This window comes from Aythya marila (genome assembly GCF_965140915.1).
Source record: "Aythya marila genome assembly, chromosome: 16".
In the NCBI taxonomy this organism is placed as follows: Eukaryota; Metazoa; Chordata; class Aves; order Anseriformes; family Anatidae; genus Aythya; species Aythya marila.
In genome coordinates, this window is record NC_139057.1 from 14,177,971 (window position 1) to 14,303,098 (window position 125,128).

General features: G+C 49.0%; 5 protein-coding genes across 5 annotated transcripts; 2 read left to right on the forward strand and 3 right to left on the reverse strand.

The window, feature by feature from the left end:
* Positions 1-6,070: 6,070 nt before the first annotated feature.
* KCNS1 (potassium voltage-gated channel modifier subfamily S member 1) lies at positions 6,071-15,118 on the forward strand (the record flags this gene model as incomplete). Its single annotated transcript, XM_082773702.1, has 3 exons — positions 6,071-6,105; positions 10,314-11,305; positions 14,663-15,118. Exons 2-3 carry the CDS (start codon positions 10,340-10,342, stop codon positions 15,116-15,118), a joined length of 1,422 nt encoding a protein of 473 aa, XP_082629828.1. The 5' UTR covers positions 6,071-6,105; positions 10,314-10,339.
* A 5,386-nt stretch (positions 15,119-20,504) lies between these two features.
* STK4 (serine/threonine kinase 4) lies at positions 20,505-66,634 on the reverse strand. Its single transcript, XM_082773575.1, has 11 exons — positions 66,493-66,634; positions 64,712-64,792; positions 63,747-63,875; positions 61,688-61,802; positions 60,948-61,112; positions 60,381-60,548; positions 59,680-59,817; positions 58,940-59,068; positions 56,429-56,615; positions 43,884-44,041; positions 20,505-23,633 (listed from the first exon to the last, which is right to left on the reverse strand). Exons 1-11 carry the CDS (start codon positions 66,522-66,524, stop codon positions 23,475-23,477), a joined length of 1,461 nt encoding a protein of 486 aa, XP_082629701.1. The 5' UTR covers positions 66,525-66,634; the 3' UTR covers positions 20,505-23,474.
* Positions 66,511-71,241, forward strand: TOMM34 (translocase of outer mitochondrial membrane 34). Its single transcript, XM_082773576.1, has 7 exons — positions 66,511-66,808; positions 66,919-67,018; positions 67,546-67,698; positions 68,369-68,529; positions 68,801-68,945; positions 69,565-69,691; positions 70,209-71,241. Exons 1-7 carry the CDS (start codon positions 66,523-66,525, stop codon positions 70,305-70,307), a joined length of 1,071 nt encoding a protein of 356 aa, XP_082629702.1. The 5' UTR covers positions 66,511-66,522; the 3' UTR covers positions 70,308-71,241.
* A 2,613-nt stretch (positions 71,242-73,854) lies between these two features.
* PABPC1L (poly(A) binding protein cytoplasmic 1 like) lies at positions 73,855-83,766 on the reverse strand. Its single transcript, XM_082773445.1, has 16 exons — positions 83,744-83,766; positions 83,150-83,364; positions 82,227-82,420; positions 81,722-81,837; positions 80,831-80,970; positions 80,012-80,106; positions 79,614-79,751; positions 79,051-79,146; positions 78,187-78,453; positions 77,572-77,662; positions 77,169-77,294; positions 76,539-76,675; positions 76,139-76,232; positions 75,612-75,742; positions 74,737-74,826; positions 73,855-74,173 (listed from the first exon to the last, which is right to left on the reverse strand). Exons 2-15 carry the CDS (start codon positions 83,340-83,342, stop codon positions 74,743-74,745), a joined length of 1,902 nt encoding a protein of 633 aa, XP_082629571.1. The 5' UTR covers positions 83,343-83,364; positions 83,744-83,766; the 3' UTR covers positions 73,855-74,173; positions 74,737-74,742.
* Positions 83,767-85,827: 2,061 nt separating this feature from the next.
* YWHAB (tyrosine 3-monooxygenase/tryptophan 5-monooxygenase activation protein beta) lies at positions 85,828-98,693 on the reverse strand. The gene is made up of 6 exons (XM_082773044.1): positions 98,594-98,693; positions 91,555-91,855; positions 90,511-90,634; positions 89,452-89,615; positions 88,210-88,305; positions 85,828-87,713 (listed from the first exon to the last, which is right to left on the reverse strand). Exons 2-6 carry the CDS (start codon positions 91,846-91,848, stop codon positions 87,657-87,659), a joined length of 735 nt encoding a protein of 244 aa, XP_082629170.1. The 5' UTR covers positions 91,849-91,855; positions 98,594-98,693; the 3' UTR covers positions 85,828-87,656.
* Between the last annotated feature and the right edge of the window lie 26,435 nt (positions 98,694-125,128).

Consider the following 125,128-nt stretch of genomic DNA (forward strand, 5'->3'; position numbering starts at 1 on the left):
CTGCATGGAGGCTGTAGAGAGCTCAGCACGTGCAGGCTGGGCAGTGGTGAGGGCAGGAGCTCCCCCAGCCTCCTGCAGCCCCATCGTGTCCCCAGCCTCCTGCAGCTCCCGAGCCAGACCCGCAGCCCCTCGGAGAGGCACCCCCACCATTCTGCAGCTAACAGCTTTGGAGCCCCTGGATGCTCCTCTACAGAACAGTGCACAGCCAGGAAAGCATCCCCTGCAGCCCACTGAGCACCAGGGGCCCCGCATCCCCTCCTGAGTGCACAGCTCACCAGGACCCCCCCCAGCCAGCCCCAAAAGCCACCCCCGGCGGGCAGGGGGCTGTTCACGTAGTCGGGCAGCACGGACGGGCTCCAGCTGCAGAGGGGAAGCAGTTTCCAAGCTCCTTCGGTAGCATCCTGTGGAGCAGGGCACCGGCAGCAGCACCAGCACAGGGGAATTCCTGCCTCTGCAGCCCTGCCTGTGCCAAGGCGCACGCAGATGCTCCTTCCCTGATGGTTATGTAGGTTAATAGCATGCAATGCGATTGCAAGGCACAGGCAACCGCAAAGCTATGTCAATATTTAGCGTTTACACATTTGGCTAATTAGGGAGCAACCTGTGATTGCCTCCGAAGGAGGCAGGGCTGCGTCGCCCATCTCCCTCCCCCTCCCCTGATTCGGATGGAGGAAACGTCGGCTCATTATTTCTGGAGTTCTCTGGCCACAAACAGTCCATCCCGAAATGCTGTGCCCAGGCGCTGGATGTCAGAAATCATTATCCTAAATACAGCTCCATGCATGATTCATGAAGCTGGGCTTCACATTAATCAGGGAGAGATGGGCGAAAGCGGAGCAGCGTCGCAGACCGCTGTGCACAGGCAGGCGAATGGGAAGATGAGATTTGGACCTCTGGGGCTAAAATCAGAGGGATGGTGCAAATCAGAGAAACAGCCACGGTCCCAAAACAATCAGAGCCCATGTGAGTAGAGACCAAATGCAGGCAATGGGCCGATGCCCAAGTACCTTTCTGCTTGAGGAGCTGCTGCGACTCGATCACATTAATGAGCGCAGGGCAGCCGGCACCATGGCTCTGAGCAGCCTCGGAGATGCTCGGCTGCTTTCCACATTAGCCCTGGTCCGGGCAATGCGCTGGGCCAGCAGTGGGACTCACACAATGATGTGATATGATGATGTGCAGAGCATACTGTGATGCTCTGCACAGTTTGACCACTAAAAATAGAAAAATGTGTGTGTTTTTTTTTTTTTTCTGAAATGTCACTGGGAGGTTCCTGGGCAAGCTGGGTTTCTGCACCAGTGCCACGCTGCGCCCCAGCAATCAGGACCTTCTTGGGACACAAATGCTCCTTCCATTGCTCCAGGGCTTGGGAAACCAGGGAGATGTGTCATCTCTGTACCTGGATCTGCCCCAAACACAAGCCCTGGGCCCCGACGGTCAAACAGCCAGTGAGGGTTGCCCTCGGTGTGCCAGTGCCGATGGCATGCTGCAGCAGGACGCGGTGTGCATTTTGCAGGAGCAAGTGTCCACGCCAGGCTCAGCCCCTGAGCTCCGTCCCCACATCCTGGGCTGTTCCTTTGCCACTGGTACAACCACTCCTGGTTAAAAATAAATAAATAAATAAATAAATGAACCCACAAAAATGCAGTGACTAGCAGCCAGGCCAGCCGTACAGAAGGGGGAAATCCGTAGCTGGCATTGTAAAACCTGGGCTCTGAGATGAAAGCAGCGGTGACCCCTGTGTCGTGGAGGAAGCAGGCAGCACCACCGAGCCCTGCAGCTCTGCTGGGCTGGGACAGCTTGGGAGAGTGGGACCCCCATGGGCAAGGCCCCAGGAGCCACCGCTCTGGGCTGGTAGAAACCCCTGTGCCATGGGAGCCCCCATCACCAAGCCCATCCCATGGGAACCTCCCCAGGGGCACCCCAAGGCAGCCCCCACACAGGACACCAGCCTCGCCATTGGCAGAGGGTGCTCATCCCACCACCAGGGCACTTCCACTTCTGAAATACCAACATCAGAGGCCAGTTATCAAAAATGTATAGGTTTGGCTGAAATTTTCTGTCGTGCCATCCCAGCCTGGCCGTGGCTGACGGGTCCCAAAGCTGGGGGCAGCTCGCTGTCCCCAGGGCCGGTGTGCTGGCTGAGCAGGACAGACTGGCTCAGGGAAATGGCATCTCCCTTTATGCTAACCCCCTTTTTTTTTTTTTTTTTTTGCATGGAGAAGTTGTTTTGCAGCTTGTCTCCTTATATCAGGGCTAAACACTGATGTGTAAGGCAGTGCTATTTCTGGAGGTCGCTGGGTTGCCAGGATTTTCTGTACAGGTGGAACTTGGGGCCGCTGCATGTGATCCCCGTAAGGTGGCTGTGGCTGTACTCATGAATTTATTGTGCCTGTGGCTGTACTCCTGAATTTACTGTGCCTTGCTTGACTCTGGCACCAACACCACAGCAGGATCAGCACTCGCTGTTCACCTCCTTCTGCGCTGTGTTTCTGGGGATGTGTCCTGGCCAGAGCAACTGGGGGCAGAGACAGTGCGGCAGGAGGGATTCAGCACATTGGAGATGTGCTGTAAGATGTGGCTGGAGGTGATGTATATCCTCCAGGCATGTGGAAGATCTCCAGACAGTAAATCATTGCTGCTTCCATCCCTCAGCACTGCAGCACCTCCCCGCTCCCCCTCCGGAGGTTCCCTGTCTATGTAAAAAATAGCCACCGCTGCGTTAGGGCTCTCCAAATTTTCTCATGCTTCTGATTATAGCTTTTAAGTTGATCCACAAGCCAAGGTCTCCGGTGAGTTCAGTGAGTTTTCATTAATTTTGCCTGGCTTAGGAACCCAGTGGGCTTTGTGAAACTCCAAGCCCAAAGCATTTTAGGCTGTTGGAGCCTGCCATGGTGCCCACGCTGCGGGAGGACGGGCGGATGCTGGTGGCACATCCGCGGGCTCTGGGGCAGGCTCAGGTCCGGAGGGGCTGGCTGAATTTCCCTGCACTGAGCAGGCTGAAATGCCCCTGCCACAGGCATCCTGTGGCTTTTTTTGGGGGGAGGAAAGAGGGATGTGGAGTGGGACTCTGGAACAAAGGTGCGCTCAGGGCTCCCCATGCGGTGCTTGGAGGTGCTCTGGGGAGAGGCAAAGCTGCTGGGAGACAGGAGATGGCAGGGCAAGGGCAAGAGCAAGGGCAAGGGCAAGGGCAAGGGCAAACCCAAATCCAAACCCCACAGGCTCAGCCTCTCTTGTCCTGGGGAGACAAAGGCAGCAGCAGTGCAGAAAGCTCCAGGAACCAAAAGCATGAAGAGAAACCCAAACGCCTTTACCACCAGAGAGAAGGCTTTTTTCTTCTGCCCTAATTTAGCTCTGGAATTTAGCTCTGGAAATGAAGATTTTTTAAATTCCCTCTGTGCTGGTGTCCCCAGCATCCATCAGGTGCCACTTGCAGTGATGTCCCTATGCTCTCAGCCACCCTTCCAGCCCTCCCACAAGGCAGGTACCAGCGGCTCTGTCCCTCTCAGCACACGTCCACGGGCCTTATGAGGGCTTGAAAATTTCCCTTTTAATTAAAGGAGCTCTGCAGGCAAGCTCCACTCATTTATATTTCCCTTTATATTTTAATTTATTGCTACATCAGCTATTAACACCCCCCCCCCCCCAAAAAAAAAAAAAAAAAAAAAGGAAGCAGAAAGCAGAAAGGCGCAGAGCTGACACAAGCCGGGCGCCTTTCGGGATGACTCACTGCAGCACCGAGATGGCTGCTGGCTTCGGATTCACCCTGCCTCTGCCTCCAGCCCGCGGGAGGCAGCGAGGCGAGAGGCTGAGAGGCTTCGTCCCTCGTGGCCGCTTGGATGGAGGCTTCGCCACGCGGGTATCGGCGACATCCCCGTGGGCCCTGGTGGGAGGGGGGCTTCCTCCCAGAGGGGCAGCCGAGGGAAGACGTTGGGAGGAGGAGATGGCGAGGCGTTTCCAGCTGACCTGATTTTTCTGCCTGCTTCCCTCGCCACATCTCTGCGAGGGAGCTCAGGAGTGGTGGCAGCTCGCCTGGGGTTGCGGACGCGCTGCTGGGTGCCCCAAGCGCATCCCCTGAGCTGGGGGAGAGCCTCGGGGCTGGACCCTCTTTTTCTGCCCTGCCTTTCAAGTGCCAAAGCTGGCTAAGGAGAGAACCAGCCCTTTCGCAGTCCTTTGTGCAGCAAGGGGAGAATTCACCCAGGTACCATTTATGCTGCAGCAAAGCCACCCCTGGCAGGACGCGAGGACACCAGCATGAGCCTGGGCGAGGCCAGAAGGTGACCTGGGGTCTGCAGCCACCCCCAGGGCTTTGGGGCTGCTGCTGGAAGCACAGGGGTGTGGGGACACGCAGGGACACCCTGCCACGATCCTGGGGTGATCCCCTGCAGCCTGCTGGGCTGATGGGCAGGGGCGCAGGGTGCAATCCTGCACCCAGGGAGCCCTGGCAGCTCTCTGCCTCGCACCACTGGAGCCAGCAGGGCTGGACTGGAGGGCACAGGTTCAGGTCCACCCAGCATCAGCACATAAATGGGGCTGGGGGGAGATTTACAAAGAGCTGACCTGTGCAGAGACCGGGTGTGAGTTGCAGTGGATGCCCTCGGAGAGCCCAGGGGTTCCCCCAGGGCAAGGCTCCCTCCCAGAAAAACAGCTGAGAATTGATTTCAGAAGGGAAAAGGAAATTCTCCCCGTGGCAGCACATCAGTGACAGGCAGAGCAAACCCCGGGGGGCAGCACACCCTCCTCGCTGCCAGCAGCCAAAGCTGGCTGTGCTTATCTCACAGCCTCCAGAGCTGCGCAGCCACCCCTAATCGCCATAAAAATAAACGCTTTTGCCTCGTATCACAGAACAGAGGAATTTCCCTCCGTTGGTTTTCCCTTTTTTTTTTTTTTTGATTTTTTTTTCCCCAAGGCCTCCCTCCGAGCCTTCCCCCCCCCCTCCCTCCTTGCCATGTAAGCAGGCGCGGGGCACAGGCTGACATGGGGACACGGCGGCGGCAGCGCTGCCTGGCGCAGGGCCGGGGCTGGCAGGGCACGCAGCCACGAGAGGCGGGCACGCAGCGGGGGGAAGGATGCTCCCCACCGACACGAGCTCCCAGCCGGCTGCCTGCGTGCCTGGAGAAGGGTGAGGGCCTGCAGGCTCCGTGCCCGAACCCTAAAGCAGATGGATTTGCCCTGGAGGGTGGCACGGAGCCCTGAAGGGTGTGAACTGCCGGTCTGACTGAGCTGCTTGGTGCTGGAGCAATGAGCCATCGCCACATGGGCATGCGGCCGTCACCCGGGGAAGGTCTCGGAGCCTCCCTTTGCAGCCCCTCTGCGCTGGCAGCCGGCTTTGGGGGCAGTTGGAGCTCTCGCCAGGCCATACGGGGATGGCTGCGGGTGGCAGCGTCCCGCTGAGCTGACCCCGGCCATGCACCTGACCTGCTGCCTTCGCCCACCTCCTGCACGGGGACAGCGGGGAGCCCGGCGAGCCAGGCAGGGCTGCCCAGGACCCCTCAGCACGCCCAGCCCCAGGAGGTTCAAGGAGCAGGATGCTGTGACGGGCACCTGCGAGGGCCGAGGCGCATCGCCGGCACACCGTGGGGCGGCACGCTGAGCTCGGGGCCCCACCGCTCGCCCCCCGCCCTCCTGCTTTGGGGCGCTTGGAGCAGGTAAGGCAATTTGGGGTGGGGGGACACCGGTTCCCCTGCCCACCCCTCTCCCAGCCCCGTGCAGCCACCGCAGAGCTGCCTGTAGCCTTCACGGGGGAAACCGCAAAGGCAACCATGAGATGGTTTTGCCAAAAATTGGGGGGGTGTCCCGTCCCCCACCCCCCGGCTGGCAGCAACCCCTCGCACCCATCTCCAGCTCTCCCAGGGGAGCTGCGGGGGGGATTCCCCAGCCCCCCCCCCTCCATCCACCTCCCCCAGCACAAAGCAGCCGGGCGGAGCCGGAGGGCGGCACCCAGGGGAGGATGGAGGGGGGGTGACAGGGCGGGGACCCCCCCCCCCAACCCTTCCCCTTCCTTCCCAGCCCCTTCCCCTCCCCGCCCGGCCCCGCGGAGCTGCCGCCGGCCCCGCAGGGCTCCGCGGCTCCGCGCACGCTGCGGCGGGGGCGGCGCGGCTGCAGGTGAGCGGAGGGGAGCCGGAGCTGGGCAATTCGGGGGGCTGCATGCTGCGGGGGGGGGGGGGGGGCAGGGACATCGGCACACCGGGCTGAGAAGGGACCGGGGAGCAGCGGGGAGGAGAGCAGCCTCCAGCCCGGGATGCTGCGGGGAGCTTGGCGCACGGGGTACCCCTGCCGCGCACTCCGGAGGTGGGTGTAGGGGAGCCCCTCTGCCCCCGGGTCTTCTCCACCCCCCCAGGAACCTCAGGGCAGGGTGCGGGGTCCTCCCTTTCCCCCCAGAAGCTGTGCGCCCGGTACCTGGCAGCAGAGGCACCGCGCACGGCAGCATCCGCAGCAGGCGCTGGGCTCCTGCTCACAGCCGACCCCGGAGCTTTGGGTAACCGCCCCCCTCCTGCACCCCAAAAAAGAGCCGGGAGTCCCCCAGCTGCCTGCCCCCAGCCCCGGGCACTTCGGTGGCCTCCGAGCACACGGCAGCAGCTCAGGCTCCGGCTGCAGAGAGCTGCCAGCAGTGGGAAAACCCCTCCGTGCTCCCCGCACCCCGCTGAGCATCTTCAGCTCGACGGGCACAGGGATGCTCAGCGGCGGGGACAGGGCACATGGGCATCCCAGGGAGAGTGTCACCTCCCCAGTCCTGCCCCAGCCGCCCCCAGCACGCAGCCGATGGATGGGGACACCCCCCGGGACGTCAGCTGCCCCCCTGGATCCCCCCAGCCCTGCCCCGATCCCACGGGCATCCCAGCTGGGGCTGGCCCCAGCAGCCTGCAGCCAGCACCCCGGCACGCCTGGGAGGTGCAGGGCCACGAGCCCATGGTGACAGGGTGCTTTGGGCTGGGCTGCAGGCAAGGGACAAAGGCTTTCCTCCTCTGCACGTTTCTAATGGCTCCTCTGAGACCAGCCCCACGACTCCCCGCTGGGAAGCCTCGCCGAGCTGTAAGTACGGGGCTTTTTATCTGGGCTGTTCATCTAAACCCATCGTACCTGCTTGGAAAACCCCTGAGTGCAACACTCCCTGCTCTCGCCGCATCCTCACTCGAATATCTATTAGCATCTCCCTGCCCACTCCCCTGGGTCCCCTCCGCCAGTTGGAATAAATACACAGAACTTCCCTGTGAAAGGCTGTCAGAAAAAAATGCGTTGTCAAGGGAAACTCTTCCAGCATTTCATACAGATATGCTTGATCTGTTTTAATATTTCTTTACTGTCATAAATGCATATATCAGAGATTTTTTTCCTTCACGAGATACATATTCATTTGAATGCCCAGTGCATGGTTCCTACTGGGTGTGTGGCAGTTTCCCTCGAACAGCTCACAGAACATTTCAAAATCGATCACAAAGGGCCTGGCTCGATCTGCTCTGTTTTCCCAATCATTTATGGAGATTTCGGTGCGACTAAAAGACAATTTTGCAAATTCACGTTACTGCAGACAGGCACATTTGTATTCTCTGCCCATTGTGATTTAAAAAATAAAGAAAAAACCCAACACACCCAACCTCCTCAAAGCCAGCTCCTGTCCCCCAGCCGCTAGCCCCGCCGATGGGACAGATCCTGCCCTGGTGATCCAGGTGGACAGGTCCTGGCCCAAGCCTCGGCGGTGCTCCAAGGCTGAGCTGAGCTCGCCATGAAGCGAGCAGGCAAAAGAGTTACAGAACTATTAATTGCTGCGCTGGATTCCCAGATGAAAGCCGTGTGTGGGCAGAAATAATTCACTTCGGTCAGAAACAGGCATCAGGAGGGAGAGTCTCTGTCCGCGACCCCCCTCGCCCTGCTCCCTGTGCAGCAGGGAGGAATTTCCCCAGGATCCAAAGCTCGCCCATCCCTGACACCCATTTTTCTCTTGCCATCAGAGCCCAAAGCTTGCCCATCCCTGAATTTTCCTCCTGCCATGGGGGCAAGGCATCACCCACAGCCACAAGGTGTGAGTTGCTCCTGCTGAGCCCGAGCATCGCTTTGGGCTCACCCCACGCTGCCAGCCCCATCCACAACCCCCAGGCTTGCCCCATCCTGGCCCCAAAACCACGTCCCCACTGCCTGGGGTGGTGTTTGGCCTGGCCTTGCCCCCTGGCTGCAGAACAGGGCACGGAGAGGCTCGGGGGGCGCAGGACGGGCTGCAGCCCACGGGCCCACCCCCACGGCCCCTGCGTGTGCGCGCAGCCTGACTGCATGAGCATCCTTCTGGAAGGAACCTGGATTAGTCATCCCCACCCCACAGATGGGCTGTGTGATGTCTTCCCTGGAAAAGCCGATCTGTCACAGAAATCCCAGTTTGTCCCTGAACAGGAGGAGCGCCTGCGCCCCTTCTTCTCCCTTCCATGTCTGAAGCATTTAAAAAAAAAAATTGATCCTTTTATTTTTTTTTGCCCCCCCTTAGATAGGAAAGCCAATGAGTCCATTTAGCTCGGAGGCTTTGCACAAGAGTTGCCTCCTCCAGACACGGGGAAGCGCTTGCCTTGTGGTGTGCAGCCTGTGTCTTTATCAGCCCCGGCGCCAAGATGCAACCGAGGTAGCAGATGCCTCTGCTGGGCTATTTCATACCCGGCTGGCATTTGCTGCACCCACAGCCCCACTCAGCCTAAAAACCCACCTCTGGGGGCTATTTCCAGCCCTGGCTCCATCACCTTTCCCTCTCCAGCTCTGACCTCCAGGCTCAGATGCAAAACCCCCCCAGGTGCCTCCAACCTTTTATATGTCACTGCACAGGCACCAGAAAGTGCATAGCCCCCTTTCCCTGCTTCGGTGCTTGCCCCATAAACCCCTCAAGGTGTCTGGTGAGCAGTGTGGGGTGGGGGAACCCACCTCAATGTCTTGGCCCTCAGGTGCTGCCCCACTGGGCTGGGGGCTCCCCAGCACCCCCGCAGTGCCTTTTCCCCTGGCTCCTGCTGCCTGTCCCCAGCCTCTGTCCTTGTGTCACCCAAAAGTTTGAAAACTGCCATGGGTGACACCAGGCGGAGAGGGTGAGAGACTTTTCTAATAAGAATGGGCTGATGAAAGCCGTGGAGGGAAAGCTTTGAGAACAGAGACAGGCCGGTCAGGGGGGTCACAAATTCCTCTGCAACCACTAAAAGAAAGCTTCAGCATTGCACAAGTCACATCAGCAATGACAGATCAGCAGAGCTCAGGAGCAAGGCACAGCCAACAAAGGGATTTTCCCAAAAGCAGATGATTTGTGGGAGAAATGCAATTTTGGGGTCTCAGAGAGCAGACCCGGTGCCCTCCTGAGGACACCAAAGCCCCGGCACCGCTCCCTGCGAGCTCCACCACGCCCCTCCGGAAAGGGCGACGGGCCAGGAGGTAGGTGGAGAGGTTCCAAGGTGACTTAGAGCACAAACCGAGTGCTCGCCTGCTTAGTTCAAACCTCTGGTCAAGGTGGGTAAATGCATTTTAGGGTGTACGAATGCTGCTCGTTGTTAGATGTTGTAACTCTTGCTCGTTAGCGAATGGAGCTGCTGCTGCGTGGCAAAGCCCAGTGCCCTGAAACCCGTAAAACCCAGAAATGTGGCAGAAAGCAAAACTTCCCTTTTTATTTCCCTACTAATACACAGGCCTTTCATTCAGTCATCAATGATTCTGAATCATGTTTTTGTTATGTTTCAACACTATAAAAATAAATCCTAATATTTTATGTGACAGAACACACAAGAGGAGACAAAGCAGGCAGATGAATTGTTTTGACACTTCTTCCTCTGAAATTTTCCCTAACACCTGTGAAAACGCTTTGATTTTGGCAAAACTACCACGGCTCCTGGGCAAATCGTGCCATCCAAGGACTTTTTGGCCAGGTCCAATTAGCGATGTAGGTGGTCGGGCTGCAAATCTCTGGCACAATCTGATGAGCGCAGGGCAGCACAAGATCTATTTTTTCACTGGGGGATAAATCCTCTCTCCAGTGACTAATTACCTGTTTGAAGGAGGAAAGCCCCACAGGCGAGGTGCTGGAGATGCAGCAAATTGCCTTCGTTAGGCCACCGGCGATCTGCAAAGGGAGAGATTTCAAGAGGTAAATAAGGAAGGAAAGCCTCATCTGGAAATTAGGTTTGGTTGTGTTTGTTTTGTTTTGTTTTGTTTTCCTTCTTCCCCAGCAAAGAACAAATGCCCAAAGCTGCTCCTTCCCCTCCATCCACTGTCCCTCTCTGTCCCACACGTGAGCACCCCTCACCCCCCAGGGACCTCTTGTCCCCCCCGAGCACCCTCGAGCTGTGTCTCGCCCACAGGTGGACCAGCCCCCGCTCTGCTGATCATGGTCAACAAGACCTTAACCTACTGGGGTCCCGGCTTCGAGGAGGACGTTATCAACATCAACGTGGGGGGGCTGAGGCGGCGGCTCAGCTCCAGCGCCCTCTCCAAGTTCCCCGACACCCGCCTGGGGCGCCTGCTGTCCTGCGACTCGGAGGAGTCCATCCTGCAGCTCTGCGATGACTACGACGTGAGTGCCAGGGAGTTCTACTTCGACCGAAACCCCGGCTTCTTCCTCTACGTGCTGCACTTCTACCAGACGGGGAAGCTGCACGTCATGGAGGAGCTCTGCGTCTTCTCCTTCTGCCAGGAGATCGAGTACTGGGGCATTAACGAGTTCTTCCTGGACTCCTGCTGCAGCTACCGCTACCACGAGCGCAAGCTGGAGGGCCGGCACCACAACTGGGACGAGGAGAGCGAGGTGAGCAGCGTGGACACGTCCCCGGATGAGATCTCCAACATCAACCACGAGCTGCTGCGCTACAGCACGCTGCGCTGCGGCAATGCGCGCAAGCGCCTCTGGCTCACCATGGAGAACCCCGGCTACTCCATCCCCAGCAAGCTCTTCAGCTTCGTGTCCATCAGCGTGGTGCTGGTCTCCATCGCCACCATGTGCATCCACAGCATGCCCGAGTACCAGGAGGCGGACGAGGCCGGCAACGTGCTCGACGAAGCCGTCCTGCACAAACTGGAGTATTTCTGCATCTCCTGGTTCACCTTCGAGGTGTCCTCCCGCCTCCTGCTCTCCCCCAACCCCAAGAAGTTCTTCAAGCACCCCCTGAACCTGATCGACATCGTCTCGGTGCTGCCCTTCTACTTCACCCTCTTGGTGGACCTGACCATGGGCAGCGACTCGGAGCTGGGCAACCTGGGCAAGGTGGTGCAGGTCTTTCGGCTCATGAGGATATTCCGGGTGCTGAAGCTGGCTCGGCACTCCACGGGGCTGAGGTCGCTGGGGGCCACCTTGAAGGTAAATGGGCTCCCTATCTCCATACCTACCCTTATTACCAGCTCTGGGATGGCTGGGAGATGCAGAGGTGCCCATTCCCAGTGGTTTTCCAGCTCTGGGTGGTGTGTGAGAGCTTGTTTGGGGCAGTGGGTTGGGCTGTGGGATGTGCCAAAGCAGTGTGAGGGTGCTGCACAAGTACCCCTTGTGCACACACCCAGAGCAAACAGGAATTGACCCTGACACTTGGAAACTTGGTGCCTCCATGGGTTCAGCCCCACCGTGGTGGGCCAGCACCATACCCAGTGTTGGAGCAGAATGAGCCATGCAGGGGTGGTGACATCCCACCAGGACACCTCACTGGGTTAGCCACGGGGTCTGGGACCACCAGGAGCCGTCCTGTGGCACCGCAGAGCATGCAGGGCTGGGGGAAGCTGGCCTCAGGACCAGGCCCTCAGGAGGACAAGCTGGATGAAGGGGCGCTGAGAGTGCCCCAGGCCCCTGGCACACTGGGAGGTGGCACCCACACACATTTGAGGAAAGGTCCCCAGGCTTCACATCATGCCCCAAGGCTCACCAGAGCACCCTCCCAGCACCTGGGAGGGCCTGGTGAGAGCAGCTGTGACAGGTTTTGAGGCATGAAGCTGTCATGAGACCCTCACCAGCCTGGTCCCATGTCCCTGACTTCCATCACTGCAGCTCAGCTGCCCCCCATCAGTCTCTGCTGTCCCACAGTCCCTCCAGCCGCCTCATGCCGAGGGTGATGTGTGGCTGAGCCAGTGTGTTGGGGAGGGTGAAGCCATCCCCTCACCTCAAAATCCAGGTGCTGCAGGGTCCAGCTAGCCCAGCCTTTGATTTTCTCTGCTTCTTGGTGACCAACTCAAGAGAAACCCCCAGGCCAGTCGCCAGGCCCACCAAGTGTGGCAGCAGATGCTCGAGCTGCGCACGGGGAGGACACCACTAGAACAGACATCTTCGCTCCTCCTGGGGCTGCCTCTGGCCCCACTTCCAAAACACCACACTAGTTCTCAGGCTGGGGACCCCGTGGTGCTGGCACGGGATGTCCTGGTGTCAGCAGGGCTTGGTGGCCAGGGCTGGCCCCGCTCCATAGGGCTGGGTAGAAAGAAAATCAACTCTTGAGCATGGCTGGGGAGGAGGATGGGGTCCAGGGAGCATTGTTTGAAACAAAGGCACCTGCAGCCCTACCCACAGCACCCTCGTTCCTGAAAACCCACCTTGGAAGAGCAATGAGCAAGCGGCATGCACACCTAAAGCAGCTCACAGAATTTAAATCAAACCTTCCAGGTGGGAAGGGCTCCCCGATCCTTTCCTGTGCTCCACGGGGCAGGGGCTGCGGCAGGGCAGGGGCTGCCGGGCTCTGCTGGGCTCTGCCGGGCTCTGCCGGGCTCGCTGCACATCCTCGGGCAGCGCCAGCAGCAGGGGGTGAGCGACACAAGGCTGCCGCAGCTGCCTGGTGCTGTGATTTACCGGCCACATAAATTACAACGCCGTGTTCATCGTAATTTACTTCCTCCTGCAAGAGGACAAAGCAGCAGCAGAGGAGCAAAGCCTGCTGACGGCCGGGAAGCGGGGCGATGGCTCTGGCACAGCGAGTAGTTGCTGCCCTGCCACAGGGGTGTTAGCAGAGGGATTTCTGCCCTTTGTGCAGCGTAAACTCAGCACTCTGCAGATGATCCAGGGGGCATTTAATTTGGTGGCAGCCTTCCCACACATCCCTGCTCCTCCTGCCCTGCACCAACATCCGTGACAGCGGGTGCGCTTCCCAGCTGGGGGCTCGGTGCTGGCCACCCCCCAGCAGCGGATAAACTCCATACAGAAATAAGCCTCTCGTGGCCAGCTGATCCATCTGTGAGGCTCGGGGCTCTTTGTCCTTCCCCAGGAGCTCTTGGAGTTTCTCTGGGGCATTTGCAGCCACAGGTGACGGCGGAGGAGGAGGGTGTTATTTCCCTTGGTGTTACTGGCATTAGCTGAGCAGCTTCTGCCAGCAGTACAAGCAGTCTTCGTGCTCCCTGCCATGAATCCACCTCCTTTATGCCTTGCCTTGACCACAGAAGCTCTTTTCCCATGTCTTCTGCTGTTTGCTTTGCTCAAATGTTTCATTTAGTCATTATGTGGTCTCCAGTAAAGCATTCTTTGGCTGTTGGGAGACTGAAAAAATAATATAATCAGAGCTCTGATTTCCTTTCCCCAAAAGATGAGAGGAGCGAGTTGGCCGATCAGTGGGCAAAAACATCCAAGAAATTTGCTTGTGGTGACCAGACAGGGACAGAACTGCAGCATGGGCTCAGCCCTGTGAGCTGCTGTTTGCTCTTACCCCGTTGCACACCCCTGCTGTCCGTCCGTCTGTCCCACTGCCACCACCCCCTGTCCCCAACCTGGCAGTTTGGGTGTCCCCAGTGAGCCAGGGGCGCAGTGCCCATGGGGATGGGTGCTGGGGCCAGCCCGGGCTGGTGCTGGATGGATCCTAGGCTGATCCGATGAGCGGGGCTGCATCGATTCACACCGGGCTGAGGCAGAGCAGTTGGTCTTGCTTTGAGCCTCCCATGGAGCAGCAGCAAAAGGGAGATGGAATTATCTCCAAAAGAGCAGTTTCTATAAAACAACTCCCCCAGCACAACAGCTGTGTGTTCCTGTAGCATCTCTGGTGTCCTGTAGCAGGGTTGAACACGGGTTAAAGTCACTGAGAACCCCAGGGTTGGAATGTCCCCAGCGGTGAGGCTTCAGGGGACAGAATTGGGCAGAATATGAGCAAAAGCCTGCTGAGCTCCGCAGATGGTGAGGGGTGCCGGAGGGGCAGGCGATGGGGCCAGCCGGGGCTGGGACAGGAGCTGGAGGCAGAGCCGAGGCTGCAGCAGAGGCACCTGTCCTCCTTGTGCTCGCACACTGCCAGCATCAGGAAAATACAAATCACCTTGCTCAGAGCCTGCCGGTCCGGTGCTTCCTGGGGACCTGCCAAGATAAAAAGAAAATGTGTCTGGATGCTGCTAGCCCAGATCAGGCTGGAGCCGGGGCACAGCGGCTGCAGCAGGAACCCTCGGTGGGAAGCACAGGGCTGGGCTCCCCTCCTGGCTGCCCTGTCCCCATGGGGGTGCCAGGGGCTGGCTTCCCGGCCACCCTGCTGTCCCCAGACACGGCTCACCCATGTACCCTGACCCTGAGCCCACCCGGGGCTGCTCCTACTCCCCTCCCCGTGTTCCCCACACTGTGTTTAACTCCTAAGTGCTGCCACTGTGCTGTGATGCCCGCGAGATGCCCGTGGAGGTGTGCAGGGGGCTGCACGGGGGCTGTGTTTGTGCTGTGGTGCCCCAGCGCCCTGACCACGATGGTCCTCGCTCATCGTCACCCCGCTTTGCCTTCCAGCACAGCTACCGGGAGGTGGGCATCCTGCTGCTCTACCTGGCCGTGGGGGTCTCCGTCTTCTCCGGCGTGGCCTACACCGCGGAGAAGGAGGAGGACGTCGGCTTCGACACCATCCCGGCGTGCTGGTGGTGGGGCACGGTCAGCATGACCACGGTGGGCTACGGCGACGTGGTGCCCGTCACGGTGGCGGGCAAGCTGGCTGCCTCAGGCTGCATCCTGGGGGGCATCCTGGTGGTGGCACTGCCCATCACCATCATCTTCAACAAGTTCTCCCACTTCTACCGCAAGCAGAAGGCGCTGGAGGCTGCCGTGAGGAACAGCGAGAAGAAAGACCCCGAGGACACGGAGAGCTGCTCCAGCCACGACCGGGACTCGGAGGCGCTGAGCGAAACCTCCCTGGGCAGAGGCAGCCCCGACCGCCGCGGTCTGACCCCCGGCATCCTGCCCGCCCCCTGAGCCCCCCAGGACGTGGCGGAGGGGCCGGGCTTCCCCATCTCCCAGCCCCACACAGGGGACACGAGGGGCTGGGGATGGTGCCCGCCGGCTGCTGCCAGCCCCGGGGCAGTGGGAGGCAGCAGCTGGGGAGGTTTGGGTGCGTCTCAGCTGGATGTACCCCAGCCAGGGGACAGGAAGGGAGAGGGGAGAAAAGAAAAGTGGGTGACCCCGAACAGGCGCTGCTCTGGGTGCATGAAGGGTGGTGCTCCTCCATCCTAAAGTTGTGTGTCATTTAGGGCATGGCGCTTGTTCCAGAGTTGCTGCTGCTGCTGGCACCCGGCCCATGCAGCAGAGAGGAGGCAGAGTGCCTGCAAAGGGCTGCCGGGGAGCGGACGCGAGGGATGCTCCTGGGCACCAAGAAGCTGCCTTGGCCACTGCCGCGTGCTCCTGGTTTCCAGTGCTGGAGGAGCTGCCACGCTGGGGTGATGAACAAAGCCCAAGGGATTTGACACCTGCCCTGCTCCCCAGCCTCACCCTGCTGCCTCGTCCCCCTGCCCTGGGGCCAGGCAGGGGCAGCAGCAGTGCCAGGAGCCGGGGGGCATCGCCTCCATCCCCACAGGGAGCTGAGCCCCCCAGGGCTCCCCTTTGCAGAGGAGGCAGCCCCAGCAGGACAGAGGGGACCTTGTGCTGCTCCTTGTCACCTCCCTGCCCGAGTCCCTTTCAGCTGGGCAGGGAGGACACCCCTGTCCCATGCAGACCCTGATTCAGCTGCACATGTTTGGGGTTGTTCCCGGCACAGCACTAATTCTCTACGGAGCTTTTCCTTGACCCCCCCCCGATTCTCTGTTTGGAAATCGTGCAGGATTTTCGTGCACACAGGAGTGTGCCCAGCAAGCCCCAAACTACTCCGATGGCTACAGAACGGCCACAGCCACCTGGATCCTGGTGCTTGCCACCGGCCGTCCTGGCTGGCACACAGGGCACCGCGTGGGGACCACCGTGGTTGGTGACAGCTCTGCCACAGCCACCTGCTGTCCACGGGGATAAAAGACAAAACCGTGTGGGTCCAGCCGCCCTGAGCTCAGGTGGGACCAGGGGATCCCCGGGGAGCAGCAGGGCGTGGAGGTGCCCATGCTCCCGGCGCCATCGAGTCTTCCAGTACGGCCGTGCCGTGGTCGGCCCCGTGCTCACCGCCCGCCCCAGACCAGCTCCCGCTGCACCGTTACTTGAACAAAGGAAGGAGTTCCCCCTTCTCTCCATGAATACCCCAGTAGCAAAATGTACAAAAAAAAATTAAAATGTGAAGACTAAATTACCTGTATTAACTAAGAAGCATTATGCAAATAATTAAAAGAGCATGTAAATTAATTTTCTATCTATGCATGAGATGCATATGGTATATTTTATTAAAGACCTGAGTGACCCACCCCGGAGGCTGGCTCTGTTTCGTGCCCCATTCATCCATGGGCTTGGGGCAGGGGCAGAAGGAAGGTGGGATCAGCCCCCAGGAGCTGCCAGGCCACTTGCAGAGCGATTCCTGCAGCAGGCTGTGCTGCCCCTCTGCCATCTCCCACCACGGCTGCCGAAGCAGCATCCCAGGGGCTGGGGGGAGCAATTTCGGGCTGTGGGGCTCCCGGAGGAGCAGCACGGATGGGTGGCAGGCAGGGGGGGCGCAGGGTGGCTGGCAGAAAGAAGGGATGGCAATTAATGTTCGAAATGATGATTGCCCAAGCAAACAGCTTGCCCCATCCACAGCTCCTTCATCCTATCCATTACAGACCCACTAAATCTGGGAAGCAGGAATGTGCAGAGATGGGATGCACGGGATCAGCAGTGCCACGGGGCACGAGAGCAAACCTGGCAGCGCTGGGAGCTGGGGAGCAGCCTCTGGCCATCATTTCCCCTATAAAACACTTGGGTTTTAGGAAACTAACTTTAGCCCCTCCGGGGCTGTGTTTTGGTCTGGAGGTATGAAGGGCAGATTTTAAAGGAAGATTCAGTTCCAAGAGGCCCGTCAGGGACTGTTGTGCCACCAGGGAGGGGTTGGCAGCATGAAGTCCCTCTTCATTGTCTTCCCTGGAGGCAGCATCAGAGGCTGAGGTGCCTGCTGGTGCCACTCGTGGCCTCCGAAACGAGGGAGGGGTCGTCTCAGTGCTGCTCCCAGCACGGCACCTGCACCCCGCAGCGAGGTGGGAGGGGAGGATTAAACCCAGAGTTTAATCTTTATTCCTTTGAGAGTTTTTTCATTTGGAATAATAATAAAAAAATCCCCATTCTACAAATCTTTCCGAGGCAAACACTTCCCTAACCTGGCGGTTAGAAGCCAGCCGTGCCTCCCCAGGGACCCTCCACAGCTGCTGCATTCGACGGCTGCCCCGAGGGGCTGCCTGGGGGAAAACCACAAAGGACTTTTCTTTTTTTAGCCTCCTGCTTGCTGCGAAAACGTTCAGATTTGTATGGCGATGAGCAACCGGGAAAGTCCTCCCACTGCTCTGCAGATAGAGCTGGCGGTGCCGGAGCTCTGCAGCGCCGGGAGCAGGCGGCGCAGGAAGGTGCCCAGCGCCAGCGTGCGCGCTATCGAGGCACTGCCACGCAGGGTGGGCTGCCAGGACGGGTCTGTCTTACTGTTCCCAAGGCCGGTAGGAAATTGGTGCTCTCCGGCTAATCCCTAATCAGTTTCCTGAGTGACTGTTCTCCTTTGGTACAGCGGGTAAATCAATTAAGCACTTTATCAGGTTATGTCTGCAAAAGCGGCTCTCCACACTCCAAAAATGATGGATGAAGGAGAGAGTATTTTACCTCCAGGGACCAGCAATGAAGGAGTGACCTTACTCAGCTATTTCACACAGCTGAGAATTGGACAATTCCTAGAGACAAAGTAAACTTCAGTACTTTTAAAAGCTTTTCTTCCTTCACCAGCATTCAGACACCCTGAGGGTGCTCTGTGCACCTGGCTGGTTGTGGGAAATCCAGGAGGTTTGGAAGGAGGTGATCCATAGGAAGCAGAAACTCCTCGCTGGCAGCGCTCCTGGGACCTGTCCCGCCTGGCTCTGCAGCCCTGATCCCAGGGGGGTGAGTGCAGGGAGTCCAAAATCAGAGCAGACTGCTTGAAGAAGTGCCGATCACATCGGTGCTGCTTGTAATTCCTCCTTTTGCTGCACTGGGAGTGGTGACCAATAACGACCAATTGTGCCTTAGTCCTTTTTTTTTTTTTTTTTTTTAATTTTAATTGTGGCAAAACACTTTCTCCTGGTATTAGGAAAGCCCCTGGGTCTGCATATACCCATGGCTTCAGCCCTTACCTGAACAACAGCAATTAACCTGGTTGTACTTAAATCAGAGCTTTCCTTCTAACCATTTGAGCTAAGCGAATAGTCTCAAAGAGGTGGAATCAAGCTAACCAACTGCACCTGGGCAGGTCACACCATTTCAGGAAATGCCATCTGCTGCCCTTGAAAAACAGGGGTCAGGCGTGCAGGGGAGCCCAACACCAGCGAGTGATGCAGCAGAGCCCAGGATGCATCCACAGCCAGCCCCAGGGAGCAGCAGAGGGGAAAAAGTGGCCCGTGCCTTCAGGATCATCCTCACCACAGTCAGTGGGTGATGGCCCAGACCCTGTGAGCCTCTCGGGGTGAGGAGAGGAGGGTGTGCAGCTTAGCACCCGCTGTGACACGGAGGAAGGTCTGCAGCAGGGACGTCCTGCGGTGACGCAGGGGCACCGGGCTCCCTCCGCTGTATTGATCTTAGCTGCGACAGCCTGGAGGGGAGCAGAGCAGGCTGTGCTTAATGGATGGCATTGGATAGTTCTAAAGTTTTTAAACAAGTTGGCTGCCTTCCTGGACTCTTAAATTAAAGGGCAATTAAGTCACTTTCAGCCTGGAAATAGCTGATGGGTGTTTCCTGCTTTGACTCTTAAATTTTGCCAGAGTGATTAATGCAATGAAAAACTGTCAACTCTCAAGTCAGGGCTGTCAGCCAACACCAAGAGCATTTATCTGACTGCCTGTTCAGCTCTTCTGGCCCGTAGATGGAAGGAAATGGGACAAAATGAGGGTGTAGGAAGCAGCAGCTGGGCGTTAAAGACAATGCCACCTGCACCTTAGTACTGACTACCATGGGAGGAGGAGAAAATCTGGGGCTATGGCTTCTTGGCAGGTTGATTTATTTTTTTCCCCCCCATAGCAGGGAAAATCTTGGCTCAACAGCCCCAGCTCAGGGCTACTTGTCAGCTGTTGTCTTTGTTAGCTCCATGCAGTTGGTATTTCTGCAGCACGTGCACCGCTCCTAGCATGAAATGAGTGCATGTGAGCACTCCTGCGGTATGGCTGCGGCGCTGCTGCTGCGCTGGGAGCACCATTTTCCCTTCATGCAGGTGCTCTGCAGTTTCCTGGTAATGTTGCTGAAAACGTGCAAGTGCTGCAGGCTTCCCCAGCCACTAGAAATGCCTGCAGCCTCCCTCCCTTTGGATTCCACACTCCTTCCTAACATTTAAAAGCTCACATCTATTTTGTTTCTTCCGGGATTGCTAACCAAGGCTGACTCCTGAATGAATTCTGTCTCTGGTTCAGTTAGTCATCCCTTCAGAACAGATTTAGTAACTGCTCAGGGAAACCACGTAAAAGCCAACAGTTCACCATGGGAAGGCAGCACCCACTCACTGTCAACTGCCTCCTTCTCCGAGCCAGAAAGCTGAAAGTGCAGCAAGTCAGCCAGAATTAGGAGAGTGACTCGAGCCTCACCTGTTGTGTAGGAAGAAGGAACGGGTACCTACCTAGCCCCAGAGCTGACTGCAGGCTCAGGAAGGTGCTGCAGCACAAAGCAGGGACGGCGAGCACTGCAGCAAAGCTCGCTGACCCCCCTGCCAGAGCTCCCTCCTGCATCTCCGATGTGCATCCTCACGGGGAAGTGGCCTGAGCATCCACCTGCATCGTCCCGAGCTGCCGCCAAGCCAGCTGCACGTGGGCCTGCCCCTGAATCAAAGCAAATAACCCCCCCAGCTCTCCTGGAGGGGTAGTGTTAGCAATGCTTTATGGCTAAAGAACTGCCTGTTCAAAAATGCATTTGACATGTTTACTGCTCGTGTTTATTAATGCTTGCATGCTCGGCTTAAGGCACCTCATGTCAAAGCTTGTCCTGATATGCCAGATGTTTTAACGCATAAATATTACTCACGACACTGATGCTTTCAGTAAGGACAGTTTATTTGCCCCTTTGAACAAATAAGGCAAGATTTGAGAAAGATCCAACAAAAACATCCTGTATCAAACTCGGAGAACACAATAAAAGTTACTATTCCATACATATACAAAGTAATGGCCAACGCTATTATATACAAACAGCCAGATCTTACAAAAGAGCATTTCAAGTCAGCACTTTATGCCAGTGTTGCTAATTTCTTTGTTACAAAAAAAAAAAAAAAAAAAAGTTAAAGCTACAAACTTCACATTATTATGTCTCGCATGACTGACATCATTGGCATCTCTGGGTTTCAGAGGCAAAGATAACAGTTTGTCCAGAACACTTTCAGCAATGCAGATGGACCCAAGGAGCAGTGAATGCAGCTTCGCAATTAAGGAAGAATTTTGCTTAACACCCTTGTTGGAACAGCTTTCCCTTAGGGCACGAGCCTTGGTCTGGGGGACTCTGAGAAGTGAGCAGCACTCTGCTCCCAGACACTCTACCAAGGGACCAAACAGGGAATTGCTTTCTCTAACAGACTGCAAATCAGTGAAGGAGAAAATAATTCCTCTGCATCACAGCTCCATGTGCAAGAAACATCAAGTCTCAGCTACTGCAAGCATTTAAGAAAGGTTCAAAGACAGCTAAGCCATTGGACCAGTTTTACTTCTTTTGGTTCATTTGCTGTATTGTAAGACAATCACATCAGCAAAGCAGAGCATTTCAACAGTGCTTACATTCAGTTACAGCAGACACAGCTTGCATATTCCAAAAACACGCACCACACTAGGGTGCTTCACCTAAAAACTTGGATTTTCTAATGCCCTCCAGCCACTAGAAAGTTACCTACACAGTGCAGAGGTAAAACTACTCCCAGCAGAATCTGCTCGATCCACGTTACACGCATGCAGTGCAGAGTTTACCATGTCCTACATCCCAACATCTATCACACCAGAGGTACAAACCAGGCGTGAGCTAAAGCTGAGCTTCAGCGGGCCCTGCAGGATCTGCCCAGCCTCCTGCCAGCTGCCTCCAGTCTCTCCTTGGTGCTGGGAGAGCTGCAGCCCAACATACAGCCAGCCTGGGCGAGCCTGGGGGGATGGATCCATCGAAGTGACTAATTCAAGATGCAGTACTTCAACAGAGCTCTCCCTCCTAAACCACAGGAGTTTCTTTGATGCAAAGGGCTCTCATAAATATTGCTCATAAAAATACTCAGGGCAAAGCTTATTGCAGTTCCTGGACACGCACTGCGCGAGCCCTGGTGCTCATGCAGCACTTCGCCAGACTTCAGCAGAGTCCAGACTCTCACTGCTAAGGCATTTTAATCCATTCACAACAAAGGTTTTAATTACTGGGCTTGGGCTGCGGAAGCAAGGCTTTTCCAAACTTTCCTGACACTTGAGGCTACCAAGTAGCTGATTATTCCAGGACATACAGCTTTTACTGCCACCTTTTTGCCTTAGGGCCAGCTGGGCCGCTGATCTCAGCAGCTGTGTTAGCACTGCCTATCGAACCGGGACAAACCGATGCGACCAGATCTGCAGAGGGGGTACAAATGGCTTGGTTCCTTTCACAGCAATGGAGTATACCTGGTAACAGGAGGCAAAAGTCTGCTCCGAGCAGGGAAAAAGAGCCTCTCGAGGCATGAAGTGAGCACTTCTCTCCAGCAGCACTGCATTCAGGGGACACTGCTATTTCGTTTGATTATCTGGGTGGCCTACTAAGGCCTATTGCAGAAGAATGGCATGGAAACTCTTCTCTCCATCAGAGCACAATAAAAATAAATTGCTCTGACCAAGTATTTCATCACACGCCAGACATCTAAAACTAGGTAACTGCTGTTACAGCCCAGCGGGCAGAGGCGTCATCGGCCTGCCCTGCAGCCAGGCTCACTTCAGTGTTGCTCTGTTTTACCCTCCTCTCCACCAGCATGAGATAATTGCACCATCCTCACAGCGATTGTACATGCTGGGTGTTGTCACTGAGCCATGGCAGGCAGAAATGGCAGGGTAATTTAAAGAGGAAGAACATGAGGAGCATCTGGAGGAACGGGAAGAGACTGAACCTCTTCCAGCAGGATATTGTTCATTGTCTTCTCCTCTGGATCAGCCCTGCCTCCACTCCACCCCATAATGCACATCTCTGTGCATCAACAAATGTTAGTTTTCATTTTTTCTCATGTGCTAAGCCTGGCAGAAATGTGAAGGATTGGGAAATTAAGTTTTTATTCCAGCACCTGAAGATGTAAATTTGAAATGACGAAGCTTACAAAATATTTCACCAACTGCGGAGACTCCTCAGTCCTCTCAGACACAGCAGAAGTACCTAATTTGGGAGAGGTTCACACAACTTCCACCCATTCAAATACTGGCTCCTTTCCCCAGCACTCCCCTGTTAGCAGGGTTGCCCTGAAGGACATTTCCAAAGAGATGGATGAAGTGGAATCTGCTTTGTTTTAGGTCAGATCACTGATTGGCTTTTGGTTTTAAGTCAACGTGGATTTTACATTACAGAATATAATTTCTGATGGAGGCACAACATGCTTTATCTACTAAGATTAATTCCTAAAGAACATAAGCAAAGGACAAAACCAAGGTCTTGAAGGAATCCCACTTGCTTAAAGCACAAAGTGTAAGGCATGGGGCTTATTACAGGCTTTTTAAAAACTGAGATTTAAGGTTGTTTCAAAGGCTGGAACAGTTTGTTCTGTTCAGTGACCTAAAACGTATCAGTACCTTAACAGCAGAACGATACACTTAACAGCTCGAAATTGAGTCTGTGCATTCACAAAGAAAAACAAACAACAAAACACACAGAAATTGCAGCCATTAAATACCACAATTCGCATTAACTTAAAACAAAGAAAACAGACTACTGAAAGTTCAGTTGAAAAGAGAGTGAGCCAACTTTCGTTAGTCTATTTCTACCTGCTCCTCTGATTTAAAAACAGGCCACCTAAAAGCAGTAACAGAACTCCTTGGGATAATGTTTTAAATACATGTCTAACACTAAAACATACCATCAGGATCTTCCACGTAATGGCATTCCTGAGTTCACAAAGGTGCTATGGAAAAATAAATGAGCAGAAGTATTGCCTGCTATTGTGCTAGCATATTTCAGTAGAAATCAATCTGTTCAGTAGTCATGAAAGCAAGGAGCTGATTGTTTGAGGGTGGAAGAATTTTCTACCGGTGGCTCAAAAGTTCTGCTGCCGCCGCTTCTTGGCTTCAATGGCATCGAGGATCGGCTGCCGCTTTGACTGGTACTTCTGGCGGATCTCCTCAATCTCCTGCTCCATCATGGGGTCCAGCGCCGAGAGCCTCCTCTGAAGTTCATCCACACTCCACGTCTTTAGCTAGCGGGGAGAGGAAAGGAGAGCAGACATCAGTGTCAGTACAGAAACCATTCACACACCTAAAGGGTTTTAAGAGTCGGGGAAGCTGATGGTCACAGCGCAGCTTCCAGCAGGGAAGGGTGGGTCAGCTCTGCTCCTGCTGGGCTCCTCCCTCAACGGGACCGTCATAAACTTGAGGATACTGGGCTGCTTCTGCTCATTCGACAGATACATTATGGATTCTGCTTAGCGGGAGCATGAGTGTATAAAACAACCAGTGCAATGTTTCCCCCGTTGAGTTGGTTTGTTTTTCTAACACTTCACGTTGCAGGCTTAGAGCAGACACAAAACTGAAATGGAGCAGAAGCAAAATTCTCTCTCCCTCCCCTTTTCTTGCAACCAAACTTCCTTCTGCTAAGTGAAAAAAATGAGGCATAAAGGAAAAGGAAAAAATCATTGACAAAAAATGCATTTAAAAAAAAAACACACCACATTTATGTACAATCAGGCTGAACATCAATCATGGTGAGGAATTCAGACTCCTCTGCTAAGTCAGAAATCCCAGAACGCACATAGCAGGTCACCTTGGGTCAGCCTCAAACCAATATAAGATGCAAGCACAATTTGTATTTCGCTGTCCACATGAAGATGTCAGGCTAGTCTGGACAAACTTCCCTTACTCGATTTACTATCTGGGGCCCTTTGTTTAATTGTTTCTGTTGCGAGTGCCAATCCACTGAGAACTGGCACTTGAAAGTTTTATTTTGTGATTAAAAATGCCAAATTTGGTTCAGGACAGTCTGAATTGTCCATAGCTATGCCCTTTACATAATATTGCAACCTGTGGAACAGAGAAGATTTTAGGATAACGCTAAAAAGTACGGATGCTCAGAGTGTTTCAGCCAAGTCCTTCTCCCCTCCAAGACCAAGAGACTTCCAGAAATGCTCAGGAGATGCTGTGTGACAGCCACTGCAGCAGAACAGCGACGTCTTGTACCACCTGCTCTCAGGGCCCACCTGCTGTGGAAACTAAGAACAGGCAAAATATTTTTTTTGGTGAAAAAAAAAAAAAGTGACAATTTTTAAACCTTCAGTAAATGTCATAAATGAGTGATTTATCTTTACTGCAATTAAATGCAAGTGACACAACTGACACTGCTGTCTTGGGTTAGCTGTTGATCAGTCAGCTATTGCAGTTATTTTTCAAGCCACTTCTGAACCAAACCACAGTCAAACACGTGCTGCCTGTTATATGGCAACAATCAAATTACTGCCTGTTTAAGGGCAGTTGTACAGTTTGATCTTTCAAACTGCACAAACCCTTACCTTTCTTCCTGAGGTGCAAGAGAGATCAGCCCCGAAACCACAGAGCCGTCTGTTCATTGATTTCGCATAAGGCCTGAAATTCTTTAGCATACCTATAAAACGCAGCCATAAGATCACAACCCACTCTAATAATCTAGGCCCAAGAGAAACAACCCCTTCCTAGCAGTGCTGTGCGGTCGTTCTGCCTTTCCAGTCAGCAAACCCTTCATTGGAAAGGCACAGCCTCCACGACCGCACGCGTTATTCATACACGGAAACACAACTTCACCAGGCAGCAGCTTAAGCTGATGCATGGCACCAGTTGCCTTTTCGCCCTGATTTACTGTGGAACATTTGGCATTTCCCTTCCTCGGCATCCAGGGAATTGAAGTCAAATAAAAATGTTAAAAAAAAAAAAAAAAAGAAGAAAAAGAAGAAAAAAAGATGAAGGTTTGAATTAAAGTATTGAGCACATATATTAAATGCCTATATTGGATCAAAACTTGAGATGGCTGTCAGCTCGCACAGAACAACCACTGCTGGAATACCAAAGGAGACTTTGGGAATCGATCTGAAGTACCTCGCTCTTGGCTTAAGCCAACCATCAGAGGTCAGAAATCATCTTGGGGCTGCAATCTTCCACTGAGGAGCAGTAAGAAGAAAAACCTGCCCTACAGGTGTGCTTAAACATGATAGAGCATCCTGAGACACACTATGTGGACACCGACACACAAAGACTTTCTGCTATCTGTAAACAACTGCTGCCAATGGATGCAATGGTTTTGACAGTTCCTGTGTTTGTCAGGACAGATGGCTAAAAGTACAGAAGATGCTTGAGTACAGCTAAGCCTGGAGTGGGCAAAAGCCTACAGAGCTGTATTAATAACAAGTCTGGAAGTGGGTTACCTGCGCAGACGCCTGATGCAGAGCAAAGGAGCTGCTCAGAGGGACTGATTGTGGGTTAAACCCGGAGATGTTGGAATTGAGGAAAGCCAATGCACTGCAGGAATCTAAAGCACAGAAACACGTCCTATGTGTAACGCTGCGTGTTGATGTAGATGAACTCACTGCAGAGTTTTCACCTGGAATAACGTCAGCCTGGCTGTGACTGCTATGCTATTCCTCACCGAGGCAGAGAAGCCAGAGGGCAACACCAGTAAAAGGCCCAGAACGTGACTGTTCACCACAAATGAGTTGACAAAACTGATGCGAGCCCGATTACTCATGAACAAGAACCAGTGCCCACGCAGCTGCAGAGAGGGGAGCAGGAAGTCTGGTCCTCTGCTCCCACTGTGCTCCCTGCCCGCAGCAACACGAGCCCTGGGGCACGGGCTGTGCTGTTGCTCACCTCGTCTTCTCACTCGCACGTGAGTCTTTAGAAGAAGTAACAGAGCTGCTCAAAACACCGCGACCTCCGCTTCACTTTGCTGTGTGGCAATTCATCGTAAGTCAACACCACAGGCAGACTTTCTCCTAGGAATGAAGTTTTTAAACTCTAGCATATCTGGCTCTGCAGCGTTAGGCTCCTGGGACAGTGACATTACTCTCTTAGAGAAATGCCAGAAGCAAAATAAGAAAAGAAGGACAAGGACAGAGCATCTCATGACAGACGGTTTCAGGGTAGAGTCTCAGTGCTGAACAGCTGTAATTAGAGCTGGTTTTAGCCACAGGGCTCAGTCCCATTCCCTGCCTCACTTCTCAGCAATTCTTCTCTTGCAAGAAGTCTAAGTGTCTTTGTAAAAGCTATCTATTTTCATCCACGGTAATCAAACAGCTATGACAACCTTTTAAAGGAAGGAATTGCATTTCAAATGTAAAGACTGATATAAAATACTCGGTGCAAGGTTGGTGGAACATATCCAGCAAGAGGGAGAGGGAGAGCAGCGGAAGGATTCAAACAAGGTTAATTTTAACAATTTGATTAACAGTTTTCCTTTTACTCAGGGTTTTAAGAAAGACCATAGCTCTGTGATAACGCCCAGTTGAAGACAAGCTGAACAGAGGTGCAGGCACTTCCCTGGCAGCCTCCCAGCCGTGGCTGTGCACTGCTGCAGACACCTCTGAGAGCAAGACCTTGTTTTACCATATTGATAATTTCAGGTATGTAATTCAGGAGGACATATATGATCACACCCTTTAGAAGAACATAACCTGCAGCCTTTCCACACATATGCTATAACGATGGACAAACCCAGAACAGATCAGCTGATACACTATTTCTTGCTGCAAGTAAAAGATTCCTTGGCTATCCATGACATCCCTCTGCAAGCATCTCAGGCAGACTTGCTGATAACTACTCCACTGTATGATGCTCACCTCAGCAAACTGCTTCTCTGAGTTCCCATCCTTTTGAATCAGCACTTTAAAAATCGTAGAAAAAAAAAAAAAGCCACTTGCATTTGTTGTTGTCAGGTAAAGCGTCAATGCAACCTGATATTGTACTGAATGTAAATGAACCTAAGCAAAAAGGGAATAAACAAGGGCTGCCTGCAGAGGCGTTAGCCAGAGCCACAGGTTCAATGCTCAAGGCCACCGTGATCTGAAACATACCTGGGCACTTCTGTCCTGAGCAAGAGACCACCTAAAAACCTACCCCAGTATTTTTAAGCAGACTGTGTTAGGTTTGTATCTCACGCAAGATCTGCTGCCAAACGCAGAGCCAGGAGAATCAGCTCAGCCTCTTCCCAAACCCCAAGAAAACCAACCCTAAAAACCCAAACAGTGCAAATTGTTTGGATGGGAAGCCGACAATTTGTCAGGGTTCTCTCTGTATCCACAGGCCTTATGCTGCTGGGCATCTGTGCCTGACTTTCCTACAGCAGGCTCTGCAGCTTGGCCAGTTTGGGACCTGGCATATTCATACAGTCCAGCAGCAGTACAAGGCCACCACTGACTGGGACCAGCCCAAACTAGTGCCATAAATACAATGGTCCCACTTCAGCTATCATTCCTAGTGCTCCTCTTCCACAAAACACTGCCAAGAAAACCCTGTTGCTGCGTGAATTCCAAGCATCAGACAGCACGGAGCTGTTTCCCAGCAACTTTCACATGTTTCTCCCCCAACAAAGCATTTTGGCTGAGCACAAGCTGACAGTGCCTGCCCCACTGGGGTCCCTGGAATGACAAAGACTGTGGCAGGGCACGTTAAAAACATCTTCAGACACTGAGTCTGATCCCTACATTTAACACCAAGCCTTTCCTTTGCCACACTGCACACTATCGGGGCTTTGTTTTCAAAGGCTCTCTTAAAATTCCTGAAGCTTGTGCCAGACGTGAACCCATCCATCACCAGGGAGGGGATGCAGCTCTTTTATTGTCATCTTTCAAATCTGCAGACGGATGCTGTCTTCTGGAACGAAATGGGAATGTACATGACATGGGTGAGATGGGCTTACTTTCCTCACAGTGAAAATATTTCAACAGTTTTGCAGAACGAAGATACTTCCAACCCTTATTACTACAGGAAATCCTCCGTATGAAATCAGGAAGTTGCCTCTTTCCTTAACCCTCCAGCCATACCCCTCCGCTATAATTTCTGCAAGTTAAAAACATGTTTGCAACACATTCACATGGTGTACTTTCTGAATATCCTCCCACCTTTAACACCAAGAGCCTGGTTTCCTGTTTGTTTGTTTGCTTGTTTAAATGGGGAGCACCCAGGTGCAGCTAGCAGGCTGCCTTTTAACCCAAATATTCCAGGTGGCATCCACTGCTCAACAGAACTCGATGTCAAACTTCAAAGTTTTAAATAGCCCTTAGAAAAACTGTCTTTAGCAATTATCACTTCATAAGGGGCAGTGGGAGTTTGAAGACTAAAATACAGAAATAATAAAACTGCAGCTTCCCACACTATACAGGGAAATAAATTCTTAGTGGAAAAGATATGAGCTAGATGGGAACTGAAAAAACCCAACACACAAAACCAAAACCAACAAATTGTCTATTTAGCACAGCTTTTGTTGTTATATTTTCCCTTTTTGCCTGGTTTTACACTGCAATTCAACAATTCTTGACTGTACACCCAGAGATCAAAGACTCCAGGGAAACTCAAAACATCTCAAATCACATTAGTAGGGAGCACGACTCATTTGCCTACACATAATTAGACAAGCAAAATTTAAACGTGGCTTGAGAAGGGTTTTCACTGAAACCAAGTTATCCAAGCTATGCTAAGCATTAAATGCCAAAAAGGAATTTGCTGCTGGAGATAATGAAAACCATTACTGCTGTAACAACAGGCCTCAGAATACAAACTTTTAAACAGACTGTTAGAGCAGGTTTTAGAGAAGCGGTGTATGTACATGCACACATGGCATGAGCTCATCTGGTGAGGCCACAGAGCACCTAACGATTATTTGGCAGCTCTTGGGTGCCACAGTAGTTACTTATCAGTCGCACTTTGATCTTCAGAGGGACAAGGAAGTCAAGACTTTGAGTAATCATGAGCTGGGCACTCAAAAATTAGACTAGATTCAAACAAGAACAGCGGTCACCCTGCCAGCATCACACCATCAAGGGAACAGGAGACGCACAACGTGACTGTATGGGGGACAAGAGCCAGAACACACTTCTGAGCTCACCTGGAAGGGAAATACCCAGTGTATTGCTCCGAATCGTAACCTAGAGTTACACCAGGCCTTGAAACCTTGCTCAAGTCCTTGAAACCACAGCTCCGTGCGGGTGCCTGCGGCACTCAGCCAGGCTCGCTCCCACGCCGCCTCTCGTGATGCAGAGCGAGCCTGCTGTGCTGCAGATGGCCGTGCAAATCCACTCACTGAGACAACCCTCCGTGTATGTTACTTACACTCCATACCAAGTTTCGGACCTTCAGTATCAGGCTGTTTGGGGAGAACAAACAAAACCAACCAACCGCCTGGGACTACAGGTGTCTGGAAGGATGTGAGTCCCTCACGTGAGGTTACTGCTCACACACCACCAGGAGTGGCTACATACTAGAGACAAGCACATTCCTACAAATAGCGTAGTAAGTGGCCAGATGTCCCTTGGGAAGGGAGGCTCTTCATGGAAGACACTCATTAAACTCTTGCTTTGCTTGACCTTGAATCCCAGAGAGCTGTCAGCAATGCTAGCAAGATGCTCCCCTTCCGATAAAACACAGGGCAACGCTTGCATTTCATTTTCAGGATCCTGTGAATCATTTTGATGCATATCCACCTCAACTTCTGAACTCTTCTATCACCTCCTCAACCAGAGTTTTATTTTTGGGCCACAGACACTGGGTGCTTCTTGCTGTGACTATTTGTAGCAACCACCTCGGAGCGCAATTCAGTTTGCAGAATGTGAGAGTGCACGAGTGCCAGAGAAGCCCATGAGCTAGGGAGTGGTGTCAGGCCTCAAAAATTCCTGAATGTGAGCTCTGACAAGTGTAAGAACTTAGATTATTCTGGAATTAGCCTTCTGTAACTTGAAAGACTGTTTAAACGTGGTATCAATTAAATGCTCATACCATACATACCCTGAGGAAACAGATTACTGAATAGCACTATGCACTTTTTTTTTTTTTTTTTTTCAAACCAGCAAAAGAAGCATTCAATTTCTCTGGCCAAAATTAAATGAAGAGGGTGATTTCTCATGCTAAGCAGTGCTCCAGAGTTTAGGTCTTGAAAGTGGTGATACAAATTGGTGCTGGAATAGCATGCCATTTTTTCTTCGCATTTTTCCTGAAATGCTGGCTCGATACCATTTGGCATACTTTCAATCACTGATCTAAAAATTAAGTGCCTTGTTCTCATTTATGTTTCTAGCATAAGGAGGCCTCATGTAATGTATGAGCGGGCATTAACTATTTATTCACTGTAACACCGTATCCAGTGCAAGGGACACAAGAATCTAAGAACCTGCAGGCACTCCCCGCCCACTTTTCATCGTGATTGTCAGGTCCCTACAATTTCACAAATCTGCCAAGAAGCCGCACTGCACAGAGGCTATGGTAAATCAGAATAACCCCCAGTACCAAGACAAACATTAATTATCTTGATTTCCCCCCCTTTTAGCATGAGAATGTCAGTGAAGTTTCACACTGTTATGAAAGCAACGGATGAAATGCAGTCACTGTGGGATTTCATGCAAGATTAAAAATACAGATATTAATCTTTCAAAGGACTTGAAAAATAAGTCTCAGCAGCACAAGCTTCTGCTTTTAATGCATCTTAATTATTTAGGCAATGCGCTAGCAAAACACATCATGGGCTGCAAGCATCCAGCACAAGTCAAACCAGCACTGTGGCTAGGATCTCCAAAAGAAAGGGACCGTGGTGGGCTGCAACCAGTGCACATCAGGAGACAGTTGTTTCAGGCCACCATACCTGGACAACACAAGGAAAACAACCCTCAACTTCCAAGCAGATCGGCACATGCTTTAAAGGCCCAGTCAACTTCAGTCAGTGCATGTCAACCAGCTACAACAGCTGAATGAGTAAAATCACAGTATGACTTCTTGTGGAGGGAAGACAGACACTAACACAGGAGTCAATCCCTAGCTGAACTGGAAAAAGGTGTTTTAAAAGAGCTAAAGCTTTTGCAAACGCAGACATTTATGGCTGCTAGAAGTGAAACATCCTACTGGTACAATGCCAGTAAGGATCCTAGTTGCTTTATATGCAGCTTCACTAATCCGATTAAAATAAAGGTGCACAATCCCAGCACATCTGCACTACTACTGGGTTTCTGGAAGGCCAGGTGTGCCACTGTCCTTCCTGCCGTGCTCCTGGCCACCAGCACTGTCAAGTTTCTGAACTGGAAGCTCCTGCCTCTGCAGGAGGGACTCCTGCAAGACCTGTCTCTGCAGCTCAGCACCGTGCCACCTGAGCTCCTGTAGCCAGAGGACCACATCCTGACGGGCCGTCTGGAAGCTGTCCCAGAATCACAGACTCATTAAGGTTGGAAAAGCCCTCCAAGCTCATCCGGTCCAACCATCCCCCTACCACCAACGTCGCCCACTGAACCATGTCCCCAGGCACCACATCCAACCTTTCCTTGAACACCCCGACCATGCAAGGCACTCCTGCTGGTGCCATCGGGGTCACTTCACCGGGGAGCTCTCATTCATCATCAGCTGCCAAGGCAAAAGCTGCCTTCAGCACCAAGGTTTGACACTGCTGGCTCAGCATGGACCTTCCTCGAGCTTGTTTGCAGTAGCTAATTCCTGTCACTGCTACTGAAGAGACAAACGGACACCCTCCAGACACACAGCTGCTCCTTCACCAGCTAAGAGGCACCTCTTTACTGTCTCCCCTACTCCCATTTCCTTGAAGCCTGAGGAGCTGGGGAGAACTCTGCTGTTGGCAAGGTGTCAGAAAATTCCCAGAGCAGAAACCAGTTTTCAGAGGAGCGTAGAGGACACACAGATCTCCCTGGCTGCTCGGGCTGCTGAGACGTACGCACGCAGCGAGGACATAGAGCAGTTGGTCCCGCTATGGGAACGCTGCACCCCACGCCGCTGGCATCCCTGCACTGCCCTGAGCCACGAGCTGCACTTTGTCTTTCCTTTCTGTAATCCCTAAAAGGCTCAAAAAAGTTTGGGTTACTGCCAGTACAACCATATAGCTCCTGCATAGCGTTATTACCCTCAGTAATGTACAAAAATTATATTAAGGAAAAAAAATATATATCCAAAGCTTTACTCATTAATGTGACTAATCATAAAAAGGTTGGTGTTCTGCTTTTTTTTTTTTTTTTTTTTTAAGAGCAATGCATTTTAATCTTCTGAGTTTCAAGATTAAATTTCCTGTTTTTTTTTTTTTTTTTTTAACTTTAGTATGAATTCTAAGTATGAATAGCTTTATTCACTATTCGCTTCCACAAACATCCCACGTACTGCAGACACAATCTAAACAAGGGGAATGACAAATTGTGTCGGTGTTGTTCTGCAGCACTAAACTTCACAAGGTCCAAACCTTCAGAACCTTTAGGGACTTACAAAGTGGTTGACTAATCCCATGACCACCAAGACAAGTTATCTCACTGTTTTTTTCTTCCCAGTAACTGAATTAGAAATCAAGCTAAAAGGTCAGCCTGTCTGGACAAAGGAAAAAAAAAAAAAAAAAAAAAAGGCAAAAAAGGAGCATCACTTGCTTATAAAAGACACTTGCTTGCCAGAGATTGGATTAAAGAAAAGCACAGCAGGGATTTTTATTTTTTTTAAGCTTTTTTTTTTTTTTTTTTCCCCTTCTTCTTCTCTAAGTGGTCATGCTTTAATTTTCTTAAGTAAGAGTACCGAAATACCTCTGGACATGCTAAAATAAATCATTTCACTAGGCTTTGAAGATCCTGCTAGCAGTACAAATCAACTGTAAAGTACACAGCTGGCCAAGTTGCCTTTTTTTTTCCTCCCGTTTTAAGAAAAGCAATCTGTCAGAAAGTGCTGATTCCTTTAAAACAAATGAAGATTTCCAGAAACAAAGAACAAAGTTCTGGTGGAAGGGTAGGCAGGTCTGTGATAGAATTTCTTTCTTGCTCAGACATACCCTTCCCTTCTCTCTGCCTTCCCCCTATGGGCTCCGCTCACTCATGCATTAACAATTAATTTATTTCTTCGGGATCACTTATCCCAAGTGAAGTAGAACACCTGAAGAAGCAGCAGTAAGAACACCTCAAGTAAGAGGGGTTCCTTCAAGCCGTACTGCTCAGTTCCCAGAGCATACTATTACCAGGAGACATGCCTGGACCTGAAGTGGCAACCCGTTAGGATTAACGCTAGATCAGAGGGTGAATGCAATCTTCATTGAGAGCGTAGAGCAAGAATTTGGCTACTGGAAGACAAAGACATTGGAAAGAAATTCAGAACCGCTGAGAAAAGGTTACTGGGGAAAAAAGGTGAGACAACAGGTGAAATACTTCTACGTATCCCCAACCTGAGAATCTCCACTTTTCCACAAAGATTGGAATGGGCTTAGTAAAAAGAAAAAAAGAGAAAAAAAAGTGTATTAAGACACTACATCAGAGTCATTAACTTATCTGAAGACATGCCGAAGTCTGATAGGCACAATAAAGGCTTAAGACAGGCAGATTCATCTTCAGAGATTTAAGACTAAATCATCCATGGTAAATATTAACCTTTATTCAACAAATGTTTTTAATTTGAGTCTTAGTCCCCTAATTTATTCCCTGCTCCAGGAGAGTTGCTGAACAAGGTTTGTTTCCAGCGAGACCACACTGCTGCCTGACCTCGTGTACCCAAAAGCAAGCACGTCACAAAACACCAGGCTGACAGCACTCTGCCTCTCCTTCGCTACTGGAGAGGAAACAATATCTGGCAATTTGAATGCAAGGAAGACGGCAAGAGAATTAAATGCTTTGTGCAGAACGACTGAACTACAGAGATTTCAAGGGCGTTTTGAAAATGAATAGCTGCATGACCATGGGAGAGGCTGTCAGCTTTAAAACCAGAGGCATATGTTTGATATCTCAGGGACAAATATCGTTTTAGAGCAGTCCCCATGTGAATGAACCACCTCCATAAAATCCATGGCACATGAACCTGCGTGCTTTGCCATGCAAGGTTTTCCCAAGTGCTCGCTATTACTTGGGCATCTATTTATAATGATCCTGCGTAATGGCAAGGTGCAAAACAAGAAGGAACTGAGCTCTTTTTTTTTTTTCTCCCAGTTATATTCTTTTCAGACTCTGTGTGCTAAGCTACTCTTTCTTCCCCTTCCTTGAAGGGCAAAGCTTGGATTTTGAAGTCATCTTGTCACTGAGTATATGAGCTAAGCCAAATCTCCTGGTACATGCTGGCTGCTGTAGGCAGCCATGGCTAACTGCAAACTCCATTACTTTTTGCTTGAGGGATGGCTCAAACGTGATGGAAATCCCCTTGCAGTCCCCTGCTAGGGGCTAAGAAGGTGGAAGGGAGACACCAGGAACTCGACCACCACTGGAAATTTGCAGCACGCAGACTTTTCTGTAGGTTTTAGAGTGATACAAGCAAAAAGGTGCACAAAGGCAAATGTACCAGCCCCAGACGTCAGAGCTGGCATCGCTCCTCCACAGAACATAATTTCAGGCACCTGTCTGGATGAGGCCCTGGCTACAAAGTACTTGTGGAGGCTAGATGGAGACTTCATCCCAAGACTCTTCCCTTCTGGTCCTGAGACTCAGATGCCCAAGAGACAATCCCAAGCATCTCCAGGCTCCCAATGCATGGAGTCCCCAACAGGAGCCTTTTTTGCTAGAGATGAGAGAAACCAGGGCAAACTTGTCTTTTTAAGCTGCATTACCCTTTACAAACATTCTTGCTGACAGATGAGTTGCAAGAAGATTTTAGAAGCATTTCAAATAGATCTCATCAGAGCAGCAATGTTCTTTCTGTAAGGGAGACGCTGTGCCAACAACACACCCAGCCTCCGAGACAGATCTGGGGGCATAACAAGGCTCGAACAGGTTTTCCGAAGAATTCAGCATGCTCCGAGAGGCTTCCAACGTCACACCTTCAATTATTAATTCCTCTTCCCTTCCTCCCAGAGCAGGGACGCACATTGCAACCTGACCTTTTAAGTGCACAGCGGCAGTGAAACAAATCCAGTGATCAAAGAGCCTGGTGAAACACAGTTAGGTACTCAGTTCGTCCACAAAACTTTCAGTCAAAGTCTCAGCTGATTAAACACTACATTAGGAAAAAAAAGTCCAGGATGGCTTATTTACAAGTCTGAATGTTTCATATGAAGTTGATTTCAGGTGACATTAACTCTGTCTCCATTAAGGGCTGCAACCTAAACAATTCAACACAAACGACAGCAACTCAGTTTGCTTCCCACTCACCGCAAGCTCCATTTGAAAGCTTTATGTCACAGAAAGCCTGCTATATACCAAAAAAAAAAAAAACAGCAAAAATGAAATTTCGACAGCAAGTTGTAGCAGTAAGTGCTTTGCAATCAATGTTAGCACGCAGCAAAGTGAAAGCAGGTGGTGAACAATGACCCTGTTACAAAATGGAAGGAAGAAAGCTATTCTCTTCTTGTACCTCTTCAGATACAAGATTCAAGCCAGTGAGCTACCTTTTTCAAACACTGCCAATGAATCCTAAACCCAGATGTATCTTCTGATTTTTTGTTGTTGCCGCTGGTTTTGTCTCAAAGGGATTTATGGAGGTGAGTACAACCTGCACCCAAGGAGCGTGCTGTAAATCACACCAGTGGTTTGAAGCAGTCACGAATTTGATGAGGTTTGCAGTGCGCTTGGAGAGTGCCTCCCTCATGCAAATGTTCAATTCAAGACCACTTAACAAACAATAAAGGAGAAGATAACCGAGCTGTTCCAGGGCTTCTTTTCAAAACGACTGTATGTTTGATTACCCGGTAACAAAATAAACCATCCTCCCGTAATAAAGATGTCACTAGTTAAAAGTATTCGCTGGGAAGAGCATACTGAATATGCTGAAAAGGTAACACTTGAAAGAAGCACAAACAATTACCAGAGCTTTAAAAATTCTTGGCAGATGGCTGAAAGGAAAAAAGGAAATCCATTTAAGGGACATCAATGTTATAAATCAAGGCAGGTGACATTTAAAACTGTTGAATAAAACATATAAAAAGCTGTCTCTTTGTATAAATCATACTTCACAGTAGAGATTACGTCTAGGTAACACACTTTACTTCAAGATCTTACTCAATTAGTAGGAGATGTGATTGGGGTATGATTTCAGTTTTGGAAGTTAGTAATTGCTTATTCCAGATTGCCTTCTGTTGTCAGAAAAAAAATATACGTGTATTTTTTTAATTCAAGTCTAGTCGTCTCAATATAAAAAAAAAAAAAAATACATGGTCTTAATGCTCTCCCAGTGAAAGCAAGCTTATTTTAAACTCAGCACAGCACAAACACCTTAAGTTTGCTTGTTTCCTAGCTAGAAATCTACCAAAGTTGTGGAGAACATAGACAGGAATATCTATCAGTCATCCCAGATCCGTCTTTATCTCTAAAATTGATGAATACTCTAGCAAATAAGTTCACTTTATGATCAGAGTAAAACTATGTGAATAAATCAGTGCCTGAGAAGTAATTTTTATTCCAGCCACCACTGGGAAAAAGAGGAGATCATAGTAGATGAAGGGAAAAAACTTTTGAACAGAAATGCCCTGAGGATTCACTGGAAGTGTTTGGTCAAATCTTGGAAAAGAATATTATGTATATATAAAAAAAACATTTTTCAAATGTGCATATTCTAAAATATTTTTTCTCCTAAGTAGAGAGACTTTCTAGAGCCTTAGTAACCAGCTTGGATTATTCACTTGAGTAATTTGGATGAGGGAAAAGAGGAACCTAAAGATTTGTGCAGAAACACCTTTACCAAGCTACTGAAAGGACAGAGATAAGTAAAAAGGAGATAAAGCTTAGAGGACCACATTAGAAGAAGGAATTATAAAAAGATAAACCATAAAGGGTTACACAACAGCAGCTTACCCATAAAATGCAAGTACTTTCCTTCTAGCACCTGCCGTACCCACACATCCTCTGCACGCCTTTTACCTATTGCTCAAAGAGACCCAAAGACCAGTTCCAACAAAGCAAGAACCAATTATTTACTCTGCCGGCGTTTTCAAAGCCTACAACCATATAGAACATTCTCCCAAGTTTTTAATTGATCGACGAAGGACAGACAAAAGCAGTAAAGCTATACAGCATCGATATTAGATTGCTAATAAATGCTCTCCAAACGAATGCTCAGAGAAACCAAAGACACTGAATGTTCCAGGTACTGGTGGACAGCAAGCTGTTCACAAGACAGATGACACCTCCACAGACAGAATACAATAAACTAGAGACTCGGGTCATTGTAAAGCAGAAGGTGTTTACTGCTATTGATAAGCAATAAATCACCTGCCCTCTAAGAGTTCCTCCCTATAAATCACTTCCACTGAAAGGAACGGATGGCTCCAGCGCACGGCCGCTCGTCACCGCGGTCCTCAGCTGGGAGAGGGAAGGCACGGCACCGACAGGTCCCTGTCAACCTGTGGTCACGCCACAGCCACGCAGGGGAAGCAGCAGGGCGCTGCACAGAGCCATACGGACTGGGAGCTACCAGCTGAAGCGCTTGCGGAGTGGCACCAGGGCTGAGCAGAGCACGGAGCTCCGGTCCCTGTCGATGGCTGCTCCCCCCTGGCTCAGACACCAGCCTGCAGCGATGCGCCGTGGTTAGCAGCCGTGCCTGACTGCTGATGTAGGGTCTGATCTGCAGGCATTGGCAGGTTGGTATCTACCACCAGGCTCAAAACCACAGCAGGATCCTAATGGGATTTAATGTGCTTTGAAATAACGAGACTTTCTGTAAACTTGTCAGTAAGAATCCCCTGCTCTTGCTGTCTCAGCCTTAACTGATTCGCATAAACTGCAAGGAGAATCAGAGAATCATAGGACCATTAGGGTTGGAAAAGCCCTCCGGGATCATCTGGTCCAACCATCCCCCTACCACCACCATCACCCACTAAGCCATGTCCCCCAGCACCACGTCCAGCCTTCCCTTGAACACCCCCAGGGACGGTGACTCCACCACCTCCCTGGGCAACCCGTCCCAGTGCCTGACTGCTCTTGCTGAGCAGAAATGTCTCCTCATTTCCAGCCTGAACCTCCCCTGGCACAACTTGAGGCCATTCCCTCTGGTCCTATCACTCGTTACCTATGAGAAGAGGCTGACCCCCAGCTCCCCACACCGTTTCAGGTAGCTGCAGAGAGCAATGAGGTCTCCTCTGAGCCTCTTCTTCTCCAGACCAAACACCCCCAGCTCCTTCAGCCGCTCCTCACAGGACTTGAGGATTCACGTTTTGATTTCATCACAACCAACAGCCATCGGTCCAACTGAGCAAGGTGGAGACACTGAAACTAACATGCTTTTGTCTTCTGCTGGTAAAGATATCAGAAATGTTTGGTGGTTTTGTATTTTGCTTTTTAATCTTTCTTTCCAATGCAATGTTCCAAGCTACTAACAAAATGCACAGAAATGAGGATGTTAATAAAAAACACTATATCCCAGATGACAGCAGAACAATGAAACCTTTCACTCAGTAAATAGAAAATTATAGTTTTCTTTACTACTTCAGCAAAAAGAATTATACCTTTATTCAGCTAAGAGGAAGGCTTGTTTTCATTGTATGTTATAAAAAAAAGGTACAAGCAGTTACTGTTAAAAGCTCTGGCTAGAACCAGATTAAAGACAGGCACAAAATAATTAGTTTCCTGTTGGGTAAATATAAATGGACATAATGACTTCTAAATCTGAAGACTTCAAAGCTACTTAGAGAAGGATGTAGATGCGATACCAATTCCTGCAGTGCAGATAATTCGAAAACTCTGAGATGTGAACATACTTCTAGAAAACGTAGTTTATTAAACTTAAAAAAAAAAAAAAAAAAAAAATTCCTTGACATTTTCCTTTGACAGTTTGCCAGGCTGTAGGTTAGCCTCTGAGCAAATTACAAGCTGCAGTGTGAAATGCATTCCTGTTGCTCGCTCCGTTGTAGCACTGCCCCGCTTACCTTCCTGCTCGCCGCAGCCCCCGGCAGGACTCCGTGTCAGAAAGAGGAACGCTGCCCAGGGCAGGTCTCTAGATACCCACAGCAAAATGCTTCTGGAAGGGACCTGAAGACGAGCTAGTACAAAAAACAGCACTCACAGCATGGAAACACAGGACCTGAACCACAGGTTCTCTCGTGGTAGGCTGAAGTGGTGAACCTGCAAACACAGGTCATAGCGACAGCCAGCTTCCACAGACAGCTGAGATCTGCCACGTCTCCTACTCCTGCTAACCTCGACACCCCCAAGGATATACATTCATGTCGTTTTTGCAAGGAAAAAAAGTTTTGCTGCTACAGTGAGAGATCCTGTGAAGGCACACCTTCACTGAGCCAAGGAGCGAAGGAAAAAACTCAAACTTCTGGCTACTGCTAACTGCGGGACGTCTGAATCAACAAGGCTGAGATGCAAGCAAATCAAGGTCTCATCAAAGCAAGCAGGATATTTCTTAAAAGGGACGCAGAAACCTTGCTTCTTGATGTAAGCTTCCTTCCCAGAGCTGCAGCAGTGGGACAAGCCTGCTGGTGCACAGAACGACTGCTGATGGCTGCGGCTCTGCACTGAGGTCCTGCAGGTGAAGGGCAGCGCTTTCTGCCCAGCTCCTGGAGTTCTTCCAGGGAAGCACAGGGAGCAGCAGCAGCTACAGACAGCACAGAGGCATCTGTACCAACTAAGCTCCTGACAGGCTGCCCTACACAGATCAGATATACAAGAGCTGGAACCAAAGAAGCTTTGGAGCAAACAGCTTCAACATCTTGTGTGACGCCGGCAGAAAGACTTGATGTCGTGCAGTACTCTTGCTCTAGTACCTGTTCTGGTCCTATTTGACTTCACACCCCAGACAAGGATGGGATAACTTAATTAGCAAAGATTCAGTGAAAAAAAGAAAAGACAAAAACTGAACTACGGTTACAGCAAAGCCCAAGTTCAACACTACAGGCATTAAAAAACCCCAGCAAAGCCCTGATGGCAAAATTCAAGACTGTCGGGGGCACTGAGTGCCACTTCCTTTCCCCAGTGAAACCACATTCATGGGGTAGAACCAAAAAGGTTGCAGTATTGTTACATGTATCATAAGCCATGAATGGCCAGAAACTGCTAATTTCCTGAAGAAATATACTTTCAGTAAAACAATTAGTGATGTAATACACAACATTCATGCCTGGATGATCCACAAATACCTGCTGCAATAGACTTGGCAAGAGTGACTTCAAGCAGGGACAGAATAAAAGTAATAACAACAAAGTGATCCCACTTTAGCCACAAACAATACTGGAATATTGGCCAGCTCAGAGCAGGCTTTAAAAAATACGAAATGAGCCTTTTGTAGTGTCTGAGAGAGGAAACACTGCACGATTAATTCTGCTGTACGGTACAGTACTACAGAAAGATTAAAGAGAAAAAATGTTTGACATTGTCTAAACAAATGCTCTAGCATTATTAATTTAAGTTTGTGCAGTAGTATGTGACTAATGTTCGCTGGCAACATTAAATTCAACTACAAAAGTTCTGAGATCTGATTATGGCAATTAGGAATTCTACATACAATGCAGCCTGCCCATTAACAGCCTCCCCCTGCAGCATTTTCATACCGGAGTTTATTATTTTCCTCCTTATAGCAAGAATTTTTGCCCGTAATTAGTATTTTGTTTCCATGTTAAATAAATCATAATGTTTTTGGAAACATTTCTGCAGTCAAGCAGGGCTAAAATCTTTAGAGATCCTTGTTGAAACCTGAGTGGGGATAAACTTGAACAACATCATGCATTGGCTAATCAGCCAGTCATGATTTCTGCCTCAGAAGCCCAAGGCTGGAAGCAGAGCGGGTTTATGCCATCTCAGCCAACAGCCAGGGCACGGCCAGAGCATCACGATTTGGAGGAATGAAGTTCATCACCTTCTAGAATAGGATCCTTGGGTTTTCGGCTTTGCAATGGATGGGGCTGACTTGAACCAAGCCTTATCTAACATGACATTGCCATTGTGATATAAATAGCTTCTTATTTGCCTGCTTCAGAGGAACAATTTTAGTCAAGAAAAGGTCAAATGGTTTTACCACAGGGGAAAAGAACAAAAATCTTTTGTAATTTAATATTGCTTTTTTTTTTTTTTTATGTAAGACAGGAGACTCCAGGTGCTAGCCACATAGGAAGGAGAGGAATACAGAACAGAATTCAAGGCATATTTATCTAGTCTGTAGTAGCACAAAGCAATAATAATTCAATCACTTCTTAAGGCTCAGGAGGAACTAGTATTCACCCAGCATCTCACTGATCTCATCTCTGCTTAGAATCCTGCAAACTCTATAGACAAAGCCTGCTCAAACCTATTTACTTTGGCAGTGCAGAAATAAGTTACAGCTGCACAAGTCTAGGACAGATGTACTTGATACGTCCAACACATCCTGTATTTTTTCATATTCCACAAAGCTTATTGCATTGATGATTTCAATTATTAAGGATTAATTAGTAAGACATTTACCCAATAGCTAGCCATCAAATTGATCTCTTTTTAGTTGAACCAGGAAAAATATCCAGTTTTAAGTCTTCATCTAGGTTAGACAACATAAGGTTATTGCTACTAGCCCTCAGATGAGGACTGTACAAACACCCGTGTGTATTATTAGGGTTATTTTCAAGCATTTTTCTTCTCCTACAAAAAAGGGAAGTGACCAGGTGAGAAGGCAGCTCTATTAAAAATTTGCATGCAAGACAGGCCGGTATATTCATAGCAGAAATAGAGAAATACACACAGCTGTCTACAAATTACTACACGAAGGTGACCCAAAGCCCGATTTATTGCTCGTTTTTATGTCTTGCTTTTATTGCTTCCAGCGCACTGGTAATCTATGCACATGGCAATACTTCAGGACTAATGGAAATCAGTAAGCAAGGTCACACGCGTGTCAAACAGTTGCTTTGCACATTCTAAAAATACTCGCAGGTCCTGCTCACTGGAACGGCACAGATCCTTCCCTGCATGGATCCTTCTGCACTGTTCCCCGGGTGCAGTCGGCACCCAGAGCTCGCTGGGTGCTGGGCGGAGTGCATCCTTCTCGCTGGAAGCGAGGCTAAGTGCTACACTCAATAGCAACCAAGTTAGAAAGAAGAATAATTACAGCAAATTTCCCCTTGGGCCATCTTCTGCAGACCACAAAAGATTTTTAAGATACTCCAAAGCAGCCTGTCTTTCCTGGGAAATACCACACATCGAAAAATAATTGTTTGTCATTCAATTAAGTTATAGCATGTAAGGTTAATGAGATAAACTAGGCAGCTGACTCAACTAGAAATGTGTGCTTGGCCCAGACCCTGTGATACACAGTCAGCTCACAGGTTATTTTTGCAGAACATGCTTATGCAGTGAGTTTGAGCCTTCAGGCTAAGCATAACGTAGTGGCAAGGACTACAGAAAAAGTGCAGCAGGTCCCCTCAGCTAGCCATGCTTTTCAGTCTAAGCAGCAAAATCATAGAAGCAGCAGCAAAGACTGCAAAACATAGGCAACAACAACAGTCTTTACAATCCGTACAGCCAGAACAAACAGCTCCTGCTATTACAGCCTCAAAGTAAAGCATCTCTGCTGCCTCGCGTCGTGACTAGCAGAGGGATCTCGCCTTCTGCACGGCTTTGTGAAGGTGGAGTGAATCTCACCAATGACTGAGTGCAGCGTGACATGAATCACGGGTAACGTGAACAAACATCAGGAGGGTGTACAACGCACTTAAAGCTGGAAGTGCTTGCACTGAAGTATCATTGAAGGAAAATGCAGTGCACGGAACAGCGCTCAGCAAAGCACGCATCTTCTGGCATTTTAACTCAAATCAGAAATTCTCCTCTCTTCCAAAAAATTAAATCAGAACATTCCATAAATAACGGAACACAGAAAGCTATGGTCTTTCTTCTGACTTCTGAGAAATTCCTGAAAATCTAATGTTCATGTGCTCAGAAAAGATTGAAAATGAAGACTGGAAAAAATAAAGACATGCTTGATATTTAAATAGAAACACAAAATCTAGCATTGAAGCTCAAGAAAAACAAGGAAATTCAAAGGTCGTAACACTGTGGGTTGTTTTTCTGTTTGGTTGTGTTTTTTTGGTCAAGCACCCCACGTTCAGGATTAGCATTTTTCAACTGCCATCTGGATTTTTTTTTTTTTAATATTAAATGTGTAAGGCAACTAAGCTTCTACCTTAAGGTCTTCATACTTTTTTGTTGTTGTTGTTTGTTTTTAAGCCAGAACAGTATACAGACAATGTCTGGTTACGATAACCCAGAAATACTTGAAGAAAATGACTTTTTCAAAATGCCCCATCTGAATGCATTAGCAATTAGAATCTCCTCAAGTTTCCATTAGTCTGTCAAAACAAGAAATAATCGTATAGCAGCTCCAACTGAAACTCTTAAAGATTGTCACATTGATTGAATTTCAGAGTATAGACTTACAAATTCGTAGTCTCCATCCTGTGGCACTTTCCAATCAGATGAATTTTTTGTCTGGCCAGACACATTCTTCCCAAAGCTATTGATTTGATTCTCCTTCTCTTTCTGCTCAAAATATTCAAGGAATGATGGTTTGGCTGGCTGTATCGTTTCATCCCTCCCTGGAAATACAAAAGAAAAAAGAAAAAAAGTTATATTTTAAAATATGCTTTCAGCTATACTGCCTTACATCATGCCCAAAAGTGAGTTCTTCTTTTTAGCACATACTAAATCATATAACACTGCTAATGTACTATTTTTCAGCAGGTTTTCAAAAGCTATTTCAGACCGTCCAGAAGGGAAGCCCAAAGCCCACCAGAGAAGTGAAGGCAGTGTTGGAGGTACTAGGCTGCAATCCATCCTTTGCAGCAAACTACCAGGTAGCCAGGCTTTGTGAGCCGCATGCTACAGGTGAACTGCTCCCAGCTGCAGCTTTCATCCCAGCTGGGCTGCAGGCATCGCAGAATACGCCAAGTTCTAAAACCAAACAGGATCATTTTACAAGCAGAAACTCATCTTTATATTTATGAATGGAATGGTACAAAAACCAGGCTTTCAAAGGCCACGTTTGCCAAACAAATTTCATAATTTGTCTTGGGTAGGAGTAGTTAAAGTCTACACTTCTCGGGCAGAAAGGATTAATTAGTTTGCTAAGCTGTTTTCTTTTTATAAACAGTAAGCTATCAAGTTGACTGTCCTGGTTTTCGTTTTGTAAGTTAATTCCTCTGAACACACTGTCTTACTGTATTACTTGAATAAGCTAAAAATATAGAGTAACAACTCAATTTTAGACCATGTTTAAGAAACTTGGTACAATGAGTAAAGATAGAAAGGGAGACAAAGGAGTCTCAATAAGCCCCTGAATACAAATACCTTGATTTTTAGGGGCAGGCCTCATAAGCCTCCCAAGCACTGTTCTCAGAGTTCACTCACACGGACAGCAGAAGTGAGGATACAGCCACAAAGTTTCAGCACAACTAGATTTACACGACTCTAATTTATTCTCTAGAACAAGGAGGAGTGCAACAAAGGGATGAACACTGGTGGCCCACTAAGAGCAAGGAGCAGTAACTCTACAATCCTGCGGGGTGAGCAGGTACATCATGCGGTTGGCAGGATTACGGATACCAGCATTAACTCTTCCCATCCTCCTTCAGCCTTCACACCACCTGAATCCCTGCTTGTGTCATTTAAGTGCCATTAGGCCACACAAAACAAGTGAAAGGGCTTCCACGGCTGAAGGCAGCAAGGCCTGGCCCCATGTTCAGAGATGGCGGCACCTCCCCGCTGTGTGGGCCCGGTAGGCGCCAGCCTCGGCTGCAGGGCACAAAGCAGCACAAGGTGAGGGGGGATGATGCTGATTCCTGGCAGAGACAGGATAAAAGCCAATCCGGGAAGAGAAGACAGCATTTAAGATCACAGAGAATCGAGCCTGAAGGACCTTCAGCATTTCCACGGGGGGATTTCTTTACTAGCTCAGCTGGCACAGCATCAAACGCTGCCCAGACTACACTCACCTAAAACCAGCCTGCAAGCTGCAGCGAGCATCTCGTGGTCTCAATCTGAACGAAAAGGCAGGCTTGCACAGAAAATATGTATTAACAGTGGTGCACCACAAGACCACAACAGCTGCAAATGCAGTTAAAGACTACTTATAAGTTAATACCACTGTGCTGCTCTTCGTAATAAAATGCCTCGCAAAAACCTGTCAGCGTAATCGAAGCGAGCACTGTGACGATACCAAGTGAAATGTTTTTGTTCCCACAAAATATGGTTCTCTAGACAGTGGAGTAGATCCACCACACTTAAAACATGTATTTGGCCAATGCGGAAACCACTGTTTTCAGAAAGCAGGATTGGGAATCAGCACCCACACAACACTTTTCACCCAGCAATTATCCTAGGACTAGTGTTAACTGAACGTGGCATCCGCATTACCAAACGCACATCTCACTCTGGGCTGTGAAATAAATTCCCTGTTGAATGCCATACAGTTGAAATAAATATGATCTGCCCTGCAGGCAGACAACCACAAGTTTTGAACTGTGGACATACACAGGGAAAACAGAGCGGTCCCGAGTGGTTCGGTAGCTCTGCCTGACGCAGAGACTCTTCCCACCAGGGTGTGCACAGAAGGCAATCACAAAGAGGACTCCTGGATTCTAAGACACTCAGCAGTGCCTTCCCCTTGAAAAAAAATAAAATAGCTACTCTGGAAACCCATTAAGATTTAATCACAGAATATTATTCTTGAATGTAAAATCGCCATCCAGTGATGTGGAACTTCACAGGCAGAGTCTGTCTGATCCTCAGACAAGTGCACAAATTCCTCGGTCAGCTATTAGATAACTGAGGAAGTTATTTTTCTACATGTTAAAGGGGATAAATTTCTGCAAAGTGCGACAACTCTTGGCAGGACATTTGGGTTGTGATACCGACAGAAGCTGGGTTCTACACACTCCGAAACATCACGATGAATCTTGAAAGAGCACTGCATCCTACTGCCTTTCCAGGGTCGGCTGAAAGTTCAAACACAAACCAAGATGCTTCATCTTTTGCACCATAAAAAGCAGGAGCAAAGACAAATCATTCTAGCCCTGGCAGTAGTTCCCTTAAAAAAAATAAAAAATTAAAAAAAAATAATAAAAAAAAAACACCAAAACATGAGCTAATATAGAATTAGTTCAAGAAAGACATCTTCAGACAGACTGCATGAAGGTCAGTCAGGAAATATCTGTGAAGGGGAGTACAGATTTGCAGTTGGGAATAATTACTGAAATACAATAGCAATCCAATTACAGCTAAGTGATAAAACATTTATTTAGAATGAAGTAAATACACCACTTGCATTCTGTTGCAGTCCAGCCTGTTTGAAGCAGGGCATAAGTTGTTCATGTTATGGCCAATCATGGCAATGTTTAACACTCACAAATTCTGTAAAAATAAAGGAATTCCTACCTGCCTAGGCTAATCTATACACAGCTTGCTGAGAGCTAGCTTAGGTCTCAAATTGAATCCTGGCTTCCTAGATAAAAAGCCACCTAAATTAAGCTTGCACTGTATGTTTTGAAAACAATTGCTTGCACAGGAGAATCTGAAAGCAAATGCTTCACACAGATGACAGTGGCTAACTCATTTTCTTTAAGACTGTTCGCTTGTACCAGAGAGTAATTGTCTCACTTAATCACACTCGTTTCCCCACGTTTTGTATTTTACCAACAGCTGCAATACTTGTAAATGTCATCTATTGAACAACCTATTGCAGCATGACCAAATTATCAAAAGCCATATCCAGCCTCTCGAGCATATGCTATAATCTACATTCAATTTTGGCTGCTGATTTTAGCACGTTAATAGACACCCACATCTGAAGTTACATTAAAAAAAAAGTTACTGACAAACAAAGAACGAAGAAAGGTAATACACAATGGAAAAGATCTAGAATACAGATCAAAATATCTGAAATTTTAGCTGCTGTTCTGATCTCAGCTGGAGTGCATATACAACGAGACTGACAGAAACGCTCCGCTCCTGGAGACGGAAACGCATTACCCAAAATCAATTATCATCCCAGCACGACTGGGTTTCTTTTTGTCAGTCTTGGCACTTAAAGCAGCGTCATCTTTCCGAAGATGATCTGCTATTAATTCAACACAAGAATCATAGCACTATGTCTTTAAGATTTTGATAACAGGCAGCCAAAGACAAAAATCGATCAGTGCTATTTGCAGTATCAGGTGCTGCTGGGATGACACTGCACTAAGCAGCTCTGTGCCAAAAAGCATTTAAGTTCCCAGGTTTATCGGGTTGGACTAAAATACAAATATTTGACAGAAAGTGAGATCACAGCTGTGGCAGAGATAAGCCTTTTATTAGAAGGTCACCCTGCAGTGACAAGAAAAGGTTCCAAAACAAACGCGTGGAGAACCCAAAGAGTTGCTTATAGGGTTGAGCCACAAGAGCTCTCTGAAGCTGCTAATGGCCTACCACGGGGATGTGCAGTCATCTTTTAGGAGCTGTATTAATTACACAAATGGAATGCCACGGCTCTGCTGGAGCCGGTCCAGCTGACTGCAGAGCTGCAGGTCTGGGCTGGCCGCACAGAGCAGCAGGAGCTCACAGGGCCACTCATACTTCGGCCTTCCAGTGAAGGACAAGCCCTCTGCAGAGAACTCCCAAGCGATGCCCGGTGTAAAGTCACGTTCAGAAAACTCTAAGAAAAACATCAACATTGTCATGGGTGAAACAGAAAAGACATGAAACTGGTGGGCCCAAATAAATGGTGAACCACAAATATCTCCGTGTATTGTGACACTAATTTTAAAGCAGCACCGTGCTCAGTTTACTACTGATTTCAGTAACTGCCCTTTCAGTACTGCAGAGACACGTCCAGCCACAAGCACCACACACGCCAGGACAGTCCTTAACCAACAAAGAGCCCAGACAAGCCAAAAGATCACTCAGGGCACTGCAAGAAGCCAGCAAGGCAGCATCAGCAAACAGCCAGTGGCCTCCAAATAACCAATCCTCTCCTTTGCCGGGCTACAGCAAGGACAAGTTTTAAGGAGTGTGAAAAAACTGTAACAACCAATGTCCTCCCTCCTAAAAGTCACCTGAATGCTCGAGGGAATGGCATAGATCAGTCTTAGAGGCTGACTGCAGCACAGAGACCTCCTTACACCGAGCACTAGAGGACAAAGGTGTGGAGAGCCTTCAAGGCATTTATACTTCCCTACGATGCTGCAGAGAAAGGGGAATGATAAAGAAGAAACAGCACAGCCAGTCACACCAGCACTGGAACAGGCTGCCCAGGGAAGTGGTGGAGTCACCATCCCTGGAAGTCTTCAAAAGACGTTTAGATGTAGAGCTTAGGGATATGGTTTAGTGGAGGGCTGTTAGCGTTAGGTTGGAGGTTGGACTCGATGACCTTGAGGTCTCTTCCAACCTAGAAAATTCTGTGATTCTGTGAAGATTTAGCTTTCTCTTCCAACAGTAAAGAATGTCACTGAAACCAAATCATTCGGTATCATCTAGTCCCAGAAATCAAAGCACTCATTTGGTTGATTTTGTCAAATTAGCTCTCACGACTCAAAATTTTCAGAAGCTCATGAGCTTCAAAGGAAACCTTCAAAAGGGAAGTGAAACTTGCACAGCCTCTCTACCTAACTGAAGGAGCTTGCTGAGTAATGAAACTATAATTTCTGCTTTTCTAAGATGATTCTTCTCTACTCAACTTGACAGCAGAAGAATCCTTGTTTTGTTATTTTTCCTCTTCAAAGTGATTGCTGTCATCGAGCCAGGGTGAGCTCTGGAGTCACAGAGCCTGTCACGAGGAAGAAACATAACCTCAGGAGCACGTTGTGTGTGCTCCTTACTCGAGTCACTTAATACTGCATTATTTAAAATACCTATTCTTGAAGCCACGGTGAGAGATTTCCTCTCTTCTCTCACAAAAACTGGAGCTACACCAGTGACTGGGAGCAGTTGGATCACACCACAAACATGTTTCGAACTACGGCTGCATCTAGCAGTAGATTTTAAAACCAGCAGCTGTACCAGGTTGGGTAAGGAGAACCCATCTTCATCTATGAAGAAGGTAATTTAAATCAACAACCATGAAGCGATGAATTCCTATACTATTAAAAAAAATTAGACATTTGGTACCAGAATACAAATTTTTCAAGATTCCAGGAAGCTGCAATCTTTACGAAGACAACTGTCCTCGACTTTGGAAGATACCTGCACTTTAAGAGGATTTCAGGAGCAACAAGATCACATTTTTTAAAATCAACTCACTTGTGCTAGGAAAGAATTACAAATGCCCTGCACAAAGCTCAGGAAGATGCACCCCTATGAGCAGGAGCTCCAAACCAAGTTCTGCAGAGACACGGTGAGCACTCGGGTTAACCGTACAGCAAGCACAACCATCGCTGCCCTTTGTCAGACGTAAGGCCAGAGAGGGTCCCCCGGGAGAAGCAGTTTCTGCTGTCATATACAGAATTATAGAGTCCCTTTCACTGAGGGATCAAGAGCTATTGTAAAGCAACTGTTTTGTTTTGTCCTTGCTGTCGACAGGCTTGCTGTTCCACTAGAGCCATAAACCCTCTCACCTTCGGTCTCAAGTTTATTGCTAGCTTGTGTACATGCACTTGTTCTTAAGAGAGCCTCAGCTCTCAGGCATTCAAAACATTAGTCTCTACACTACTTACTCACCATTCCTTGTCTTTTTTTTTTTTTTTTTTTTTTAATAGTTCTTGTATCTATTTTCATCCTCCATTTTGGTGGTTTAAATAAGCAGAGACCTTCCACTGATTCATTTAACAGGCTTAGTCCCCCATAATCTTTGTTAAGTTCCCCTCTGCCTGCTTTAGTTTGAATTATGTAACTTTAAGACTCACACTGCTCACATTTTTAGGATGCACAAAACAGTGCCCAATTATTATGTGCAAGCAACACTTCATTAATATTAAACTTTCAAATGGAACCGTAGTTTTATTTGCTTCAGGCTATTTCTCTGAGATCACAGATGAACTTTAACAGCTGGACAGCATAATTTGTACAGTACGAACAGGACTGAGTCATTTTATACAGCAGAGCAGAGAGATGCCAATTTATTCAACCAGAGCAAAAAGTGCTCCATCATTAATGAATTCAACTCATGGCAACAGAAGCTGAGATTTCCTCACATTAAAAGCAGACCACATAACACTTGATACATATTGAAGATTATGAGGACGAGCCTTCCCTTAATTACAGCCTATCTCAAATTAAATCAAAGCAGAACATGCCTGACAGGTCCTGCTATTAAGAGGGAGCTCCTAAATGACCACCAAAATCAATGCTGGGTATCATAACTGATCCTCTTTTAATGAACACAAGGCATCAGAGACATTGCAGGAAGAGCACCAGCACTCATCCGAAGCTGTGGTCTATGTAATTGAGGACTCGTTCTGAAAGGGGAGGAAATCCTCACAGTAACGAAAGCCATTAAAGACCAGATTGCCTCATTTTGGAGATCTAATGTTTCTTCTCCATAAAAATGCTGAGGAGATTATGAATTTATAGCAGCTTTCTTCCTCCATCACAGATTTTCAGGACACCTGTCTTTCACCTCATTTGCTTGAGCTGCTAATTTAGTCCAGCAGCGAACTACATTATGTGACACGGGCTGTGAGATGTGAAGGTGCATGAAGCAAGAAGTGAACGTTTCATATCCTGCATCATCTGGCTCAGGTTCTGGTGAACTGGAATGAGAAACAACCTCAGTGATGGGGCTGCACTCGTCGGGTCCTGCATGCCGTGGGCACCAGCTCAGGCTCCCCGAATGGCATATAACCAAGTAAGCGTTTGCTAACACCCTCTCTATTCATGACCTGCAAACTCATTTGCCTGTCTAGAGATAACAGAAAACAACATGGCAATGAGTATTTTTTTCCCCTGAAGCTCGAAGGACTGCTGGTGAAATGAATTTGGTTTTAAACTTCTGTGATTAAGAAATTTAACAATTTGTAGAGGGATTGTTTCCTGATCAGGAATTATTTCAGGATCAGGATTCTCTGTGCTTTATTTTGATCCAGTAGGAAGCGAGTTTATTCTCAGAAAAGACAGGTAGGCCACAGTCTGCCCATATGTGCAAATATCTATGCACATGGGACAGCCACACTGCTACCCAATCTCCTGGCTGAGTCTCCTGAAACATATTGCCTCCTGGATGCTATTCAGCACTCCGTTAGTCATACTTCTCATCTTGCTCAAGAAAAAATCCTCTCTGCTTCCTATCCCCCCGCAAACACAACACAGGGGTGCCTTATAATAAGCTGTAAGGAACAGCAAAAATAGCTGTTAAACACATACATCTCTTTCTCCAATTTCAGCATCTCTGAAAATACAAATATTAACAGACCATTAGCTTCACCTTAGAGCTCTGGCAAATACTCACGGCAATTGAAGATGGACAAGCATCCAGCTTAGATCCCAGAGTTAACTCTCCTTCGTGCTCCTTTGGTTTGCACATAACCACTGTTCTAAATGCTAAGACACCACACAGAAGTCCAGCAGTCTACCACTACTCAAGTGAAGGGGAAAAAAGCAACACACAAAAAAAGACAGTACATACAATTCCTCCCATTGATCAAAAACACTGTCCTTATGTCCACACAACTCAATATTCCTGAACAAACCAGGGTAGCTGCTGTTTATGTAAAGTTTGCCAGCAAGCCTGCTATTAAGATAAAAGTCAAAAAAAAAAAAAAAAAAAAAAAAAGAATAGCACAGATGGAAGACTTATCTGTGAGAGTCATATTCTCCACAATTGAAGAGTGGCAGTATAATGCTTCTTACAGTCAGAGGAGAATTCAATCAATGTAGGTGTTTCTATAAACAGTGCGTTATTTAAATGCATAACACAAAGAATGTTTTATGGTTCAATTATGCCTAAATGGACCCATTTATTTTAAATACAAAACTGGACATTAATAATGCTAAGGAGTAAGAAGCTGCTATTTCTACAGGGAAAAATGGAGGCCAAACACATCCGATGCCTTTGATAAAACATGGAGCTGTTCTCTCCAATACCTGCATTATCAATTTGGGTAACACACATCTACACAATCTCAGGCAACCACTGACATTAGACCACCTATAGCTATCTCAGCTACATACCAGCCATATTTTATTCAATTATAATATTAAAGCAATCACACAAACTTTCTGCCATCCATATTCGCTCTCCTGTTCATTTCAAGTTACTGTTTTATTTGAAGAATTACAGCTTAATTACTAGGGTGGAAAAAAGTTTCCAGAATCTTGTCAGTGGCACTTCTCTGGTTTAAGTTCAATTATCATCCGCTGTGTGCCTCACAAACACTCCAGGTCTAACAAGCTTACTCTGAATCTCTTCTTCTAATAGGAAATGGCCAAGTCTGCATCTCAGCTCATTTGACTTTCATTGAAATCCAATCTCCTCTTGAAAAGAAAAATATCTTTAAAAAAAGACCCAACAACCAAGCTTACCAGCATGAAGATGGTAAAAGCGTAACAAAACTGAGACAACCTGTAACCTTATTCTAAGAATTGAACTTAGTTTGTGAATGTTCAAAATAGAAAAGTCAATTAAGAATTTTCACCTGCACACTGCGTTATCAAGGCGACAGTGCCACCAGAGCTTCTGGTCTCTCTCTGCACCAGATGCTCGACAGAACATGTGCCACATTAATAAAAACCCCACACCCACAATACTTCCACCCTCTCCTAATCCCTCATTCATCTCAACCCAGAAAACAGACAGCCCAGCTCCCATCACTGCTGACAGTTCTACATTCTCCAGTGTTATTTCAGGCTTTGAAAAGGAAGAGAAACTTTAACATAGAAAATAGGGCAGATTCAAGTACGAGACAAACTAGATCCTATTTCACTTGGATCTGATCACATTACAGTCCAAGGAAGGCAATGTGTTTATCTGCTTTATTATAAAATTATGTTCCATTCTTTAAATTGAAAAGACAAACTCAGGCCAAGTTTCCACTGTCTAAAGACCTACAGCAAATAAAGCAGAAAGAGCAAGGAAGAATAAAATACATATATGTATGCAGCAGTATTTTCTAGCACTATAAACACTATATATTCTCACATAGAATAATTAAAAGATATGATTGGAGACATATTCACAGCTCAAAAGTCACTCCAGCTCCCGACCGCAATGGAAATGTCTGTTACCACAAGTGTTTGTTCATCTACAGTCCTTCAGCTACTTCCAAAGTTTTCATGGAAGAGCTGAACTGCAATCTGTAAGTGATCTGCTAGCTATCAATCTGCAAGTAAAACGTGTCACAGCACAATTTACTATCTGCAGTTTCATGCAATCACCGGAGTGCTTTCAAAATGCATAGCACAGTGTCATAGTGACATTTTTAATGCTGCCTGAATATTTATATTGAGTGTCCAGAGAAAAGCCAAGCAAATGGAAGAATTTAAGCAAACAGAATTACAGCTCTGACTACAAAACTAACAAAACTTTCCCCTACAATGTAAAATACTAGGGTTTCCTCTGGGCCTGAAAAGTCATGAGCTGATTTAAGCAAGAATCACTTTCAGGGCTATGAAAACTTGTTTGTTTGAGATTTCTAACACAAGCCTATCTAAAGCAACACATTTCAATGCCTCATAAATATTTTTTACGTTACAAAAATAATGTGAAAGCAAACTGTTGAACACATGGATTTATTTGTTTACTTAAATTAGGTGGAAGAGCTAGATCACCAGCTCAGAAGCTTGCCATTAAACGGCCCTAGCCACCTCGGAAAGCTAAGTTCTCCTACTAATACCACGCAAGACAAATCTGTACTTCTTTATTGACTTAAAACAGGTTTTACTGTGAGTCATAACACAAGCTGCCAAGTGAAACACAGACTTCTTTAAAAATATGAAACAATGAAGCTTCTTCAAACTCAGCGGCTTCCAAACACCACCATAACTTTTATGTTGAGGATTACAAAAACTTGCTCCAGAGAGCTCTGCAGCAGGCAGATGAGCTTTGCAGTTAAATCAATTTAACTGCTTGTTAAGCAAGTATGAACATGGGAATGTCTGACAGATGGAGCTAAAGGCAATTCACACGAAGGGCATTTGCAAGCTGCTAAAAGACACTGTTCAAGAAACAATCACAGAACTTCTCTGTGTGGAAACAATAATTTTAGCATTATGCTGCTGCAGAAGAAGGAGAAGGTGTTACGAAAAAGTTACGTTTTAATTTGGTACAATCACCTTCATCAACGCCTGATTTTTTGTGATCGAGTTACAAGTTATAAAAGCACATCTGAGCGCAGCTGGGTTTCCTTAGACACTGCTGTGCAGATCCTCTCACCAGGGACGTGGTACCAGTGTCGGGCATCACTTGCTCCTGGGATCCCAAAAAGCCTCCTCCAGAAGGCAGAGCTGCTCAAGCACCACCACTGCATGCCTGGCTTTGAACACTGGCACGCAGGAGTTGTTGAATTACAGTGTTTTAAAGAAGGCTGAAGTCTAAGGGGGTTAAAAGAAAAACTCAACTTTCTAGTCACAGCTCTGTATTTCTTAGAGCTTGTTCTGGAGCTCCCTCCTGAGGCTAGATGCTACGCTACGTAAGCGTCATCATTGCTACACTACATAACTGCAATGTCTTCGTAACTGATTCTGCTCAAAATGAGAGCATGTCCTTGTAAAAGAGATTATCAGAGGTGTCTCCTCAAAACGCTGTACCCTAGTTTGAAGAGAGAAGCAGAGCTTTTGAGCTACAAGCACTGCAATCTCACAAAGACAGGAAGAAGACAAACACCCATTAAACAGAGGGAGATAAATCCAAGAGGTGCTTCACTTACACAGCTTTGACAGCCAGTACAGGGGCACCACTGACGAGAATACCTCTGTCGTTATGAATCATGACGTGGAACAGCACAAACTGTTTCTATGTGTAAAGAAACAGCAATTTCGTTTGATTGAAGGCTGGTAACACACCCCACTCTCTTCGGGTGACCCATACAGTTATTTTAAGTATCTACCTGCTTTCTGATAGAGTTATTCCACAAAACCTGATGACATTACTCCATGGTCTCTGTTGCCACAAGCTGCTACATGGGCTGACACCTCCATTTCTAAGACATTTCTACAGGGCTGAACCGGTGTTTGCCAAGGTTTGCAAAATTCTTTAAACAGGTTCCACTGAAATTTCTGTCTGCTAGTGGAAAGCAGGATCCTTCCACAAGCTCTAGAGGGCCCCCACATGGAAGAAGGTTTCAATACAAGATTTCCTGATAAAAGGATTTTTCCCACACTCTTGCTGAGAATTTTTTCCTCTTCCACAGTAGCTAAAGCTTAAACATCAGATAGCCAAAGAAGCCTTTGGAAATAGCACAAGAGCCAAAAGAACAAGCCTTGCCTATTTGCAATCATATTTTACTGCTACCAAGACCTCACTCAGCACTTTCCTCAGTCCTTGAAAAAACATCCGTCCTGGCCAGCTCAGTCATCTATGACTACCTCTGCCCTGATACTGTTGAGATTACCAATTCTGCAGGAACACATTTCTATGAGAATTCATAATTAAGACAAGATTTTTTTTGTTCTAGTTATGCTTTTCCAAGGAGATTCTTATCATCGTCTCATTAATCCAAGAAAGATTTTCAACCTTTTTCCAAGTCATGCTCTTAGGTCTTGTGCAGACTATCAGCAATCAAAGTCACATCACATTAAATATTACTTTCTACAATAGGGCTTGTAGTTTTAGTAAGATTTTCTATTTTAGGATGGAACGGATTTCAACTTGAGTGTCTCAGAAGAGCCACACAGTTTATTTGGTTGTCCTTACTGAACCTGTCCTTAGCAACACTAAAAAAAGTCTACAGATGCTGGCTCTTCCCACTGCATGCCTTGCTGTGTTTGGAACGTGTAAGGTATCTGTCATTTCATAAGTGAAGCCCTTTATGTGTTGCATTGATTTCCCAGTAATTCTGTAGAAGTTAAAGATGTGTTCTTACTTTTCATGGTGCCCTCCTCTTCTTCGTCGTCTGTGTTTACGACCATTGTGCCCAGCTGGGACTCCAAGGTGCCATCATGTTCTATCATCGTATTGGCTCCATCACCCAGTGTGCTGACAGCTCTTATGGTATTGGTTTCATCTCCACTCGCCCTCACCATAGTACCTGAATCAGTTTCATCTTCTTCCTGTACAAAGATGTCATAAATACATTTTTATTGATGATGGTCAAGTCCTGTGAAGAGTGGCTGTATTCACAGATACTGGCAAATCTTACTAATTCAGAGATTTCGACAAATATACATGGAAACCAGTGACATTTTGGTTCATTAACATAGATAAATAAGAGAGCACGTAAACAATCAGCAGAAACGTCTCAATACAACTGGTATCTCATTCCTGACCTGCTGACCTGTCTCTAAGTAAATTACAATACTCATTCAGTCATTTACGTTTCTATTCATGCTGCCAGTTGCATCGGTTGACCTAAAACCCCCATGTCAAGTGATACAGTTCACCAAATTATGAGTTATTAGACTGCAACAGTTCTGTGTCTGTACTGCACATGACTCGCCAATGGAGAGTGACTACCCTATACTTCAGAACTGTCTTCAACATTTGGGTAGTTTTATTCCTGTAACATTCAGAAGCACTGAAGAAAACTGAAACAAATTTGCAAATCTTTAAATTAAATAAATTATCAAAGTCCAGTCTTTTTTTTTTTCAGATAAAAATTCTTTCTTATTCTTCTATTTGTTAACAGATAATTGATATTGCAGAAATTTGAACTAATGCTGTCAAAGCTCAGGAGGCAGAATCTTTAAGAAAACACAAACTTCTGAAATAAATTGTGGTAGGACAGCTTCTTGGAAGATACCTACATTGGCCAGAGGAAGTAGTTTCGCTAGGCTATGTCCCTCAGTATCAATTATGGCTAGAATTTCATGAAGACTGAGGTCAGATTTACTACAATCTATTTAGTTTCCTGGAAATGTGCGCCTGGTATCCCACAACAGCAATAGAAATCACCTTCTAGGTTTATAGCAGGGCTATTTATTAAATCTCATAAAATCTTTCTAGGCTCACCTTGGAGCTAAATATTTTAAAAAATATATTATTATTATTTTGTTGTAGGTACAAAGTACATGGTTCTTTAATTTATATGTGACCATGGCCTTACTGGTCTTAATTAGTGTTAGAAGAAATACACTGGTCTAGCCCCAGAAGCCGTAATATTCCATCTCAATGTCATTATCAGAAAGAAGCACACCCTTCCACATCCTGGTGTTGTACGCCTTTTCTTTGCTCTGTCGAGCATGCCTATATAATTAACTTCCCAATCTCAAAACGAATAGCAAGAGGAGGAAAAAAACTACACAAGATCTTAATGGAGGAAAAGTATATTTTATGTGGAGATGAGTGGGTGAGAGGAAGCATTAAATTCCTTTGCTACACATCATTTAACAGAACAACAGCAGAAATTTCCATAGCACTTGGGAAGCACTTGAGAACGCTCTCCTGCTAGCAGACACAGAATACAGAAGCTTCAGGAAAACACACGCACCCCGACAGAGACCACTCAGCTCCACTACAGAGACACCATCTCTCAGCAACGAGACCCCAGACCAGTCAGAAACGAAGGGGAGAGAGTCAGGACAACACTCTTATAGCCAACATCATGGCAAGGTGACCAATAAAATTACTTCCACACTGAATAAATATGCAGTCCTAAACTGGAAAACCAGATGAACAACGTATTAGGTCTGTGTTTTTCTGTGCAACATGCTATTCATGGCCAACCTCTGAAATGGACTGTGGCATACAATGCCTTCTGTTGCCCATTTCATTTACCCAGATTGAAGCAAGCAGAGCCTCAAAAAAAAACAAAAAAAAAAAAAACAAGGAAAGAAAAAAGCTTTCAACATGCTTTCCATATTCACATGCTGTAACCATTGAAACAAAGCACCCAGAATGTAAAGTCACAGCAATTCCCTCAACACTTGTCATGCCCTCACCTCGTATTTCTGTCGGTTGTTCTTGTGTAGTAGAAAGTTTCTATAAGGGGGGTTCTAAAGCACAACAACAGTAAAACAACGTAACGTACTCAGAGCATAGTGCATCACAGGTATCATTTTATACTAGGAGAGCAGTCTAAGACCTCAATCTACAATGAAAAATTCTCATTACTTCATAAAGAATATTATCCAATTAGGAACCTGTATTAAAGCCTTGCATATGCTACTACGTAATCACATTCAATTGCAAGTCTTCAGCTACACTTTGAGCTAATTAAGTAAGGTAAATATTAGGTGGACCATGCTGACTGTCCCACACGAATGCAAAGATTGAGCAGGGTTCAAGCATTAGGTTAAGTAGTTTTAAAGTAGAAAACTAAAGAACTAAGTCAAATCCATGGGCAATTGAACAAAATTTAAAAAAAAAAAAAAGCAGCTAAGCATTGTGCAAGGACTGAAAGTTTGAACTTCATGTACTGTTGCTACTAAATACTCACTGAATTTTCTTCATCTTCTTGATCTAGTTCACGCTGTTGTGCCTCTTGACGTTTTAGCTTGATATCCATTGCTTCATTGATCAAATCTCGCAGAATTGACACTCCTTTGGCACTTTTAACAAATGGGTGCTACAAAACGCATTAAAAGTTAGTAAGCACTGCACCTGAACCAACAGTAAACACTGCTACAACGGCCCGCTTCCAATCAAAATTAACATTCAACTTAATACCTTACTAAAATTAAATTAAAAAATCAAATATTCCTGTAACACAAGAGGGAGCCTTCCACCCAAACAAGATCCCACTCTAAAGGCACTTAATGCTGTGAAATCTTGGGCTCATTCCCCTCCCACAAACACTACTTACTCCTTAACAGCTTAGCTGTATACAGCCAGTTTCATAGAATGCCATACCTGTACCATTCTGAGCAATTATGTTCATTTGTGCCTCTCCTTTTTAGTGTTTTAAGAGACAGTCACTTGGCAGCACTGATAAGAATTTGAAGGCAACAAAAAAAAAAAAAAAAAACACCTCCAGAAAGACAGTAAGCTGAAATCAGACTGGTTCTTGGGGAAGAACTGAAAAGTTGAAGTTGGCTGTAAAGTTAATCAGCTATTAGTGAAATCTGTAGTGCACAGGATCACCCAAGAAATGAGACCAGCATCTCAACAGGCACAGCACTGCCTACACTAGCAGCCCTCTCTAGTGCTTTATGTTCTTGCAAGGAAAGGCAGACAGACCTGCAGAAGCTGTGTTGCAGTGGCACGCTGCTCGGGGCTCTTGACAAGACACTGCTTCACAAAGTCCGTGAAATTGTCTGACCAGATCTCTGGTTTCCGGAACGTTGGAGGCGGATTGGTAGGAATCATGAAAATTGCCTGTAAATGGAAGAATATTCCAAATATTCCAAAGTTTAAAACCTCCTAGCATAAATGCACACAAATATACACAGGTGCTAAAGAATGACTGACACTTCGAGTTCGCTGCTTCTGCAGAGTTTATACCAATATTATACATAAATTTGCTCAAAGGGGACACAGAGCAACAAATCAAACTTTTCTCGCTAGGTGCTTACACTTCTGTCTGAGCCATTATATGCCTCAAGAGGCATCAATCTGCCATTTTTAAGTCTTCAAAAAAATTGTGCTTGCATGCAAAAAAAAATAACTGGAGAATATATAGTTGAAAATCTGTTTCTTCACACCCAACATAGGAAGATGCAGCTATGTTTTGACAGAACAGGATCATGATTTTCCTTTCCATGCAGGTTCTCCCTCCCAAATAACTGTTTTTCATTTAATCTACAGTACAAACAGCTGACAGAAAATAAATCATTTTCTGTAAATTAAAAGCAAGATGGCATGTTGACGTTTTATTCAGCCAGCTATAATAGCAAATCATTTCCACAGAGCAATACATATTAAAAGGCCACGGTCCTCACCCTCATAGGATGAATGTCTGCATATGGTGGTTTGCCTTCAGCCATTTCTATTGCAGTGATTCCCAGAGACCAGATGTCTGCAACACAATTATACCCAATTTCTTGAATCACTTCTGGAGCCATCCAAAATGGGGTTCCTATAACTGTGTTCCGTTTTGCCATGGTATCCTGAGAAGAAGAGTAAGATAAAGATCCAGACAAAGGCAATTGTATCAGCCACAAGCATTCGCTAATGAATTATCATGCTAATTATCTGTCACTTGCACGCACATATATTACTAGATTAAGCAAGACCGGGATATGGAGGACTGCAAAGGGAAATTGAAGCATGCTTACAGAAGTTAGACATGAACTGAAGCAAACAGCAAATGTTATCACAAACCATTACTTAGGTACAGCAGCTTCCAGAGGAACCTCTGCTCTAATCTGCTTCTGTTCTAGTGTCCTATTATGTTGATGCAAAGTTCTAGAAAGCAGTTTAGAACGCCTTAAAGTCTCCACAAGCACATAATACTTATATGCAGTTTAAAAAGAGAAAGTGTACACGGTCATCTTAGTTTTACTTACTGTAAGCTGTCCTGCCACTCCAAAATCTGCAAGTTTAGCATGTCCCTCTGTATTTAGCAATATATTTCCAGCTTTGATGTCCCGGTGTATTTTCCTCATAAAATGCAGGTACTCTAGTCCTTTCAGTGTTGACTGCACTATTGTGGCAATTTCCTCCTCTGTGAGCTAAAGGAAAGAAGAGTTACTATCAACCTATCAGTTGCTGAGATAGAACACAATCGTGTTTCAGTCAGTATTTCCCAGAGATTTACTAATTGGCATTTAATTGCCTTCATTAATGGTTGCCATACTGACTAATGGAAAAGTCCATGTGTTTTCAGTTAGCGATCTTCAGCACTAAGTAGTTGAGTTAGTTTACAACCAGCATACATGTACACACCTACCACAACCCCCTCACAACTTGTAATTCTTACCCTGCGATAGCCATAAGTAAGGCAAAGTAGAGTGTGCTACTCAGAATCAGTCTGGGTTTTCAGGAAAGCCAAGGTAACATCTTAACAAAAACTCTGATAAGGGTTTACTTTATCCAAATAACCAAAACTTGATCAATATAACCAGCTTCCTCGTTTTCAGGGGAACAAAGGGCCTGCATCTCAGGTGGCAGCCCCTGGCTATGTCAGGCACTGAACAACACCTCATGAGAGTTATGCCCAGAAGGCAGTGCACACACTACTTAGCCTCCTCAAGATGCCAGACACCCATCCTTCCCGTTTGTAACATTCAAAGGAGAAAGTACGTACAGTTTTATTTCGTAATCGAATAATATCGGACACGGATCCAGCACCGCAGTATTCCATGACTATCCACAGGTCTGTGTTCTTAAAGTAGCTGCCGTAATACTTCACCACATGAGGGCTATGAAATGTGAAAAAGGGAGAAGAAACCAAAGGGTCAAATACTGACCAGCACAACTGAAAAATCAAAAGCAAAACACACTGCTGACTCCCTAAGCAGGCTTTAAAAATTCAGAGTCAAAGTGCCACTGAAACCCTGACCAAAAGCGTTCCAAACCAGTCTGAACTTTCACAGGGCTACTGCAGTCCTGCCAGGCCTCTTCACTGCTGTGGTGCTCAACCAACCTGCCAAAAAGTCGATTCAGGGAGTTAAAATGTCTGAAAAATGAGTCCTACAGAAATACGGAAGGGCTAGCATTCAGTCTTGTTTAGCTCCCAGAACCAGATTAATACAAGGTCAGTACCACGGTGGGCAAGAAGGCAGGGCACCAAGGGAATGAGAAATGGACCACAGCAGTCCCTAGTAAAGTTGCTGCAGAGCATTTGCAATCAAATGGAAACATTAAATAAGGTCAAAAGTTTGCTAGAAAATAGCTATGGGGTTTCTTAAGAGGAATATTCCCCCGTTACCAGATACACTTTCTTGTCTCTACAATTTAGTTCAGGAACGTGATGTATTGTAGGAATCCTGTACAACTTAAACACCCTCATACAGTCATTTGTCAGAATGCCCAAAAAGCAAACAACCTGACTATAGTGTACTTCGTTAGAATGACCATCTGCCCTTTGGGAAAGGCAAAGCTAAAAACTAACAGAAAGAACCTTTCTGATTTTGGGGGATGAAAGTTAAAGAATAAAAGTGCACTTACTCTATTCCCTGCCAAATATTTCCTATTGAAGAAATGCAAGACCAGCAACATCAAAAAATCAGTGCCCCTTAATGTTTGCACAGAAAATCTGATGTTCCTTTGATTCGCTCCCTCTGCTGTTCATAACTGTAAAATCTCATTTTAGGACTTACACTGTTAATATTTAATTTCTTTTTAAGGAGACAGCTATTAATGCTTTCCAGGTTACACAGTAAGACTTTTCAAGAACAAATTCTTTAAAAGTTTCATTTCGTTAGCTGCCACCAGTCATCTTCGTTTAAAGATAGTGAGAGTGAAATGCAATAGAGTGACTGGGACCATAGCTTTATGTTGCTAATGAGTTATTTTAAATGGTTTTCTCTGCCTGAAGTCTATCAGAATAGCATTTCATAAGGCTAGACTCGCAGTATCAGAAGAAATTTGTATATTTTATACTTCCAGCCTAGGATACACTTTGACAGGGGGTCTTCTGCACCTCCTGGTCTTATCTGGCTAAGCTCATAAAACATCTTTTCCCACAAGAAACATGCAGAAACAACCCAGAGAGTCAAACATCAGCCCATAAGTTATTCTGAGCATGCTAACGTGAGCAGACAGCTTGTAACGCACTATAACCCACACGGGCAGAAAGTGGCCCTGTGAAGGACAATGTAGATGATGCACATGCAAGAGCAGTCATGCATTAGTGGCTCTCATCCACATGCCTCTTAAAAAAAAAAAAAAAAAAAAAAAAAAAAAGAACATAAAAAAAACAGCAAAACCAAACTCTTCTCCTAACCATTTCTATGTCCACACCAAAACCTATGTGTAACTCATTACCCCTCGGACATGGGAACCGCTGCTCTAACCCACAATCAAGTTACCACTGCTCAACGAGTTACAGCACGTCGGGACAGCTGCAGTAACTGCTCACACACCCCGCTCGTTGCTGGCAGCAAGCGCAAGGTTATTTCACTTAGTTAGCTTAAGGCTCTCGCACTGCAAGCTTAATTTTCGTTGTCTTACCTTTGCTTGAATTAACACTACCCAAATGGTGGGTTAACATGACTCAGTTGATACGAGGTAACTTGACCGTACAAGTCCAGCCTTTTAAAAAACATTTAAGGCAACATCATCGCTTTTATGTGATTAAATGCCAGATCACAGGCAATACTTTTCTTTGCATACTGATGATAGGTTTCACAGAATACATTTACCTGTCACATTGCTGCATTATGGATATTTCCTTTATAATCTCTTGCAGGTCAGATTCCACAGGAACTTGTTTAATTGCAACAACTTGACCCGTTTCTTTATGAATAGCTTTGAACACGCTGCCATAGGAACTATGAAACACAATAGCAAACAATGAAAACAATGAATAAAAGACTGTTTTAAAAATGCAAATGTTACGCTTTTCACAAGTGTGTACTTTGGGGGAAAGAACAGTAATACCTCCTGCAACAAATATTTTTACATTAACTTAAACAGTCTGTCCTTAAGCTTGTGAACACTATACATGTAACAGGGTGCTGAGATGGTCAGAAAGGAGACAATCATCGTTATGTACCCATAGATTTGGAAGGGCCTTTGACACAAATCCAGCCAAAGCAGCATCTCTTTCTCCAGCATACGGTACCAGCTAAGCAACGCTAAGAACAACAGCTCTGGTCAGAGAGCTCTGCTAGCTCTTGTCAGATATAATTTGTCTTATTTCCAGCTTCTTTGCTTACAGCAGCCAGGCAAAATTCCTACTCAGTTTTTCAAATGAACTGCTTAAGGTGGCAAACACATCGCTTACTGAGTGTTCTCAAACTGCTCTGCCTGAGCAACTGGCACAATGAAACAGAATTTCCTACCCACCACACAGATCTTCCACAAGAGGTACCAGGGATGAACTGCAAGACCTCCTGAGTTCCCACAAAGCACTCCAATTTGCCATTTTTCCACAACATTTTGACTGCCTTCTAGTGAATCATAAGCTACTGCTTGGTTTAATTAAGACATCTTACTCCTGGCAAACAAAATATTTATTCTGTTACTAACCAAATGCACTCGTTACACTAACGCATACTTTTGCAGCAACAGGATCATGACAAAGTGAAAAATCAAAGACCAAATCCATTACACACATCTGCCCTTTGAGAAATGTACTTCGGGCCCACTGTAATAGAGCACATACCCTTCTCCAAGCTTCTCCAACACATCAAATACTTCTTCAGGTTGTTTGGTTAAACTGTCTTCATCTAACTTCTTCAGCTGCCTGTATACGTAAGAATAGAGAAATGACTACATTTAATTTTATTGCAAATAGGGGCTCTGCTGAAACAAAAGAATAAATAATGACAATTAAGCATCTGGAAGGCTAGCATAAAGTTTATTATCAAATAAGTTTATGTCATGCGATCAGAAGACCAAATATTATCGTTATCTAATAGCAAAAGAGGACTGGGAGTCACAGAGACCAGAGGTTATTCAGGCACACAGATCCACAGTGCCTCTTTGTGGACTGCATCTGAGGATCTACATGCTGGTGGTCAATCCCAACTTGGCACTGCAGTCTCTTGTAGCTATTGAACATACCTGCTAATGTTCAAAATCTTGCATGGAAGGTAAGTACTAAGGCTATGCAAAAGGGAACACCGTATTCTTTGTGGTCTTATAGTATGTATGGAATACATCTGTTGGGAGGATGCAGGCAATACCGATCTGACTTGCCCATTCTTAAGGACATTAGTTCAGATACTGGCTTTGTGCCAGTAGGAAAATGCTATTAGGGGAAAGGAAAAAAAAAACTGGGGAGGGGAAGGAAACTTATCTGACTATGAGGATCTTAATGCTGCTCGGTCTGTTCCTCTCAAATGCACTGCTGAGGGTCTGCTGAGATACCTTGTAGGTATCGAGGTGATTTTAGTGCAAGGTGCAGGGATCCTTCGCCTACCAGCCCCCACCCCAGCACAACCTCCAGGGAGATTCCCTGCAGAAAGCAACCAGAAAATCGACCGTGCCTGTTCCAGCTCACTTCTACCACACCGGAGAGCTGCTCGCCAGGAAACTTCCTAAAGCAGCTAAACACGATGTTTGTACTTCTAGAAGATTATCAAAGTAACATGCATACACACTACAAATATACGAAAAGTCCTGAAAACACTCTTTTACTGTCAAACAAACAGCACCCAGCAGCCCACGAGCAAGGTTTTTGCACAGACTACCAGAAAAACTGACTCCTGCCAGAGACACCCAGGGAAGCCCCCAGAGCCTGCCCTGCCCTGACCCCCAGGACCTTGTGGGTGCAGCAACCAGCGCTTAAGATGAAACACGCGGGGCTGCAAAAAAGCTCTCACTGCTGCTCTTAAAGACCCCTGCTTCAGGCACGGATGGCTTTTGACGCTGAACGCGTGGTTTTTTTCCCCCGAGTTTTTAACCAGCGGAGCGAAAAGCTGCCGATGGGCCCCGCTCGCTCCGTTTCCGAGCGCAGCCCCGAGCATGGCTGCTGAGGGGAGGAAGCAGAGGCAGGGGCAGGGTCAGGAAGTGGCGAAATGCCGCCAGCAGCAGCCGCCCGGCCCCGATAAGGGCTCAGCGGGGAAACTGCCCGCGGGGAGCGGCGGGGACCGGCTGCGGGAAGGGGCGAGAGGCGAGCGCCCACCCCGGGCACCGCGCACAGGGCGCCCGGAGAGCGGCGGGGCGAGAGCCGGGTTCCCACCGCGGGGGTTAAAACGAGGCCGAAACGATCCCGAGGGGAGCGAAGGGAAAGGGTCTGACGCCTGACCCCAAACCCCATCGCCGCCCTGACCGCGACCCGCCCCGCTCCTGCCGGACCCCGGCAGCGAGCCCACCCCGCCGGGCAGCGCCGGGCACCCGAGGCGCGGCTCCCCCGGGGCTCCCCTCGCTGCCCCCGTCCCTCCGCGCCCGGCGGGGCCGAGGAGCCTCCCGCCGGAGCCCCGTCCCCCCCCCGGTCCTTACCGGCGCGGGTTCCGCAGCTGCACCCCGTCCATGGCGCCGCGGGGCCGGCCGCTCCCTCACCGCCTCCCTCCCGCCTCCATGGCAGCCCCGCCGCCCCTTCCGCTCCGCCGCCGGAAGGCTCCGGGGCTGAGCCCGGCCCCGGCGCCGTCTCCCCGAGCGCTGCTCCCGCTGCACGGCCCCGGTCTCGCCCCCGGGATGGCGGCGGGGGGCAGCGCCAGCGCCCTGCGCCGCGCCGGCAACGAGGAGTTCCGCCGCGGGCAGTACGGGCCGGCCGCGCAGCTCTACGGCCGGGCGCTGGAGCTGCTGGAGGACGCCGGTGAGGAGGGGACGGGGCCGGGGGCGAGCGGGGAGGGGAGGGGACCGGGAGGGGACCGGGGGGGTGCGGGGACGGAGCCTGAGCCCGAGCCCCTCCGCTGTGCCCCGCAGGGGAGGCCGCCGCCGAGGAGAGGAGCGTGCTGCTCGCCAACCGCGCCGCCTGCCACCTGAAGGAGGGCGCCTGCCGCCTCTGCGTCGCCGACTGCTGCGGGTGAGCCACGAGGGACCGGGGGGGCCGCACCCCGGGGGGCTTCACCCGAGGAGGGTTTCACCCAGGGGGGCTTCGCTCAGGGGGGTTCACCCCAAGGGGTTTTCGCCCGGGGCGCTGGACCCCCCCCCGGGTGCTGCAGCAGCAGAGCAGCGCCCGCTGGAATCAGCCCCCTCTGGTCAGTGTTGGTGGCTTTACACCAACTGCCCTGCACCACCCCGGGGCAGAAAAAGCACCGCTCGCCTTTAATCGATGGGGTGAAGTTTTCAGGGGTAGCCCCCACAGCTGCCTTCTTGGGAATTCCCTTCTTTTGCCTTGCGCCAGTCAGTCCGTTCATTTAGGAAATGAGCCCAAAAAAGCTCTCTGCCGCAGGATCTCTTCCCACGGCACCGAATCGCTTGAAGTGCACATAAAGACTGATCCCGCTGCCCGGTATTTCCCAGACCAGGCCCATTGAATGCCTTGTAGGAAGGTACCCGGGGACTTGTGCCGGGGTTTCACAGGCTGTGGCACCGTCTCGCCCCTCACAGCGCGCTGAAGCTGGTCCCGTTCAGCATCAAACCCCTCCTGAGGCGGGCGGCAGCCTACGAGGCTCTGGAGAGCTACCAGCTGGCCTACGTCGACTACAAGACCGTGCTGCAGATCGACTGCTCCATACAGGCGGCGCACGATGGTGTCAACAGGTAATGCCGAACGCGCCCTGGAGGGAAGGCTCGGGAGCAGAGCGGCTCGGTCAGCGGCTGCTGGCAGCCCTGCTCCGTGTCTGCAGCGATGCCAGGAGCAAGCCGCGTCCTGAGCACTTTAATGGAACAAGCGAGGCCCCGGCGCTTTGTGCAAAGGGCAGGCTTGGTCATGCTTCCTGTGTGCTAACGCCCTTAGCTCCTTTTCCAAGCTGCCGGTACATTGTTGAGGGCTGGGAATGTTTTCCCTGGAATTTTCTGCTTAGTCTAGTCCCTGTTTTAAAGGAATAATAATCTTACAAGTTCCAGCATCCTGTCCTATAAGCCTCCCTATGCTGACAGGGGTTACAGGCTGCCGTAGGCGTTTTCTCTTCCTGGAGAAAATTCTGATTCACTTCGTTACTTGCCAGGCTGAGGAATAACCCATGCATCACTTGCCCAGCTGAGCACCGACAGCCCCAGCCCTCATCCTATGGTATTTTTGGCCCTACTACCAAGAAGATGTTCCTTTCATTAATTCCCTGTCTGTAGAAGGAGTTTAGTCTAGATGCAGGTCACAGGGTTAGTGGAGAGATGCTGTCCTCGGTATGAGCCAGGTTATAAAGTGACCCTGCTGCCTAGCAAGGGGCCCATCCAGCCAACAGATAGAGCGACTGCCGGCCATCTCTTCCAGAATGACTAAAGCCCTGCAGGAGAAGGATGGTGTGAACTGGCGCGAGAAGCTCCCACCAATTCCCACAGTTCCCATTTCTTCCCAGAAGAGATGGAACGCTCCTTCTGCAGCAGCCCCCGCCACAGATGCGCCCCCTGGGAGCACGTCGCAGGGACACCCAGGTGAGAGCACATCCCTGGCCGTGCACAGCCCTTCAGCTCAGCAGGGTGATGGCAAGTGAGGCGGCTGCCATCCCTGCTTGGTGTGTCTGCAGCCTGAGATCTGCAGAAACCTGGGCCTGGTCGCTGGTTCTGCCACAGCCTGCTTGGTTGATGCTGGATACTTTGATCGCTCTGCCTCCCCTCTGTGTATAGAGGAGCTATTTGCTTTCTGAGAGGCTGCTCTGATCTTATCAGTTTTACAGCATTCTGTATTCTTTCACACCATTTCCAGACCAGATTGCTGCTGGTGTAGAAAGAGCTCGAACTCTGAAGGAAGAAGGAAATGAACTCGTAAAGAAAGGAAACCATAAAAAGGCAATTGAGAAGTACACCGAGAGTTTAAAGCTCAATCAGGAATGTGCAGCTTACACCAACAGGTACTCCTCAGCTCTTTGCCCAAGTACTTTTGGGCCCTTTTTAAAAGCCACCATGGTACTTCATCTGACAAAGCTGCCTGAGGTTTGCTCCCAGACAACTGGATAAAAAACACACCAACAAAACACCCACACACGTTCCCCCTAGTGCAGTCTTCCAAGTAGATTGTATAATGTTCTTTGATCAGATGCTGCAAAAGGCCCGGAGACACTCAGCTTGGGACTGCTAGGGGGGTTCTCCCTTTAATGCTTGTCTGCCAGGACTGCGTTATTCTGAGTAGTGTCTGCTGCCCCGTGAATCACAAAGCGCACGCTGCTCTACTCAGAGTACTTCCAAGACAAGCAGGGCATGTTCTAGACTGGTACAGCTACAAACCTCCACCCTTGAAGTGCAGGCTGCTCTATTTATTGCTGTAAAAATCCTTTTTTTTTGCAGACTGAAAAACTACTTTTTGTCCTTCTAACTGAAACAAGTGTTGAGCTGAAAAAGTAACATGTCAGGACAGAGATTGTTTGGGGACTCCAGCTTTGTGCTGTGCTGGGGTTAACTAAGATCTCTGCGCGTTGCAGCAGCAGATGCTGCTTTTAGACAAAGCTCTCTAACCAGCTATTTGTATGGCAGAGCTCTCTGTTACCTGACGCTGAAGCAACACAAGGAAGCGGTACAGGACTGCACAGCAGCTCTGAGATTAGATCCTAAAAACATCAAGGCATTCTACAGACGTGCTCAAGCACTTAAAGAACTGAAGGTAAGTCAGGAGTTTTTGACCAGCTGTAAGCTAAGATTAGGGACCTATTAATGCCCTGTAGAGCATTTGGTTGGTGCCGGATGACGCCTGCCATCAAACAGTGGAGACCTGTGTGGAGTTGAAGGTGATTGTCCTTTTGTCCTTTACCTTAGTGTTTACTATTTGGATCTCGTGAGTTTCTCAGCACTGGGTCTTGTTTCTTGAGGTGCTGGAAGCAGCTAGACATTAAGCAGTTTTATCATTCCACATCCAGGGGAGATTCTGTAGGCAGTAGTGGCAGACTTACTGCCTTGGTGTTGCACTCAGAACCCACTCGTGCACAGTGAAATTGTCTTCTCAGCCCTAGTTCAAGCGTGTTTTCAACAGTTACATTGAAGCTGGTGTTCAATCAATTAATTATGCAGAGGGAGTCCCAGGTTTAGCCCTGTTGTCTTCGCCTCTGCTACCAAGTGCTACAGGGCCTTAGGCATTGAAAATGTATTTTCAGTGCACTAATACTTAAAAATTCTTTTTCTAGGATTACAAATCAAGTATTGCTGACATCAACAGCTTGTTGAAAATTGAACCAAAGAACACAGCTGCACTGAAATTACTGCAAGAACTGAAGAGAGCCTAGGATAACCAACAAGGAAAGCTTTTTCTTCTGCAGAATGAAGCTTTTTTCCTTCTGAGGTTGTTGCAGGGACCAATCTTAATGCAGGATGGGTATTGAAATCTACCTTCAACTGCTGCTGAGATGTAGTAGGTTCTGTGCCAGCACAATCAATGTCAAGATACAAAGTCTGTATCAAACTTGATTATATGGCTCGAAGATCATTAGAAGATTTAATGCCACTGTGTAAGAGGCATATAGGTCAGCTTCCCTGGCTGAAGTCAAGGTGCCTGTAACTACTGGCCTCAGGGATTCTGCATGTGAAGTGGCTGTTCTTGCTGAAGAGCTACAAACTGAGGTGTTTTTGTTAGTCCTTATTCAGGTGACAGTTTTGCTGCGTTTGTGCTGCTATTACTTAACTAGGGTTGCTGACAGACTGCTGCCTGAGCACTGCATACCCCTCTTAGACCCAAGTCACGGTTACTTGCACAGGGTTGAGCATGTTCCCTCTCCTACTTGATACCTGCTGGCCCTCAGCTGAATTTCTGCTACTTAGTGTGACTGGGCAGGTGTTTACAGCAGCAGCTTTCTTTTATTTTTAATTGTTCTGCACATATAAGAAAACCACCAGTTAAGTTAAACCTGCCTTGTTACACAGTGCACTACTTCTGTGAGATTACAGGTGCTCAGGCATTTTACAGCCTTTTTTGTTGTTTTTATTTGGTTTGTTTTAAACTTTAGCTTGTCTGTGCCTTCTGGAGCAGTTGCTGCAGGGTGTTACAGGGACTAGGGTATGCAGTAGTATCAGAGCTGAGGCCTGGCTTACTATTTCAATGCATGTTTATAATTTTTTTTCTTACGGTATTGATGGCACTGACTTAAAATGGTAGATACAAAGAGGGTTGGAGTTATTCTATGAACTGTTAAAACTGTTCACATTAAAGCCTTGTTTATTTTCACTCTAGCTGTGTGTTTTTTTATGGGATGGAAGGTGTTGAAAAACTGGAACACTTTCTTACTGCTTTACTCCATTCTGCCCCCACTTGTTAGAGCAGTGCTTGAATTCCTCTGACTGCCTTGCTTTGGAAGCCAGCTGCCAGACAGCAGCCTCCAGCCATTGCTCAGTCTTACCCCTTGTACCAGGTGTAGTGCTTTTACCAGTAGAGTCATGATGGTGAACAATTGAACTGAATCAGCTGCTTACAATAGAGATAGAAGCTAGCCTCTAAGTCCAGGTTTGAGTACCTTTTTTCCCCCCCCCACCTTATCTCTCCCAGCCATTAGTGCTCCAGGCTGTGTTCCATTGATCTGAATTTAGAAGGCAGGCATCACTTATGCTGTTACCCTCAAGTAAGACGAAGGCTTAGCTTGAAGTAGCTCTTTGTAGGTCCCAGCCTGTACACCATCAGCTGGAACGCACAAGGGTTTGAAACACCACCTCCCCCAGGGGCATGAGTTGCTTGGTTTGCTCCATTCCTCTGAACACCACAGCTCGTTGATCCTGCCAGCACCATTTCCCCAAGCTATTAGCAAGCTAGGCACAGTGGATTTCGGGGTGGGGCAGCACAGGCCAGCAGTGCACACATAGGCAGAGGAAGGTCTCAGAACACAGGAAGAACTATCTGCTCTGAACTAAAGAGTTCTCCTTTTAACAGCCTGCTGTTATCAGGACCAGCAGATACCTGCTCTGTTCATTACAGTGAGTGCTGCTGCTTGGACCCACCATCTCTTCCCTCTCTAAGCACAGAATGCTTTTTTCCCCTCCCACCTTATCTCTAAGGCTTTCCCCACTGAAGTGCAATGCCACCAGACAGACACAGATCAAGCACAGCAACAAGACACCGTGCTTCAAGCCCAGGGGCACTTTTGCCCCTGTCCCCTTCTGTTCCAGGAAGGGTGCTGCTATCTGCACACGATGCTCCCAGGCACCACAAGGTACTGCTATCCACACGGGCAGCTGGAGAGTGCCTGTCAGAGAGGCATTCCTCCATCCGCCCTTTTCAAAAGGGGCAGCAACTATTCCAACCTGGACTCGTGTGTGCATTGTTGTTCCTGCCACAGCTTGCTAAAGCCTCAGACGCCCCTGAGGAGCTCAGAGAGCTTCTCTGAAACCGTCCAGTATTGTCCCTGTTTCAGGGATCCAAGTGGCAAGTTTACCTTTTCAATTAAAGGTTTTAAAAACATTGTTTGTTCGTGTTCTTTCTTAGGCTGTTCCATATTCTGCCTCTTCCTGCGCCCCCCACTTTGAATTCCCTCTAGGTTTACAGCTGCCTGCCTGAGCTAAGGCATCCAGCACTGTCAGTGGTGGCACAGGCACATCTCAACTGATCCATTACATCTGAACAACCATTTCTGACTAAAATTAAGCAACAGAATTAATTTCACTTGTACAATTCCGTCCCAGTTATTTATATGCATAACTGATATGCTATTTACATTTTTTTTTTCCTCCTGTGCATCAAATAGATTTAGTCCTTTGTAGACTTATCAGTGAGATGTTTAAGTAGTACACAGTTCAGGCTGGAGGGCATCCTCTGTAACAAAAACAAAAACTTAAGGAGATCAGAGCAGGAATGAAGAAAAGCCCCAGGAAAGAATCCCAGCTGAGCAGAACATACACCATGGAAGAGCAAAGACGTAAGTGCTATTGAAATGCTGGAAGGAAAACAAGAGGTAGGAGGGATGAATCAGCAACGAGCTGAAGTCAGGGTATGATACAGCACAGAAGCAAGCCCAGGAGAGCAGCACCAGCACACACATCGGATAGGAAGCAGGTAGCTTGTGCGGATGGAGGTGTGCTCCTATAGACTAGGAGAAGCAGTCAAATAAGGTCAATACATTGACAGCACGGAGGAGCCTCCAGGGAATGGAATTCCATTCCTAAACAGGAAGAGAAAAGCGTTAAGGCCAGGATGACTAGAGCAACTGCAGCAGGCTCCAGGAGAGGCTGAGAGGGCAGAACACAGTCCTAACAGGCCTCGATGCCTGTGAGCAGAGCATCCCACTGGGCCAGGGTGCAGTTATCAGTGTGTTCAGGCCCATCAGCAACTCCTTGAAATTGGTCAGGAAAACCCATGGGAGAAGCAGTTTCTGATTTCCAGATTTTGGTCACAGTACCTCAAGCTGGGTCTTGTGCACCAGAGCCATGCAGCACAGTGACCAGCAGCAGGTACTCAGTCCCAGTACTCTGCAGGCACACAAGCTCTGTTACAAAGGGAAAACTGCAAGAAGATGAAGCCTTTTAAAAGAAAATCAAAAGGGCTAGCTAGAAAGGATAAGAATTGAAGTGGATGCTGTGAAATTTGCTTAAGGTCACCCTTTGAGCGTGAAAGGATCAGGAGAACCATTGGGCAGCAGTTCGTTTAATCCTACACAGCAATTGCTGTCCCTGAGCCAGCTCTGAGGACTGCCACCCTGCCAACACCACAAGCTTCAAGCACTAATTACAACAGCTTGGCCTGAGTCTGTCCCTCCACCTGCATGAAACAGACACAGCATTTGCTGCCCTTCTGCAAAGGAAACTAGCCCATGCTTTGGGGGGTGGAAGCATCAGTTCTTTATTAGTGTCAGCTACAGGAACAAGTAAAACTACAGAACCCAGTAAATGCACTAAAAAGATGACTCATCTGCACTTGCCATTTCCTGGGCAACTGAACTGGGCTGGGTTCCACGCTACATTTCACAAGACACTTTCAAAAGAGAAGAGAATTAACTTTGGAATTTTTATACAGGTGCAGGGAGGAAGCAGTAAGGTTTACAATACGCACAAGAAAACAGGGTGGGTGCATTGAAGACAGACCAGTGTCACTACACAGCCATAGTTCCAGAAGCACGGTGAGGTGGCTGCTGTTGTTCTGCCACGGCAACCTTCTCAGGACTCACTCCCAATCCTAGTTACATGAAACAAAGAACACACATATGCAATTTTCAGCCGCTAGAAGAACAATTTGATCCAGACAAGAATTCACAGGTCATCTCTGAACTTGGATTAACTTGGCATTTCCTTGTGATCACAAGTCAAAAAATTATCATCTTCAAAGGGGAAATGGCTTGCTGATGAGTCTGTCCCACACTCCGCAGCATGCCTGGCTCTCCTGATCTATCCCATGCAGTAGCACCAACATTTTTAAAGCGTATCTGCCGACAAGGTTCTGCAGCACCAGCAGGAAGTCCTAGGAGAGGTTGTGCCAGTCCCCCCGGGAGGGCAGAAAAGCAAGGTCCTTCCCTCTTCCTTCCTGGCAGCACAGCTGTTGCCCTCATGAACACAAGGGGAAGGGGGCAAGGAAAGGAGCAGACAGAACTATGTTGTTGTGGTGCAGTTAAGTCTGGAAAATGGAAGATGAACCATGTGATGTAAAGTGGAGTATTACAGCACGTACAGCCCCACTTGGTCTGCACAAGAAGCCACAGAACCCAAGCACACACCAGCTCCTGCAGCCACCCCGGCACGTACCTGGGCTCACTGCAGGAACGCCGCCGCGCCACCCTTGTGCGACGTCTCGGTGGCCTGGTGTGCCTGGAGAACAGCCACAGCCTCCTCGATCTGCACAGAGAGCACACGTTGGGGAAGAGAGGAGTTGCTTTGACATGGGAGAGTACTGCACGGGAACGGCAGTGCCCTGGGTCTCAGTACAGCCCCCACACAAGCCCCACTTCTAGAGCATGAGGGGATAACAAAACCAATAATAATAAATCTAAGTCTGCTGCTTCTGCTGGAACGTGGATCAGCCCACAGACCACTGCTGCCTCCTCCCTAAGGAAGGGCTGGGGCATTTCTCCTTTTCTGTTGGAGACACAGGAGGCCAAAGTGAACTTGAGCTTCTCCATAGGCGAGGCTGCCCAGCAGCGCCCAGCAGAGCCCAGGCTCCTCCAAAAAAGTGCCAGCAGAACAGTGAAAGTGAATCCTGCCTCCAAGCAGCAACAAGGCAATGCAGTTGATTCCTTGTGACTGTTTTAATGGGAACCAGAAGCAAAAAATTCACCGGGATTAAAAACAGAACAAAGTAAATACCATTTCCCTATTTCATTCTGGGAAGCGATGCTCACCCTGCCTTCTCCCCTTCTTGCTTCCTATCCACCTCCAAACCACCCCTAGGGCTTGGCCATGCCTCCAGAGCTGCTCTGAGCCCTTCTTGCTGAAGGCAGGCAGATGTGATCAGCCTGGGGCCCTGTCTGTCACTGTATAGAGGCAGCTACTTTATCTTTCTACAGATATTAAAAGTCCTTGGCCCATCTTCTGGGCCGCAGCCACCTCCCCTCATTTAGTGCTTGCAGCAGCACGCACTCTGCCCTTGGGACACGATGTGTTTGGGCACCGAGTGCCCCTACCTTGGCGTGCAGGGAGTCGGGGGACTCGAGGAGGAGCAGCAGCTCCGAGTTGTCGATCTCCAGCAGCATCCCCGTGATCTTGCCAGCCAGCGAGGCGTGCATCGCATGGATCAGCGGGTAGAGGCGCTCACCTGCTCCGAGCACCGGGGAGGACACCAGTGAGCACTATGCAAGACCTCCAGTGATTTCAAACCCCGTGCAAGCCCCCCTGCCCTCCCAGCTCTGTGCTCCCCTTTGCCCTACCCAAACTACTCTGCTCCCAACCCTCCCTTTGGCAGGGAGGGTTTGGGCACGTAGAGGGAAGCTGCCAGGTGAAGCAGGCACCGGCTGCAGGAGCTGGGCAGCACAGGCACCATGGAGCTCTGCCACATCCTTCCTTTTGTTTTTTTAAAGCAGCATAACTGAGCAATCCAATAAGGGTACTCCCCTTGCAGCTAAGTTTTCCCTGGTGCATTTAAGCCTGCCTGCCTGTACACGCAGCCCCGTGGTCAGGCAGTGGGACCTCCTCCAGCAGCAGGGACACCCACCTATCATTTGCTTCTGCTCCTGAGGAGGGGCTGCTGCAAGCATGGATGCAGTCAGTGGCTCCTGCCCCTGGATATGCACAGCAGGTTCTCCCACCTGGATAAAGCAACACAGAGAGCAGCAATCAGGCTGGAAGCAACGCACAAGTTCACCAGCATGCAGCAACGATGCTGATCCCTGGGTGCAGCGGGGCCTTTCACCCTTCAGAGCTGCTGCTGCAAGCTCTGGCACTGCCTACTTGGTTTTCCTAAAAGCTGGTGTTGGGGTACAGAGCCAGGCATCGCCTCCACGCTGCTGCAGGACCCAGACCCGCAGCCCCAGGAAAGGATCCCATCGCCCCAGCTACAACCAAAGCCGTGGGGATCCCACAAGGAGCACGCCCAGGGCGCAGGCAGGTGCTACCTGTGGGGCGCCGTGCGGCACGCTGCCCAGCGGCTGGATGTTCCTCACGGCCGACGAGTACTTGTACTGCGGGGCGCCCCGCGGCAGGGTGGGTGAGGAGGGCACCCGGGCACTGACCGTCTGCGTCCCTATGTTGACTGCAAGAGGGAGGGAACAGAGGGTTAAAAACTCACCCAAATCCAGCTAAACCCCCCCACGGGCTCAAACAGCTCCCAGGACAAAGGCAGCGTCCCCAGGATGGGCGCCGCCCTCCCACCCACTGGTCTGGGCAGAGGGCAGGAGCTGGCCAAGGCACCTGCAGCTCATCCCCCTAGAGATCCCCTTGTGAGGCCACAGCTCCACGCAGCCCTGACACGAGCGGGTTTTTCTGGAGTCAGCCTCAGCAGCAGGTGAGAACCTGTGAGCACTGAGCCACGGCTGTAGCATTATCTTTACAGAACGTATGCAAGGAGCAGCACCCAGCATGACCAGTCTGGTGTCACAGACCCTTTACCCAAAGACCACAACGTTCCCCAGAATTTACTGGGGACACTGCTCCAGCCCTATCACCACCCAAACTCCCCCACAAGCAGCCACACTACCCCTGCACAGCCAGCACAGGGGGCCTGAGCCAGGTCCCCCTACACTCACCCACTCTCTGGGCCGTGGTGGACACGCGAGGCACTTGGGTGGACGCCTGTCTCATGGTGCTGATGTTGGACAGCAGGCGCCGGGGCTGCACGGCAGCTCTCAGGATGGGGGTGGCTGAAGGATACGCTGCAGGAGAGATGGAGCACAGTTAGCGAGGTGCTGGGTAGAAATAAACGTGGAAGAGATGCTGGGAAGGGGCCGTGGCTGGGAAAAGCCTCCATGGGCAACCTGAACCCCAGTGCCTGTCACCAGTGAGCCCCACACCAAGGTACTGCCTGCTTTCCCAAGCACTGGCTTCCCGTGGCTGCACATTTTATATTCTGTGGTGTTTTTAGAGAGCCCTCGGTTCCCAGGGTGGCCCAGCTGGCCCCAAGCACCCGTGGGGACAGACAGACACACTCACGGGGAGGCCGGGAGGGCTGCGCACTCCAGCGAGTGGCAGGGCGGATGGGGACAACTGGGCTGGGGCTGTAGAAAGTAGCTCTGGTTTGTGGCTATGGAGGGAGAACACATTATATTGAAGGTGATCCAGGAGCTGAGCCACATCAGATCAGCCCAGAGCAGCATCTCAGCTGCCACCACAGACAGGTGAGCCAAAACCATGCTCTGTGGTGTGCCAAAGCATTTTTAAAGATCTTGAAGATCTGCTTCCAGTCCTGACAACTGCATTTCCTCCAGCACATCCACTTATCTCCTCCCCACAGGCTTTTGCATGCCTCTAACCCTTCTCCCTCCCCTCATTTCATTACTGGGCTCTTTCTCCACACTTGAACCTTCACACCAAACTTCTCCTTGGTGATCCACCAAATACCCAGCCCGTTGCTGGAGCACCTCAAGCCAACCTTTCCACAAGCCCTGCTGCTGACTCAGCAGCTGGGCACTGCCAGCAGCCAGCACACAGGCAGCTCTGCACAAAACAGAGACGTGCTCCTGGACCTGCCCGACCACCTCCCTCAGCACACGGCAAATCCGGGTCCCCAAGCAAGGCTGCCACTGCAGGAGGGGAGCAGGGACTCACCTGAGGGATGGGGGGTAGGAAGTACCCCGGAGGGGGCTGGAAGGAGCCAAGGAGAGGGCCAGGCAGGGCCCTCATGGTGGCTAATCGCTGCATGTACTGGTTGGTGAGGATTGCTTTCCGCTCCTCTTTCCTTTGGGCGAGGGCGACGTAGAGAGGCTTAGTGCTGACGATCCGCCCGTTCATTTCAGTCACGGCCTTGGTAGCCTCTTCTGGGGAGGAAAAACATACAAAGCCAAACCCTTTGCTGTGGCCACCCTCTGTCATCACCTAAAAGTGGATTAGAACAACACAGCTGAGTCCACACATCGGCACGGCTACCCGCAAAGCACAGCAAAAGTCAGGGACCCCCCAGCACCCACACCCAGGGTGGGACGGGTCAGCACGGGGTGCTCCCAGGGCTACTCACAAGGGAAGGTTACCCCAGGGGAGGGGAGGACACAATGGGGTGAAACCCAAAGGTTTGCTAAACGCCAAGGTCAGTCTGGGCCAGCCCAAGACCTGCAACCTTCCATGGGGTCTGTGCCAAGCCCTGCAGGACCCAGAGATGCTTTGGCATCTGCTGCTTGCTCATGGGCAAGTGAGGGTTGCACGTTGTCACGTTAGTGCAGAACCACGTGAGCAACCGTGCGGTATCGAGAAGGATCCTCTTTTCAAGGGCCACATCCTGCACTTAGCAGGGCTGGGAGAACTCAGCAAGGCTACAAAGCACTTGCTGAATCAGTAAGTGTTGGGCACAAGTGACACATCCTTCATGCTTGGCTTGAGATACAAGCCATCAGCAGGGAGCTGTAACTCAACAGGATGACTGTCCTGACCCCTTCCCAAGGGCTGAAGGTGTCAGCCAGCCCAGCCCTGGTCCCTCACCTTCGCACTGGTGATGGTGCCGTAAGGAGAGAACTCCTTCCTCAGCCGCTCATCATCTATCCCATCGTCCAGGTTCTTCACGTACAGGTTGACCCCCTGCAAACAGGCAGAAAAGCAGCTTGGCCTCCTCCAGAAGGTACAGCGGGCTCCCAAGATTTACAGCAGCTTTTAAAGCTGACGTTTTGTCAGCGGCTTAGCCAGGAGGTGGGACAACCCAGAAATACTCTGGTGAGATCAGTGACTTGGAGAGGAGCCAGGGCTGTGCGTGTGCTGTGCCCACAGGGGAGATGCCCCAAGCAAAGTAGGGCTCGGGTCACTGCTATGAAGTTGCTCCAAGAGCTCAGGAAACCTCTTAATTACTAGACTAATATTTTATTTCTGGAAAAAAGCAGGCCTGTTTGTTCACCTGCCAACACTACCCTGGGTTTAGCTCTCTCCTCTTTGCTGATACTGCTTCCCTGGACATTAAGAACGGTGATTGGAGCCCCATATGGGTACTTGCATCCGAAAGGGCACATCCATGGTGTGGGTCCCTCAGCACGCAGCGTCCCGCTGCCCCTTACCTGGTACCTGCTCACTCGCTCCTGCTTGATCTGCTCAAATTTCCGTTTCAGCTCGCTCTGCCGCTCCAGCCGCTTCTGTGCCCGGCCCACGTACACCACCCGCCCGTTGATCTCCTTCCCGTTCATGTCGGCCACGGCCTGCCAGCAGGAAGCACGGCTCTGAGCACCGCAGCCCCCAGCCCCACCGTGAGCAGAGAGCTCCCCAGGTGAGCGCAGGGCAGGGGCTTTGCCCTCACAGGGCCCCCAGCGTGGTCTGGCCCTCACGGGTGCTGCTCATCCAGGCACCCACGCTGGCAGCCAGGCCAGCAGGTTCCCACCCCAGGACAGGGAGGTCCCAGCAGGTGACCGGCTGGGACAGCCGACCAGGCTGCCCACTGCCCCAGCGATTTGTTACTTGCCTTCTGGGCTTCTTCGTGCTTCTCGAAGTTCACAAACCCAAAGCCCTTCGAGCGGCCAGAGCTGTCCATCATGACCTTGACGCTCAGAGTCTTTCCTGCAAGAGGGAAGGAGAGACTGTGCTGAAACAGGGCACCCACCCAGGGCACAGGAGCAAGCAAAGCCACCAGGAGACACCAGCACAGTGACACCAGTCAAGTGGCAGGAGGAGCTGTGGGATCCCTGCTGCCACACAGGGCAGCCAGCACAACCTCTCCCACCAGGATGCTGCTCACATTGCCACTGGCTTTTTGGGTTCTGCAGCCAGTTCTCATCTCCCTTCATATATGAACGCACACATTGGGTTCATACGAAGGGCATTCAGATTAGCTGAGCATGGTCACTGGAGTCCACGAGCCAGCACAGCACCAAACCCTGGTGCAAGAGGCATCCTCCAGGAACAGGCTGACCTGGGAAAGCCACTCTTGCTTTAAATTCAGCCTTAACATCTCTTATTTTTGTGGCTCCTATAACCAGTATGCTGTTTTCAGGACAGTTTAAAAAACAAAAACCAAAACCTGAAAACCCACAAAACTTATTTGGAAGGAAGTGGCTCCAAAAAACAGAGAACACCTAATAGCATCCTCTGTCATTACAGGAAAGTGCACGTGACATCCTGACAACATAAGTCACTGCAGTCCTGTGGCCGCACAGTGTTTAAGCAAAGCAGATCACGAGAAGGGCTCTGGATTCCAGCCAAGCATTCTCCCCACCTTCTTTGGGGTTGCCCCAACTCCACTTTACCAGGCATCAGGATATTTGGCTTCAACAACCACACTCACCGAACTTGGAGAATATTTCCCGCAGCCTGTCATCATCCATGTCATCCCCAAAGTTCTTGATGTAGACGTTGGTGAACTCCGTTGCCCTAGACCCAAACTCTGCATCGCGCTCTTTGCGGGATTTGAAGTGGCCAACAAACCTGCAGGAAGCAAGCAGAGGCCTGTTGCGAGAGGCCCATGAATTCCCCATGCCCTCTGCAGAGGGAAAACAGAGGCATCTGTCTTGGTAAGGGCCAGGAGAGACCCTTGTGCTTCAGGCACCACCTGGGTCACCAGTAAACCACCAAGTGTTTCACAGCAGCACCTCCAGACCCCACTGAAGCAGGGTGAGCACTAATACAGGCTGCACCCCCATCCTGGGCACAGCCAGGGGTATCACCCTAAAAAAAACCCAGAGGATGCCACGACATTTCAGCTCTTTCTCTGAGGTTATCACCGAGCCCTTCAGGAAGCTGCTTGCCTCCACAAGAAAGGCACGTACAGAAGCAGCCCACAAGATCTGAGGTGATGCAATGTCAGCAGAGGGCTGGAGAACAACTCAACCTCCTCCTGCCCCAGATTATCCGACCCTGATAGCAGTGATCGAGGACCAGTCCTGCTTTGTGGGCATTCATTACACTGCCTCAGCAGTAAAACACAGCCCTAGGGCAGGCTCCTTCCCCACCACCAGAAAGGGCTCAAAACCACGATCACGCTTCCTTCAGCGCAGACCACAAACGACTCAGAGCTCCGGAAAGCAGAGCTGTGCCGCTCAGCCGGGAAGGGAAGAGAGGAGACACCGAGGGCAGGAGGCAGCAGCCTGAGCAGGGCACGTGTTTGCTCACAAGCACGCATCGAGCTGAGGGAGGAGTGCCACGGCAGGCCTAGGGACGCCCCTCCTCCTGCACTTACACCTTGCGGTCGTTGAGCAGCATCCCGTTCATGGTCTTGATGGCCCGAGTTGCTGCCTCCTGAGTCTCAAAGTGAACGAAGCCATAACCACGGGATCCGTTTTCATCACAGACCACCTACAACAGCAGGGCAAGGAGAAATAAATACATTTTAAAAAGTAAGAACCACAGATGGTAGTTTGCTCCCTACTTGCACATGAGTAAGTCTCACCCGCCCGCATTCCCCAGGGGTGTTGCCCTCCCTCCCCTGACACCCCACTCCCGCAGCAGCAGCACGGTGTTCAGGTTGCAGGTCAGGGACCACAAGGAAAAGAGAGGGGCGGGTGCAGGGAGGAAAGGCGCCCTGTCCCCAGGGAAAACACAGGGCCTTGTGGCTTCCACCCAAGAAAAGGGTGGGAATTTAAAGCAAATTTAGGAAGAAAAGCAGGGAAGTGAGTTTCAGCTGACCAAGAACCTGGGGAAGCTCTGCAGCAAGCCCCCTTCACAGCACAGCTGCAGACTCATACCTTGCAGGACAGGATGTTCCCAAAGGCCGAGAACGTGTCATACAGGGCTTTGTTATCAATGGAGTCATCCAGATTCTTGATAAATACATTTCCAACCCCTGATTTCCTGAGCCCAGGGTCTCGCTGGGACCACATGATTCGGATGGGCCGGCCTTTGATCACCTCAAAGTTCATGGTGTCCAGGGCTCGCTCAGCTGGCAAAGAGGTGAGCACAAAGGGAGAGAACAATCACAGAGATGGACCTCCTTCCCCGTGCTACAGCACAGGACAGAGACAGATGCAGGAATCGGGGACACTGCTGGGCACCTCGTTAAGCCAAACGAGGCAGGAGGCCTCAGCACATTCCAGAAGCACCTGGCAGCAGAGCATTAATCTCGCTGCAAGCTCGAGTTTGGCAGATGCCCAAGTCATTTACTGGGTAATGACTCTGGTCTCCAGGGCAACTAACCCAACACCTCCCCATCGCTGCTGCCTCCCTCCAAAATAAGTCTCCTTGCAGGTAACTCTCTTATTCAGTGCTGTATTGCTGTGGTCAGCGGGGTGAAAAGGCCCTGCCTGACAGCATGGATATTGAGAAGGGGACCTTGCTCCTCCTTGGCACAAGCCAGCAGGGCAGAAGGGGTTTCAGTGCCCTTCCCCATGAGCTCAGAGCAAAGAGACTCTTGCAATTCCCTTCTTCTCCCCTTGTACAAACCCAAAGCCCTGCTGCTGCATCAGCTCCCAGTCCCTGAGATGAGGAATCACCCAGCCCCAGGAGAAGAGAGCACAGACCAGGGTTACCTGCAACCAGCACCCATCCTCAGCAGGACACCAGCAGCCCCAACAGCTGACACATCCCACAGTCACCTGCTGGCCCCGCTGCTCCTCCTGCACCACCCCAAAGGCACAAGGTCCCCCTCGGGACCACCCTACGCGGGGCTCACCGTCCGCCGGCTGCTGGAAGTTTATGTAGGCATAGCCCAGCGAGCGGCGCGTGGCCACGTCCCGGCAGACTCGGATGGACATGATGGGCCCGGCGGGCGAGAACTTCTCGTAGAGCATGGCTTCGGTCACATCTGGGTGCAGGTCCCCCACGTAGAGAGAGGCTAACGGGTAGCCGGGGCCGCTGGCGTTCATGGCGTCCAACTGCAAAGATCAGCTGCGAAGGGAGAGAGGTTTGAGGCACACAGCGGGGGGCTGGGGCTGGGCAGCCCTTCCCTGGGGGGGAGCAGCCCCGGAGCAGCACACGGCGGGGCGCGGAGCTGTGAGGAGGCAGCGGCCAGCGCTGGGACCCCCCAGAGAACAGAAGCTCCGAAAGGAAACAGCTCCGGAGCCCCAAACCCCCCGGGAGCACCGGGACGCCCCGCGGCCGCTGAGGGGAGAGGCAGCGGGGGGCAGCCCAGGGCTGAGGGGGGGGAGCTCGGGGCCGCGAAGGGAGCCGGGGAGAGGCGCGGGGAGGCGATGCCCGATGCCCGCGGGCACGGAGGGGCCGTGCGGGGCCGCATGGGGCCGGGTCCCCCCCCCGTCCCCTCACTCACACCGAGCAGCTCCGGCAGCTCCGCTGGCAGCGCCGCTCCCGCTGCGGCTGCCGCCGGCCCCCGCCTCTTCCCCCCGCGGCACCGGGGGCGGGCCGGGGCCGGGGCCCTCCCCGGAGCCTTCCCCGCCCTCCGCCGGCTCCGCCCGGCCCGGCCCGGCTCGGTTCGGCCCTGAAGGGGCAGCCCCAAACTCATCCCGCAGCCGAAGAGGGGGAGAAGCCCAGGCGCCACGGCCCGGGGCTGTTCGTGAGGCGAAGGCCGTCACCACGCGAGCTGGAAGGAGGCAGGGGTGAAGCGATGAGCCCAGCGCCTGCCCCACGCACCCCAACATCCCATCCCATCCATCCCATCCCATCCATCCCATCCCATCCATCCCATCCCATCCATCCCATCCCATCCATCCCATCCCATCCATCCCATCCCATCCCATCCACCCCACCCCACCCCACCCCATCCCATCCACGCTTCTGCCAGGCTCGGGCCTCGTGGCCACGCTGCCTCTGCCACCTCGTGCTGCCTCCAGCTGCAGCCCTGCTGGGTTTCAGGACAAAAGGTGATTCCTGCGCCCCGGCACTGCTCAGCAGACCTCCCACCAGCCAGCCCGAGGGGCAGCGGCAGCACAAGTCGGGGCAGAACTGCACTAAAATGTTTTCTGGTGGTGTCCCACGCTGAACCACCTCACCCAGGGTCAGACCAGCAGTGCCAGGAACAAGAGGGCAGCGGCACCAACTGGATCAGTGCAAACATGCAGAGCATGCCCAGACTCCTAGCGGCTGGGCCAACCTTCCCCAAAAGATATAATTACTTGAAAAATACCCTCTAACTCATCATCACTGGAGACCAGTCTGCCTGAGATTATTACCCCTAAAGAAGTAAGAGTAGATGTTATCTGAAAGAACCAGCACAAGACCAGTGCTCTTCAAGCAGCTAGCGAGGCCCAGGATTTTTCCTTTTAGGAGCTGATGGTGGCATTGGTGTGAGTCAGGCTGGGAGTCAGAGCACGCTATGCAATTCTGTAGGAGCAGATATGAATATAAACACTGAAGAAAGTGGCAAAGCAGTAATAAGTACAGATGCACACAGAGGGTGAATCATTTAAAAGCAGGCCGTAGACAGATTAGTGCTTGATCAGCAGCTCATTTTGTTTTGGCCTAATGCATTGCAGTGATCAAACAAAAGAGTCTGAGCAGCATTATCCACAGAGCACGCTGCTGTACCATATCCACACTTGAGCTGAAGAGGCTTTTGAAACTGTCAGGACATTTGCTTGGTCCCACCCAGCCTCCCCAGCACCCTTAGGATGACTGGTGTCAGCTAGCCCGACTATTGCTCCTCAGTCCTTCAAGCACTGCTTCCAGGAAGACAGCTCCAGCGGGTATGTGCACTCGCAGTACTGCTGCTTTTGTACAGCACCAGCTGAGAGCAGCGAGTTAACTGGAGCATGTGCAGGTTATTCACCAGTGCAGCCGGGTCCACAAGCAGCTGATTGTTGGAGGCCCAGCTGGAAAGCTAACCCTGCATTGAGAAGTATGCATTTAAAAGTTTCCCTAAGGGAAAAAGCTTTAAACGTAATTGGCCAACTGCAGCAGCAAGTGCCGTACCAGACTTTTCTCCTGTACAGTGTGCTCAGCCATACAATATGCAGTGACTCATGGCAAATTAGATAGATATTTATAGCTGCTTTTCTTTTAAGTCCTGCAGTGACAATACAAATGTGACCTCAACAAAACTGAGGAGAAGCAGCGTTCTCTACTACAAATGTGGGAACGTGAGGGGGAAAACTCTCTCTGCAAAGGCACGAGCAATTACATATTAGTACCATTTGGAAACCATGAATCAACTCACACAATTTAAGACTGAGCATTTAATTGAAGGAAATGGTGGCATCACCGCCCCTGGGGGTGTTCAAGGAAAGGTTGGACCTGGCGCTCAGGGACATGGCTTAGGGGGTGACTGTGGTAGCATAGGGAGGTTTGGACCAGATGACCTGGAAGGCCTTTTCCAACCTTATTGGTTCTACAAAGTGGTGATTCTACTACCCCCAAGTATTTTTGCCACAAGGATGGCAAAGATAGCAGACACAAACAACTGATAAAATTTTTTTTATTATTCACTTTTGAATTCTTTTACACTTTCCTGATTATTTTGTGTAAGGTGAAACTAGAACTGTTTAAAAGACATACACAAATCTAGTACATCAATAACCAGGTTTTTCTTTTTTGCTATACTATTCTCACAACCACGTGTGTGCTAGGCAATATAACCGTCACAGAAGCAAACTTTAGGCAGAATACTGGTCAGTAAAAACAAAGCGAAAAGAGCTACCAGATATACAGACAGGCTCGGTTCCACATTCACTACTGCATTTATCAAGCGCCAAGTATTAACTGCACAATTTGTTCAGCTAGTAGAGGGGAGTTTTAAAATCAGTGCATGAAATTCTCTCTCCAGCAGACGGATGGACAGACAAACAGATGGATCCTATACCTAAGTGGAATGTGAAGGCAGGGGGATGATACCGCGAGACTGATAGGTGACTAATCCTAATCTTTTCCACTGCATTATTCACGCAACTCTTATTAGGTTTTATTTAATGGGACATGTCTGAAACGTAACTAGGTGAGGACATCGGGAGCTCAAATATTACAAGCATTGCAAATGTGTAAGGTCTGCATTCCAGTACAGTAAGTGGGAAAACCTGAATATTTGAGCCAGATCTTGGTATTACCAAAAAAACGGCAGATGAGCTGAAGACCGCAAGAGCACTGGCAGCTCGCAAACATCCAAGACAGAAACCAGTCCTCTAGCAGATTCAGGTCTCGCCTACCATCCTGACATCACCCACACCGAAAGGATGATGTGTATGTGGGAACCCAATTGTTTTAATGGAGTTTAAGCAGGTGAAAGGGTCGAGGATGAATAGAGTCCGATGGGAGAAAATTTCTATAAAGCAAACTTAAAGATGGCTTGGTGGACTACTTAAAAGGCTTTCAAGGTAGAATCGAAATGGGAATACCATGGAGTTTTCAATTCACCCACGAGTAAAGTAATGCTAAAGTGGCAGATCGCTTCATGGTATCATCCAAACTAATAAGGCCATTCAAAAAATTGAATCTTCTCCTATTGCAAGTCCATGGTAGCGAACCAAGAATTCTCACTACTGAAGAATATCTAAGGTATAATTAGGTACTTTATTGCTGTGGGAAGGGGCTTAGTCATGCATGTTGTATGGACATGAAACCACTTTTAGAAGTCAAATCCCAGTTATCTGCCAGTGTAAAGAGTTTGGAAATCAAGCTGCTAACTCCCCCATTACCCTCCTCCCCAAAACAAACCCAATCCCCAGAAAGACAGGATTGACAAAGTGAGCTTTTGACTGAAAGCGGTGCCTCAGACTTGGTTAAAAATGTCTACAAAGTGTGCCTGTTAAACTAACTCAGAGCAGTGTGTTACTAACTGGAATGCCATACATTGGATTGTTTTCCTTCCATGCCCCAGTGTCACAATAGAATCTCTATAACTTTCTGTACAACTTTACAACAGAATTGTACTTCGACTATTTTGGTGCCAGATTATGCTTGCCATTGTTACATAATTGATGTCTACTTTTCTACCAATAAGAGTTTTGTAAAGTCAATTGCAATCACAAAACCCATAATCACAGTGTTCAGTTAAAAATATAAACACGGTAATCATAACTGTAAATGTTCATAATAGGAAAATTCGGAATGCCATTATAATAACCGACCTCCATTTTAAGTACACAAAACACCAACCAACCGTTTTTACCCCACAGACAGTTTTTGCTACGTTGAGGTTGTGAAAGTCGATGTACTATTCTTTTTGCTTGTCGCACAAAGGGATATATGTGTAGGATACAGGGTGACATTGAACATATAGTGAAGCGTGACAGCCATTAGTTCTCTCCTTCCCCAGCATCCCCTTCATCTCCCTGGTTTTCCGACGTCCATAGCTGTAAGAAAATACAAACATGTTTATGCTGAAAGCACACGGTTAATTACAACTGTCAGGAAAGGGAAGACAGTGCAATTAGCAGTAGCTGCGCAATTTTCTCAGCTAAGAATAACAGAATTGAAACATAACAATAATTGAAACATTAACAGTAAAAATAACGAACTAGAAAGTGGGTAAAGGATTACAAGGAAAAAGCAAACAAAGGTCTGCAAGCTGAATGCAATCTGTTGAGAACAGACATATTGCACTTTGTGTTACAAAAAGGCTGAGTTTGTTACAGTGGTTAACAAGCGATCTCTGATCTAAACCAGCAAGTCTAACTGGTCTGGTTACAAAAAGCAGCACAGTTAAGACATGCAGTTAATGCTTCAGAAAAGGCAATTTTAATGGCACAGGTCTACATAAAGCTTCAGCTGCTGAGTCCTACTTAGTGGAGTCCAGCAGCCTAAAGAAGTGCCAGCACAGAACACAGCAGTTTGCCCTGTAATACTTACAGTGAGGTTGTCCCTAAGCAGCTGCATGATGAGAGTGCTGTCTTTGTAAGACTCTTCATTCAGCGTGTCCAGCTCTGCTATCGCCTCATCAAATGCCTAGAAACACGCAAGAAATTTTTACTCCACTCTGAACACATTTCTGCTTCCACAGATCTTGTAGATCTGCCACAAAAGCTTTGTGACAAAAGCTTCCAGTATTTTTCTTTTTCACCAAGGGAAGAAAAGTAAACCAACGTGAGCACAAGAACACTAGATGACCAAAGTCTTCACAAAAGGGGCCAGATTAAGGCCACTCTACTGCCATGCCAATAGCAAGTACTGAAGAGGCAAGCACACACACACTGCCACTCTGAAGAATGATTCACACAGCTCACAGTCAGGTCTAAGAGGAGCACTTAACAGCAATACCTTCATTAAAGATGAAGGCCTGAGTGGTTTGAAGTGCCAGTAAAAGAGAAAGGTACCACCATTACGTTGATATACATTATACATGTAAATGGCAAACAAGGGGGTTTTGAGAGTGACTTCTGAACTTGAGAGTGAATTTGGAGTAGAATTCTTTGGGTTTGTTTTGTATTTCTTTTCAAAGGAGCACAGGGAATCAGGTACATTTTAACAGAGATTAGTAATGCCACACTGCGCATCTGTTACACACAACCCATCCGCTACACATGAAAGCACATGATGCAGGTCAGAGCCATGGTAAGCGTCCTCTCTCATTCAGGTTTCAAACAGATGTAAGCATATGAACTAAAAACACGAATAGCAGCAGTATTTTACGAAGCAAAACATTTTTAATATTTTTTTTTTAAACAGGTTTTAGCCTTCTCCCTATCTGGCACCATATAAGTTCCATTTGGTGTCTAGAGAGGCACACACAGTTGCACAGTCAGCTATGCTATAGTCATAACTCAAAAAGACAACACTTATTTGCAAAGTGATCAAATTAAAAAAAAAAATCACTAAGAGCATTCTAAGAGAATGACATGGACAGTGGAAGAGGTACTCAGTCTCCCCTTTCACTAGATCAGCTGCCTTCGCAAATTGCCTTTGCTTAACTGAGCCAGAGTAGCTTAGCCTTAATTAACTTACCCAAAAATACACTAAGAAGACTATAGTTTAAAGACAACAGCATTTGTAAAGGATTTCATATGAGAATGCGTAACTATCTGCAAACTACTGTCACCATGTAATTACCTCCTTAGCTCCCACAAGAACTGGTGATGTGAGGAGTCTGCTTACCGTCTTTGCCAGGTTACAGGCTTTTTCAGGAGAATTGAGTATCTCATAATAGAAGACAGAGAAATTGAGAGCCAGACCAAGTCGAATGGGGTGCGTTGGCTGCATCTCTTTCTTGCTAATTTCAAATGCCTCCTGGTAAGCTTGCTGAGAGTTTGCCACTGTTGCTGCAAGAAGCAATTGCAATCATATTCACACACAGTACATCACCACATTTCATGGGGGAAGCTATTGTATTCTTTGTCTAGACCATCATGCCACTAGATATTCATAGAATTGCAAACATGAAAGCTTCTTTCAAATGATTAAGAGGTAAAAGCTTACCACTTGCTGAACTATTAAGGCAGAAATATTTGTTCAGCTAAAGGTTGGAGCTACAGACGTTAAATTCTAAAAAATCCAGACACCACCATATGGGGACAAAGAGGCATCTAAACTACCAGTTTAAACACTCTTGAGAAGGAAATTTTAGCAGGTAGGCCGCGAACTCTGTGTTTCAGTTTGAGGTTTCAGAATAAAGACAACTGTCCCTTCCCTTGCTAACAGGTAACAGTTTGACATCATTCTGGGGCTTAAGGTTGCAAGCTACTGACCAGATCAGACACTCACCAAGAATTCAGGCTGTTGCTTTAACAATTGGCTTAGTACTCAGTAACCCAATATCTCATATCTGAATGCAGAAAGCTTGCAAATAACCAAGACTTGTGAGCTAAATTCATAGTTTAAACAAAAGATGATAGCAACCAAGCTTTTTCCACAAGAAACAACACATTTTCTTCCTCCATACTCCAGAAAAAGGATTTTACGTTGTGAAATGTGCTTAGAAATCTGCCACTGATGTTGCGACTGCAAACAGAATCTGACTTGAACATCTGTCAAACAATTCTATTAATTTCAGTGAAGTCTGTTTCTCTAAAAGTGACCTGCACTGCGCTCATCTTCAATACTATTGAATACTATTGAAGAAAGAAATATTTCACGCTAGGAGAAAAGGACCCAAGTATTTTTCATACTTTATTCTGCCCAGCCCCCAACAGAATGAGAAGTTTCACCTCCACTTACTTTGCTTGTTGTCCCCAGACGCCACCTCTGAGAGGTATCTGTAGTAATCGCCCTTCATTTTCAAATAGAAGACCTTGCTTTCGGGCTGCGTGGCGTTGACAATAAGGTATTTATCCAGGAGTTCCTGAGAAAGGAAACACGTTTTTTTCCCCAAGTCATACAAATAATGTCTGAAACAGCCTTCATTACAATGGTAAACATGAACTGTTAAAACATTAACAATGACTTATGCATGCTCATGCATTAGTTATATTGATGTTCCCTAAACTCAGGAAAAAAACTACTCGTATCCTAGTCCCTGGAAAGCAGCAAACTTGCTACACTGAGGCTGTTGACAATTCACACAAGCTAACAAAGGGCAGCAGCTCAACATCAGCACAAATCCAGGCACTTTTCCTGCCACGAACTTGAATTCTATACAGAACAGTGAGACTACTCGTAACAAACTGATTCTATCTGCAGCTCCAGCTGAAGAGTGGCACGGTCAGCACATGTACCCTCAGGAAGAGATGCTGTCAGTACTCTCAGCCTTTGCAACTGTTCCTAAGAGCAGATCTTCAGCAAGATGAGCAGCAATAAATAGGATCCCTCTCATCTAAGTGGGGAAAACAGCAAAACTGACTTGGGAGGAAAAATATAGACCTTATACTTCCACCAAAAAGGTAGTACACGAGCTTCACGATGTCAGCATTCATTGACAAAAGAATTTACAGAAACAGTCGGCTTTTTAGCAGGACTTATGCTAGTGCCCCAGCAGGCCTCAATTTGTTTTCATGGTAATCACTAGCCAGCAGTTAGGGGTCTTCAGTATTGCCTTGCCTACATCCTTCTGTTTTTTAACAGAAACGTTCTTTTGTAACAACAAACTAATGAATTCCTGAAACTAGACAATTTAGGACTTAGAACTCAACTCAAAGGGAGAGATATGCAAAAATATTCCCCTGCTACAGTGCTGCAGTATCCACAACCTGAGTAAGATTCCTTAAGCCTCTCAGAAGAACGCTGCAGTACTAGTTACTGTTATTTTTGCTGTTTGATTATTACCAGAACATCATTGCAGATATCCTGCAATTCAGCCTCAATTTTCTCACGATATTCTCTTCCCATCTGCTGTTTCTTCTCATTCCTCTCTGTTTTCTGTTCAATGCTGGAAATCACACGCCAGGACGAGCGACGGGCACCGACCACATTCTTGTAGGCAACTGAGAGTAGATTCCTTTCTTCGTTGGACAGTTCATGCCCCTGCTCGGTGACAGCCTTCATAGCAGCAGCCATGTCATCGTAACGCTCGGCCTGTTCGGCCAGTTTGGCTTTCTGTACCAACTCACTTTTATCCATGACTATCCTGTAATTAGTGGGGAATAAAACCAGAAAAATATTTGATTGTCTACACAGTGGAAGTTAACGTTGAGGGGTGAAGCACAACTCACAGGTGGTAACAGGTGGACAGTTTATCAACTGGAATAAATATGAAGGTTTTGTAAAAGCAAAACAAAACAAAAACAAACAAAAAAAACAAACCTCTTGACAATAACTTACACCATTTAGAAATTATACATAATCATAACCCTGAAGGCTCATAAGCATTATTCTTCATAATGCAGAAAAATGCATGTCACCATTAGTTTAAGCACAGCAATATGTTCCCTGTGTAAATCTCTCCCTATTCCCATACAGGCCATAGCTCAGCCAGGGAGACAATTCACGTATTCGTGTCCTAATGCAGAAACCAGCAGGGCTTTTTTTTTTTTTTTTTTTTTTTTTTTACCTGCATTAGTCTTCAACAACAACTGTTTAAGAGTATTAAATGACTGGGCAGATCCTCCCCACATCAGCAGCTGTCTGCACACTGCAGGAGCTATTTCTGTGGGGTTAAGTGAACCACACCCAGTACAGCTGCACCTATGGACAGCCATGGAAGACATATTTATACTGTCCTGCTAGATATTTTTTTTATACGTGCTTCAATGTATATTTAATAGACAATTCTATACACCTAGAGTGGCTGCAGCCTTCAGTTTCCAAGAGCTTTTAAGTAACACTGACATTCACAAAGACTCAGTGGGATGTGGCCCACATGAGAGTCACTACTGCAAAACCAATTGCTCGTATGGAAACAACTTGTTTATCGTCTCTGATAACGCAGTTTAGCATAGGAAGCCAAGAAAAACACATCACATGGCCACTATGCTGCTGAGGAACTGGAGCAATGAAAAATGAAGTTGGTAAAGAATGCGTCTGGGAGGCAGACTGAGTGTTGCTTGCTTCTACAGGAGGCCAACATTAATCAACTTGGAATATAATGTTGTTAGTTCAGTGGCCATCACCTAGGCCTGGGTTCATGGGAAGACTGAAGTCTCCTTGTTTTCATAAAAAAAAAAAAGAAGTGGATACCTCAATACCTCAAACTCCCAGGTGTCCCAGATTCATCAATATCCAGGTAGGCAGATCTGCATTTTCAGACAGACCCAGAACTGTCATTCTTGTTAGTACTGAGCAATAACGTTCCTCTCTTACTCCCTGAAGTCCAATCAGGACTCCCACTGTCTAGATCAGAAGCTTTCAGACTGAGACCTGAACAGCCTAAAAACAACTCTAAAAGAACAAGAAAAGCTAAATGAGAACGGTAAGTTTACATTTAGCTTTCACAAGCTTCTGTTAATTAGGCAAGAGACTATGTCTCTATTTGAAACAACGGTACACTGGTGCATACATACGTACACAAAAAAATAAAGAAATAGCAGCCATTTACCATTGAGAAAACCCACTACATTTGTAACTGGTGCATCTATCCAACCTAGTCAACCACTCCCTAAACTCAGCATTAAATTTAGATTGTCCGTAACGTGGGAAGTAATGGCATTTACTTACCCCCCGACACAGTACACCTGAAGAATGCTTTTCATGCCACAAGAGCCAACTTTAAGTAACAGATCACCTAAACAAAACACTTCCAAAGCAGTTCTGATTTCCTCACTGTCTGCACAGCTTATCAGAAGCAGTTCTACTGCAATCTTCTTCTCTCCCTCTTGGGGAAAGCGATTGTTTTGTAGAAGCAGCCTGTTTGTTGAAGCCCAGAGACGAGAAACTCCAACAGTTTACATTTTGCCATGGAAAGGTCAGTATCGTCTTTGATCTGCGTTTTGCCAATACTGTTCTAATGCGTACTCAAGTTATCCATGCAGAATTCTGTTTACAAACAGCATACAGTTTAGTTTTGAAATGGCGTAGAGTTTGTTTTATCAAGCTCGCTGACATATGCATCCATGGATGCGAGTCAGTTCATGGCAGTCAATGGGTTCGTATAAGGACATGTTAAGGAAACCAGACAGGACTGCAAGGACAAAGAGCTAGTGGATAAAAGAGCTCCAAAAACCAGCTTAACGCATCATCAGCTGTACAGCCAAAACACCAGCACAAAGCATTAGAATGCTGTTTCTCAAACAATAAATTTATGCACATCTTAAATGTGACTCAAACTGGTTACTGAAGATGGAGCTCCTCAGAACTTCACTGGTTGACGAATTGAGAATTCACTATGCAGGGGCTTGCACTGTTTATCTTAATATCTGTACCGTTTGTTAGTAGTTTTTCCATGAAACTAGAAGGTACTATTCCAAAAAATGGATTTGACAGAAATTAAATACAAGAAGGAAAACATCGCCCACACCAAAACGTCTGCAACCCACCAGTAAGCCTACCTTTATTTCACTCACAAAGCACTGCATAAAGGAACACTTAAAACCTTCATTTTATTCTCCATTGCTTACCTTGTTAGAAGGCTGGAGAAGAGCTTTGCAGAGCTATGCTGGCTTGAGCTCCAAAAGAGGGAAGTGTTTGCCAGAAGGAAAAAAAGATACAAGGAAAGGAGTGATGTTTGAAAAGGCAAAGAAGCAACTATCAGTTATAACTGGTCCCTCCCATAAAGGAGATGAAAGCCACGCTCTAACAATGGAGCAGTGTGCCACAGTCTGAAACAAGCAAAGCCTAGAGCTAAAAATAGTCCAAGGCCACAAACAGAAGCCATCTCACAAAGGTTACCTGCAGCTAGGAGCGGAACACACAAAGGTGACAAACAGGAGGCCGACAGGAACCATCTATTCTAGCACTACTGAAGCCATGCCGTGTTGGCAAGGGGGAAGAGGGGAGATGGAGGAGCGAGGACGTGCAGATCACAGCCACGGAGGAGTCCCAGAAGTTGCCCGCTCTAAGCAGAAGATTCTCAGATGTGTTAACACACGTAAAATTCATGGGGCTGCCCTCTTCAGAATCTATCAAACCACAGCTTAGTGGCCTTCCACAAGGCTGTGGCTGGACACTATTTACAACAAGGAATGCCAACCACTAGCCCTCAGCCCACACTACCAGCAACCACAAATTCAGAGCACTGTAGTTCCCCACACTCTAGATAGGAGATAAAAAAAAAAAAAACAAACACTCTCCCCAGTACAGCCTAAGGTCTCCCAACCCCTATTACAAGTGCATAATCACATGCATACAGATACAAAAAGATTACAACTGCTTACTTCCCACCTCCAGAAATAAAAGGCTGTGTAGGTGAGATCTGATACAATCAGAAAACACCAGAGGTCAGAGCCTGTCAAACGTTAGTTTATGAATGGCTGGCTAATTCCAGAAGCTGCAAAAAAGAGAAGGTGTGACCAACCTGGAAATGGCACCTAGAGGCTGTGTGCCCCCAGAGCTCTCAAGAGCGGATGGATGCACAGAACTGGAGGTCTACATCTCAGCACCAGCTGAGGAGCAGAACACGTAGGTAGTGTTCTTCAGGAGACTGCGAGTGGTGGAGGACTGCATCTTGCTACCCAGCAGTTACTACATCTGCTCCACAGCCTTTATTGTTCCCAGGCTCAATGAGCTGTTTAGGCCAAAGCCAAAACAGATGAGAAGTAACCGTGTTTAAAGTCTGTAGAAACCAGATGCAAACTGACAGTGAAAAAAAAGCCTGGCTTATATAACATATTGAGCTGATAGGACAATACTAATAAGCCTACGGTGGCCTGAAGTCTGCTGCTCTCCATGACCTGATCTTCTGATGCTAATTAAGTTATTGATTTCTGCGTATTGTTCTTCTCTTTATAGCAAGCATTAGAAGCTGTCAAACAAACACTTCCACTTCATTAAAATCCTGGTGAGAAAGCAGTGCAATTACTAGCTTGACGTATCAGTCGCTAACGAGCCAAGCAGAGATGCAGGTTACCAGGCTGCTTCACTACCAAAAAGGGACATAGAAACAGGTTTGGTGAAGTGTGACACAATCAATTCTCAGCCACCATCTTTGTAAATCCATTCAAATTTTTCCATGAGAAGTAGAAATTTGGTACAAAAAAATGTAGTTCAATTCTAACGACACATGAACATGCCTTAGAGATTTCTGGATGGGCAATATAAGTATTCATGTGAGGAAAGTGGTGTCTCAAAGTACAGTTTGATAATTACCAAGACTAAATGTTTGGAGACAGTATTTCTGAAACAAATGGCAAATCCTTCTCCATGCTTCAGGTACACACATGCTGACACTGGAGCTACAACGCTGGCAGAACTGCATGACATTGCTGATATTCGCTGTCCAGCAGGCACCACCCCCAACAAACATTCCTTACAGGAAAGGAACGGGCTCCTGATCAGACTGCAAGGAACCTCCCTTTCTTTAGCTGAGCATCAGGCATCTCACTTCATCAGCTTTGTCTCTCTGCTCCAGCTCCTCCAAAGGTAACCACGTATTGTTAAGCCACTGATCAGAAAATGGACACGTCTGCTCTATCTGACCACTGAAGCCCTTTACATATATAAAAGTTCGGTAAAACTTACTGCTAACTTGGTGAGGGGGAAAAAAAAAAAAGTGACTTCCCAGTTCTGACACTCACTGACCTTGTGTGGCACATAACTTCAGCCTCCTCTGCATCTACTGACTCACCACATGCCCTGGCCTTCAGTGCAAGTCTTTAACAATTAACGTTAAGATAAAATTAACATTCAGCAAAGCCATGCCTCCACTTGCTCTGCTTACCTTCTACCATCATTAATTGTTGTTTCCTAAACCTGACCAATACCATTTTGGAAAAATTATACGCAAGGCTTTCAATCTCTGTAGACAACTGTAGATTTTTCATCAGAGGTAACAAGAGCACGTAGGGACACCGATATTGTACAGACAAATTAAATTTATGGCAGTATTCTTGCTCTTCTTAATGCCTTCTAAATGAGGAACTTCAGGCTGACAAGCACTGCACTGGAACTTAGCGCAGGAAAGCTGCAGGTGGACACAGGCACACAGTTCCAAAGTACAACATCCTCACATGGTAACATCTTTTTGTTCCAACCAGCGTAATTGTTTTTGACTACAGTCCAGGTGGAAATAGTGAGTTACCCCCCAAAAATCTTCCTCCGGGCACAAAATTCATGCCAAACTAATGCATACGTATCACAGGTAAATCACTTTTGTTAGCAATAAACTGAGAATATTTATATTGCAGGGTGGGGCAGAACGTGTGGCCATAGAAGAGACACACTACTGGAAGGCCTGGTCTCGCTGGGATGCAGCGGGGTACCCGGAGGATCAGAGTACTAGCTTTTTACCTCGTTATTCAAATAATTATTTTCTTAACTCCTCCTCATCTGAGTTTATTCGCATACAGCACAAAAAGCTGCATACTGGCAGAGGCCTGCTTACAAAAAAAAGACTCAACATCAAAATAGCAGAGATCAGAACATGCGGTACTGACATAATGAGGTTGAGAAAACTGCACTAGGCCCATCTGTGCACCGAGTCTACCACTTCACGGGTACCGATCCGATAAACAAAGTATTACACTGACACTGAAGGACTGCAGAGATAGAGCCAATGAAGGAGGTATTGCTTCTTTTTTATCTTCTAGATCAATTTACATTTCCGTATTACTTTAAAACAAAAGCCAACTTCTGACTAAGGTGCTGTGGTAGCACATGTACGAAACCAAGCATTCCAACCACTGATGCTACAAAACCTGCCAAAGTTTCTCAAATTCACTTTTTTATGTAGGGATTTAATTTTTTTTTTTTTTTACAGTACTGCACAACATACAATTTGTTTTTCTACTACCATAGAAGTTGTTTTAACCGTTAACGAGGAATTTAAGCAACCAATTTATACTGTAATGGTTGCATTAGACACATTTTTGTTCCCACATATTAACAGTGACTGTATGCCATTGAAATGTGATCACCCTAATTAATATACAATTGCACATACCTTAAATAAAGCCTAGGGTTGTTAGCTCTGGGTTACTGCCCAGCCTTCTTATACATTGGGAGTGGCTTTATGTACCCTTCTTTCCCTTTGCAGTCCTCCCTAAACTCATCTCTATTCCCAAATGGACACGATGAGTTAAAATTGGAAAACGCCATTATTTTGTTTCCTGCGAGCATTCCGTGATCACCTCTGTTCCTACGTGAGCGAGCTCACACAAACTGCCATAGAAACAGAACCGCCCCAGGGGGTGGAAGGGGCCTGACGGGCGCGGGTCGCTCCCGATTTGGGGAAAGCCGCGAGAAGGGCCCCGCGGCGGAGCCTGGGCAGGGTGCAGTAAGGCAGGAGCCGTCGGGAGGAGGAGGAGGGCTCGGAATCGTTCCTCGCTGGAGGCCGGCTCCCTCCCCTCCCCGCAGCAGGCCAGATGAGCCGAGCCGAGCACTCCAACGCCCGGCAGGAGATGGCGCAGGGCGGGCGGGGGCCGAGGCTCCGCACAGGTGTGCGCGGCCGGCCTCGCCCCGCGGGCGGCTCAGGCGGGCGGGGCCGGGCCGGGCCATGCCGGCCGCAGGGGAGGAGGAGGCGGCGGCCCCGCCCGGGCCCCGCAGCGCAGGGGCGGCAGGGGCGCACCGTTACACCGCCCCCCCACAGCGCTGCGGGGCACGGCCCGACGGCAGAGCACAAAAAGCGGCCCGGAGCCGCCCCGCACCCCGCGGGGCCCTCCCGCCGCGGCCTGCGGCGGCCTCCCCCGCCCGGCCCCGGCCTCCCGCGGGCCCGCGGAGGCGCTGCCCGCCCCGAGGGGGGCTGCGGGGAGAGCGGGGGGCGCCCGGGGAGCCTCACCTGGCGGGGGCGGCGGCACCGCGGCCTGGATCCCGGCGGGCGGAGCGGCGGGAGCGCACGCACAGACACACACACCCTGCGGCGCTGCGGGCCCGCTTCCGGCCCCGAGGCCACGCCCCTTCCGGCCCCGGGGGGCGGGAGTTGCGGGGGGAGCCACCTCCCCATTGGGCAGCCGCCGCCGCGCGCCAGCCGGCTCCCGGTTGCTATAGCAACAACGGGGGGTGGGGGGGAGGGGAGGGGCTGTTGGCGCGCGCCCGCGCGCGGGGAGGGGGGGGGCGCGTGCTCGGGCGCGTGCCCGCGGGGTGGCGGCGGCGCGCGGGGGGGGTGGGGGCGGGGCGGCCGCGCGGAGGGAGCGGGGCGGGAAATGGCGGGCGCTGGGGGCGGCGGGCGGCGGGCGGCCTCCCCGCGGGTCAAACTGCGGGGATTCAGTCAGCAACACAACCAAACCCCCCCAAAACCCCCCAAAATAAACAAGAGCCTCATCTGCCGGCTGGGTGTTGTGCAATGAGGGGGTTCTGTGCAATGAGTGCCGTGTGCTGGGCGGTGGGGAGGGGGCGTTTTGGGGGGCCTGAGGGGAAGCCCGGCAGGGTCTCCATGGAGAATCTGCGGAAAATCACTCACTTTTACGGCTGTAACCCCACGGGACACAGAATGACGTGACCCCCCCCGGAGTCACAGATTTGTAGCAGTGCCGCTGGTCAAAGCTTTGTTCCCAGGGCTGAAAAGGAAAAATCCTTTCAGTTACAGGATCCTGGCATCCAATGTTCTCCCTCAGATAAAATCCCGTTCCTGTCAAAGCTGCTGTCAGACTTGTTGGCAGTGGGAGGACTTGTGCAGTTTCCTGCTTCGCCTCAGTCCAAAGGTCAATGACTTTGGAAAGTCAGGAGGAAAACCACTCGGCGCCCATGCTTTATCTCCAGCCACGAGCACTGATTCAGCTGGAGCAGTTCTTACCATCTTTCCCTTGTTTCTCCTCCCAGGACCAAGCTTTCTTTTCCCCTGCTCTTCTCAACAGGCCTCATCTCCTTGGTTTGCACCTTGGGCTGCTCCCAGCGCTCTTGCTGACCTGCGGAGGTGCTGGGAGAGCTGGGAGAAGAGCTCCTAAACTTTGTGAAATGACAGCCATTATCTCAGGGACATGCTTGGTCCGTGAACAAGCTCAACGTGTCCCCAAAAGAAGCATGTCTCAGGGGAACACGACCATCGTACCTGGCCCTGGCAGCTCATCCTGTGGATGTGCTCCAAGATCCTGCTATAGAAAAAAGAGACAGCCGACGGGGAGCCACTGTGGTAGAGGACAGGGTCGTGGTGTGGACCGAGAGCTTTCGTTCAGAAATAGTGTCTTGATAAATTACTCAGTTTTTGTAATTATTTTTTCTGTCATTTTATTTTGGAAGCAGCAGATCTCAGCTGATGTAGCTACCAGAAGCAAACAGGTGATGGCACTGCATGATCATCGTCCCTGCAGTGTAGGCATCCGTGGTTGCCCAGCAGTCTGTCACGGAATAAAAAATTCTCAAAATACTCAAAATATAATTGTGATCTATTAAATATAGTTTATTTCTTGATTCTTCTGTTACTCCTTTTTCTCTGTCTTCTGCTCTATCTTCCCTATCTCTTTGTGTTCTCTATCTACAGTCTGCACATTTCAGTTGTTCCACAGCTGGATCACATAGATCACTAAATCATGTACTAAGGGTAAGGGATGAATCCCGAGTGGTATCAGCATATTGGTTTATGGCATCTGCCATGGCTTCCCTATTAAAGCTGGTGAAAGGATGCCAGCAGGAGCCCAGGTGGTACGTTAAGAATTTCATCATTTGTCAGCTCTGGTTGTGGGGATGCTTGGGGTTGTATATGGTGGAGATAAGAAAGGAACCTAGTAAGGAAGCAACACTGAAGACAGAAAGGGATGACAATCAGTGTCTTTTCAGATGGATACTTCTGCAATAGGAAAGAAAAAAGCCCCAAGGGAAGAATTTCTACATTTCACGTCTGTCTTGTGTTTTCTCTCTGTACATGAACTGCTTGTGACATTGTGAACAGCCGTGACAAAGTTAAAACTGGAATTAGATTAGTTGGAATTAAATTTGCAGAAGATACTAGTACTTCTGAATGGACTGAACCTAAACTGGGATCGGGGATAAACATCTTGCATAGGATAGAATTAATATTAGCATTGTCATTAACTTTAATTATAGTGACATTTAAAGCAAAGAGCAGAAGGTTTTTCTCGTGGTCCCTGCTAGTTAAATACTAGACTAAATAATACTTTCTTTGGGCATCTTTCAGTTCTTCCTTCTGTCCAAGGAATGCAAGTGGTTTAGTACAGATTTCTATTAAATGCAGTTTGGACTGAGGTCAAAATGGCCATTTGAATTTGAAGTTGTTTGAAGGTCTGAAGGTGACTTTACAGAACACAGGTAAGAGCAAAACTGCAAAGAGACAGAGCACCATATAGCAAGCGACTGTAAGAGCACGAAAATATAAATGACCTAAATAGTATAAAATAGAATGATGGGAAATATGGGTAGAATAACTGTCTTGGACGGGATAGGAATTCAGCTCCAGGAATGCAATCTTGGCAGTAGTGTCCCAAACAGAGAATGCTATTTCTGGGGAAGTGCTCTGAACTCTAGGTCATGAATCAAACTCAGGTAATTTATGTTCTGCTCATGAGTAGTGGCAGTGCAGAAAACAAACATAAATGGAACAGAATATATCGCTGTAAATTTTGGAGCTGTTGAGACCTGTAGAGTTGCTGTGCACTTCTGATGCCAGGTAATGGCTAAAAATACCAAGCCAAGGAACAAACAGCAAAGTCTTCAAAGCTGCCAGCTCAAGGACACCCAGCTTCCAAGCAGGGTAGGAGAGGGCTGGAGAAGTAACGTCCCAGCCCTGGTCCGTATTTATTAGCTGTTTCTGACAAGCCCTAAAAAGAGGCAGATGTCTTGATGTTTTGAGACTGAAGGGCAAGTGTTCACTTGATAGGTAAGTCTGATCTTTAGGCAGTAAAAATACTGTTCCAGTTCTTGACTTCGCGTGTTTTTCCTCTCAGTGTTTCCACCCATGTGCTGTGTCCCAGGCCAGCATCAGGCCCTAGGCCTGGCTGCCCATGGCTGTGGCCTGCTCACCAGCAGCCCTCTTCCAGCTGCCTCTGAAGCATGGGTTCTGTTAGAAAAGCAGCTAGGAGAGCCCATAGCTCCGTGTTGTGGTCAGGGCCAGGTCTGCTTGATTTTGGATGGTGTTTCACCCCACGGAGAAAGCTCCCCTAGGCAGGAGGAGGTCCTTTTGGGGCCTGATGAGTTCAGCTGTTGGGGCTTGATGGGACCAACGTTTGGGGTCTGATAAGACCAACCTTTAATGCATGATGGGACCAACCCTTGGGGTCTGATAAGACCAACTTGTACAAGCCTGGGCTCCCTATGGCCCACATCAAAGAAACCTCCCCCTAGCTCATGGCACAGTGGAGCTCCTTTGGTGGAGCTGGACGTTTCTGCAGGGTGGCAGCTCCAAGTCTCTGCGGGGTGGCAGCTCTTGTGGCTCCATGTGTCTGGCTCAGGCCATACGTCAAAGCTCACCCTAGGCTTTTGATGTTTGTTGTGCTCTTTTTAAGTAAGGACTGTCTGGAGGCCTAAAAACCTGAAGCTTAAAGAATAACATTAGCTGCCTAGAGCACTGGAGAGGTTCTTTATAATGTTAATAAGTGCATGGATTGTTTAGCTTTCATCCTGTGCAAACCCTGACTTTCAAAAAAGAATTTACAGCATAGGGTGGAGCTTTATCCCCTTCTAAATAGGACAGTGATCTCCCTCCTCCCATTTCTGCCCAAGATCTTTGGTTCTGTTGTTTGATGTATCAACTGCAGAAGAAGAGATGACTGTTCCTCCACCTCCCCATGCAATTGACTCTCAAAAACTTAATTGTTCTCAGTGAACTCATGGTGAGAGCTCTGAAGCAGCATGTCTCCAACTGGATTTTTGATCTTTATTCTGGCTTGTGGTTGAAGGTGTCTTTTCCTTAATAAACACCTACCACTAGACCATTACCAGTTTAACAATCCACAGGAGCTTCCAAGGAGATGGCTACTAGTGGTCAGAGCTGGGAAATAACTCTGAGGATGGCACAAGGCTGTTAAAAGGATTAATAAGTCACAACACTGAGAGCTGCAAGGGCAGGTTTCTCTGAGACTGGCACTGAGGATTATTTCGTATATTCAGTGCTCGTAATTGCTTTCCCATCCCAGAAGTTCAGAATGAAGTTTTGGGATGGGCTTTCCAGAGCTTTCCCCAACAACCTAGACAAGATTTCTTTCCAATTCATGTTTATACTCCAGTGCTATCAGGAAGCAAGCTCTTGTATATGAGGTGTGCTGATTAAACTGATACAGGCAGAGGGCGTGGGGTGACACTCACTCTCACATCCATCATGGCAAAAGTAGAATATTTTTGCAGATTAAAACTGCAAACTACTCCAGCCAAGCTCCACGACTCCACTTTTCTTGGAATTGTTCCGTCGGTTTCTCTGAAAATTAAAGTCTGTTTTTCCTCCTGCCACCTGCTATTTCCATATTAAAGAACTGTTCTATCACGAAGGTAGCATCGCTCCCAAGGGCAAGCTAAGGACATTTCATCACACCGATCTGCATGAAATTTGAGGAACCAAATTCAGTACATTCCTAGAACTGATCTATTCCTTCACAAAGCAGGTAGAGCCTTGCTGGGAAATCTGAGCTCGTGTCTGTGGGTATTTACAAGGCAAAATGTAATCTCTCTGCTGAACTGGAAGAGTCAGATCCGGCAAAGCAAGAAAGAGAATCCAAAAGCAAGATTCACTTTAGCACTGAGTTGTATCTAGTTACAAGCATTTGGAAACCAGGGTATGTTTTCCAAACGCAGACCCTATTTTCATCCCAGGCACAGATGGAAGGATGCTGTGACCAGAAGTTTCTTCATGTCAACCTCTTGGTGAGAGGAACCATGGGACAACTGAGGTAGCCTGGGGTTTGTCTTCTGTGCAGAACAGCTTTTTGCAGATTCACTTGTGCTTTTCAAAAAACAACTTAAATTGCCCTTTGACTTCATGAGAAACTCTCCAAATAAATCATCTTTCACACCCATCTTCTAATGAAGCTTAACATCATGAGCCGGAGGAGAGCAGGGCTGATGATTCTCCAACAGTTTCTTCAGCAGGATCATGCTGACACATTCCCAGGTAAGAATCACAGAAAACTGACTGTCTTTCTCATGTTTGTACAGACAGAAAATTACAACCCAGCAGAGAGAGACAACACAAGACAGCCAGGAGTTTAATGTGCTGTTAGTCTGTGTCTGCGGTCCTGGATGTGCTGTGGGAGACACCCACCAGGCTGCCCAGAGGCTTCTCCGTGGAGGTGGCTGGGACGCGGGCTGTGCTTTCAGCTATTCCCCAGGTTACTTTTCTGAGCAATGCAAACACAAACATAAAATGCGAAAAGACTGCCCCTTTCGGAGCTGTATGATTTCTCCTGGAAGCCTGGCATTCCCCTTGGTTGAGATGTACTCTTTCCAAAAGCTAATAAAGCATCTTTAGGGATGGAAAGGAATAGCCACTCTTTTGTTGCATTGACAGCTGAAGAGAAGACATTGCTGATTTTCTGCTTAAATTCCCAGAAAGCCACCAACCATCACCAGATCTCTGGACGGGTGTTACAGCGGGTCTGAGAGTTTCCAGGTTCAGAAGAACAGAGAACCACGGAATCACAGAATGGGCAGGGTTGGAAGGGACCTCTGAAGATCATGGAGTCCAACCCCCCTGCCAAGCAGGATCAGCTGGAGCACATTGAGCAGGATGGCATCCAAGTGGGTTTTGAATATTGCCAGAGAAGGAGACTGCACAACCTCTCTGGGCAAAGGACATTAGGAGCATTGATCTGGTTTTGACTCCTTTACACTTTTGTCCAAGGTGAATCCTGCAGGAATAAGGCATGGGGCCTATAACATCCTGAGGCTGTCTTGAAAATCCCAGCTGAGACTTCCCTATTCATATTAAAGATCTGCCTGTCTCTGCAAAACTTTATTTCAGACCTGATTCATTTATTGAATACTCACAGATCCGCCAAAGGCCAGGAAAGTATATGGGAAAGTGTTAATGCATTTACCTTTGCATTGCCAGAACGTAATCTAATTACCCATGTTAATGCCAGCCGCCTTGGAAGGCAAAAAAGCCCTTAATAAAGAAGCAACAGTGGCAAAGAAATAGCTGAAACTGAAATAGCAGGGGGTGGCTCCTCAAGCTGAGTGAGTCTGAGATGTGAATGGATAACAAAGCCACCATAAATGCATTCATAAACATTTTGCAAACCTAAGTGTATCAAGGAACGAAGCTATCTCAGAAACAGAGCCACATATCCACTGCTTTGTGCACGCTGCTTCTGCCTTCATTTAATTGCTCTGTCTTGTTGTTCAGAAGGTTTTGTGGATGTGACACGGGAGGAAGTTAAGAACAGGAAAGAAACAGAACGTGGTTCAAGCTTTCCAGGTCCTTCCCACCAAAGGTTTTAGAGACATGCACCTTCCAACATCCCAACGCCCACGCTTGGAAGGCCGAGGTCCTGTGACTTACCCGGTGACACCTCCTCTGTCCTCGCTCTCCCAGGCTCACTTGCCATTCGGTTGCTATTTCTTCTCTGCCAGAGTCGTAACACAGTCACACATACCGGGAACCAGCCAGCGTACCCAGTAAGGGAATGGGAGCAATTTCGTATGATTCACCATCAGTCACAACTAAGCAACAAAGCAAAATCTTTGGCATTCGTTCCTGGGAGTAAGGACTCCAGAAAAAAAAAAAAAAAAAAAAAAAAAAAAAGATCTTGATCAGATTCAAAGAAAGAATGAAGCAGAGGAGTCTGCAACCTCCTCACAGACAGAAAGGGAGGCAGATTAATCTGGGACATTATTTTTGCAAACCACACATTGTACTGCTGGGTGAGGAGGGAGGAAGGTTTGTGTCTTAGCCACTGCCATGCCACCACTTGCCTCTTCCCAACTATTCCTGCCAGAAGATAAGGAGAGTTGCAGGAGATAAGGCTGGATGTGGTAGCACAGGGTTCTTGCAGTGCTCTGATCTCTTGCCTCCCTCCTCTGGGATATGTCAGGCACTAAGCAGGGTGAGGTAAAAATGGGGTTTGGAGGCAGAAGGGCTGCATGGGGGCATCTGCTCCGGTTCTGGTGCAAGCTGGGTGCTGTCATTTGTGCGTGGCAGGTCCTGAGGATGAATGAGGGAGGGCTAATGAGAACATCAGGAGGAAGCTGTTTCATAATGCTTTCCTTGTTAGGAAAATCCATCATATCCTTCTCCCCTCCCTTCCACCTTCCTCACACCCCAGTGGCACTGGGTGACATTTTTAGCTTAGTCATTTCATGAAGCCCGTGAGATAAATCACTGCCCAGTGAGGGAAATGAACTCTACAACATTTTTAACAGTGTGGGCTCTCATGAAATCTTAATGCAATGACCTCTATGTAGGAATAGAGCCAATCCACGCCACTGTCAGGGCACCATATCCTATCCCCCCGGGAAATGGATTCGATCAAATCCCATCATGGGCATCTCTGACAGCTCCGAGCCTGTGCTGCAAATAGGCCCCGCTCTGAAATGTGGCTCTCATTTAGTCTGATGAAAGAGCGCTGAGAGCTCATTTCTGCAGCCAGAGCTACCGGTGGAGGACCAAAGCCTTTTTCCCAGGCAGCGCTGGAACCTTCCAGCTGGTGACAGAGCCCTCAGCACCCAGGAGGGCAGGCACAGGCTCGGCGGGGTGCCCTGGTACCATCTACAAGCAGCGGGGAGGGGAGCGGGGTGTGCTGTGGCCCTGCTCTTCTGCAGTTTTCCTGCAGGAGCTGCCGGACAGGACTTTTGGCAGCACTAACAAAGCACAGTGACCCCACGGAGCTGCCGTGTCACACCTCGGTCCCGGGGGAGCCCCGTGGCGGGCAGGGCAGCAGCCAAGCCAGCACAGCAGGATGGGCACCTCGCGCGGCACGGAGAGCGCGGCAGTTCGTGGCATGGCCTGAGCATGGGCAGTACCCGCGATAGGAGAGGGCAGCGTGTTGGCAGCCACATCCCCAAGGCCTGGCAATGCCAAATTCTCGCTGCAGCGGCCCTGATGGTGGGAGCAGATGGCAGCGGGACACGGGGCAGAGCGGGCTGTTTGAGCAGCTGAGCTCAGAGAGCCCAGGCTGCCGGGTGGCCCTGGTCTTCAAAGGACGGTTCTCATCACCCTTCGTATCGTGGTCCTTTGATGCCCACTTCTCTTTCATACGGCCGTGCCTCTGTGGTCTCCTCTGCACATGTATCTACATGACAAGAGAAATCAGAAGCTGCAATGCCGCCATGACCATCACCATCGGCCAGATCTGCCCCCCGGTTACAGATAGCTTGTGCCGCTTTTCTTCCAGAACCACAGGCATAAAACGTTCCTTGGCGCAGAGAAGAGGCGCTGCCAGCTGGGCATGATGCAGCAGATGGAGGTGGCCCAGACGGGCAGGGACAAGCAGCGCTCCTGGTTCGGCTGTGTGGCTCGTCCCCACCACACAGCAAGGAGGCAAAGGCGCAGCGCTCGGTGCCAGCGACAGAGGAGCGCTCGTCAGAGGCAGAGGGCTGCTCCTGCCAGCAGGCTGAGCTCCCAGCAGTGGGCTGCTGCTGCCGGGAAGCCTGGCAGAGCCTTGGGGAGCCGGTGACGCGGTGCTGCCTCGCCATCACACGCACGCCATCTGCCACCCCGCTGCGGGGCTGCTTGGCAGAGCAGGGCTGGAAGTCAGCTCCGAGGGGGGGTTGGTGACCACAGCCCCCCACACAGGGTCCTGAGCACAGCGTCGCAGTGAGCACAGCACCCGGAGCATCTCCCAGGCCCGGATACCCCCCGGGGAACACCTGCAGGACACAGCCTGTCCTTAATTCGCAGCACGGCCAGAATTACACACACCTTGCTCCCTCCCTGCCGCAGGGGCACGTGAAATGTGAAATGTGGAGGTGGCCGTGCCCTGGGCTCAGCCCCAGGGAGTCAAACATCTCCACGCAGCAGTGCTGGCAGCCAGCACAGTCTGCAGACACTGGGATGAGGAAGCCCCTTGGGACCTGGGGGAGAAAACAGCAGCCCCAGGCGGGTCTTGCTCTCGGAGCACAATTCTGCCATCGCGTGGGAGGCTGAAGGCTGAGAGAGGCTGCGACGGGGCTGCTGCTGCTGCACGCCTCTGCCAGGCCTCGGTCACCATCCCCAAGCTACCAGGCACCGGTCTACCACCCAGCTCAAATTCAGAGGCTGCAAGAAGGGATGACTCTTACTGAACGCTGACTTGGTGGGCTCCTTCCCAGCGAGAAAAGCGAGGCTTTAAGGTGCAGCTCGTGTGCTCTGGTGTGTTACAGCAGTCAGCTGCAGCCTGGTAGCGCTGGGGCAATTTCAGCGCCCCTGGGGCCGTGCTGCAGGTGGCAGAAGCCAGACAGGAGGAGCTGGCAGCTGTACGATTGCCCCTTGCCTGACCTTCTGCCAACTGGGATCAGGTTCAGCTGGTGAGGCTCGTGCCATATTGCGTTTGTGCACACTGCCAAGCAGAAGGCACAGAGCCCCGGGACTCGTAAAGAGGCTGGGAGGTGAGCTCAAGCCCGGTGACAAAACTGACTCCTTCCTGCCCGAGGGCTGGGTGAGCTTCACAGGACGCTCCTGCAATGCAGGGGGAGTTACAGTGCCTGGAGCTTTTCCCCTCTACCCCAAAAGAAAGTCTCTTTCCTGAGGGAGGCGGTGCTGGAGTCCTTGCTGAGGGGCTGTGTCACACTGAGCCAGCCCTCCTGACCTGTGCTCCTCCCGAGGAACCGTCCTGTGCCCAGGATGTGCCCCTTCTGGGGCTTGTCCCAGGCTGCCTTTGCTGATCATGCGGGGCCAGTGCACCGGGCTTCCTCCTGGAGGAGACCAAGGTGCTTTTCCAGGAGCTGCTTCTGCTCGGTGCTCCTGAGCCTGACAAAAACCCTCTTGTCCCAGTGGAGCCAATGGCCCTGGCTGAGGCACAGGAGCTCTGCTGGCATCGGGGACGTGTTGGGACCCAGGCACCGACCTCAGCTCTGAGCCCTGAGCCTCCCCTGGGCCCTCTCCTATCGCCGTGCGTCCCATCACTCTCTAAGAACCATTTTTCTACTTAACCACCAGCCCCAACTTTGAAAGTTAATTGGGGCTGGCGAGGTATAAATAGACGCTGGGCCAGATGGAAACTCTGTCGTGATTTATAGCTAGCTGAGCTATCACATGTTCCTCCGGTAGCCCGAGCAAGGGCACTATTAATGATGACACTGCCCAGGCAGATTGCAGGGGAGGCTACGACAATGATATTCGAGCCGAGGACTTAAATATAACCCGGCTGTGACGTTTTGCTGAGTGAGCAGGGCGCGGGCACAGCCTGCCTGTTGTGGCCGCACAGTTTTCAGGGCGTTTCTCCAGCAAGCCAGGGGGCAGTGGCATTTTGGAGAGCTTTGGCTGGGCAAACACAGCCTCACTGCTACTTTGCAGTGACCGCTCCTCCTTCTCCAAGCGAAGTGCAGTGCAGCCGGGGGCATTTCCTCTGTGCTATTTTCTCAGTTCCCGTTGCTCTCCAGCAGCTGCTTTGAGAAGAGCCCACATTAGAGCATCTCCTTCTGACCCTGACAAAATCTCCTGCTCCAGACAAGGAATTAGGATGGAGTTTCCTCTGCAGGGCTTCTCCTACAGCCATTTCCATGCTGTGCTGGCTGCGTGGGGCATCTCCTGCAGGCACAGAGCATCACAGCACCGGTCCGCAGGGACACGATGCCCCGAGGGGCTGCGGTCCAGGCTGGGGGAGAGGGACAGGGGACTCGTCCCTTCCTGGGGGGATGCAGGGAGCAGGGGATTGCTGCACGTCCCCTGGCACTGCACCAGCTCTCATTCAGCTCTCCATTGTGAATTGGGATTTTGCTAATTACTGGAAGAAAGTGAAGCCCTGGGGCACAGGGGGCAGAGGGGAGGACGGCTGCTTTTGCTTTATCCTAAGCTTTTAGGCCTGAGGAGCAGATCCCCCTTCTTTTCTGAAGCAGGCATTTAGGGAACAGTCTGCAGATGTCCTGTTTTTTTCTGGGACCTACTGCTAAGTGGTAAAATGAGAACAGGAGCGCAGCCTCCTCCTGCCTTTAGACACCATCGGCCTCAAGCACTGCGAGCACCGCGCGGTGCTCAAACCACACCCCAGCATCACGCAACATCCTCAGACATGGAGGAATCTTTGCAAAGCTTCCTTGGGAGCTCCCTGCATCGCAGGCTGAATCAGATGTGCAATTACAGAGCCATGCCTTAAGAAGATAAAACCCTTCTGAGCTTGATGGAAGGTATCCGACTTACAAACAATATGGAGAGAGAATTTAATCTCACAGGGACTGCAATTATTTGAGGGGAGAGATTGCGTTTGGGATTAAGAGCCAAATTACTGCGTAAGTTTTTATTAAGTCTCTATATTTTCAGCCATACCTTGTTATGACTGTTTTGGGACAGGATCTTGGTTTTATGATGGGCATAAATCCAGAAAAATGTTGCAGCTTCTCTGGACCAGGCAAAACATGAACAAAAAAATGGATTTGGATCCTCTCTGAGCTACCGACTACTTAAAGCTCACATACAAATGTTTCATTAAGGCACGCAATTTTCCAAAAAGCTTCAAAAGGAGAGACAAATATCTGACTCCCCCGCTATTCCCAGAAGCCAAAGGGAGCCCCGAGCAGGTACCTACACCCCTCATTGGGAACCCCCCTTTCTGCAAGCACTCCCGCTGGGCTGCACGGGGCCGAGCATCCCAGCAGCTCTGTTTGGAGCTGACCTCAGCACTGCCCCACCACAGCCGTGTTCACTCCGGGGCCCAAACTCCCTGCTCTGGTGGACCCCAAGGGACCCAACCCCATCCCCTCCTGTTCTGCCTGGGCCCGGACGGCTGCAGCAGCAGCGGGACGTGGTTGATGGCTTTGCAGCAGCGTGGGGTAACATCGTGCTGTGCGGCTGCCCCCTTGTCATCCGTGGCTGTCACCTGCCACCGCAGACCGAGCCGGGCTGAGGGCTCTCTGTCAGGCCAGCAGAGCGTGTCCAGGAGCAGCTGGGTTGGCTCCTGGCCCTACAGCAGGAGGGAAGGTGCCAAGCGGGAGCCGCTCATCCTGGCACTCAACGCGGCTCCAAAAAGCTCGAGTGATGCTGAGTGCCTAACGTGGGCTTGTGCCCAGCCAGCCCTGTACATCCTGGGACCACGCGGATCTGCACCTAGCACAAAGCCCCCCAAAATGTGTTGAGGAAGCATAGCGGGAGGTCAGCCCTAGCCAGCAGCTGCCCCTTTTTCAGAACTCCTCCCTCACTCACCTGCCGCTCGCTGTTGGCAGCTGCCTCCAGCACCCCGTGGGCCAAGGCTCCAGGTCGGGAGGCCACCCCGGGGCCCCTCTCCCCACATTCAGCTGCAGCTCTGGTGCCACCCCACCCCGCTCTGTGCCCCAGGTGCAGCAGGATGTGCCCACATACAGTGCCCTTCTGCCTCGCCAGGACCCGCTGGCATGGAGACACAGCCAGCAGCAGAGCAGTGAGACCAGGGCTGGCTTCTTGCTGGAGAAAGCAGGATGAGGGCTTTAATTTATGGTGACAGGGGGAAGCAATTTGATGTTTTCTGGCATCCGCGCTCCTCTATGAGCCATAACTTAATCGCAGCTGTGCAGAGAGCTGGCTGAGCAGCCTGGACAAGGCTTCTCCCCGAGCACAGCAGCTCGGTGCCACGCTGCTTCCCCAAACTGCAGCACCAACGCTGCAGGGACGCAGCATCGAGCCACCTCCCCGAACCCTCCTGGGATGGAAAAGATGCCCTGAGCACCAGCTCCGCAGCAGAGGGGGACCAGCGAGCCCCTGCCCTGCCCTCCCTGGTGGCCGGGCTCCCCTCCCCGCTCAGCCCCCAGCGACCCCAGCTCGCTCCTGATGCGGTGCTGGGTGATTAATTCGGCGTGAGTAATTTCGGAGCGGATGATCTCACTCACATGGTCCCTGCTCTTTCTCTGGCGGAGGAGAGGAGGGGGCGAGGTGCTCGCCGTGCCTGTGCGGGGCACTGGGAGCAGGGCCAGGGCAGCGGGGCAAAGCGTGCGGCCCCCCAGGGCTGGGGGCCCTGTCCCAGCTGTCCCTGCAGGCACCAGGCTGTGGAGCATGCCGTGCTGCTCGCTGAGCAGAAGGAAATTCGCTGGCAAGTTGGTTTCCCTCGACAGAGGGCAATTTAATCAGTGAGGGTAATGAGGGCTCGGTCTTGGCTTTGCCACGGGAGCTGAAGGGCAGCCCTGCTTGCTCAGCTCCTGGGGGGCTGAAGGGCTCCTGAAGTGGGGTGGCCGAGCCATTGGGGGCTGCCAAGCTCTGCCCCTGCTAGGGCACAGGGCGGTTTGTGTCCCCTTCTTTGTGACCCACCACAATCCTCTCTTGCCAGTGGGGTTCCCATGGGATTTGGCAGCCTCCGGCTTCCTACTAAGAGAGCTGGGGATGCCAAAGAGATCTGAACGTGGTCCTAATCCGTCATGTGTGCGTATGGGTGTGTAAAGGTGCAGGGCTTCACAAACACATCACAGCTCCATGCGAGGTTTGTGCCACTCCTCGTGCAGGGAGCAGAGCCGGGCTGCTGCAGAGCCCCAGCTGGCCCCGGGGGGCTGCAGGCTCGGGATGGGATTAGCAAAGCGGTTGAATTATTCTAAGCTAATAAATGCTCCAGTCCAGATGGCTCCCACCATCAATACTCTTAAAGAGAAAAAGTCAGGGTAAATTAGGAGATTTGAGGCTAACGCTTTTAATTCATCTGCAGAAGATGCTCCAGGGGTGGGAGCAGCCCCTGCCCCCCGGCTGCCTCCAGGGGCAGAGGGTTGGTGCCTCCCCACAGCCCTGTGGGGAGCAGGATGTGCTCCTGCCCACCCAGCTGCCGTTGTCCTTCCCTCCTGCTCTTCTTGCCTCCAGGCACTGCTGATTTGGAGGTCATGGAGCAATTTTCCTGCCACTTGCACTCAGACCTTGCTCTGGCTGAGCTCAGCTGTTCACCCTGCCCACACGAGGAGCAGGCTCCTGATGGAGCCTCCCCTCGGCCGGCAGAGGCAAGACCCAACATTTCTGGGGCATTTCTGCTTTTTGAGGCAGTCTAAGCACTCTGCAGACCTTACAAGCTATGTTTTTAAGCAGCAGGCAAGGGGCCTGCAGGGACAGGGAGAAGCTGTGGCAGGGAGAAAGGAGCTGACTCCATCCTCGGACAAGAGGCGGCTGGCGTGTTTGGCTGCTGAATTACCCCGATGAGATGTTGTTATTTGTCCTACTTGATCTGAAGGAAGCTGCCAGAGCTCCAGGAAGCTGCGGGGCAGGCCTCTGCTGAAGACATTGAAAGCCCTGGCTTAGAGGGCTGTTGGACAGGGTGAGGTGCAGCAATGGGCAGTAAAACCCTTGTTGTTCATTTCTCTTGGTGGTTTTGGGGGCTCTCTGGAGGTTGATGTGACCAGCGTGTGTGCCCAGCCCCGTGCTGAAGCTGTGCTTGCCCAGGAATTGATTCTCCATGCTTGAGATGGAAAGGAAGAAAGATTAAATTTAAGCGATTTGTTCGCTATCTCAGTTATGCAACTGGACATCGAAGATTAGGGAAGGTGACCTCCTGTAGCGCAGGGGGGATTTGCTGACATGTTCAAGCAAATATTACACGTCCTGGGATCCAGCACGGCTCAGGATGGAGAAGGAGAGGGCTCCAGCCCCGCTCACAGCCGGCATCGGCGGCTGCACCGCCTGCGCTGTGCCCCTGCCCTCCCTGCTGCCTGTCGGAGGCCACGGGGCGGTTCGGTCGCTCCAGAGGCCATTAGTGGAGCAGCAATTTAAAATTTCAATCTGCATGCTTAAAAAGGGAAAGAAGAGGAGCACGCTGGGCGAGGAGCACTCTGTGCCTTGCAAGCTGTCAGCGCCTGTTTGCTGACAGGTGCTGACTGACAGCAAGGTTTGTCGGAGGCCTTTGACAGCAGAGCGAGGGCTGGGGTGACGGCAGAGCCCTCCTCCTCACCGAGGTTTCTGGGCCCCAAAGGCTGCCCTCCGGCACCGACCTGCCTGAAACCCCTCTGTGGAGGAGGGGAAGATGCCTTCGTGCTGGATCCGTAGGGCCGTGCAGCTGCTGCACCTCTGACATCCCTGCACAGAGCCGTCTGCCCGGGGCCAGCTCCTTCTCCCGCAGCCCCGACCTCCCTCTAGTCCCTTCCCTGGCTTCTTCCCCATTCAGACAACTCGTGAATGACCCAGGTTTGCTCTTCTGACGTGAGGCCTCACAAATGGAAATGATTTGCCAGGAAAGCATCTGTTCCTCAGGCAGCGGCTGTACCACTGCAGGCATCCTCCCGAGATGTCGCTGGTCCTGTCTGCAAATGTTACATGAAATAAATAAATCAATAACAGCGGCGGCGGCAGCGAGGGATTTGGCTGTCCACGCTTGGAAATACCTGAGCCATGCAGGATAATCGCCCCGCGGCCACGCATGGATGGGTTTTCTGAGCCCCGGGACACCTGCTTGCTGACGGAGTGGTTCAGCCCATCTGCTCAGTGCTGGGCTCACTGGGAAATTGTTTCTTTGCTTTGGCTTTAAATGATGAATTGTTGCCTGACAGATTATCCTTTGTTTATCTCCCTTTGTTCCAGTGACCCTCTTTGCTGCCTCCCCTCCCAGCCCAGCCCAGCAGCGCAGGACAGGGGCGTTATTCCCAGCCCTGGATCACGGGGCAGGGGCTCCTGCGCAGGGACAGGGACAGGGACAGAGGGACACATGTCAGGGCTTGGGAATCACACCTTCAGCCCAAGAGGCTGCTGCTGCCAGGGCTGGGCACAGGGCAAGAGGTGCTGGGCTTGGAAGTGGCACCCGTGGGTGGCCCCAGCTTCACCCTAGCACCCAAAGCAGCAGAACACGGGGGCACTTGGATGACCCGCAGGGTGAGGCCACTCAAATTGCCCCTCTATTTTGCCTTTCTCCAGCAGAATGGTCTCTAGACTAGGAATTTATCAGCTTTATTTGTGGTTTTGATGATCTCCCTCAGAAAAATCCCCGGGCCGTGACTCTCTTTGGGGTGCCAAGCCCAAACTGGGCTTGGTTTGCTGCTCTGGGGGTGCGCTGTGAAACCTTAAACACCCCAGGCCAGCTGGGGCTGCACGTGCCTGTATAAATCGACAGGAACAGAGACCCTCGTGGGAAGCTCCTCCTTCACCGAGGCGTTTCTGAAATCTGGAAGCCTGCATCCATCTCCATTTCCTGACAGAGCGAGCACAGAACAAGGTTTCCATGCAGATGAGTTTGCTGGGGGGGGAGCGGGGGGATCCACTCACCCGGTTTGCTCACAACTCACTGCTTGGACGAACGCTTCTGCTCGTTCGGGGGGGAGAGCAGGCATGGGCAGGCAGCCGAAGAAACCCAGCCATTTGCAGAACGGGGAGAGGCTCCCTGAGAAAGCCTTGCAGCATGGCACAGGAGGCAGCATAAAGCAGTGAATGCCAGGATGGGTTTGTCTGTAATTCGGGTAGAGCTGGGGTGGGGAAACTGCAGAAGGTCACGGTGACACTGGAGAAGGAACAAGTGTCTTGTAGCAAAGCCTGCTGAAGTTTTCGTGTCTCGGTAAAGGAGCTGGAGCATCTATAACTAGTAGCAGGTTATTTTTGGCATCCTAACCTATTTTGCAGCTCCCAGGAGGATGAAACTGCTTCTATTTGACTTTGCAAAGCCTGGATTTCTTTCTGTGTCTGCAGGATGCTGGAAGCTGCATTGAAATTCTCCTGCTGCCGCCTGCCTTAGCACAGACACACAGGTCCAGTTACTGTCCTCGCTTTGCACACAGCAGAGAGCCCACAGCCTGGAAGAGGGCTGCGTTGGCCAAAATGCTGTCCAAAATAACAATGCATAAGGCTGCCACGGCCCAAAAAAGCCCAAAGTCTGAGCAGATGCGATCGGAGGGGGCACTCTGTTGTTCCCTCTCTTATGGCTGCATCACTGGGCCATGGACATCTGCCTGAGGTCACTGGGAGAGGCAGAAACAGAGGCTGGTATGCTACCAGAGCTTGGCAGGACTCATCCATGGCTCTTCATCTTCATTACCGTGTCCTTCCCCGAGCCGCCGATGCGCCCACTCCGTGTTCCCACCCTTCTGAAGGCTGTTTGCTAGGTGGGTGCCAGATCTCCGGTCCTCCAACACACTGGGTGACATCTGCTCTGCCTTCCCCGCACTTTTCCTGAACTGAGAATTAGAGATAGGCAGAAAAAATATTTAAGCCAGAACACACAGAGCCATCCTAATCAAAGCACTTTCACAAAACTGACTGCATTTCTCTGGAATTTTGTTTTGAAAGGAACCAACCAAACAAAAAGGTCTGGCAGCATTGAAACATCTTGTTTCAGTGTTTTCAGGAGAAAGAAAACCTTCCTGTTCTATTCTGAAAAGGCTTTTCACTGCTGAAATTGTTTCAGAAAATAGCTAAATCAAGCAGAAAGCAAATTAAGGAATCAAAGTCTTTTGGAGATGGGTCCAGTTTCCAGATTGTGCTGTGATTGGCAGTGCTGCTCCGAGCATCCCTTTGGCTCCCCGTGCGTGCAGGGTGTGCAGGTCCTGCTGCAACAGGAGAGCTTTAGGGAATCAGTGCTTAAACCTGGCCTCCGGTTACCCGAACATCTCATCTCTTGGAGTGTCAGCACTTCACTGCTGGATGTGTGCTGGCAGCAGCAGCACGATCAAGCTGGGCAGGTGCCTGCAGGGTCTGAGAGAGGGGCGCGTGGGGCAGCACCTCCTCCAGAGTGTCCAGGGCTCCAGCACCAAGTGTGTTTAGCCTCGAAAAGCAAAAATAAGCAACTGCTCCAATCACCATGGGAGCTGACATTTATGCTTACGGCACACACAAGTTTAATCAGGTGCTTTGTCTGGGCGAAATGGCAGTGGGCTTGAGCCACTGGAGCTCCCACGGAGCTGGATCAAAGGCTGAGGAGCTCGTTACCAGTGCAGAGCAGGGCTTGGGCAGACGCTGCTGGACAAACAAAACTACTGCCTCCTTTGAAGTGCATTTTAGATAGGCAGGAGGGAAAGAAACAAGTGAGGCGTTTGTAACACTGAAGAAAAACCTAAATCTGAATGTCCCTAATGGGTGTTTATGGTCCATCCAGTTCCCCGCGGATCCAAAGACGAGCTGCTCCCTTATGTGCAGATACACAATCAGTGATGTTACCTTCTTTCCATATTTCTCCATCCTCCACAATGCTATTGAAATAAACTGCAAGCAATTCCCGGGCCTTGTAAGACAAGGTAGTTATCTCCACAGCCAGCCAGCAGCAGATTTATCGACCTCGAAGACACATTAGAACCATATTTTCTCTCATATGACAAGTGTGCTATTTTATTAAAACAGTTTTTCAGCAATTCTGAATCCCTGCTGCAACTCCATTTTGTCAAAAGCAAACTGAAGATGTTTTCCACCAGAGACAAGGAAATTGAACACGCTGCTGTCCTGGCCTGTGACAACAGGGTGAAAAAAAACAACAGTTGAGACAGGTTTTGAGACAATAACGATCAACTCCTTAATAATTGAGCTTGGGAGTGAGGGAGTCCTTTTGGCAGCAAAATTAAAAAATCTGGTAAACTGTTTTCATGGTACTTTCACTGAGTATTTGAAGGAGTGGGGCTAATATTTTGAAGACTGGAAGCAATTTGGATGAACTTGAAGATTTCTGCCTAGCAAGAAGTGTGAAACCCAGCAGGAATTGCATTAGTAATGTTGGCAGCGCTGCACTCAAGAAGATTGACAAAGGTGAATGATTTGATGAGCGTGCAAACGTAAAAAAAAAACAACATTGAAATTAAATGTGAAGAGGGGAATAAAAATGAGATCGGCGAGATAGGAAGTGGAGTGATATATTCAAGTACTTCGTGCAAAATATAAGCTCAGTAAAAACATGAAAACATTATCTGTGGTTTTACTGGCACTACCAGGAACCAATGTATCTTCACAGACAGATGATAAGAAATACAATAGCTCTGAAACCACTAAAGCAATCAACATAAAAATAAATTCCCAAGATATGCTTGCAGTGTGCTTTAGATTATGCTCCTTTAAATTTAAACTTTTGGAAGACATGCTCTGCCCAGTCCCTCAAATCCCCTCGTGTAGTTCCCTATAGTTGGAGACCTAAGAAAGGAGTTGGAGCACTCGGAAAAGCAGTCTGCTGATGGCACATAGAGACAAGGCACTTTGAAAGGTACAGCACATTATTTTTGGTTTTAGGACAGGTTATGTCAGAAGAGGAAAGAGTTGTGAAGCTAAATGTGAGCTTGCCGGTGAAGGCTCCAGCACATTATTGAGCTCTCTGCTTACTTTCAAGGTGATGCAATGTTTTAGGGCATTACGATAAAACTTGTGCTATCAGTTGGTTAGGCTGACCTTCGGGTTGTAGTTACATAGTTTGAGTCACAGCTTCGAGTTATTTGTCTTGTGTAGTCTGCTATAAACAGTCTGCTAAGGGTTTCTTATGTAACACCGTTCCTATCAACTTCAGCAAAAAATGCTGCGTCGTGAAAAATGTGCATAATGTGTAACAAATTTAGCCCCGTCGGTACCTACAGACAAGCGAGTCCTTTTCATCATTTTGGAGCAGTTATCACAGCCTGAAGGGAGGAGGAGGGGAAAAGGCAAAGCAAAAGAAGAAAAAGGGCAAAAGCAGCCTTTAAGGCAGCGAGCCATGAAAATGCAACCCCGTTTTGCCAAACTGTTGCTGGCTTTCGAGGTGAAGGAAAAGCGTTTTTGCCTTTCCTCCTCGGCTTCCAGGGTGTCGCCCAGCTGCCGCACGCTGCAGGACACCGAGCCCGCCCTGGCTGCTCGCCGAGTCCAGCCTCAGCACAGGTGCCGGAGCAAGATGGTGACATTTGGAGTGAGCTGTCCTCAAGTGTTTGCAGCGACTGCGCCTTCCAAATGCAGCTTTGCAGTAGCTGCTATGTTGCATCACCTCTCATTCTATAAATCTGTCGCCGTCTATCCAAAGCCCGGAGCAAATCCATTTGCTACAACTTTTACAAGTACTAAAGCCCATCTGTGGGAAGTCACACACGGGATTATTTCTGTCCTCTTCTTATTACAGACTCAGCAGTCTCATTTAAAAGCTGTATTACCCAAACCAGGCTGGGAACGGGTGCGTGGCAGTCCCACAGCCAACGACTTCAGCCATGCCCATGATGCCCAACGTGCGGCCCCCGCGGAGGGAGCAGAAATGCCGAGGTGAGGCGTGCTGCAGCGAGCAGCACTTCGTCCACGTGGTTATTTGTTCCAGCAACCGAAGGACCCAGCTCATAACATTAAATCTGAATTAAATTACCATCCGCTGAGCTCCTTACAGGTACCTACTTTAAGAGGGTGTTTATGCCGCAGAGCTGCCCAAGCAAATCAGCTCCCAGCTAGCCCCCAGGGAGCATGGAGAAGCCCTCAATTTGCTGCTGCACAGAGCTCCTGTGGCCTCATCACCTGGGTTTGTTGGGCTCCTGGCCAGGGGGCTGCTGCTAGCCAAGCCACATCAAGCTGGCCCAGTGCCTCAGGATGCCCAAGGCATGGGCTGGCCCCACTGTGATGGCTGGAGGAGTCCTGTGCTGAGGGCTACCAAACCCCAGTGCCTGGGGCCGGCTCATCCTAACCAGAAATCTCAGGTTCACACTTTCAGACTTAGAAGCTAATACTGGAAAGCTGAGAAGCTTCCTGTTTTCCTTCAGACCTGCAGACAGGAAATTGCTAGTTGCACACGTAGAAGAGCTTCGCAGTCTTGGCACTGAATTTTGATGTTTCAACTGGATTTAAACATGTATTTGCCTTTCACACACACAAACATATGCCTACGTGTGTGCACAGGGGAATGGGGGGCAACCGCACTCCTTTTAAAGCCGGTGAGAGAAGTAAAGCCTGAATCTTTCTAAGCATGACTTGGGATGGGTGCCATACTATTGCTATGTAATTTTTCTTCATAGCTCTGAGCCATCTTAATTCTCCAGCCATCATTACTTTGCTTGGTTATCACTCATACATTTCTATATGCTAGTTTGCTTGGAGGAAAGAGGTTGGAAATTTACAGCCAGAGTGGATGAGTCTATATTTTTGGAATTGGAGCTAAATTACCCACCAGTTGAAGCATTATTGTGTTTTACAATAATTGCTGATTAAAATTCAAATGCACTAAATTCCACCTGTCATTCCCAGCATCGCCTCCGCTTGTGACAATGCCAAAGCCACGAGCGGGTATGAATGAGGGGAGGGAAGGAAGCAGTTTGTCTGCACAATTCCTTGCTTTCATTCAGCCACAATCTGCTAACCCCCCTCTCCCAAACTCTCACGATATTTTCCACAAAATGTCTGCTCCGTAGGATGCTTTGTACAGCACAGACACCGTGGTTCAGATTTTCAGAAGCAGCCTCTTTGTTTTGACACAGATGGAGGACAGACAGACATCTGCATGAGCCACAGCTCTCTTATTTGTGGCCAGTCGACCTGCTACCTTAATACACTTAACGATTGTTGATCTGTTTTCCAGGCTGGTTTTCCTCTTATGAAGCTTTTGAAAGGAGCTAGATGGGCTGTTCAAGTATGTCAGCTCCTACTTAGTGTCCCAGGTTTGCTCCTGGCCATAGGATGTGCTGCAAATCCATTTCTTTCTATCTGTCTTGAACTTTGCCATGGCTGCACAACTTCTTTTGACTAGTTAAACTCTCCAGTCTTTTCCTTCTCCCTTTGTGCCTCTTGCAGCTCAGCATTTTTGGTCTTCTTGCTTTTGATCTCCTATTCTCTTTTTCCCAGCTCTTCCAAGCTTCTCCTCACTGTGCCTAGCATTTCTGAGCCTGGAGAGCTGGGGAATAGCACAGCCCCTTGTGTTGATGATAAATCTGGGCAGTGGATACGCAAGTACCTGCTCCTAGCAGTATTTTCTCCACCTAGATATTTCTTCTTTCCTTTTGCTTGTTGCTGAGTGTCGCAACAGACAGCACGTGTCTGCCAATGAGGACTACATGCACTTCGTCAGTCTGGGCCCACAGTGAGCTGTTCAGAAAAGAAACAGCCTGATTTAACATCGTTCTCCATCCTTGCTGCCTGAACAAAACAAAACAAAGTAAAATAAAGCAAACAGGCAGACAAAACAACAACCAAACAAACCCAGCAAATAACATTTGGGAAGGCACGGCGAAGCAGAAGATGGTCAGCTCAATCATGTCCCACGGCAGTAGCCAACCCATTCACACACTCCAGCTCCAAAGGGGTGGAAGCCACCGGACGGCCTGAAGATGTCTGGATTTAGCAGATGCCAACAGTAATAACAGTGCAGAATCCAGTGTGAAGCCTCGAGTTTTCCTAACCCCTGGGAGAAGGCTGGCTAGACAAATGTGAGAAGAGGCAGGGATAGCAAGGAGAGGGAACGTGGGACCTAAGGCTGATGGCTCAGCGTCGCATTACTCACCCTCCCAGCTCTGTCTCACCACTGGTTTAGCACCTTTGTGGGCTTGGTTTTGATAGCTAAAGAGAGAGAGATGACTAAGACAGGATATTAGGAGAGAAGGGTGGAAGAACAGCAAGACTGTAAACAAATCTGCTTCTAGGTGGGGCTGGGGGTTTAAAGAAGGGCAGTGCAATGTGAACTGGTCCATGCATACAGCGTGCTGTGCTGGCTAGCTCCTGGCGGCAGCGTTTGCTGTGCCACAGCAAGGCAGGGATGTCGATGGGCTATCACAAAACCAGAGCGCTCTCGGCTCACCTGGATCCCAGCCAGCAAAGGATGCTGTAAAAGCCTGTCTGGCTGCTTGGGCAATGTGCAGAATTTCCCATGGACAGTGTAATTTTGCTGAGGCCAGAAAATCAGAATGTTTGTATTAGTGGAAAGATGAAGGTAGGCTTGAGATCAAAGCAGGAAATCTGCATTCAATTCCCTGCTCCAGCAGAGCTTTTCCTTGTGGTCTTGGGCAAACCAAGTAAAACTCCCATGCTTTATACCCTGCACCGTATAAGAAAAAATATACTGCCTTCTGGTTTTTGTCTAGACTATGTAGACAGTGAGCACCTGGGGAAGAAAAAGTCTTTCACCGTGTATTTATACTGTGCCTGGCTCTTCGGGGCATCAGTCTTCAATATCCTCTCAGCACAAATAATGAAGAATAACAGATAAGTCAAAATGAGAATTGTTACACAAACGCACAATAACCAAATCCAGCCTAACTGTGGTACTCGGTGTAATTGGCCGTGAGTCAGTATCTCTCAGCGTCATCCCACGTCGATGCAGTGCCACCAGACAGGAGGTGGCAATGCCAGGCCGTTCTGCCGGGTTTAGTCCCCGTTTCTGTGTCCCCATACTCCCCACGATCTCCTCTCCTGCCCTCCAGGCTGCTCAGGAAGACCAGGAGGAGCTCACATCAGGTGGGGGAAGCAGTCACAGCCCCGGAGAGCAGGGTGATCCATTTTGCATCTGCTTTTGGGAGCCAGAGCCCTTTGCATACCGCCAACTACACACTGCCCAGGCACCAGCAATGGCTTTGCCCTGGGAAAGGAAAGGGCAGGACAAGGCAGGGAGTTCCTCAGCCCTCCTTACTCTTAGGGCTGTTTGTCCTGAGCAGATTTATGCACGTGACGTGTTCTCACTAGCAGGGTTTGTCTCCCCACTGTGAGCTCCCAGCACAGGAACCCTTTTGAACAAGACAGGGCAGAGAGAGCACTATAAAGAAAGCAAGGAGTTTTTTTGTTTTGTTTTGTTTTGTTTTGTTTTGTTTTTTTCCAAACAGGCATATGCAGAACAGTAGAGAAGTACAAGGGGGACAAGGCAGCATATCCTCCTACCCCAATACACGAAAAATAATCTCCCAGGCTGACCCAGACACCTAAGACTCACAACAAAAATATAAGCTACGTGACTAGCTGGAAGAGAAAGAGAAAGCAGGAAAAATCTATCAGAGCTTTCCATGGTTCAATCAGTCAGAGCCTGCTCCACTGGGAAAACAATCAATTAACCACTTCCACTAGTGCAGACACAGACGGGCTACTCTGGAGGTAGTAAATCTTTGAGTTTATTTGTTCTCAGTTGACTCTCAACTTATTTACAGCATGGCAGAAGTCTTCCTCCTTGCTTTTCCTCACTCCTCTGTTTCTCCCAAGGATCGCTCTGTCCACACTGACTGATGAAGAACACTTACAGACGAACATTTTCCAGTTTGACTGCTTATTTCCCTGAAACAAGCAACCAAAGCAAACTGTTTCCTCCAGGCATCTGGAGGGCATTGCAGCTTTAACTGTCCATCTGAATTCCAGCTGCCAATACATTTCATCTCACTTTAAGGCAGAGGTTTTTGGTTTAGGAAGCTTTGGACCAGCCAGAAATCAAGGAGCCTTGCGGTACACAAATTAGACAGGACCCTGCTATGAGAGGCAAATGTGGGGTAGATGACGCCAAAGCTAAGGGAGGATGCTGAGGGCACGCAGCTCAAAACCCTCCGTAGTGGCAGGTTGCAAGAAAGGACTGGAGCACAGCTGGTACCATGGGTATGGTAAAAGAGACCCCTCTTTTTTACCAGGGTGTGAGCCTGTAAAAAGCACACAAAAGGAGCGTTGAGAGACATAACTAACATAAAGGGCAGGGCTCCCACAGGGATTTTGGAGGAAGTGGTGCTGAGAAGCTGCACAGGCACAAGGGGCTCAGACTGTGCCTGGAGAGGGAGACGAGGCTGGCAGAGGGATGGAGAGCGGAGAAAGGTGCACAGCTGTGATCTGGATGATGGAGATGTTCCTCCTCGGTGCCTGATATGTAGATCTCAAAGCACTTCAGTCCCAGTGTACAGCTGAATTAAAAAAAAAAAAAAAAGGACAGAAAAAAAGCATTGGAAATCACTTGGCAGCGGTGAGTACAGAGATCAGTCATCCAAACCACAGGCCTACGCTCCCTCCATTAGGCACTGCTACCTCTGCCATCACTGTGCTTTCAAAATGCAGTGAATTTGCAGGCATTTAGGTGGCCACAGCATAAAGTCAAGCCTAAATTGCTATTCCTTCTTTAAAATTTTCCTCCCTTGCTTTGAACAAACAGAAAGCAGCTCTCAGCACTTCTAGGTAGCTCCTGTGCCTGGGAACCTGGAAGCAGTTCTGATTCACAGATGTCCCTTGCTCCTCGGATCGAATGCACTGCCAGGACTGGTAGACAGGAGCTGTCTAACAGCTTTAATGCACTTGGATTTGTCCCGATAGTGGCGGTAATGCCTTGATTGGTGCTATTGAAACCTCTCCTAAGCGTATGTTAATACATTCCTCACTGATGTTTCTGCCTTTCAGAACTCAGACCTGGAGTCATCGTTGTCTGCAGTAAGTTCATTCTGTTCCTGCTGCTTTACTGCCTGCCCAGCCAAGGTTTGATGAAGGAATTAATGTTATTTCAGAACAAACTTTGATTAGTTTTTGGATTAAGAAATATATTTTCTCTCGGTAAGCCTTGCAAACTCAGTTTGGCTTCTGATACTCAAATGACCTTCGCTATTCTGAATGGATCACCAGTAACAAAAACTGTGGATGTCAAAGCCAGGGAGTTCCTTAATTACCCTTATTTACTCTTATTACCCTTATTTACCTTTAATTACCCTGATGAGCCTTACCTGGGACCCCCACCAGACACTCCATTTAACCTGGGGTTCCTCTGTCTTGGAGGTGAGTCTTCCCCAGATATGTTCTTGAGCTGGTTTTTGGCTTTCTTTGGTTGACTTTGGAGCTGATGTATCAGTAGGACCCGTTTCCATTGCCACCCTGCTACCCCTGGTGCAGGAGTGTGCCTGGTTGGTGAGGTTGTTCCTGCCCTGAGCTGGGGGCTCCTGGCTCCCTTTCCCAGGCAGCAGCACTGCTCTGGCAGCCACAAACACTCTGCAGCTCTGGGAGGGTTTTCAGTAGATGCAAGATTGTTCATGGGCTTATTTATTAGCTGTTTGAGAGAAAAGTACAGGTGTTATTATGGACTATAATTCTTATGTTTCTTACTGCGCATGGAAATAAAAAAGAAAAGCAATGTTTGCAAGTATGAGGTCTTCAGCTCTGTTACAGCCTTAGAGCTTAAGTGGGGCTGAGCCAAGCCTTAGGCATAGCTGATCCCAGGGTGTCCTTCCCAGTTGTCTGCTGGTTTTCTGCAGCTGGGTTCTGGCACTTAGAAGTATTTTTTTAATTCAGGCTTTTGTTCTGCAGCACTCAACTTACAGCAGCTTTCTCCGTGCTTTATTCCTGGATGGAGACATAGGGCTCTGATATGCCTGTCGTAAGACCAGGCCTGTCACGTTGTTTGCTGTGGGACGGCATCTCCTTACAGTGATGGGTGGACAGAACAAGCATGTGAGAATGTCTTCCTTTGTGCCACCAGATGACAGCATCCTCGCTGGGGACACTGCGCTACAGTCAGCAAACATACTCCATGTCTCCATCTGAGGCCTACAGGCAGTGAATAAATCACAATAGAGCAGGTTCCCTTCCCCAGAATGG

What these genes read in the sequence shown, in the direction of transcription:
- TOMM34 (XM_082773576.1), top strand. Translation starts at nt 66,523, where the DNA reads ATGGCGCCGCGGGGCCGGCCGCTCCCTCACCGCCTCCCTCCCGCCTCC. An exon ending in TGCGTCGCCGACTGCTGCGG is followed by an intron (nt 67,019 to 67,545) that starts GTGAGCCACGAG and finishes CGCCCCTCACAG; the next exon opens with CGCGCTGAAGCTGGTCCCGT. An exon ending in GCGCACGATGGTGTCAACAG is followed by an intron (nt 67,699 to 68,368) that starts GTAATGCCGAAC and finishes CATCTCTTCCAG; the next exon opens with AATGACTAAAGCCCTGCAGG.
- STK4 (XM_082773575.1), bottom strand. Translation starts at nt 66,524, where the DNA reads ATGGACGGGGTGCAGCTGCGGAACCCGCGCCG. An exon ending in GAGTGGCAGGACAGCTTACA is followed by an intron (nt 60,549 to 60,947) that starts GTAAGTAAAACT and finishes TCTTCTTCTCAG; the next exon opens with GATACCATGGCAAAACGGAA. An exon ending in AGAGGAGGGCACCATGAAAA is followed by an intron (nt 44,042 to 56,428) that starts GTAAGAACACAT and finishes TTGTATTTCCAG; the next exon opens with GGAGGGATGAAACGATACAG.
- PABPC1L (XM_082773445.1), bottom strand. Translation starts at nt 83,342, where the DNA reads ATGAACGCCAGCGGCCCCGGCTACCCGTTAGCCTCTCTCTACGTGGGG. An exon ending in GGAAATATTCTCCAAGTTCG is followed by an intron (nt 80,107 to 80,830) that starts GTGAGTGTGGTT and finishes TCCCTCTTGCAG; the next exon opens with GAAAGACTCTGAGCGTCAAG. An exon ending in GCACCATCACCAGTGCGAAG is followed by an intron (nt 78,454 to 79,050) that starts GTGAGGGACCAG and finishes ATCCACTTTTAG; the next exon opens with GTGATGACAGAGGGTGGCCA.
- YWHAB (XM_082773044.1), bottom strand. Translation starts at nt 91,848, where the DNA reads ATGGATAAAAGTGAGTTGGTACAGAAAGCCAAACTGGCCGAACAGGCC. An exon ending in ATATCTGCAATGATGTTCTG is followed by an intron (nt 90,635 to 91,554) that starts GTAATAATCAAA and finishes TTCCTTTCTCAG; the next exon opens with GAACTCCTGGATAAATACCT. An exon ending in GTCTGGGGACAACAAGCAAA is followed by an intron (nt 89,616 to 90,510) that starts GTAAGTGGAGGT and finishes TGCTTCTTGCAG; the next exon opens with CAACAGTGGCAAACTCTCAG.